Genomic DNA, 139,312 nt, shown 5'->3' with positions numbered 1-139,312 from the left:
TCCGGGCCGGCACTGCAGCGTTATGATCACAGATCATCACACCACGTCTCCTCCCTTTGTGCAAACTAAAACTGTGAACTACATTATAATGAATACCCTATAACAACATAAATTAATATATTAAAACTATATTTAACACCTGTCACATCTCCCCTCATAGACATGAATGGAGGGGGCGTGGTGGCTGTGATCACCAGTCATCTGGCACGGAGTAGAGTTGGCTCCGTGCACGCAAGACTGGGGGGCTGTGGAAGAGATCGTGGGGAGACAGCAGCCTTACCCTCGCGATCAGACATGTTATCCCCTATCCTTTAGATAGGGAATAACATGTCTAGCGGCAGAGTACCCCTTTAAAATATATATTTTCTATAGCTGAGGATGGCTGAATTTTAATATGGGATATTGTGTGACATATTATTACATTTTTAACATTCTTAGATTTTTTTTACATAATTTTACATTGCTATTTGTTTCGTACATGTTGTTTGTGAAGATTTTTAAGAAGCTGTACTAGTCATTGCCTTTAGTATCAGATGTTATTTAACCACAGGGGCTCTGTGGAATCCATAATCTGTCCATATTATCTCCACTACCTCTTGTTTCATATGGTTTATTCCTCTTAATAAATCTATCTAAACTTTATATATATGTTTGCTTTGAGGATCTGACTCCACTGTTACATTTGGCATTTTCCTATTTTTCTCCTTTTGGGTATATATTTGTACAATTTGCTAGGCACAATAGTAACTGTATTTACTTATGGCCTATGAGCCCCACATTTTACAAGCTGCAAGTCGATTATGCTGAAAGTATGTATGTTTTGTTGTCTTTTTTTATAAATCAGTAGTGCATGCACAGACAGTAATTCCTGTAATATATCTTGCAGAATAGAAAAGTCTCTTTCCAGACTTACCAGAAATCTCATTTAACTTTTACCTAACTATTGCATTGCCTGTAACTGTTCAGAAGCACTCACTGAAAAACCCACAATTATGAGGTGTAAAAGTATCTTCTCATTAAGCGATCATATTACAAAGATCAAAGCTATTCTTCTTTAGAGCACAGTAAGGAGGATGCAAGGTTCTTCTGCATCGAGAGGGTTCTGGCTGTTATTTCTAGGTTAGGGACATCCTATTATGAACTGGTAAACCACCAAGCAGGCTATGGGAAACATTCTTTTATTGCTTTTTTTTCTTTATACCCTGTAGGTGTGTATTACAAGTAATCATGCACATGCCATAGCAAAACTTGGGAATCTACCTGTTGGGCATCTATCTAATGGGGAAACTTTCAACTGGGGCCTATAAACAGGGAAAATGACCTGGGGCTCCTATACACTGGGGAAACTACCTACTTAGGGCTATCTACATGGGGAAAATATTTACTTGGGGGTATTTACTGAGGAACCCCCTTACTGGGTGCTTATATACTGGGTAAACGACCTTCTAGAGGCCGCTATACTGGGAAAACAACCTATTTACTGGGGAAGGTACCTACTGGGGAAACTACCTACTGGGAGTCTATCACCAGGGAAAAACTACCAATTGGGGACCCACTAGAGCAACCTTCCTACATATTGAGGAGACCTAGCTACCCCTTCTCCCCTACCCACTTTACTGAATTGGTCACCAAGGAGGCATTATTAGTGTTTGGGGCACTATACATGGGGGTAAAGGTTACTGGAAAGGTGCGGAGCCTAAGTTTGTCTGGCAGGTTCCACAGAGATGAGTTGTAAGAAATTGTCCTGGTGGATGGACACGCAAAAGGGAAATTGACCTACGCCAATCAGAAAAGACATCACATGTGAGTGACTGGATGTGTCTGCACTGTAATCACTTATACAGTCTTCAGAAACTGTGTATAGCTGGTATCCATCACTGTATGGGCCCTGTAGGGAGATGTTGGTGATCATGGTGTCACAGATTTATTTATTTTAAACTCCCCAATTGTGAGTGTCCTTAAGAAAAGCTCAGTGAGCTGCAGAGGGACCTCCTTTAGTATATTATTCACTCTTAGTTGCTAAGAATGTCATATGTATTTCAGAGCCTGTCATGCAACATGGTGGCCATGTTTGGTCAATATTTAGTCAACATTAGAAACAAAGCACAAGTGGTTTTACAGAATTAGAAAGAACGTTTGCTATTTGTCTAGAAACATCACCCCTCTTATCCATTGGCAGAGTCTGTTATTGCAGCCTATCCCTATTTATTTGAAAAAGATCTTAGCCACAAAACCAGACCTCAGTAGCACATATACAAAAGTGGGGTTGCTTCTGTCTTAAAAACTTTTATTCCTAATGTGAAATCAGATAATTTGATATAATGTTGTGATCTTTTAAGTACTGTTCATGCCTCCTTTGACATTGTAAGCATATAGGAATGTTTCCCAACCAGTGTAACTCCAGCAAGGCTACAACTCCCACCAAGCCCAGACAGTCAAAAGGTTGGAGGCACACTTGTTAGAAAACACTGAAATACAGGGTCACAATAGAGCCCACAAAATTGCTATTGTTCTATGGCCCTGTACAATTCGAAAGCTGTATGAAGCCGCAGTGGGTATGAGTGCATGTATATGTTTTATTTGTTTAAATTAGATCTATTACTTATTTTTGTCTTTAACCTAACACTGTGCATCACTTCAGATGATATTTGTATATGTAACCTATACTACTACTGTAATTTCTACTGTAATATTGCATAAAAAAAACTCTATACAAGGGGAGAAACTAATGCACACTTATGCAGCACATACATTTGTTCGATTAGCTGTGTAAATGTGCAAAATCTACTAATAATAGCGGTAAGGACCGTGCTTTGTTATAAGAGGCTAAATAATTTTCATTCTTCTGTTGGTTGATTCCCCTTAAGCAATATAAGAGTAACTATGAATATTTGCTGTCCCTTGAGAAAGAAGAAGTGATGTGCAGGAAGTTGCTGCTATGCTGGTCTTCTTCTTTCTTATCCTTCAGCAACTGATTTCCTCTGAAGAAACGTGCAGAGCTTGGAGAAGTGCACCAAAAAGAGGAAGTGAATGAGCAGGAAGACTCCCCCCAACCCTTTACTTTCTTGCCATGTATCAATGGGTTCTGTTCCCTTTTAAGCTTCCTCATATTTGTGGTGAATCTTTCTCCCTAATTTCTATATTTAATGTTGATCCTCCATTACAACCACTATAAAATGTGCTCACATAGATACAGTTGGGTTCAGATGTATTTGGCAGTGACTGAAGTGTTATGTTTGAATTCGGGGTTAAAAAGAACAAAAACCTTTCATATAATCCCGCCTTGTTCACAGGCTCAAATGTAACTGGACAATTGACTTTTTAGTGGAGGTGATGGTGATGGGGACATATGTCTTGTGGCTTGTTCCTGTGATCTTTCAGGACCCTACCATTGCGCCTGGTTGCTGGTGCTGCATCAATGGGTCACTTAAGAGATGATGGAGCAGAAAGTTATGGGCCATGAAGCAAAGAAGCACAGATAGGGGAGGGGGGACATGCCAACCTTTTGTACTGGGAGCCATGGGCCTTTAGCTATGCACCTGCCCCTATTCTGCCAACACTCATATTAAAAAGCACTGGTGGAACCAAAGATTATGGGAAATCCAAACTTATCTTTACAGGCAGCTTAATAGGGTTGTGCCAGCTCATTAATTCCAGCTTTTTCATCCACTCCCACCTGTTTGCAACGGCTGAAGGTATTCGGGAAGGCCAAAAGCTATTTGCATAACTCCAATCGGTTTTAATGGGAGTTGCACAAACGGGACATTGGGAGTTATGTAAACAGTGTGGCTACACCATTTTCATAACTCCCATTAAAGTCATTGGAACCCTTTAAAGGTAATGTGTCATCTAGCTATATGCTGAAAGGTGTTCTTTTTTTTTCTAATCTGTTTCTATTTTGACAGATTTCTTTTGTGTGTTCTGTACATTATATGGGGGCAGCCATATTGTCTTATCTTTTGCTCTTCTGTTAACAGAATTTAGAGAGATGCTATACAGCAGCTACATGGACCATAGGCTTTTACTGGACAGTGTTCTATGCATTTTCTGTGACCTGTGTAGAGATCATTGTGTAGGGGTGGGGGAGGAGGGGACCTGTGACCATCACCTATTGTGAGTGAACTGATGTCATCTTAGCTACACACTTTTTATTGAAGCCCTACCTTTGACAATACTGAGGAGACAAGCGTCGGCTTATTATTAGGCTTAGCAGCCAGATTAAAAGAATTGGATATTGGTTGATGTTTGAAAATATATGTAGTAATATGAAAAGCTAGAAAAAAAACAGCACCAAAAATTCTGAAAAATGTAGTTTAACATGAAAAACATGATTTAGAAGTAGTATTGTAAGGAGCCGTGCCGCAGCCCGACATGCGGCATGTCGGGCTGCGGGACCTCTCCTGTGGCCGGCAGGTCCTTACCTTGCCGTGCTTGCTCCTGCTGTTTCCTCTTTCTCTCTTTGCCGGCATGCGCGCACCAGCTCCCTAGCGCGCACACGCTTGCCGGCTCTCTGATATTTAAAGGGCCAGCGCACTGTCAATTGGCTATTGATGGGCACTGACTCTATAAAAGGGACATACTTCTCCTTGACCCATGCCCGATCTTTGTGCCCCACAGCCTTAGAGAAAGCTTTCCATACTTGTGTTCTGCCTTACTGTGTACCAGACCTCCTTGCTACGTTTCCTGACCTCGTTTCAGTGACGTCTGCCTTTGACCTTACTGCCTGTCTTGACTACGAGTTTGTCTCTTCCTATCTGTGCCACGCATCATCTCGGCTGCCTTTGTGGACGAGTCGTGCCAGGGGTAGCGACCTGAGAGCCACCTGCCGCAGCAAGTCCATCCTGCTTTGCGGTGGGCTCTGGTGAAAACCAGTGGCTCCTTAGACTCTGCTCCCTGGTGCGGCTCATGCCATTGTCTACACAGGTACGGTGGATCCACACCACCAGCCGTTACATTAAGATCCGGCACTGGATCCCGTCAAGGTGCCTTTGCCAAGCAATGCTGATCTCACTACCATCGTGGCTCAACAGTCTCAGCAATAGTGCAACAGTTGAATCAGCTATTCAGCTATCCACTATGATGCAGCAGCTTCTCTCCGCCCAGCAGCAGCAGCCGTAACCTGCTCAAATGGCTCCTCCGGTGTCTGCAGCTTCCGTCGGTCACACGCTACATTTATCCCTGCCAACGAAGTACGAAAGGGACCCCAAATTGTGCAGGGGATTCGTTACTCAGTGCTCCATGCAAGTGGAACTGATGGCCGATCAGTTCTCATCTGAGCGTGCCAAGGTGGCGTTCGTGGTCAGTCTTCTTTCAGGTAAGGCTCTGGCCTGGGCCACTCTGGGACAGACGTGATCTGGTGAAAACTAGCCTGCAAGCCTTCCTTACTTTATTCCACAGTGTCTTTGAAGAGCCAGCATGGGCCTCCTCAGCTGAAACCACTCTTCTAAACCTCCGTCAAGGGGATTCTTTAGTTGGCGAGTACGCGGTCCAATTTTGCACTATGGCCTCTGAGCTGGACTGGAATGATGCAGCCCTATGTGCCACCTTCAAAAAGGGTCTTTCCAGCAGGGTCAAGGATGCTCTGGCCGCACAGTTTCCACCTTCCTCCCTGAGTGAGATTATTCTACTGGCTACCCGCATTGATGTGCGTTTTCCGAGAGACAGGAGGAACTCTGTCAAGAACGCAAACCAGCCCATTCACGTTGTCTTGCCCGTTTGGCTCCGGTGTTCCAGCGGCCACCTCAGCCTCCAACCTTGCCTTCTGCCGAAGAACCTATGCAGGTGGACCGTGCTCACCTGACCCCGCAGGAGAGGTCACGCCGACATGAAGAGAATTTGTACCAGTCCGGAGCATTTCCATAGTAATTTCCCTCTGCGGCCACAACGTCCAGGAAACGCATGCACCTAGGGCACAGGGGAGAGGCGTCTCTAGGTGTGAATACACCCTCTGCATGGCTGTCCATGCCAGTTCTACTCGCCTCCTCTTCTGGGGTCTTGTTCCTTGCTTCTGCCTTTGTGGACTCGGGTTCTGCAGGGAACTTTATTAATGCTTCTCTGGTCCACAAGTACCATCTCCCGGTCACACGGCTCATCAAGCCTTTAAACATCTCTACATCAACGGGGAGTGCCTGAACTACGCAGTGCAATTCCTCACTGAACCACTGATGTTGCAAGTGGGGGCCTTGATCAAGTTCTATGTGCTTCCCCACTGTTCTTCTACGGTTCTTCTCGGACTACCTTGGCTGCAACTTCACACTCCAATTCTCGATTGGTATTCCGGGTCTGCCTCTTCCTTACCAAGACTTTGCAGATGTGTTTTGTGAAAGCAAACTGACAGTCTTCCTCATCGGCCCTATGACTGTCCAATCGACCTTCTGCCTGGTTCTATGCGCCCACGGGAAAGAATCTACTCCTTGCTGGCACCTGAAATGCAAGCTATGATGGAGTATATCAAGGAGAATCTCCTGAAGGGTTTCATCTGAAAATCCTCCTCCTCTGCTGGAGCCAGATTCTTCTTTGTGGAGAAGAAAGATGGGTCACATCACCTATGCATTGATTACCGGGGGCTTAATAAAATCACGGTCAAGAAGCGGTACCCTCTGCCGCTGATCTCTTAACTTTATGATCGCCTGCGGGAGCCAAGGTATTCTCCAAGTTGCATCTTCGAGGTGCTTATAACCTGATCAGATTTCGGGAAGGAGACGAATGGAAGATGGCTTCTAATACTCGTGATGGGCATTTTGAGTACTTAGTGATGCCATTTGATCTCTGCAATGCTCCGGCCGTCTTCCAGGAATTTGTCAATGATATCTTCCAGGAACTCCTTTATACATATGTAGTGGTATATTTGGACGACATCCAGATTTTTTGGCCAAACTTGGAGGCCCATCGAGCTCATGTATGCCTGGTCCTGCGTCGCATATGGAGCAATCCGACTGTACGTCATGCTCGAGAAATGCCTCTTTGAAAAGACTAGCCTGCCGTTTCTTGGTTATATAGTATCGTACTGTCAGGAACCGGCAGGACTGGTAGTGGATCCTCTAGGCCAGTGAGGCGTTGACGCGGGTTGTACCAAGGGACCGGTTCTAAGTGGTTACTGGTTTTCACCAGAGCCTGCCGCAAGGCGGGATGGACTTGATGCGACGGTAACCACCAGGTCGTATCCCCCAGTAGCAACTCGACCTCACTGGTGGCTGTTATGGCGTGGTACACAGGGAGCAGGCAGGAGCGTAGTCGGACGTAGCAGAGGTCAGGGCAGGCGGCAAGGATTCAAAGGCGAGTAGACGGTAGCAAGGGTACGGCAACAGGCAAGGCAGATTACACAGTGTGGAACGCTTTCTCAAAGGCACTAGGGCACAAAGATCCGGCAAGGGTAGGAAGGGGCAGGTGCATTTTATAGGGAAGGACCAGTGGAAGGTGTGGAACCAGCGCACCAATTATCGGTGCGCTGGCCCTTTAAATTTACTGAAGCTGGCGCGCGCGTGCCCTAGAGAGCGGGGCCGCGCGCGTCGGGACATGGGAGGACAGAGCATCACGCGAGGAGCAGGTAAGGAGGACAGGGACGCGGCGCGTGAGCGGGGACCAGCCGCCACGCTAGCCGCGTCTCTGCTACTGTGGGACCCGCACTCCTGGTCAGTGCATCTGACTGGGAGACGCCGGGACCCAGTAACAGCGGGAAGAAGCAGCGGGCGCTCCAGTCCGGAGGTAATGACCGGAGCGCTCGCTGTGACAGTACCCCCCCCCCCCCCCCCCTTAGGTCTCTCTCTTTTTGGCACCAAGAAAGTTGAGGATAAGACTGCGGTCCAAGATGTTATTCTCATGCTCACAAGACTTCTCCTCAGGACCGCAGCCCTCCCAGTCAACCAAAAAGAATCTTTTCCCCCGAACGAGCTTGGTGGCTAGGATTTCTTTAACTGTAAAAATGTCTGAGGTACCAGTGACAGGGGTGGGAGAAAGAAGTTTGGGAGAGAAACGATTAAAGATAGCAGGTTTGAGAAGGGAGACATGGAAAGAGTTATGAATTTTGAGGGAGGGAGGAAGATGGAGCTGGTAGGATACCGGATTAATGCAGTTCTTGACTTTGAAGGGACCCAAGTAGCGAGGACCCAACTTGTAACTAGGTACCTTAAATCTGATGTACTTTGAGGAGAGCCACACTTTGTCACCGGGACTGAATTCCGGAGGGGTCCTGCGACTTTTGTCGGCCTGGAGCTTCATACGGGCCGAGGCCTTGAGGAGGGCTGCGTGGGTCTCTCGCCAAATAGAAGTACAGAGGAAGGAGCAGAGGTCCTAGGGAGAGGAGGCAGAGGATGACGGCCGTAAACCACAAAAAATGGTGACTTATTGGTGGCGGAAGATTGCTTAAAATTATAAGAGAACTCTGCCCAAGGAAGCAAGTCCGACCAATCATCTTGGCGGGTGGACACAAAATGATGTAGATAATCTCCCAGAGTCTGATTTACCCGTTCTACTTGGCCGTTGGACTGTGGGTGATACGAGGAAGAAAAGTCCAGCTTGACTCCGAGTTGACCACAGAGAGTCCTCCAAAACTTGGAAATGAACTGCACCCCACGGTCCGAGACAATGTGTCTGGGAAGACCATGGAGGCGGAAGATGTGTAGAAAAAATAGTTTGGCCAACTGAGGCGCTGACGGGAGACCAGGCAGGGACACAAAGTGAGCCATCTTCGAGAATCGGTCAACCACGACCCAAATGACTGTCATACCATGGGAGGAAGGAAGATCAGTGATAAAGTCCATGGCGATGTGTGACCAAGGGGTATCCGGAACAGGAAGAGGAAGAAGAAGACCCGCAGGTTTCTGATGAGGAATCTTGTCACGTGCACAGATCGCACAGGACTGGATGAATTCTGTGACGTCTCTCTCCAGCAAAGGCCACCAATATCTCTGAGAAATTAATTGAAGGGAATTCTTAATCCCAGGATGACCGGCAAGAAGGGAAGTGGGACCCCACTTGAGCACTTGCAACCGCTGACGAGGAGGAACATAAGTCTTACCCGGAGGAAGAGGCCGCAAGTCCATAGGGGCCACTGAGATGAGACATTCTGGTGGGATAATGTGTTGAGAAGTGGTAACGTCACCCACCACATCTGAAGAGGGAGAAAGGGCGTCCGCCCTGATGTTCTTGGCAGCGGGACGGAAGTGGATCTGGAAATTGAAGCGGGCGAAAAAGATGGACCAATGGGCTTGACGGGGATTTAGTCTCTGAGCAGACTGAAGGTAGACTAAGTTCTTAGGGTCCAAGAAAAGCTCTCGTGCAGCTATAACGTCCTTAACTTCACTGTTAAGCCCCTTCCTAAATGTGGCACAGAGGGCTTAACAGATTCATTAAGGCAGTCTCTGCGGAGGTAACCCGGGCAGGTTCCTCGAAAACATTCCGGAATTCTTGGCAAAAATTCTGGATGGTGGAGATGACAGGATCAGAGCGGTCCCACAACGGTGTAGCTCAGGCCAGGGCCTTCCCGGAGAGCAGGCTGAGAATAAAGGCTACCTTGGCTCACTCAGAAGGAAATTGGTCAGATAGTAGCTCGAGGTGGAGAGAGCACTGTGACAGGAACCCACGACACTGCTTAGGATCTCCGTCATACTTGTCAGGCAGGGACAGTCGGATTCTGGAACCTGAGGCAACTGCAGGCGGAGGAGATGCAGCGGGTGCAGGCGGAGGAGCTGGCTGTTGCTGAGATGGCAGGAGCTGCTGCAACAGGGCGGGCAACTGGGCCAGCTGTTGACCTTGTTGGGCCACAATGGTGGTGAGGTCCGCTAGGCTAGGCAAAGGAACATCAGCGGGATCCATGGCCGGATCTTACTGTCAGGAACCGTCAGGACTGGTAGTGGATCCTCTAGGCCAGTGAGGTGATGACGCGGGTTGTACCAAGGGACCGGTTCTAAGTGGTTACTGGTTTTCACCAGAGCCCGCCGCAAGGCGGGATGGACTTGCTGCGACGGTAACCACCAGGTCGTATCCCCCAGTAGCAACCAACTCGACCTCACTGGTGGCTGATATGGCTTGGTACACAGGGAGCAGGCAGGAGCGTAGTCGGACATAGCAGAGGTCAGGGCAGGTGGCAAGGATTCAAAGGCGAGTAGACGGTAGCAAGGGTACGGCAACAGGCAAGGCAGATTACACAGTGTGGAATGCTTTCTCAAAGGCACTAGGGCACAAAGATCCGGCAAGGGCAGGAAGGAGCAGGTGCATTTTATAGGGAAGGACCAGTGGAAGGTGTGGAACCAGCGCACCGATAATTGGTGCGCTGGCCCTTTAAATTCACTGAAGCCGGTGCGCGCGCGCCCTAGATAGCGGGGCCCCGCGCGCCGGGACACGGGAGGACAGAGCACCACGCGAGGAGCGGGTAAGGAGGACAGGGACGCGGCGCGTGAGCGGGGACCAGCCGTCACGCTAGCCGCGTCTCTGCTACTGTGGGACCCGCGCTCCCGGTCAGTGCATCTGACCGGGAGATGCCGGGACCCAGTAACAGCGGGCAGAAGCAGCGGCCGCTCCAGTCCGGAGGTAATGACTGGAGCATTCGCTGTGACACCAACCAAGGACTCCAGATGGATCAAGCCAAGTTGTCCTCTGTTCTTAACTGGCCACGGCCTTCAGGCCTGCGGGCTATACAATGCTTCATTATTTTCATTGTCATTATCGACAGTTCATTCCGCATTTCTCCATGTTGATTGCTCCAAATGTGGCTCTCACCAAGATAAACGGTAATCCCAGATCCTGGCCTGCTTCGGCTGAAGAAGCGTTCCTCCCGTTGAAGTCCGCATTTGCCTCTGCACCTGTTCTGAAAAAATGTTTTTTTCTAGAGGTGGATGCCTCCTCTGTAGGTGCCGGCGCAGTTCTTACCCAGAAGACTTCCAAGGGCAAAACGGTGACTTGCGGGTTCTTTTATAAGACCTTTTCTCCAGCTGAGAGGAACTACACCATTGGAGATCGGGAACTCTTGGCCATGAAGCTTGCTCATGAAGAATAGCGTCACCTACTGGAAGGATCCTCTCATCCAGTCAATATTTACTCGGACCATAAAAAATCTCTCTCTTGTAGTTGCAGTCCACTCAGCATTTGAACCCCCGACAAGCCAGATGGTCTCTTTTCTTTTCCAGATTAAATTACCTCATTCATTTTTGACCAGCGCATAAGAACGTTAGAGCTAATGCTCTCTCAAGGTCCTCCGATGTGGTAGGACTGGACTCCTCCCCTCGGATGATTGGACCAATCTGCTACCTTTTGCGGAGTTCTCATATAACCACCGGGACTCTGAGGCTACAAGTACATCTCATCTTCATTGTCTATGGTTGTCACCCTCCTCCTCCTCTGCCTGCCTCTTCTGGAGTACCTGCTGTTGATAATCAGGTTTGGGACTTCTTGACACTTTGGCAGGAGACCCAGCGTTCTTTAGCTCTCGCCTCCACCCGCATGAAGTCACAGGCCGACAAGAAAAGAAGGGCAACTCCAGTCTTCTCTCCAGGAGACAAGGTCTGGCTTTCTGCCAAGTATGTTCGTCTAAAGATCCCCAGTTACAAACTGGGTCCTCGGTTCCTGGGTCCTTTCAAGAGCCTACGCCGTATTAACCCGGTTTCGTACAAGATCCATCTGCCTCCATCACTTCGTATCCCAAACTCCTTCCACGTCTCCCTCCTCAAGCCACTAGTCCTCAACCAGTTTTCCCAGAAGAATGTCTCTCCAATTCCTGTATCCAGTGCTGCAGACATATTTGAAGTAAAGGAGATTCAGGCCACCAAGACTGTCAGGGGAAAACGGTTCTTCTTGCTGTACTGGGAAGGATTTGGTCCTGAGGAGATGTCCTGGGAACCAGAAGAGAACATCCTGGACCGGTATCTGGTGCTTAAGCTTCTGCAGCCTAAAAAGACGGGTAGACCTAAGGGGGTACTATAAGGAGCGGTGCCGCGGCCAGACATGCCGGCCGCGAGCGCACGCTTCTCCCATCTCCCTGTTCCATGTCAGGGCTGAGCAGTGCCGTGGCTTGCATGTTTGGCTGCGGATGCTCTCCTGTGGCCGGGAGGTCCTTACCTCTCCGCGCTCCTGCTGTCTCCTCTTCCTCTTTGCCGACGTGCGCCCACTCCCTACGTGCGCGCCGTCAATTGGCTATTGCTGGGCGCTGACTCAATAAAAGGGACATACTTCCCCTTGACCCCTGTGGGATCTTTGTGCACCACAGCCTCAGAGAAAGCATTCCATACTTGTGTTCTGCCTTACTGTGTACCAGACCTCCTTGCTACATTTCCTGACCTCGCTTCAGTGCCGCCTGCCCTTGACCTTACTGCCTGTCTTGACTTAGAGTTCGACTCTTCCTATCTTTGCCACGCATCACCTCTGCTGCCTTTGTGGACGAGTCATGCCAGGGGTAGCAACCTGGGAGCCGCCTGCCGCAGTAAGTCCATCCTGCTTTGCGGCAGGCTCTGGTGAAAACCAGCGGCTCCTCAGACTCCGCTCCTTGGTGCAGCTCACGCCATCGTCCATGCAGGTACAGCGGATCCACACCACCAGTCGTTACAAGTATTAAAGGGTATTCTGGAGAACTCTGGATCGGGAATTTATTAAAATATATGCAGAGGAAAAGTGGAACAAAGTTGTCCATAGCAACTAATCCGATTGCTTTTTTAAAGTGGTTGTCCGGCGACAGAAACAACCTGGGAATTGTGTCAAAATGTAACTTACTATTATAGTGTTATTATCCAAAGTTAACAGATCAACTATTTGTGCTTTCTTCCTGTAAGCTGTGATGTCATGTCACAGCTGGAGGAGAGCTCGTCCCTCCTCTTCCCTCCCTTTCCCTTAAGTCAGCATGAAAACAAGACCACAGTGAAATGAAGGAGAGGGATGGTATACTATTCATTAGTTTTATAGCTGATTAGATAAGGCAGCTGGGGGGCCCATTCTTTACAGCAGTGTTGGCTATTACTGTCAATAGATAAGTGGGGCATGGATTAGGATAGAATCAGCTTATAAACCTGATGACAGCTGAGAACAGGGCTCCCGGCTTCTTTATCTACACAACACTGCAGTCATGTGCTGACACAAAGGGAAGAAAGGGGGGGGGGGGGAGAGACAAAGCTCTGCTTAGTTTACAGGAAGAAACCAGCTGAAATGGGTGATTTGTTCACTTTGGATAATAAAACTATATTAGTAAGTTGCTTTATTATACATTTTTACACCATACACAGGTTGTTTCTGCCACCAGAAAGGACATACATCTAAGCCATTTAATGGCTATACCAGTGTTCGACCAATAATTGGGGACTGGCACCAGTGGGGGATCAGTGGTAGATAAGTACATGTTTCTTTATAGTTCCCTCCACCCTGAGCAGTTTTAAGTAAAAAAAATAGTTCTTTAGAATACTGCTTTATAAAATAGGTAATTTTCTCATATCAAATTCCCTTTAAAGTGCAACTGTAACCTCTGTATGAGGTACCGTGGTGCAGGCACCATCAGGGTATTAGGAGATGAAACATACGTTTTACTTTGCCTGCAGCTAACAAACTTCTATTGTGGCTGTCTTGTAACATAGTAACATAGTTCATGAGGTTGAAAAAAGACCAGAGTCCATCAAGTTCAACCTAAAATCCTAATGAGTTCCTACTGAGTTGATCCAGAAGAAGGCAAAAAACCCTCACACTCGAGGTAAAAATTCCTTCCCGACTCGAAATATGGCAATCAGAATAAACCCCTGTATCAACGTTCTGTCCCTATAGATCTAGAATCCATAACCTGTAATGTTATTTTTCTCCAAAAATGCATCCAGGCCCCTTTTGAACTCTTTTACAGAGTTAACCATGACCACCTCCTCTGGCAGAGAGTTCCATAGTATCATTGCTCTTACAGTAAAGAATCCCTGTCTCTGAGAGGCCATCGTATGTTGAAATTATCGTATGTCGGGGCCATCGCAGGTCGGGGGATCACTGTACAAAGGTGACATTTGCACTTTAAGTAGTTTTAAGGAGTTTTGTTGTTCAACTCAATGAAATAAGCAGCTTGTATTTATGGAAAATCTAATGACAGTACTTCAGATATAGACAGAAGGAACATAATGTCATTGATTTTAATCACTAAAAAAAACAGAAAATTCCACAGTGAGGTTTTGTCATGGCATGTTATTTATAATGAAAACACATTACAACACTTAAACTTCCCCCTTAAAAACTCTTTTTCTTAATGTTGCAATGCATGACTGTGGAAAAGCGCAGGGGTCAACAGATTTTTTTGTAATTATTGTTTTCAGAGGAAAAATCCCCTGTAATTTAAATATATTAAGTTTTTACTTTTTTTTTTCTTAGAATTTCTTATTCTTATTTTCAAGGTTCTAATCTAAGAATCTTGTGAACTATAATGACTCACAGACGTAAAGGGGTACTCCGCCTCTAGACGTCTTATCTCCTATCCAAAGGATAGGGGATAAGATGTCTGATCGCGGGGGTCCCGCCGCTGGGGACCCCTGCAATCTCCCTGCTGCACCCAGTATTTGTTTAGAGCATCGGGTTCAGCTCCAGAGGCTTGTTACGTCATGGCCACACCCATCAATGCAAGTCTATGGAAAGGGGCGTGGCAACCATCACGCCCCTTCCCATAGACTAGCATTGATGGGCGTGGCCATGACATTACAAGCCTCCGCCCCACATCGCCAGTCATCTGGCACGGAGCTCTGCAGCCGAGATCGCAGGGGTTCCCAGCAGTGGGACCACTGCGATCAGACATCTTATCCCCTATCCTTTGGATAGGAGATAAGATGTCTAGGGGTAGAGTACCCTTTTAAAAGGTTGTTTTTATATATCAGGAAAATAGGGGATCCCCTTGAGTTCATGTACATAGCCAAAAAAACTCCTACAAATCTAAAAATGTTATTGGGATTTAATATGCACCCATCGCAGTCTTGGAGACTCTGCTGTACAATGATCCCCCGACCTACTATGGCCCCGACATATGATAATTTCAACATACGATGCTTTTGTATGTCGGACTCGGGGCCATTGCATAAACGGCTATCTGGCAGCGCAGATTGCTTCAGCTACTGCCGGATAGCTGTTTAAAGTGCCCTGTGTGGTCCGGTGAGTGTCACTAACCTGTCCCCGACGTTCCGGACCACCCTCTTCATGCTCCGCTGCATGGCCGTCGCTCTCCTTTGTTGTCATCACATCGCCGCGCATGCCGTCCCGTCATCCAATAGGAGTGGCTTGCGCAACAATGTGATGACGGCGATGGAGAGCGATGATCCAGGGCAGCGGTGATGGTCCGGAACGGCGGGGAGACAACGGGGACGTGATGGCAGCGATGGAGAGCGACGATCCAGGGTAGTGGTGACGGTCCGGAACAGCGGGGATCCGCATTCTGGTAATCACAAGTCCGCTTCTAAAAAACGCCATCTGACTTGTGCTGACTGTGGTACTCCGCTGCCTGATTCGTATGAGTACAACAGATGCCCTGGATGTCGTCTACCTGCTAATCCAGCTGAACCTACGGTCCAGGACATGTTTATGTGGATGAAATAATTCATGGGAAATTCTATCAATGAAATAAAAAATTCCCTCGCTCCTAAGAGACATAGGACCGAATCTGGTCCTCCTTCGGTTGTTGAAGATTCTGTTATGTCCGTAGGGGATCAATCGGAACAGTCAGTAGAGGAAGTAATCTCTCCGCCTCTTTTTCCTGCAGAAAAGACGCAAAGATTGCTCAGATCCATCCGATAAAGGGATCAGGATGTTGATCAAGGGGAAGCCTCAATATCCACCTCTAGAGGACCATGGGTTTTCAAAGTGAATGACACACTTGAAAAAACTGATGAAAGCCGAGTGGAAGCACCCAGACAAGCCTGCTGTTGTCCCCCGGAGGTTCAAGCTGATGTATCCGCTATCAGAAGCTGAGTCGGATTCCTGGGTTCCTCCGCCAAAGGTAGATATGGCGGTTAACAAGCTCTCTAAGAGAGTTTTAGTTCCTGCGGCAGTAACCTCCAGGACCCCCTTGACAGGAAAGTGGACTCCCTGCTAAGACGCAACTATTCTGCGGCCTCAGCGTCTGCCTCGTTGGCTGTTGCCTCATGTGAGGTTGCAAACTTTGTCAAGGAACGCGTGCTACGCATTCAGTCCGAAATTGAAAATAACATTGCTAGGGAGAGTATCATGGACAGCTTCAAAACGCTACTCCTCGGGATGGATTTCTTATGTGAATCAGCCCAACAGCACCTTAAACTTGCTGCCAAGTCCATAGCACTCTAATCCGCAAGCAGGCGCCCCCTGTGGTTGCGTCCCTGGGTAGCGGACAACACTTCTAAATTCAATCATTGTGGGATGCCCTTTGAGCCTAATTGGCTCTTTGGGTCTGAGTTAGATCGAATTATGGAGGGTTTTGCGGACAAAAAGGGTAAATATTTGCCTGTACAGTCCTTTCATGGCAAAGGTAGAGCTAGAGGGGGGAAGTTCCAGGGCCCTTCCAAATCCCAGAAGCGCCAGTCTAACCAATTGCGTAGTGGAGGACACGGCCTAGGTAAAGACCGTAAGGCCAAGCTATGACTCTCCTCTAAGGTCCACCAACATTTCCCCTCTCCCTTCCCCTCCAGAAGTTCAGATAGAGAAGCTGTCTACCAATCCCCCTCCGGTCGGAGGACGTTTAAGTTCGTTCCTGTCAACCTGGATGCAAGAAATCCAGGATCCTTGGGTTCTAGATGTTATTCAGTCAGGGTACAAAATAGATTTAATTTCCCATCCTCCAAGGAAATTTGTTTTAACAGAGTTACTCCCTCAGCCAAGACAGGCTATTCTAGAAAACTCTGTCCTCCAGTACTTAGGGAAACATGCACTAGAAGAAGTTCCCCCTGATCAAAGAGGATTAGGAGTGTATTCCCCAATATTTCTGGTGCCGAAACTATCGGATGACTGGAGCATGATCATAGATCTTTGCTTTCTAAACCGGTTTATAAGAAAAAGACGGTTCAGGATGGAAACCATTCGCTCAGTAGTCAGTATCCTGGACCCTCAAGATCTCATGGTTACCATCGACTTGAAGGATGCTTACCTTCATATCCCTATTTTTCCTGCTCACAGGAAATTCTTGAGGGTTGCTGTCACCATAAAGGGTATGGTAAAGCATTTCCAGTTTGCTGTTCTGCCTTTCGGCATCACTTCCGCTCCCAACAACTTTACAAAGGTGGTGGCTCCGGTGGTCTCTGCTCTCAGACTAAAAGGTCTAGAGATCATTCCTTATCTAGACAACTGGCTTCTAAAAGCCGCTACTCTAGACGTTCTACAGTCTCATCTTCATCTGGCCCTAGACTTTCTCCCTTATTCTAGGGAAAGCAATTAGAGTTCGGTCAGACAACACCACTGTGGTGGCTTACATCAACAGACAGGGTGGCACAAAGTCGCAAGTGCTCCTCAAGGAGACCGGACTAATTCTCTCTTGGGCAGAGCTCAATCTAACCCACCTTTCTGCAGTCCACATGAAGGTTCGATCTCAACATAGTGGCAGATCGTCTAAGTCGCGGGTTTCCAGTCCAAGGAGAATGGTCCCTGAACAATGACTTCTTCAAGAAGATAACCCTAAGGTGGGGTATGCCAGAGATAGGTCTCATGGCAACTCGTCTGAACGCCAAGGTGAACAAGTTTTGCTCTCTTTACAAAGAGGACAATCCAGTGGCGATAGACACTCTGGACCTGGTTCACCCAACTCATGATGATGAGTCAGGGGTGTTATTGGAGGCTTCCCCACGTGCAGAATCTTGTGTCTCACAACACAGGCTCCTGCCTAGATCTGAGAAAACTCAATCTGACAGCCTGGAGATTGACAGGACCCCACTAAGTAGTGGGCTTCCTGCGGAGGTCTTGAGAACCATTGCACACTCTAGAGCAGAATCTACAAACAAGGTCTATTCCAGGATAAAGAAGATTTTCCTTCGATGGTGTGCTGCAAAAGAGGTAGCAACCTCAGATCCTCCTCTTTCTGCAATTTTACATTTTCTTCAGGATGGCCTTGACAAGGGTCTTAGCCCATCCACTTTAAGGGTTCAAGTTTCAGCACTCTCTGCCTTTTTAGGCCGATCTTTATCACAAGAATCCCTAATCAGAAGATTCCTTGAGGGAGCTGAAAGACTTAAACCTACAGTTCACAGGCCCATTCCCAAATTTGTCTATTGTTCTTAAGGGGTTATGCTTGCCCCCCTTTGAACCTCTGGAAGAAGTCGACTTTAGGTATTTGTCCCTTAAAGTCACCTTCTTATTGGCCATAACCTCAGCCAAAAGGATTGGCGAGCTTCACGCCCTTTCGGCTTTCGAGCCTTATACTCTTTTTCTCCAGAGTCCTGTTGAGATATTTTCCCACCTTTGTTCCGAAGGTCCCAACGTTCTCCAACATCAATCAAGTTATATCCCTACCAGTTCTGTGTCCTAATCCATCCTCTCCCGAGGAAGCTGCTGATCATACTCTGGACATTTCAAAAATTCTCAGAATCTACATGTCAAGTAGAAGATTGGAGCACCTTCTTGTTTCCTTTTCAGGAAAGAACTAAGGTCTTAAAGCCTCTAAACCCTCTAGTAGTAGATGGATTAAAGAGGCAATCCTGGAGGCTTTTGTAGCCCAGGAGTTAACTCCTCCTGCCTTTGTCACTGCCCATTCCACTAGGGCAGTCTTTACTTCTTTTGCAGAAAGAAAAGCTGTTCCTCTAGAACAAATCTTTGCTGCTGCCTCCTGGGGCACGCATAATATGTTTATTAGTCATTTCAGGGTTAATGCCAAACGTTCGGAAGAGTTGGCCTTTGGGCAATCAATCCTAAGTGTCACTCTGCCGTAGTCCCTCCCTATTTTTGCTGTTACTTGCTAAATCCCCACTTGTGCTGCTGGTTAGGACGTAAGGGAATCGTTAATTTTTTACGTAAATTTGTTTTCCCTTAGTCCTAACAGCAGCACACAAATTTCCCGCCCATAATTTTTTGTTTGTTTTACTTGTTAGTAAGCAATGTGGCCTAAGGGAGGAGGCCTTATATGGGTGGCGGGGGGGGGGGGGGGGGTAATTAAACCTTCAATTACTTCCTGCCAGCTTCACAGGGGCAGAACACCCCACTTGTGCTGCTGTTAGGACTAAGGGAAAACAAATTTACGTTAAAAATTAACGAATACTGTGCAACATGGAGGCAGCATACAGATTATTGTATACATCATATGGATTATGGTATGGTAAAAGCACATGACCCCACCATGTGCAGGAGCCCTTCATAGAATGCTTGATCTGTCATGAGGTTGTTCTCTCCTAAATGAAACCCTCTAGGAGGATTTGTGTTGCGGTGAACCATCCTTCCAGCCCCAACGAGAGATTACTTCTACAACTATTTTACCATTCATCTGTATAAGAGTATTTACCCACGCATCATGTGAGGGAAACCACCCAGCACATTTGCACCACTTAAAGAAACTGTAACCACTAAGCTTTTTGTGCTTTTCTGCTTGAGAACGTACAATAAATTATTTTTGTTTGCATCACAAATATTCTCTTCCAAAAAAACAACCAAACCGACAAAATAGTGGCCAAGATTTACTAAAACCCGAGTGTTTAATGTGGAGTGTTTTTCTTTTCACTCTGTTTTCTTTTCCCCCTTATTTACTAATTTGTCGCCCATCTTAGTTTTTTTTGTGTTGCACGGGATTAAATCTGTCGCACAAAATGTATTCTTCCCTGACAGGTAGTATTGCCAAGATGATTACAGAAACATCCAATTAAAGATAGGAAAGTGAGAAGCAAACACACAGAACAGATATATGGGTCAAAAAGAATTTTAAAAAGATGTACAATGTAACATGTTGAAAGGCTGCATTCACACAGCCATCTGTCTCTGTAAATTCAGACTACATTAGTGCTTGTACTACTACCCCCATCATGGAAAAGGGTCTGTTCCATGTTGGGGCAGTAGTACAGGGGCTGAGGGATTGATAGCACCAGGTCTCACTTCTGAGCACTGCTGATAGAATACTTTTCATTCATAGCGCTGCGGAGGCATATAATAATAGAAGCGCTCTGGGGGCCAGACATATGGATCTATGTCTGATCTCTGCAGCGCATCGATAAAAAATTGCCACCGCAGCACTATGAATGACAAGTATTCTTTCAGCAGCAAATCAGGCCGGCCGGCTTCCCGGCCAGATGCGCTGCTGTTAGAATGCTTTTCACTCATAGCGATGCGGAGGCATATGATTATAAAAGTGTTGTGGGGGCCACATATATAGCGTTATCTGTTACCCAACAGTGCTTCTATGTACATATGCCACCGTAGCGCTATGAAAGGCAGATGCGCTTCTAATAGAATACTTTTCATTCATAGCGCTGCCGGGGGCTTATGGTAGCGCTGCGAGGGGAAAATATATATACACATGCGCTGCAGGGGACAATACAGTGGTCCCTCAACATACGGTGGTAATTCGTTCCAAACGACCCATCGTTTGTCGAATCCATCATATGTTGAGGGATACGTGCAATGTAAAGTATAGGAAGCTGTACTCACCTGTCCCCGCCGCTCCGGACCAGGTCCTCACCGCTCCCGATGCTGTCCCAGGGGCTCCTGATGCTGTCCCGCTGCTCCGGTGTCTTCTTCGCGATCCTCCGGCTTCTTCCGCATCTTCTGCAGGGTCCGGGCCTTTCTGGTGAAGTTATTACGCTGCTGCGCTGACACGGCGTGCATAGTGACGTAATAACGACGCCGGAAAGCGAGGCCCGGACCCTGGAGAAGATGCGGAAGACACCGGAGGATTGCGAAGAGGACCCAGAGCAGCGGGAATAGGTAAGCAAACCTGCCCGGGATGCTTAAACTGCTATCCCACAGCAGCTTAAGCATTTTGCGCTGTCGGATAGCAGTTAATTCGATGGCCCCGACATATAAAAGCATCGTACCTCTGAGAGGCCATCGTATGTCGATTTTATCATATGTCGGGGCCATCGCATGTTGGGGGGTTACTGTACCTATATAAATGCGCTGCGGGGAGCAAGACTTATATAGTGCAGCAGGGGGCAAGATATATGGAAGCGCTCCAGTAGAGTACCCCTTTATGCAGTGGTGAGGTTATGCTGGGAGTTGTAGTTTCACTCATCATAACTGTAGAACTGACAAGTGACTCCAGCTCTGATAGGACACAGAGAGGAGAATACACAATGATATCAGTGACTACAGGTGACGTCTTCTCTATAGTGAGGAGAATACACAATGATATCAGTGACTACAGGTGACGTCTTCTCTATAGTGAGGAGAATACACAATGATATCAGTGACTACAGGTGACGTCTTCCCTATAGTGAGGATAATGTACAATGATATCAGTGACTACAGGTGACGTCTTCTCTATAGTGAGGAGAATACACAATGATATCAGTGACTACAGGTGACGTCTTCTCTATAGTGAGGAGAATGTACAATGATATCAGTGACTACAGGTGACGTCTTCTCTATAGTCTTCCCTTACCTAATTCAGATGCTACATACCGCCTGGTCCAGCTAAAACTTCTGTCTGCAGAATGTGACGCCCAGACGTCTCCTCACTATGTCATTCTCATCCTCTATATGAAAACAATAATTATTATAAACCTGCCAGACACTGTATCCTCTAAATATAATACTACTATACACTATACTCTTTGATTATAAACCTTCCATACACCGTACCCACTGAATATAATACTACCACACACTGTACATTCTAAATATAATACCAACACATACTGTACCCTCTGAATATAAATCTGCCACATACTGTACCCTGAATATAATACCGCCACACACTGTACCCACTGAATATAATACTACCACATACTGTACATTCTGAATATAATACCATCACATACTGTACACTCTGAATATAAATCTGCCACATACTGTACCCCTGAATATAATACCGCCACACACTGTACCCTCTGAATATAATACTACCACACACTGTACATTATGAATATAATACCATCACATACTGTACCCTCTGAATATAAATCTACCACATACTGTACCCCTGAATATAATACCGCCACACAGTGTACCCTCTGAATATAATACTACCACACACTGTACATTATGAATATAATACCATCACATACTGTACCCTCTGAATATAAATCTACCACATACTGTACCCCTGAATATAATACCGCCACACAGTGTACCCTCTGAATATAATACTACCACACACTGTACTTTCTGAATACCAACACATACTGTACACTCTTAATATAAATCTGCCACATACTGTACCCTCTGAATATACCGCCACACACTGTACCCTCTTAATATAAATCTGCCACATACTGTACCCTCTGAATATAAATCTGCCACATACTGTACCCTCTGAATATACCGCCACACACTGTGCCCTCTGAATATAAATCTGCCACATACTGTACCCTCTGAATATAAATCTGGTGGTGTTGCTAGTTGATGATGGGGGTGCTAGTACTGGGGAGGTGTTTCTGGAGGATGATGAGGGTGTTACTGGCCATCACCCCCTGGCAGTATCACCCCCATCGTCCATCGGCAGGATCATCCTCCTGGCAGGAGCACCCCCATCATCCACCATCAGGATCTGCTGATGGAGGTGCTGCTGCTGGGGGGGGGGGGTTGCTGGTGGATGATGAGGGTGCTACTGCCAGAAGGGGGGGAGCATTAGGTAGGCAGCAGTTCCCCCACTTAAGGTAGGTAGCAGTTCCCCCACATTTGGTAGGTAGCAGTTCTCCACATTAGGTAGGTAGCAGTTCCCCCACATTAGGTAGGTAGCAGTTTCCCCACATTAGGAAGCATAGATTCCCCACATTTGGTACCAGTTACCCCACATTAGGTAGTAATTTCCCCACATTAAGTAGCACAGATTCCACACATTAGGTAGCACAAATTCCACACATTAGGTAGCACAGATTCCACACATTAGGTAGAAGTTTTCCCACATTAGGTAGCAGTTTTCCCACATTATGTAGCAGCCTTCGCACATTAGGTAGCAATTTTCCAACATTAGGTAGCAGTTTCCCCACATTAGGTAGCATAGATTCCCTACATTTGGTAGTAGTTTCCCCCCATTAGGCCGCAGGTTCCCTTGCATGTTCCCCACAATAGGTCAAAGTCTCCCCACATTAGATCGCTGGTTCAAACAAACCCCCCCTCCCCCCACACAAAAAAAAAAACACACACACACAACACAGAGACACACACACACACAGCTCTTACAGAGGCAGCGCAAGTGGGGGCCGTGGGGGGATGCTAGTATGGAGACAGGCAGCGCAACTGAGGACCGGCGGCGTACCTGGTGTCACCCCATCAGGATGGTGTCACCCGGTGCGGGCCCGCACCCCGGTCGCAACGCCACTGGTGCCGCACAAAGTGTCACATGGGCTATGCGACACAAATTTGATCGCACAACCCGAGAAAAAGAGTCGGGTTGACATTACTAAATCAGGGCCAATGTGTGTAGTGTCTATTAACATATAAATAACCCCAATTAGAAACACCACAACAAATATACACAAATGATAAATCTTTATTGAAAATTCATATTAAAATACAAATAAACAAACAAATGGCACCAAAATGACTGATCTCAGGAGCACATACAGAGGAAAGGCTGAACAAATTATAAAACAAAATGGATAGAAAAGTACTATTCAAAAAGACCCATACTGTCAATAAAAAGCATAGTGCAGTCAGATAAGTGGGCAAAGAATATCAAAGAAATACAATAATCATAACATGTGTCAAGGATGTCAGCCTTACCCAGGTAGGGCATGCCTTCTGATGAAGCTCAGTTGAGCGAAACGTACGTTGGGGTCTCTGCACCTATAAATTTAATACAATAAAGATTTATATTTTGTATATATTTTGTTGTCGTATTTCTAATTGGGGTTATTTATCACAAATATGCTGCATCATTCCAGAAGGTGCAATCTTCTTTACACATACATAACATAGAGCTAGACCATGGAAAGAGAGGACTCTTGGTTTGTCTCGTAATCCTTGCTACCAGGTGATGAAAACTTAACCCCTTAAGGACCAGGCACGTATGAGTACGGCCTTGCGCCCTGGGTCTTAAGGACCAGGCATGTACTCATACGTCCGTGGGAATTTCGCATCCCGCCGGGCAATGGGCGGGTTGCGAAACTGGACGCCTGCTGAAATTGTTCAGCAGACCCCCAGTCCTGAGACCCCCCCCCCCCCCATGTCGGCGATCGCAGAAAATCGCATATCAATTCAGACATGCGATTTTCTGCTATTCCGGGCTGATTTCGGGCTAATCAGGTCTCTGGTGACCCGATCAGCCCGTAAAATAGTGATGATCTGACCTGTCAGTGAAAGCCCAGATCATCTTGCAGGGTAGGAGTGAGGTTGCAGTGCTGCGATCTCCTCCTATCCCCTGCCATTGGTCAGAACTGATTCTGACCAATGGAAGAGCAGGACAGTGGGTTTCCATGACAATTCCCCATTCTGCCCACCCCTGGATGTCGCGGGGAACATGGGGAGAAGATGGAGTTCGGTACCTGCAGGAGAAGATGCCTGGGAACAGCTGATCGTTGCTGCAGACTGCTGGATCCTGGCTCAGGTAGGGAAGCAACGTGTGTGGTGGGGGGGGGGGGGGGCAAGGAAAGTGAAAGTAATGTGATCTTTACTGTGCAATCACTAGGAAGGCCAAACTGCAACTCCCAGCATGCCCAAAAGGCTGTCTGGGCATGCTGGGAGTTGTAATTTTGCAACATCTGGAGGGGCACAGTTTGGGGACCACTGTTACAGTGGTGCCCAAACTGTAGCCCTCCAGATGTTGCCAAACTACAACTCTCAGCATGCCTAGACTGCCCAGGCATGCTGGGAGTTGTAGTTCTGTAACATCTGTCCCTTCAGATTTTGCTATTTTCATGAAATTTTAGAAAATTGCTGCTCTACTTTGAAGCCCTCTAATTTTTTCAAAAAGTGAAAATATGTCCATTTTATGGTGCCAACATAAAATAGACATATTTTATTTGTGAATAAAAATAAAATTTATTTGGAATATCCATTTTCCTTACAAGTAGAGAGCTTCAAAGTTAGAAAAATGCAAAATTTTCCAAATTTTCATGAAATTTTGGGATTTTTCACCAAAAAAGGATGCAAGTAACGACAAAAATTTACCACCAAAATAAAGTAGAATATGTCACGATAAAACAATCTCAGAATCAGAATATTCGGTAAAAGCATTTTAGAGATATTAATTCTTGAAGTGACAGAGGTCAGATGTGCAAAAAACGCTCTGGTCCTACAGTGAAAATTGGCCTAGTCCTTAAGGGGTTAAGGAATACTGCACTGTCAAGGCAAGCGTGTTTAGTGAGAATGTGTCACAGTTAATTTTTTTTTTATCTGTCAGGGTCTCAGTGCTGAGACCCCCACTGATCAAGGAAGAGAATAATCTTGGAGTAGCGCACTTTAATACCCAGCTCTCAGTAATCTTTGTCTCACTGCCCCATAGACTTATAATGAAGCAACGAGACAAAGATCGCTGTGAGTCTGGAAGTAAAGTGTGATACCAAACGCTTATCCCCACTCAATCTCCTTATCAGTGAGGATTTGAGGAACTGAGACCCTGACCTTTTTTTTTTTTGGCATGTCTCTGTGATATATCAAAAGTTTTTTTTTTTTAAATGACAAGGACACTTTAACAAAACCTGGGACCCTACTGGGAGCACATCTTAATTTCTGGGATGGAATCCACTCTCTTCTATGTAAGCTACTGACTAAGTCTATGCTCTTGGCAGCTAAACTGTTAAAAGCAACCCAGTCATAAATTTACAGGCCTGTGCATGAAAGGGTTAATGTTATACCGAAAGCTATGTATATGAGATGGTACAGAGGTAAGAAAGATTCAGAGATAGTTAGATGTGGTGTGGTTTCCTGCTAAGCCACTCAGATGAACACCCGCAGATCACTCAAAGAACTGAAACTTCATGATAAGGATACTTCAGATGCCGAGAAACCTTAGTTGAATCTACACTTGACATTTCATCTTTGACCTAAAACTAGAATGTGTGCAGAATCTTATGTTTAACACCTCAAGGTTTAGCTCCTATGGGTAACAAGCTTCAGGGAACGCTGTGTTTGTAAACTCTTCTGAATGCTTTTATCTTACATCCCAAGAACGTCTCCATTCAAATGCAACTTTTGTATCTTCTTGTACAATCAAATAAACTATTCTACATTCCTGTAACTGAGGTTCTTTATTTACATTTAGTTAGATAAATACCTGATGAATGCAGCAGAATTAAAACTAGGGCATGATTTTATCTAAACCTCTGTGCCCCTTCCGTGCCCTCAGCTCAGCACCAACTTTGCCCTGAGCTGCAGACAAAGCAGAGGTCAGGAATAGAGATGAGCGAACTTTTCAAAAAATCGATTGGCCGATTTGCCGAATTTTCCGAAAAAGTTTGTTTCCATCCAAATTTTTCTGCGGTGAATCTATATTAAAAAGGCTATTTCTGGCCTACATACAGCCTCTACAGGGGTATAGAACACTTTGCTGTGTTCTAAAACGCATATGGAGTATGCTGGGGTAGTGAAATAATACTGCTATTCAGAATGACATGCAGATTACCGGCATAACTTTTAGAATCACTGCCGCACAGCAGCACAATGACAGAGCCTGGAGGTAGCATCAGTGTCAGGAGACCATATAGTGACTGAATGACACAGCGTGGAGGTGTTGGCAGCATGAGGACACCATATAGTGGATGAATGGCACAGCGCGGAGGTGTTGGCAGCATGAGGACACCATATAGTGACTGAATGACACAGCGTGGAGGGGTTGGCAGCATGAGGAGACCATATAGTGGCTGAATGACACAGCGTGGAGGTGTTGTCAGCATGAGGACACCATATAGTGGCTGAATGGCACAGCATGGAGGTGTTGTCAGCATGAGGACACCATATAGTGGCTGAATGACACAGCATGGAAGTGTTGGCAGCATGAGGAGACCATATAGTGGCTGAAGGGCACAACATGGAGGTGTTGGCAGCATGAGGAGACCATATAGTGGATGAACGGCACAGCCCGGAGTTGCCAGCAGCATGAGTAGGCACTAGGCCTTCACAATCCCTAAGATTAAAAGATGAATTAAGAAATTTAAACCAAAGATTTTGGATAGCAGGTGCTACCTATGAGAAAATTTGAATTTCCCAGACCCAGGCCCAGCAGCGGCATCAGTAAACTATATATTGCCTGAATGACACAGCCTGGAGTTGGCTGATGCACGAGTACACAGCAGGGCTTCACAATCCCCCCCCAAAACATCACAATTTTAGAAATGTTTTTAAAAGATTTTGGATAGCTGGTGCTACCCATGAGAAAATTTGAAATTCCCAGACCCAGGCCCAGCAGCGCCATCATTTTTTGATTTGAAATTTAAAACAAACTTTCAGTGTCCCAGACCCCAGCGTGTGGGTACGAAGGACCAAAGCCAACAAGCCCCCACAGGGCTCATGTGGCCGTGAGATGTAGGCGCAACGTCTCCATTGCCCTGACCGGCCATTGTTTCCTAGACTTTTCGCCAAGGCAAACCATGTGAAGAACAGCGTGACACCGCCGTACCCTGCACACATGGAATGCTGAAGGGCTACTGAGACTTGTCCGGGCAGTGGAGGCTTAAGACACAGTGGAGGATGTGGAGGCAGAGTAGCACACTGTCACAGGACCAACGGGCTGACAGAGTGTAGCAGGAAGCAGCATTGAGTACACACCAGGGCTTCAGAATCCCAAAGAAAAAACAACCAGTTTTAAAATTTTTGAAGAAGATTTAGGACAGCGGGTGCTACCTATATATTGCCTGAATGACACAGCCTGGAGTTGGCTGATGCATGAGTACACAGCAGGGCACAACAATTGTAGAAATTTATGTAGAAGACTTTTGGATAGCGGGTGCTACCTATGAGAAAATTTGAAATTCCCAGACCCAGGCCCAGCAGCGCCATCAGTAAAACATATATTGCCTGGAAGAGATCACTTGAAAATATCCATAGTGAAAAACATAAAATCATACCTTGACAAAGGCTAACGAAACGTGTCGGTTTTTATCGTATTTTCCTGCCTTCTATGCATGCTTTTTACCTCCACGGAGATTGAATAAATTCTATACTTTTTTATCCACTTTGGAAGTGCGGGAGTTTTTCACTATTCATTTTTTCAAGTGATCTCTTCCTGTATTGTTGCCTCGTGGAGCAGCCACGTTTCCCGTGCACCCAGACTGGATAAGCAGCAGAGACCGAACACTACGAGGGTGAGCTGTTTATATTTTCCAGTTTCTCCATATATTGCCTGAATGACACAGCCTGGAGTTGGCTAATGCATGAGTATGCACCAAAGCTTCACAATCCCTAATAAAGAAGACAAACATTTTTGACGAAAATTTTTTACTAAAATTTAGGACAGCGGGTGCTCTCTATATATTACCTGAATGACGCAGCATGGAGTTGGCTGCAGCATGAGGAGACCATTGAAATGTCTGATTTTTTTATTTGAAATTTAAATCAAAATTTGTGTCCCGGACTCTGCCGTGTGGGTACAAAGGACCTAATCTCACAAGCACCCACAGAGCTCATGTGGCCGTAAGATGTAGGCGCAACGTCTCCATAGCTCTGACCGGCCATTTTTGGTTTTTGTACCTTTGTTTAAGAACAAGCGCATATCCAAGAGTCCAGAAGACACTATAATGCAGGACGGTGGACCACCAAAAGACATTCTTCTCTAAAATAATTTTTATGAAATAAAGAAGCAGAGCTCATCCCTCTCCGTATTTTTTTTGAAAATTTTAATTAAAAATCACACACAACAAGCGTTCAATGGTGTCATGGTTATTATCCTGGAAAATTCAAGTTTATTACTGTGAAAATTATCAGAAAATTTGAAAAAAAAAAAACACTACCCAAGAGTGTTTAATAACCCCATACATTGCAACATAAATGTTAAAATTTTAATTAAGCATGTATGTATGTATTTCAAAAATCCTAAAATTAAATGCCCAAGCCCAGAAGAATCATGAAGTCAAGAAGTTCCTGAAAGACACAGGAGCAGTCAGGAGTAGGCATCAGCAGTACCCAAGAGGCTTTCATAACCCCTTACATTGCACGATCAATCGTGAGATCGAGCAATAACAGGTGTGTTATGCCCTCAGATGTCCAGGGCTGCACGCGCGCTACACTGAACGGACCAGCGTGTGTCTATCCTTCACCGACAGGTGCGGGTAACCCGCTGAACCCCGTTTGTGATAGGGATCAGGGATTGCAATTATTTGCCAGGAAAGAAGAATCCCAACTAAGTGCAGGTCATAAGCTCGGGTTCATTAAGTCCCTGCCCTTTGTACACACTGCATGTCTCTGCTACCGATTGGATGGTTTAGTGAGGTCCTCGGATCGGGTCCGGCAGGGAAGGCGACGGCCCTGGCAGAGCATCGAGAATTTAAAGATCATTGTTGAAATTTGCATTAAGCATGTATTAGCTACTGCTAAACTTCCAAAAATTAAAGGCCCAAGGCCAGAAGCATCAGTGAGGCAAGAAGTTCCTGAAAGACACAGGATGAGTCAGGAGCAGGCATTCGCTGTACCCAGAGGGTTTCATAACCCCTTACATTTAAAGATCAATGTTGACATTTGCATTAAGCATATATTTAGCAACTGCTAAACATCCAAAAATTAAAGGCCCAAGGCCCGAGGCATCAGGGAGGTGAGTAGTTCCTGAAAGACACAGAATGAGTCAGGAGCAGTAATTCGCAGTACCCAATAGTGTTTCATAACCCCTTACATTTAAAGATCAATGTTAAAATTTGCATTAAGTATGTATTTAGCTACTGCTAAACATCCAAAAATTAAAGGCCCAAGGCCCGAGGCATCAGGGAGGCAAGTAGTTCCTGAAAGACACAGGATGAGTCAGGAGCAGTCATTCGCAGTACCCAAGAGGGTTTCATAACCCCTTACATTTAAAGATCAATGTTGACATTTGCATTAAGCATATATTTAGCAACTGCTAAACATCCAAAAATTAAAGGCCCAAGGCCCGAGGCATCAGGGAGGCAAGTAGTTGTTGAAAGACACAGAATGAGTCAGGAGCAGTCATTCGCAGTACCCAAGAGGGTTTTATAACCCCTTACATTTAAAGATCAATGTTGACATTTGCATTAAGCATATATTTAGCAACTGCTAAACATCCAAAAATTAAAGGCCCGAGGCATCAGGGAGGCAAGTAGTTCCTAAAAGACACAGGATGAGTCAGTAGCAGTCATTCGCAGTACCCAGGAGGGTTTCATAACCCCTTCCATTTAACGATCAATGTTGTAATTTGCATTAAGCATGTATTTAGCTACTGCTAAACTTCCAAAAATTAAAGGCCCAAGGCCAGAAACATCAGTGAGGCAAGTAGTTCCTGAAAGACACAGGATGAGCCAGGAGCAGGCAATCGCAATACCAAAGAATTGATAACCCAAGAGAGTTGCATGACCAACCATAATTGGGAAGTGTTGGTGTAGCAGCATGGTCAATCTACTCTGATGCATTTGGCATTGGTGGCTGGAAATCCTGGCTGATCCATCCCTGATTCATCTTGACAAACGTCAGTCTCTCCACATTTTTAGTGGACAGATGACTATGGCCCCGGCCGCACTAAACACCTGCTCTGATGGCACACTACTGGCCGGGCAGGACAGCTTTTCCAGGGCAAACTTTGCTAGTTGCGGCCATAAATCAAGTTTGGCTGCCCAGGCGTCCAGTGGATCTTCAATGGTTGTTGGCATGGTCATGTCAAGGTATGCCACAACCTGCTGGTTCAGGTCCTGCTCCATGTCTACCTGCTGCTGATGAGTTGCTTCACTATGCGGGTGAAGAAAGCTACTCATCAGCGACTGTAGACTCAGGCTGCTGCTGATTGAGCTGGTACTGCTCCTGCCACCCCTCCCCTCCCTAGCAGCCATGGCAGTGGAAGGTGAGCGCAGAGGCCCCCCCCCCCCCCAAGTCAGACCTGCGAGTGGATGGACCATGTGGCCGATTGACTACGTAGAATCTCTCTGTAGTAGGTCAGTTTGTCCTCCCTCTCAGTGGGTGTAAAAAAGGCCCCCATTCTGGGACGGTAGCGAGGGTCTAATAAGGTGGATATCCAGAAGTCATCCCGCTGACGAATTTTGACAATTCGGGGGTCACTACGCAAGCAACTGAGCATGCATCGTGCCATTTGCGCCAGTGACTCGGAGGGACTACCTGCCTCCATCTCTACTGCATACTGCCACGGTGTGTCTGGGTCCTCTATCTCGCCTTCCTCATAACCCTCCAGCTCCTGTGGCGGCTCCTGCTCCTCCTCTCCTGTCCGATGACTAGAAACACCGGCCATCTCATCCAACCTAAACTGTGCTCCGCTCTGCCCCTCATCATCCTCCTCCTCCAGTTCAGCCTCCACAGGGCTCATGTAGCCTTGAGATGTAGGCGCAACGTCTCCATTGCCGTGACCAGCCATGGTTTCAATCATTTGTTGTAGGAAATGTAGGAGTGGAATTACGTAGTTCATGGCGTAATCCAGGCGACTTACAAATAATGTGGCTTCCTCAAAGGGCCTCAGCAAACGGCAGGTGTCACGTATGAGCTGCCACTGGTTCACATTGAAGTTACACAGGGGAGTACTCCTATCTGCTTGGATCATCAAGAAATCAGTGATGGCTTTTCTTTGTTCGTATAGTCTGTCCAACATATGGAGGGTGGAATTCCAACGTGTGGCAACGTCACAAATGAGACTATGTTGTGGGATACCGTTCTGATGCTGCAGCTCAAGGAAGGTGTGCTTGGCAGTGTACGAGTGGCTGAAGTGCATGCACAGTATCCCTGCCATTTTCAGGATGTTTTGCAAATGGGGTGAAGACTTGAGGAAGTGCTTGACAACCAGATTCAACACGTGTGCCATGCAGGGCGCATGTTTCACACTTCCTTGTCGCAGCGCAGACACAATGTTCTTCCCGTTGTCGGTCACCATGGTTCCCATTTCTAGATTTCGTGGAGTAAACCATACTCGGATTTCTTTATGAATGAACTTTAGCAGTTCCTCCCCTGTGGGACTCCGTTCGCCAAGGCAAACCATGTGAAGAACAGCTTGACACTGCCGTGCCCTACACATATGGTACGATGAAGGGCCACCGAGATTTGGACGTGCAGTGGAGGCCGAGGACGCGGTGGAGGATGAGGAGACGGCATAGTACACTGTAACAGGACCAACTGCCTGAGAGCGAGAGCGTGGAGGAGGAAGCGGTGTGACCTGTCCAAGTTGCTGTTGTGGCTGTGCAGGAACCACATTTACCCAGTGGGCTGTAAAAGACAAGTATTGTCCCTGCCCGTAGTTACAGCTCCACACATCGGCGCTGCCATGCACTTTTGAACACACCGACAGGTTCAAGGACTGTCCCACCTTCTCTTGTACAAACTTATGCAGGGCTGGAACTCCCTTCTTCGCAAAGAAATGACGGCTTGGGACTCTCCACCTCGGCTCGGCACAAGCCATCAATTCTCTGAAAGGTGCAGAGTCCACCACTTGAAAAGGGAGGGACTGCAACACCAGACACCTGGACAGGAGCACATTCAACTTCTGTGCCGTTGGATGAGTGGGCGCATACTGTTGTCTCTCGGACATGGCTTCGCCGATGGATTGTTGGAGGAATGGCTGACTAAAAGCGGGAGAAGCAGGAGCGACAGAAGGAGGGATTGACACACAGCTCCCTTCAGCTGAGGTGGTGGAGCCTTGGCTGGATGAAGGAGGGAGCGGATGGCCACTGGGTGATGCAGTAGGCTGGACCACTACATTGGAACCACGGTTCTCCCAGGCCGCTTTATGGTGGTGAAGCATGTGTTGACGCAGGGCCGTGGTGCCGACATTGGGACCCTGACCACGCTTCACCTTCTGCCGACAGATCTTGCATGTGGCTACGTGAACCTCCTCCGGATGCCTTATGAAAAACTTCCACACTGCCGAGTAGCTGATTTTCCCACCTGCAGTCCGCACTAATTGACTGCACTAATTGACTGTTCCACTACCTCCCGGAAAAGTAGGCTGCCACAAAGCAGGTCATCTCCCCCAGGCACGTTTGGCTCCTGAATTTCCACTCCTGCCACCACGCTGACTGCCAACTGTGCTACCGCCTTGCTGCCTCAAGGGCAACCTGCAACTCTCTTCTCCTGATGATGATGAAGCCCCTTCTGCACCCGGCTCCCAATTGCGATTGGCTTCATCATCATCAACAGGTGTGTTCACATCACTGATGTCCTCCTCAGGTTCCCCAACAGTGTCTACTTCAGGACCCTGAACCCTTGCAACACCGCCTCCCACATCACTCTCCGCATCACTACTTGCCCGCCTAGCGGAGAAAGCGGCGCATGTCTCCTCCCCTTCTTGGCTGGGCAGTAGCTGCTGACTGTCCTCTATGAGCTGAATCCGCAGCATAAGATACTTCTTTAGGAGAGGGAACAGCATAGGACAAAGGCAATGGAAGGACAGGGACTGCTCCCGGGCCATGCCAACTGAGAGTTGTGTCTGAGGAACCCACCGACTGTTGACTGGGGGTGTCAGATGTCACTTGTGATGATGTGGATGAGCGTGTTAACCAATCGACGATGGCAGATGGGTTGCTGGTCGAGACATGACCGCTGGCTGATAACGGGAGCTCAGGCCTCTCGCTGCGACTCCTGCTGCCACTCGCCCCTAGTCTGCTGTCAACTCAGCCTGGAGTATTTAGGCCTCTGCCACTCCTCTGTGCATGTCCTGGCACTTCTCTGCCTGACATACTTAGTGCGTTTATGAGGGTATTACAATACGCTACACTATTCTTTAAACAGTATTTGTCTAGAACAGCAGCAGGTGATTACTTATGGCTGTCCTTTCACAGTTTGTAGGCCCTTTACAGATTAAAAGGTACAAGATGGTACACTACTTGGATGTACCTATGCGGTATGCACTGATGAGGGCAGTAATATGCGCAACTATACACAGAAAAAACTCTGTATTTTTTAAAAACACCAACCAGTGAATACTATTGTTTGGACTTTGACAGTATGGAGCCCCTTGACAGATTGACAGGTATAAGATGGTACACTACTTGGATGTACCTATGCGGTATGCACTGATGAGGGCAGTAATATGCGCAACTATACGCAGAAAAAACTCTGTATTTTTGTAAAACACCAGCCGGTGGAGACACGACCGCAGGCTGATAACGGGAGCTCAGGCCTCTCGCTGCGACTCCTGCTGCCACTCGCCCCAAGTCTGCTGCAAACTCTCCCTGAAGTATTTAGGCCTCTGCCACTCCTCTGTGCACGTCCTGGCACTTCTCTGCCTGACATACTTAGTGTGTATATGAGGGTATTACAATACGCTACACTACTCTTTAAACAGTATTTGTCTAGAACAGCAGCAGGTGATTACTTACGGCTGTCCTTTGACAGTATGTAGGCCCTTGACAGATTAACAGGTAAAAAATGGTACAATACTTGGATGTACGTATGCGGTATGCACTGATGAGGGCAATAATGTGCGCAACAATACGCAGAAAAAATAAGTATTTTTTAAAAACACCAGCAGCTGATTACTTTTGCCAGGAGTCAGGAATATCCCTGTATCTAGACTTGTTACAGATACAGAATAGTAGACTGCTTTGATGTAGGCATGTGTTATGCACGTATGAGGGCAGACAAATGCACTACAGTCCGCTGAAAAATAACGTATTTGTGAACAGCAGCAGGACCCAACAGTGCAGCACCACAAAAAAAAAATACAGGGATTAAACCCTAAATTGCACTCTGTCACACAATTCTGAGCAGCAGATGATTTGAGGAGCAAAAAAAAATACTGAAGCGCACTGAAAAATGAGGTGGTAAGATGGTTGATAAAGTTCAGGCAGCTTGGAGATCTGTATGAGGCAGCTGACAGCTATCTGCCTCTCTCTGCTGCAATGCTCAATAACGTGAATAGGAGGTTTAGATATAATTGATCCTTCTCAGTGTTACAGCAAAGCACTCTGCACTCCTGTCTTTCCCCAATGCTGATGTGACTAGCAGTTGCAGTGTAACGCTGTGGTATGAGCTATTCACACACACGCAGTCCTGTTCTCTCTATCTCTGAGTGCATAGACGAAATGAAGAGAGGCAAGATGGCTGCTGATTATATAGGGCTTTGACATCACAGGGGTCAGTGAACACTGATAGGCAGCATCTCACATGTGATTCAGGGTCATCCCGCCTACCTTCATTCCCGCCGCTGTTTCCCGCCCTCCCATAATCCCCTGCCCCATGTACTCACACGTGGATCCGCCATTTTAGGTCTCCAATAGCCTGGAACGCTGTAAAATGAAGTTTAATGAAGCGATTCGCTCGATCGAATCGTGGCTATATTCGCATTAGTTGCGAATCGAATTTTTCATGAAATTCGTAACAAATTCAGGTTCGTCAACTTAGATTAGCTCATCCTTAGTCAGGAAAACAGGAATCTTTTCTTCCAACCTTTTTTTTTTTAATCCTAAACATGATATACAGTATATATATATATATATATATATATATATATATATATATATACACCTCCAAAAAAGGAAAGCGGCGCTCCAATGGCAAAAAAATGGTGTATTTATTCACCCATCAAGTCAATGCGACGTTTCAGCCTCACAATGAAGCCTTTCTCAAGCTTCATTGTGAGGCTGAAATGTCGCATTGACTTGATGGGTGAATAAATACACCATTTTTTTGCCATTGGAGTGCCGCTTTTCTTTTTTGGAGGTGTTTGAAGAAGGGTTTGGAGTTTGAACCTGTGAAAGCTGTGCACCCTATTTGGACTTTAAGTCCTATTTTACAGTGCTGGTTCCCCTATTCTTTGCTATGTATATATATATATATATATATATATATATATATATATATATAAATAAATATATATATGTCTCTGTAGGAAGATACAGGATGGCACCACTAGATATGCACTCTATAACAATTGACAGGTGGGAATAGCATGTGACAGCACGGCAGGTACACAATAAAGACAATGAGTTTCCGGAAGTGCTAGGATGTAATATAAGGATAGACCTTAGCATAAACTGTATACTGTAGAAAAATAGAATATCCTGCATTCACCGCTCAATATGGGACTCGAAGCTCCTTTACGGATAAGGCGGGAGACTAGGACTGCAGACGTGCGTGGGCGCTCAGAGGCGACTGCTAGCGGTTTCAGCGTCAGTTGCAACGCCTCAGGCTCGTGACATCATGGCCACACCTCCTCAATGCAAGTCTATGGGAGGGGGTGTGACGGCGGTCACGCCCCCTCCCATAGACCTGCATTGAGGGGGCATTGCCTTGATGTCACAAGCGGGGCATGACCGTGACGTCACGAGCCTCCGCCCCGCATCGTCAGTCATCCGCCACGGAGTGAAGTTCGCTTTGTGCACCGGATGTCTGCAGTGCCGCAACTGAGATGTCTGGGGAGTCCCAACGGTGGGACCCAAAGCGATCAGACATCTTATCCCCTATCGTTTAGATAAGGGATAAGATGTCTAGGGGCAGAGTTCTCCTTTTATAATATATTTACTGTTCATCTCTGCAGTGATGGCCCAGTTTTAGCACCTCTCTCTTTATCCCCCGGGTATCAGAACAACATGGAAGTTGAGCTGTTAGGACAAGGGGAGGTGTGCTGAAACTGGGACATCACTATAGTGTTGGACAATAAAATATATTGGTAGGTTTACTTATTTTACATGCCATGAATAACAAAACATTTTTCATGACACTAGACCACCCCTTTGACAACGGGGGAGATAGTGCATCTCTTTTGCCCACTGCTATTCTATTTTGGAGCCAGCTTATTACATTCATGAACAGTTCCTCTTTTTGAATTTGTTTTTTCCCTGACATTGTGCATGTCGACGTATTAGTCTGCTTATCACTTGATCATATGAGCTTGGTAAGGTTCACCTGACCATTAAGAGCAACCTTAAAGTCCACACACAAGTATACATTTCTGTTATGTGACCATGTGAGAGAAAAGGTTTGGAAAAATGGAAAGCTGGGTAATTAATAGTTTGACACATAGGAAATCTGGGAACACTGATGCTGGCACAAGAATAAGGTGGAATGGATGGAGGTCATCTGGAGATTGGTTTTGTGCTCTACAATCACCAGCATGTATGAGCAGCTTATATGAGCAAAGCATCTATTTCAGTACTAACAATCATTGTGTAGAGATAAGAGATATGATCACAGGCAGAATCCAGTTTAAGGGGTAATCCACTGGCCAGCGTTCGGGACATACTGAGGACAATACTGATGGACAGTATTGGAAAATTAGGTCAGATATGTATGGTGGAAAGAGATTGTGGATGGCCTTATACACCATGGTTTCTTTTCTTAAAGGGGTACTCCACTGGCCAGCATTTAGGACATTTAGTTCCGAACGTTGTGTGCACGCTGCAGGCGTCGGCCATGCCCCCTTGTTACGTCAGGCCATGCCCCCTCAATGCAAGTCTATGGGAGGGGGCGTGGCAGCGGCCATGCCCCCTCCCGTAGACTTGCATTGAGGGGGCATGGTCGGACGTTACGAGGGGGCGTGGCTGACCCCCTCAGCGCGCACACAACGTTCGGAACTAAATGTTCTGAATGCTGGCCAGTGGAGTACCCCTTTAAGAAAAGAAACCATGGTGTATAAGGCCATCCACAATCTGTTTCCCTCATACATCTCTGACCTGATTTTACAATACTGTCCCTCATACGATCTCCGTTCTCAAGACCTCCACCTGCGCTCTACCGTTATCTGCACCTCACACAACTATCTCCAAGACCACCATCAAGACCTTCAAAAAGAACTTGAAAACCCTTCTCTTCAACTGCTGATGACCAGCTGTCTCCCCCACCCACTGTTCCATCCCCATAGATTATGTCACTGGTTCATACATGCTAGGAAGTGTTTTGCTTTTCTTGGCTTCTGATGACATTACTCTGCTTATTTTGGAGACCAAACTGCCCACCCACTAAAAAGGGTAGAAGGGGCATTACAATTTTCTAGCCAAGTCAGATAGCCAAGGGAAACAATACAATAGTCTAGTCCCATTTTATTCTACATGTCCTGAGAAGTGGAGTACAAATAGTGTACAGATCTTCCTGTCCTTGGAAGAATAGTGTTGTGTTATGAATTAGCAGTAGGATTGGGGCCTAATTTAGTTTTTTGTATTGGGCTCCTTCTCTATGCATATTTTTATGCTTACACTCTCTATTGCCTGGATCAGGGGGTTCATACTTCCCTTATTCAGACAGTTTTGTTAACTCTAGCCAATTATTATAGAATGTATTCAGATTTAATCGATTAGTTTTTCAGATGGGCAGTATTTATTGTCATGTGTATCTTCTTTGGTCAATGAGCTTTCCCATTTTGTGGTTCTGTCGAGTCAGATTTAGGACAGGGAGGGTGTTAAGGAGGCGGAGAAGATCTTGTGACTGGGAGAGAAGTTTACTGGAGATTTATCAAAACCTGTGTAGAGGAAGAGCAGAGCAGTTCCCCATAGCAACCAATTAGATTCTTTTATTTTTCAGAAGCCATTTTAAAAATCTCTCATTGGTTGCATTGGGCACTTTTCCTTTGCACAGGTTTCGATGAATCTCCTTCATTGTAACTTTAGTGAAAGAACACAGTTACTAATGCTGTATCGGTCCCAAAAGATAATTTCACATCAGAATAATGAAAAGTGTAGAATAAAGAATGAGGTTGGACAAGGAAAACGACATAACAAAAAATGCACTAAATGAAAAGAAACTAAACTTCACCAGAGTTTTTCTAAGGTGGGAATAACGAAAAGTTCAGAATACTGAATGAGGTAAAAAAAAAAAAACGAAAACTATGAAAAAAAAAAAAAAAAAAGGACAACAGAACCAATTTTTTCTTACGTGCATGTGTCTAATGTGAACCCAAGATATACAACTGTAGAAAAAGATAACCAATGTGCCATTTTATTTTTTTATGTGGCAGATCTTATACAAGATTCTCTGCAAACAAATATTTAATTTATTCATATCCAGATGTGACTGCAGTTCTGGGCCGTGAGGCCACGCCCCCTCCATTCATGTCTATGGGAGGGGGCATGACGGCCGTCATGCCCCCTCCCATAGACATGAATGGAGGGGGTGTGGCGTGACGTCACATCCCCAATCCTGGAAACCCGGAGGTTTCCGAAACTAGAGACGCAGTCCTCGCATAGAATGCTGGTGCTGCAGGGAGATCGCGGGGATCTCAGCAGCGGGCCCCCACGATCAGCCACTTTATCCCCTATCCTTTGGATAGGGAATAAAATGTTTTTGCCCGGAATACCCCTTTAAGTTAATTGTTGTGTTTATAGATTTATAATCTGTATACTCTATGTAGTACAAATATTTAATATCTATATATATATATATATATATATATATATATATATGAACAATATTGTAAAAAAAAGTTCTCTATGCTACAGAAATGTACTATGTATGCACACATGCTCTGAAATAGTTATGGCTATGACTTTGGTCACAATGCTACATCTGCTATTCAATGTTAGTAGCTTGGGGATGTCCTAAAATGTTTTTTGAACTTTTTAAGCAAGGGTTCCTTAAAAAGAAGGAACAACAGTATAAAAGCCACTAACAAAGTCACACAAGTGGGAAGAGAAAAGACTAGTATTATAAAAGTTCCTCCATTTCTCCAATGGCAGCTATGACCAACAGGCTCGGGAAGCTCCTGCACAGATATATAGTTGCTGGAGAAATTACAAGTAGTCTGTTCAAGATCAGGGATTTTGATACCATTGGATTTGGTAAGAATGTCATACCAATTCAATTTACAGCAGTCAAAGGAGTTTCGACTTAAGTATATGGTATTAAGGCTCCTGAAGAGAGGTTGGTGAGAACTGTATATAGGTATTAAAGTTAGTTTATTTTCATGGATATCCAAATACTGAAGAGTAAGATCCAATAACGAATTTGGAAATGTAGTGAGGTTATTTTCTGATATATCAAGGGAGGTCAAGCTTTTAAAGTGTGAGAAATCAATGTTGTCCACAAAGTGTAGGCAATTTCGGAGAGAAAGAGATTTTAGCATTTTGACTGTATCTTGCAAAAATTCAAGGCTTTTAACTTGGTTGTATGAAACATCCACGTGTCTTAATGTAGTTCCATGGAAAATAGCTTGCTTGTCCAATTTTAACCCACAGTCTGACAAGCGAAGGTGCTGAAGTGATGGAATATTCCTAAGGTCCACACAGTCCTGGTAGTCATCAGTATTGGTAGGAGAACAAAGGGAGATCAGATTATGGCTCAGATCTAGGGTGCTTAGACTGGTCATGGTGGTAAAAATCTGTCTGGGTATCTCTTGAAGTCTATTCTGGCTAAGGTTGAGGTAGCCTAGCTGATGAAGGTTGGATCTGCTCTCTTCTAAGCTTAACCCTGACAGTTTATTATTACTGAGATCCAGAAATGTAAGATTACTCGTAATCTGTTTATTTGCTAAATCAAAGGTCTCCAGGCAGTTCCAGTTCAGTTTCAGAGAAGACATAGATGACATTGCAGAAAGAAAGTCATCTGGCAAATAATCAAATTGGTTTTTACTAATATCCAAAATATTTAAGGTAGAGAGATCACTTGGGATGAAATCTGACCACAGGTAAACAGTCGTGATATTGGATCTATTGTTTTCAAATATAAGGAAATCTGCAAAGGAAGAATTTTTATCAAAGTGTTTGCTATAAAACTTCATCTTGTTGTCAGACAGCAGCAACGTGCGTAAGTGATGTTTTTTTGGCAAAAATGGAAAAAATAACAATTGGTTGTGAGAAATGTCTAATTTCTGTAGCTGAAAATCAAGGTCAACTTCCCGTGAAAAGAACCATTCAATGTGGTTGTGGCTGAGATTGAGAACTTGAAGCTGTGTTGCACCAAAGTCAACAATACATGGTAGAAGATTAAAAGCCATGTTTAGAGTCCTCAGGTTCACAAGGCTGTCAAATGTCCCTGCTCCAATCTCATAAATGTAATTCCTCTGAAGGCTCAGCTCTTTTAGGTTCCTCAGACCTTCAAAGGAAAACCTATCCAAACGCATGATGATATTATAGTCCAAATTTAGATATTCCAAGGTTGTTAAATTTGTAAGGAGTGTTTGTACCATGTCTTCATTAAGAGAATTTCTAGAAAGATCCAGCCACCTCAGGGATACGGCAGATCTCAAGCCCAAGGATACCAAAGTATATTTCATGAAAATAGTGTTTTCCTCTGGTAATGGTGACTCCTGTTTTGAAGTGCCCTCAAAAATATTCCAATCTAGATAACCCAAATTGTTGGATTTTAAACTCAAGTTGTTAAGATCTGGATATCGCTGCAAAGCATCTTCCTGTAGACTTTTCACATTGTTGTGATCTATGATTAGTTCTTTGATATCAGATGGGAGGTCTTGAGGAATTGAAGTGAGCTGTAAATATCTGCAATGTGCCACTTTGGAAACCTATAGAAGAGAACATAGTATATGATGTACGCCACTATGTGGTAAAGTAAGGCTGGACATACAGATAAGACAACTATCACTGATGACCTCCTATAAGCATGCATGCTTGCCTAAGAAAGAATGTTTATTTCAGAAATGTTAATTGCTGCAAAACATTATTGGCAGAGACCTATCTTCTGTGTAAACACTATCATGCTTAATCACCATTGCCCTCAGCATCTGCCCCCATATACATCATACCACTAGTCCAAAATCAGGAAATGCAGTCTGGAGTGCTGAGAGGGTGTGTGCAGCCTTAGCCAATCAAAGCTCATCTCACACTGAACTGCTCTGGGCTGTGTGTAGCAGAGTGAGGGAGGAAGTTCTCCCCTGTATGACTTCAGATGATGTCAGGCCTGCTGGGGAACACCCCCTTCCAAGTCTGTGAATCTAAATGATAGGTAGAAGAAATCCCAGCACTCACTGGGTATGCTGAATCATAGTAGTTTATTATATGCAAGGTAATGCAAAATAGCGACTCGCAGGACGCGTTTCGGCCAGGTGGCCTTTGTCAACTGATCTCAAAGGCCACCTGGCCGAAACGCGTCCTGCGAGTCGCTATTTTGCATTACCTTGCATATGGATTAATAAACTACTATGATTCAGCATACCCAGTGAGTGCCGGGATTTCTTCTACCTATACCTATTATTTGTACCCCTGGTCCACGTGCACCACCACTTTTACGAGTGCCGACTCTCTACTACTTTTATGTGAATCTAAATGAGACTGAGCAGAAAATTCAGAGCAATATCAAGGTAGAAAACGAAAAAATAATAGCTAAAACAGAGAAGGGAGAAGCTGGCACATACGAGACTAAGCGCAGGGAGAAGCACAGGGAAGCACATAGAACTGACTCGTGAGCCTGCAGTGATGGTGCTCAGCCACAATAAGGTAGAGAATCCAGTAGTATAAAGAATAATACAGTAGACAGCAGTCACCGAGCAGGGAAGTGTTTTTTTCACAGCAGAGAAACATCTCGCAGGTAGCAGGCGGGGGAGCGGTGGAGGAGGGGGCTAGCCAGAACAAGCTGTTTCATGCATCTGACGCATTTCCTTGAGCCAGAATGGCTCCAATGGAGACATTCCGGCTTGAGGAAATGCGTCAGACGCACGAAACAGCTTGTTCCAGCTAGCTCTGTCCTCCATCACCTCTCTCCCACCTGCTGCATGCGTGATGTTTGTCCGCTGTGAATAAACACGTCCCTGCTCGGTGAGTGCCGTCTACTGTATTATTCTTTATACTACTAAAAAATAATAGGATCTTGCATGTAACTGGCCAACTAATAGAATGTATAGATTGTTGCTGCAATCTTAATTCTGTAGCTTAACAGAAGTATTAGTATTATACCCTATAGGTAATACTTTATAAAAGACTATAAATAATACTTTTTACAATGGAAATTATAATTTTTTTTTATTCCAACCCCCGTGCTACCACAGTATGGTATAAAAATGAGAAAGAAAAATTGTGTCCAAACTATAACAGATTTCAGGGTAGGAAGCCATTTATCACAAAAACATCACATAGCTAATTTAGTTTGCAAGTCACCCTGTTGTTGCGCTTCTTGTTCCCCTATTTTTTGTAGTTAAAGGGGTACTCCACTGACCCAGCGTTCGGACTGTGGGAGTTGGGATGTCATGACTACGCCCCTCATGATGTCACACCATGCCCCTCAATGCAAGTCTATGGGAGGGGTTGTGGCAGCCACCACGCCCCCTTCCCATAGACTTGCATTGAGGGGACATGGTGTGACATCATGAGGGGTGGGACTGTGACGCCTGGACCCCCTGCAGACCGTACACTGCGTTTCAAACAAAATGTTCCGAACGCTGGGGCAGTGGAATACCCTTTTAAAATAAGCAATTTAGTATATAATGTTCTGTTCTGTGTATACAGCTATTATGCAGGCCTATGTATCTATTTGGAAATGGACTACAGACAGATAGCAGGTCAGTAAGAAGAGGAGCCACATGAAGATGGTAACATTGGAATACAGGATTAGACCATTTGTGCATGGCAGTATTTTGGTCAGTATTTGGAGCTGAAACTAGGAGTGAAGCCAAAACACGAAAGAGATGCAATTCTTTCAATTATATTTTTCTTTGTGTTAGTTATACTTCTGACTTTGGCTTATTGATATGAAATACTGACCATTATACTGCCATGTGAAAGTAACCTTTGAGTGAAAACACACGGGCACTTGGCCCCATGAGGCCAGAATGAGGAAGCCAAACAGTGTAAGATTTTCCTGCAAACTTGTGCGCTAGTCAGCTGCTTCAATGCGGCTGAGAGCCTGTGTGCTTTCATTCTTTACACCACAGTAAGTACAGGTATCGCGGAATTATATTGCAAAGCCACAAACATCTGTAGAAAATCTGTAGTAGGATGATATTTTAAGACACTTTGCAAACTTTTATATTTCAAATACAATGGAACAAGTGTGTTTCAGAAAGGTTTGTAGCCTTTAAAGGGGTACTGCACTGGAAAACATTTTTTTTTTAAATCAACTGGTGCCTGAAAGTTAAACAGATTTGTAAATTACTTCTATTAAAAAATCTTAATCCTTCCAGTACTTTTCAGCTGCTGTTATGATCCACAGGAAGTTCTTCTCTTTTTGAATTTCCTTTCTGACCACAGTGTTCTCTGTTGACACCTCTGTCCATTTTAGGAACTGTGCAGAGTAGGAGAGGTTTTCTATGGGGATTTGCTCCTACTCTGGACAGTTCCTAAAATGGACAGAGGTGTCAGCAGAGAGTACTGTGGTAAGACAGAAAGGAAATTAAAAAAGAAAAGAACTTCCTGTGGATCATGACAGCAGCTGATAAATACTGGAAGGATTAAGATTTTTTAATAGAAGTAATTTACAAATCTATTTAAAGGGGTTCTCCTCTTTTAAAATGGGCGGTTCCCGAGACACGTGTCATCAGAGAACACTTAGACAGGAAAGAACAACATTAACTTCAGAAGCTCATAAGTACTGAAAGGATTAAGATTTTTTAATAGAAGTAATTTACAAATCTGTTTAACTTTCTGGAGCCAGTTGATATATATAAAAAAATGATTTTCCTGGATAACCCCTTTAAAGGGGTACTCCTGTGGAAAACAATTCTTTTAAAATCAACTGGTGTCAGAAAGTTAAACAGATTTGTAAATTACTTCTATTAAAAAATCTTAATCCTTCTAGTAATTAACAGCTGCTGTATACTACAGAGGAAGTTCTGACCAAGGTGCTCTTTGCTGACACATCTGTCCATGTCAGTAACTGTCCAGAGCAGGAGCAAATCCGAATAGAAAACACATCTTGCTCTGGACAGTTCCTGACATGGACAGAGGTGTCAGAAGAGAGCTCAGACAGAGAAAATTTAAAAAAGAAAAGAACTTTCTCTGTAGTATACAGCAGCTGATAAGTACTGAAAGGATTACAATTTTTTTTTAACTAAAAGTAATTTACAAATCTAAACAGCAAGGCGGTTGTCAGCTCACTTGGCGGTGGGGTGCACGGTCCAACTCTCGGCAAGCAGAAGAAGGAAATGGAACGGACTGTTACGCCGAGCGCTCCGGGTCCCCGCTCCTCCCCGGAGCGCTCGCTTCACTCCCTCCGCTGCAGCGCTCCGGTCACGTCCTCTGACCCAGGGCGCTGCGATCCTGCTGCCAGCCGGGATGCGATTCGCGATGCGGGTAGCGCCCGCTCGCGATGCGCACCCCGGCTCCCCTACCTGACTCGCTCCCCGTCTGTTCTGTCCCGGCGCGCGCGGCCCCGCTCCCTAGGGCGCGCGCGCGCCGGGTCTCTGCGATTTAAAGGGCCACTGCGCCGCTGATTGGCGCAGTGGTTCCAATTAGGGTTTTCACCTGTGCACTTCCCTATATTACCTCACTTCCCTTGCACTCCCTTGCCGGATCTTGTTGCCTTAGTGCCAGTGAAAGCGTTCCTTGTGTGTTCCTTGCCTGTGTTTCCAGACCTTCTGCCGTTGCCCCTGACTACGATCCTTGCTGCCTGCCCCGACCTTCTGCTACGTCCGACCTTGCTTCTGCCTACTCCCTTGTACCGCGCCTATCTTCAGCAGCCAGAGAGGTGAGCCGTTGCTAGTGGATACGACCTGGTCACTACCGCCGCAGCAAGACCATCCCGCTTTGCGGCGGGCTCTGGTGAAAACCAGTAGTGGCTTAGAACCGGTCCACTAGCACGGTCCACGCCAATCCCTCTCTGGCACAGAGGGTCCACTACCTGCCAGCCGGCATCGTGACAGTAGATCCGGCCATGGATCCCGCTGAAGTTCCTCTGCCAGTTGTCGCTGACCTCACCACGGTGGTCGCCCAGCAGTCACAACAGATAGCGCAACAAGGCCAACAGCTGTCTCAACTGACCGTTATGCTACAACAGTTGCTACCACAGCTTCAGCAGTCATCTCCTCCGCCAGCTCCTGCACCTCCTCCGCAGCGAGTGGCCGCTCCTGGGATACGCTTATCCTTGCCGGATAAATTTGATGGGGACTCTAAGTTTTGCCGTGGCTTTCTTTCCCAATGTTCCCTGCATCTGGAGATGATGTCGGACCTGTTTCCCACTGAAAGGTCTAAGGTGGCTTTCGTAGTCAGTCTCCTGTCCGGAAAAGCCCTGTCATGGGCCACACCGCTCTGGGACCGCAATGACCCCGTCACTGCCTCTGTACACTCCTTCTTCTCGGAAATCCGAAGTGTCTTTGAGGAACCTGCCCGAGCCTCTTCTGCTGAGACTGCCCTGTTGAACCTGGTCCAGGGTAATTCTTCCGTTGGCGAGTATGCCGTACAATTCCGTACACTTGCTTCAGAATTGTCCTGGAATAATGAGGCCCTCTGCGCGACCTTCAAAAAAGGCCTATCCAGCAACATTAAAGATGTTCTGGCCGCACGAGAAATTCCTGCTAATCTACATGAACTTATTCACCTAGCCACTCGCATTGACATGCGTTTTTCTGAAAGGCGTCTGGAACTCCGCCAAGATATGGACTCTGTTCGCACGAGGCGTTTCGTCTCCTCGGCTCCTCTCTCCTCTGGTCCCCTGCAATCTGTTCCTGTGCCTCCCGCCGTGGAGGCTATGCAGGTCGACCGGTCTCGCCTGACACCTCAAGAGAGGACACGACGCCGTATGGAGAACCTCTGCCTGTACTGTGCTAGTACCGAACACTTCCTGAGGGATTGTCCTATCCGTCCTCCCCGCCTGGAAAAACGTACGCTGACTCCGCACAAAGGTGAGACAGTCCTTGATGTCTACTCTGCTTCTCCACGTCTTACTGTGCCTGTGCGGATGTCTGCCTCTGCCTTCTCCTTCTCTACAGTGGCCTTCTTGGACTCTGGATCTGCAGGAAATTTTATTTTGGCCTCTCTCGTCAACAGGTTCAACATCCCAGTGACCAGTCTCGCCAGACCCCTCTACATCAATTGTGTAAATAATGAAAGATTGGACTGTACCATACGTTTCCGCACGGAGCCCCTTCTTATGAGCATCGGATCTCATCATGAGAGGATTGAACTTTTGGTCCTCCCCAATTGCACCTCGGAGATTCTCCTTGGACTTCCCTGGCTTCAACTTCATTCCCCAACCCTGGATTGGTCCACTGGGGAGATCAAGAGTTGGGGGTCCTCTTGTTCCAAGAACTGTCTAAAACCGGTTCCCAGTAACCCTTGCCGTAACTCTGTGGTTCCTCCAGTAACCGGTCTCCCTAAGGCCTATATGGACTTCGCGGATGTTTTCTGCAAAAAACAAGCTGAGACTCTACCTCCTCACAGGCCTTATGATTGCCCTATCGACCTCCTCCCGGGTACTACTCCACCCCGGGGCAGAATTTATCCTCTCTCTGCCCCAGAGACTCTTGCCATGTCCGAATACGTCCAGGAGAATCTAAAAAAGGGCTTTATCCGTAAATCCTCCTCTCCTGCCGGAGCCGGATTTTTCTTTGTGTCCAAAAAAGATGGCTCCCTACGTCCTTGCATTGACTACCGCGGTCTTAATAAAATCACGGTTAAGAACCGCTACCCCTTACCCCTCATCTCTGAACTCTTTGATCGCCTCCAAGGTGCCCACATCTTCACTAAATTGGACTTAAGAGGCGCCTATAACCTCATCCGCATCAGAGAGGGGGACGAGTGGAAAACGGCATTTAACACCAGAGATGGACACTTTGAGTATCTGGTCATGCCCTTTGGACTGTGCAATGCCCCTGCCGTCTTCCAAGACTTTGTCAATGAAATTTTTCGTGATCTGTTATACTCCTGTGTTGTGGTATATCTGGACGATATCCTAATTTTTTCTGCCAATCTAGAAGAACACCGCCAGCATGTCCGTATGGTTCTTCAGAGACTTCGTGACAACCAACTCTATGCCAAAATTGAGAAATGTCTGTTTGAATGCCAATCTCTTCCTTTTCTAGGATATTTGGTCTCTGGCCAGGGACTACAGATGGATCCAGACAAACTCTCTGCCGTCTTAAATTGGCCACGCCCCTCCGGACTCCGTGCTATCCAACGCTTTTTGGGGTTCGCCAATTATTACAGGCAATTTATTCCACATTTTTCTACCATTGTGGCTCCTATCGTGGCTTTAACCAAGAAAAATGCTGATCCCAAGTCCTGGCCTCCTCAAGCAGAAGACTCCTTTAAACGACTCAAGTCTGCCTTTTCTTCGGCTCCCGTGCTCTCCAGACCTGACCCTTCCAAACCCTTCCTATTGGAGGTTGATGCCTCCTCAGTAGGAGCTGGAGCTGTTCTTCTACAAAAAAATCCTTCCGGGCATGCTGTCACTTGTGGTTTTTTCTCTAGGACCTTCTCTCCAGCGGAGAGGAACTACTCCATCGGGGATCGAGAGCTTCTAGCCATTAAATTAGCACTTGAGGAATGGAGGCATCTGCTGGAGGGATCAAGATTTCCTGTTATTATCTACACCGACCACAAGAACCTCTCCTACCTCCAGTCGGCCCAACGGCTAAATCCTCGCCAGGCCCGGTGGTCTCTGTTCTTTGCCCGATTTAATTTTGAGATTCACTTTCGTCCTGCCGATAAGAACATTAGGGCCGATGCTCTCTCTCGTTCCTCGGATGCCTCAGAAGTTGATCTCCCTCCGCAACACATCATTCCACCTGACTGCCTGATCTCCACTTCTCCTGCCTCCATCAGGCAGACTCCTCCAGGAAAGACCTTTGTTTCTCCACGCCAACGCCTCGGAATCCTCAAATGGGGTCACTCCTCCCATCTCGCAGGTCATGCGGGCATCAAGAAATCTGTGCAACTCATCTCCCGCTTCTATTGGTGGCCGACTCTGGAGACGGATGTTGGGGACTTTGTGCGAGCCTGCACTATCTGTGCCCGGGATAAGACTCCTCGCCAGAAGCCCGCTGGTTTTCTTCATCCTCTGCCTGTCCCCGAACAGCCTTGGTCTCTGATTGGTATGGATTTTATTACTGATTTACCCCCTTCCCGTGGCAACACCGTTATTTGGGTGGTCGTTGATCGATTCTCCAAAATGGCACATTTCATCCCTCTTCCTGGTCTTCCTTCTGCGCCTCAGTTGGCTAAACAATTTTTTGTACACATTTTTCGTCTTCACGGGTTGCCTACGCAGATTGTCTCGGATAGAGGGGTCCAATTCGTGTCTAAATTCTGGAGGGCTCTCTGTAAACAACTCAAGATTAAATTAAATTTTTCCTCTGCATATCATCCCCAGTCCAATGGACAAGTAGAAAGAATTAACCAGATCCTGGGTGATTATTTGCGACATTTTGTTTCCTCCCGCCAGGATGACTGGGCAGATCTCCTTCCATGGGCCGAATTTTCGTATAACTTCAGGGTCTCTGAATCTTCCTCCAAATCCCCATTTTTCGTGGTGTACGGCCGTCACCCTCTTCCCCCCCTCCCTACCCCCTTGCCCTCTGGTCTGCCCGCTGTGGATGAAATTTCTCGTGACCTTTCCATTATATGGAGAGAGACCCAAAATTCTCTCTTACAGGCTTCTTCACGCATGAAGAGGTTCGCGGATAAGAAAAGAAGAGCTCCCCCCGTTTTTTCCCCTGGAGACAAGGTATGGCTCTCCGCTAAATATGTCCGCTTCCGTGTCCCTAGCTACAAGTTGGGACCACGCTATCTTGGTCCTTTCAAAATTTTGTGTCAAATTAATCCTGTCTCTTATAAACTTCTTCTTCCTCCTTCTCTTCGTATCCCTAATGCCTTTCACGTCTCTCTTCTCAAACCACTCATCCTCAACCGTTTTTCTCCCAAATCTGTTCCTCCCACTCCTGTTTCCGGCTCCTCGGACGTCTTCTCGGTCAAGGAAATTTTGGCTGCCAAAAAGGTCAGAGGGAAAAATTTTTTTTTAGTAGACTGGGAGGGTTGTGGTCCTGAAGAGAGATCCTGGGAACCTGAGGACAACATCCTTGACAAAAGTCTGCTCCTCAGGTTCTCAGGCTCCAAGAAGAGGGGGAGACCCAAGGGGGGGGGTACTGTTACGCCGAGCGCTCCGGGTCCCCGCTCCTCCCCGGAGCGCTCGCTTCACTCCCTCCGCTGCAGCGCTCCGGTCACGTCCTCTGACCCGGGGCGCTGCGATCCTGCTGCCAGCCGGGATGCGATTCGCGATGCGGGTAGCGCCCGCTCGCGATGCGCACCCCGGCTCCCCTACCTGACTCGCTCCCCGTCTGTTCTGTCCCGGCGCGCGCGGCCCCGCTCCCTAGGGCGCGCGCGCGCCGGGTCTCTGCGATTTAAAGGGCCACTGCGCCGCTGATTGGCGCAGTGGTTCCAATTAGGGTTTTCACCTGTGCACTTCCCTATATTACCTCACTTCCCTTGCACTCCCTTGCCGGATCTTGTTGCCTTAGTGCCAGTGAAAGCGTTCCTTGTGTGTTCCTTGCCTGTGTTTCCAGACCTTCTGCCGTTGCCCCTGACTACGATCCTTGCTGCCTGCCCCGACCTTCTGCTACGTCCGACCTTGCTTCTGCCTACTCCCTTGTACCGCGCCTATCTTCAGCAGCCAGAGAGGTGAGCCGTTGCTAGTGGATACGACCTGGTCACTACCGCCGCAGCAAGACCATCCCGCTTTGCGGCGGGCTCTGGTGAAAACCAGTAGTGGCTTAGAACCGGTCCACTAGCACGGTCCACGCCAATCCCTCTCTGGCACAGAGGGTCCACTACCTGCCAGCCGGCATCGTGACACGGACAGCATACTTAAAACTCTGGTTTATTGCAGCTTTAACCACTTCAGGATGCAGGGCGTATGCATACGCCCTGCAACCTGAGTCCTTAACCCCTTAAGGACCGAGGGTTTTTCCATTTTCGTTTTTTCCTCCTTGCCTTTAAAAAATCATAACTCTTTCAATTTTGCACCTAAAAATCCATATGAGGGCTTATTTTTTGCGCCACCAATTCTACTTTCTAATGACTTTGTAATTCTACTTTATAATTCTACTTTGTATCACACTTCCATGGAGTTCTAAATTTTTAATCCTTTCACCTGATTTTCACTCCCCAGAATTCGACTCCAATGTACCAGTCCAGAGTACATTGGGGGAGATTTATGAAAACCCATTCAGAGGAAAAGCTGCTGAGTTGCCCATAGCAACCAATCAGATCCCTTCTTTAATTTTGTAGAGACCTTTTAAAAAAATGAAAGAAGAAATCTGATTGGTTGCTATGGGCAACACAGCAACTTTTCCTCAGGGCAGGTTTTGATAAATCTCCCACATTGTCTTCCAAATTTAAAACAAAAAACAAACAAAACAAAACCTCTTTGCAAATACCCCCAATATTCCCCCCCCTCCCCCCAAAAAAGGGTCATGGGACACAGAGTCAACAGCATTTGGGGTTTGCAGTTGCCTCAAATGCGCAGCGCTCTCTCCCCACCTGAGTGGGGTGCACATTTGAGGTAACAGGTTAGGGACGGCCACACACATCACATTCCCAGAATGATGAGTCAGAGTATAGGGTTTGGGGCGGGCATAATTTTTTTACTTTCGGCTATACTCTGGGTCATCATTCTGGGAATTGGCATATTAGTATTAAAATTGCAATTTTCATCTCTCCCCCCCCCCCCCCCACACGTTACCCCATATGTGGATGTGTTTCCATAGTCAGGAGAAAAAGCCCGCCAAAATATGTAACCCAATTTCTCCCATTACCCCTGGGTAAACCCAGCATTTTAGTGTAAAAAAAATAAGATTTTTCAATTTATGGCCCACTTTTCAAAAAACCTGTGAGGTGTGAGTACTCACTGTACCCCTTGTTACCTTCCTTGAGGGGTGTAGTTTCAAAATTGTGGTCACTTGCCGTTTTTTTTTATTTTTTATTTTACATCAGAACCTTAACCATTGCAGTGCAAAGCACTACTTTAGGCCTCAAATCTCATCGGTGCTGTCTCACTCCTAAGCCCTGTTTTGCACCCGCATAGTGCTTTTCTGCCTTATATGGGATATTTCCTTTTCCTGGAGAAATTGGGCTACAAATTTTGTGGAGCTTTTCTTTCTTACCACTTGTGAAACAAAAAAATGGTTTGGTTAATACCAGCATTTCATTGTAAAAAATTTATTCTTTCACTTTTATGGCCCACTGTTCAAAAAACATGTGAGGTGTAAGTACTCACTATAACCCTTGTTAAGTTTCTTGAGGGGTGTAGTTTCTAATATGGTGTCACATGTGTGGGGTTATTTCTGTTCTTGCACAATGGGGGCTTTGTACATGCACATGGCCCCCCGACTTCAATTCCAACAAACTTTTCACTCCAAAAGCCCAATGGCGCGTCTTCTATTCTGAGCATTACAGTGTGCCCGCAGAGCACTTTACATCCACATATGGGGTATTTTCTCTTTAAGGCGAAATTGCACTACAAATTTTGGAGGCCTTTTGCCCTATTACCCCATGTGAAAATAAAACATTTGGGGTAACATTATCAATATAGTCTGAAAAATCCCATTTTTTATTTTCACGGCCCACTGTTCAAAAAACCTGTGAGGTGTAAGTACTCACTGTAACCCTTGTTACGTTCCTGGAGGGGCCTAGTTTCCAAAATGGTGTCACATGTGGGGAATTTCTGCTGTTCTGGCTCTATGGGAGGTTTGTTAATTTCCCCTCTCCCCGACTTCAATTCCAGCAAAATTCTATTTCCAAAAGTCCTTCTGTTCTGAGACGAGTATTGAGCCAGCAGAGCACTTAATGTCCACATATGGGGCTTTTTTAAATCAGGAGAAATTGGGTTTCAAATTTTAGGGTCCATTTTCTCCTATTACACCATGTGAAAATGAAAAATTTGGATTAACACCATCATTGTAGTGTTAAAAATCTAATTTTTCACTTTTACGGCCCACTGTTCAATAAAACTTGTGAGGTGTAAGTACTCACTGTAACCTTGTTACGTTCCTGGAGGGGTCTAGTTTCCAAAATGGTGTCAAATGTGGGGGGTATCTGCTGTTCTGGCATCATGGGAGGTTTAAAAATACTACATGGCCCCCAAAAACCATGACAGCAACATTTTTTTTCAAAAATCACACAGTTGCTCTTTCCCTCTTGAGCCATGTTGTGAGCCCGCAGAGCACTTTATGTCAACATATGAGGTATTTCCATACTCAAGAGAAATTGGGCTACACATTTTGGGGGGACTTTTTCTCCTTATACCACTTTTAAAAATGAAAAAAATGGGGCTACAAGAACATGTTAGTGTAAAAAATGCAGATTTAGATTTTCTCCTCCACTTTGCTGCTATTCTTGTCAAGCACCTAAAGGGTAAACAAACTTTCTGAATGTCATTTTTAATAATTTGAGGGGTGTAGTTTCTATAATGGGGACATTTATGGGGTATTTCTCACATAAAAGCCCGTTAAACCTACTTCAAACTTAACTGGTCCCTGAAAAATTCAGATTTTGAAATTTTCATGAAAATTTAGAAAATTGCTGCTATACTTTGAAGCCCTCTAATGTCTTCAAAAAGTAAAAACATGTCAACTTCATTATGTCAACATTTTAGTACGTACATGGCAGACAGTAATGGACATGCATAGGAAGGATCTGCACTTGTCTTGGGGCTAAATGGCTATGTTGTGAGATTACCATAACACTGTGGCTAGCTGTTTGTGAACCAGAATTTCCTGTTTGACTTTTCTTTTTTTTACTACAAATCCCATAATTCCATCTTCCTCCCTCCCAGACATCAGCTACCCCTCCCATTGAAACATAAATGAGCTGCATCCATTCAAATCAATGTGGTTTTCAATCAGGGTGTTGCAGATTTAAGCAGACAGGCTCCCTGTCATCAGCTGACTAGTGAGTCAGGTCTCGGCCGCATTGCAAGCTGGGAAAAATCTGAGATAACAATCATTTTGTATGCTGGTAAAAATAAATGTTGGAGTGAAAATCACAGAAGAATTGTGAGAAAACCATCACACACAGGTACAGACACTATATTATGAACTACACTAACTTTACAGCCCCTGTTGCATGGTCAAATAAAAAAAATTCCTGGAATACCCCTTTAAAATGGACAGAGATGTCAGCAGAGAGCACTGTGCTTGTAACATAGTAACATAATTCATAAGGTTGAAAAAAGACCAGAGTCCATCAAGTTCAACCTATAACCCTAATGAATCCCTACTGAGTTAATCCAGAGGAAGGCAAAAAACCCTCATACTAGAGGTAAAAATTCCTTCCCGACTCCAAATATTGCAGTCAGAATAAATCCCTGGATCAACGTTCTGTCCCTATAATTCTAATATACATAACTTGTAATGTTATTATTTTCCAAAAATGCATCCAGACCTCTTTTAAATTCTTTTACAGAGTTCCCCATGACCACCTCCTCCGGGAGATAATTCCACAATCTCACTGCTCTTACAGTAAAGAACCCTCGTCTGTGCTGGTGTAGAAACCTTCTTTCCTCTAGACGTAGAGGATGCCCCCTTGTTACAGATACAGTCCTGGGTATAAATAGATCATGGGAGAGATCTCTGTACTGTTCCCAGATATATTTATACACAGTTATTAGGTCTCCCCTAAGCCTTCTTTTTTCTAAACTAAATAACCCCAATTCTGATAATCTTTCTGGGTACTGTAGTCCTCCCATTCCACGTATTACCCTGGTTGCCAGTCTTTGAACCCTCTCCAGCTCCACTGTATCCTTCTTGTACACTGGTGCCCAGTACTGTACACAGTATTCTATGTGTGGTCTAACTAGTTATTTGTACAGCGGTAGAATTATTTCCTTGTCGTGGGCATCTATGCCCCTATTGATGCACCCCATGATTTTATTTGCCTTGGCAGCAGCTGCCCAACACTGGTCACTACAGCTAAATTTATTATTAATTAAAACTCCCAAGTCCTTTTCCATGTCAGTCGTCCCTAGTGTGCTCCCATTTAATACATAATCCCAGCCCGGATTTTTCCTCCCCATGTGCATTACCTTACATTTATCAGTGTTGAACCTCATCTGCCACTTCTCAGCCCAAACCTCCAACCTATCCAGATCCATTTGTAACAGTGCCCTGTCCTCTATTGTGTTTACCGCTTTATAGAGTTTAGTATCATCTGCAAAGATTGCTACTTTACTACTCAACCCCTCTACAAGGTCATTAATGAATATATTAAATAGGCCAGGACCCAATACTGACCCCTGTGGTACTCCACTAGTAACAGTCACCCAGTCAGAATAAGTCCCATTAATAACCACCCTCTGTTTCCTATCACTGAGCCAGTTACTTACCCACTTACACACATTGTACCCCAGCCCAAACCTTCTCATTTTATGCACCAGCCGGTTATGTGGAACCGTATCAAATGCCTTGGAAAAATCCAGATATACGACATCCAGCGATTGCCCCTGGTCCAGTCTGGAGCTCACCTCTTCGTAGAAGCTGATCAGGTTTGTTTGACAGGACCGATCCCTATAAAGCCATGCTGATATGGAGTCATACATTTATTTGTATCAAGATATTCCAAAATACCATCTCTTAGAAAACCCTCAAACAATTTACATACAACAGAGGTTAAACTAACAGGCCTATAATTTCCGGGGTCACCTTTTGTCCCCTATGTGATGTCAGCACTGTGTTCCAAAAAGAAAATAATTTCCTCTGTAGTATTCAGCAGCTAATAAGTAATGGAAGGATTACATTTTTTTAATAGAAGCAATTTACAAATCTGTTTAACTTTCTGGCACCAGATGATTTAAAAAAAAAGTTTTCCACCGGAGTACCCCTTTAAAAAAATTATTACTGGAAAAGCTATATATGTAAAAAGAACACAAGAGAGACAAAGAAAAATAAAGGAGGAAAGCAGCAGTATTCTAATAATGGAAAAATAAGTCAGCACGGTTGTTCAAACCTTTTGGCTGAAAGCAATCAAACCGGCATATCCACAATGTCTCCTGATCCCTGAGTGCCTTCAGCCAATTTCCTTCACTGACTTGTTTATGAGCCTTCTCAATAGCGAAAAAATGCATGCAAGAAACATTACCATCGTGAACATCACAAAAATGGTAAGACACATTAGATGCATTCACATTAAGTGAATTGTCTGCACCTCTGATGTGTTCTTTGATGCGTTTTTTAAGATTCCTTTTGGTAGACCCAATGTAGGTAAGATTACAAGTTAAACAGACTATATTGTATATTACAAAACAGGAATCACAATTTAGGAAATCTTTGATCTTATATACCTTATTAGAATGTGTATCAAGGAACGACAAAGTCTTAGTAGCATATTGGCATACCACACATCTTGCCTGACCACATTTATGGAAGCCCTGCGTTTTAATCCAATTGCCTGAGCTTTCAGAGGTGGATGTGGATAGTAAACTGGGGGAGAGGATGCTGGCTAACGTTGGAGCTTTCCGAGAGGAAAAATTAGGTCCTTCCTTCAAAATGATATCCGGATCCTGTCTGAGTATAGGAAGATATTTATTCACATTAGCCCTGATAGCATCAAACTCCATACTATATGTAGTAACAAAGGAAACTTTGCTCTGGTGGTCGGGCTGATTATTTACTCCTGACAAACTCTGGTTCTCGAGTAACTCTGCTCTTTGTTTATTCTGTATTCTATGTTTAGCTCTCTCTAGCATCCAAGGTTTGTACCCTCTGGCTTTAAGTCGATTACATACTGTGTCTTGTTCTATTGCTGTGTACTCACTGGTTGAGCAATCAAGAAACCGAACCTGGTTCTTGTGCCACAGATAAGTGAAGCGGAGATTGTGGGCATTGTTGTTCATATATTGGACGAAGTCTGATGCTTCAGAGTCAGTACCAGTCCATATGACAACAATGTCGTCCACATATCTACTGAACCACTTTATCTGGTCCAAGAAGGGGTTGGTTTCATTGAAAATATACTGGTTTTCATACCAAAAGATGAACAAATTTGGTACAGTTGGAGAAGATTTAGCTCCCATACTGCCTCCAGTCTTTTGTAAATAGAACACATTTTCATACATAAAGAAATTATGTGATAAAACATACCACAAGACATCCAGAATGAACCCTTGTAACACCGGATCGTACAATGAAAATTGTTGCATAATGTCTGAGACAGCCTGTACTGACATTGTATGAGGCAGGGATGTATATAACGCAGGACCAGCCAGGACATCGAGTCATCCCAAGTCATGTTTTCCAGTAAAGACAATAGAGGTTTAGTATCTTTTATATGGATAGGGCATAGCTCAACCAGAGGATACAATGTAGAATCAAGCCAAGAGCAGAGACGTTCATTAAGAGATCCCATTCCCGCAACGATAGGGTGCATTGCCAGCAGGAATCGGTCTTTATGAACTTCGGGCAAAGAATGGTATATAGGGATAATGGGGTCAGAAATAAATACTTCTGTGTGAGTATCCCTAAATTTAAACCTTCTTGTAGCAATCTACTAAGATCTGATTTGAAGGGGCAGTGAGATTGTATTGCAGACGCTGGTATGTACTTGAGCAGTGATGGCGAACCTATGGCACGCGTGCCACAAGTGGCACACCGAGCCCCCTCTGTGGGCACGAGGCCACAGGCCCCCATCACATTCCGGACATCCCTGCGTCCCGAAAGGTCATTTCGTGACACAAGGATGTCCCCGTTACCTGTCTGCGGTCCCGCGTTAGCTTTAGAAACGCAGGGACCTCCGGGAGGTAGAGAATGCAGGGACGTCACGTCACTGACGTCCCGTGCGTGCGCCCGTAAAGCAGAGCAGAGCGGAGCATCGGGGAGGACCGAGGATGACGCGCGCATGGTAAGTGACCAGCGGGATGTCATCTTCAGTGTTCCGACACAGACATACAGCCTCCAGCCATACACTGTATATGGCTGGAGGCTGTATGTCTGTGGGGGAACACTGCCTGTCTAATGTGGGGTAACACTGCCTGCCTAATGTGGAGGAACTCTGTCTGCCTAATGTGGGGGAACACTGCCTGCCTAATGTGGGGGAACCCTGCCTGCCTTATGTGGGGGAACACTGCCTGCCTAAGGTAGGGAACACTGCCTGCCTAATGTGGGGGGAACTTTACTGCCAACCTTGTGGAGGGAATTATACTGCCAACCTTGTGGGGGGAATTATACTGCCAACCTTGTGGGGGGAATTATACTGCCAACCTTGTGGGGGGAATTATACTGCCAACCTTATGGGGGGAATTATACTGCCAACCTTATGGGGGGAATTATACTGCCAGCCTTGTGGGGGGAATTATACTGCCAACCTTGTGGGGGGAATTATACTGCCAACCTTGTGGGGAGAACTATACTGCCAACCTTGTGGGGGAATTATACTGCCAACCTTGTGGGGGGAATTATACTGCCAACCTTGTGGGGGGGGAATTATACTGCCAACCTTGTGGGGGGGGGAATTATACTGCCAACCTTGTGGGGAGAACTATACTGCCAACCTTGTGGGGGGAACTATACTGCCAACCTTGTGTGGAGAAATATACTGCCAACCTTGTGGGGAGGAATATACTGCCAACCTTGTGAAGAGAATTATACTGCCCACCTTGTGGGGGGAATTATACTGCCAACCTTGTGGGGGGAATTATACTGCCAACCTTGCTGGGGGAATTATACTGCCAACCTTGTGGGGGGAATTATACTGCCAACCTTGTGGGAGGAAGTATACTGCCAACCTTGTGGGGGTAACTATACTGCCAACCCTAATGTGGGGGAACTATACTGCCAACCTAATGTGGGGGAACTATACTGCACCCAATGTGGGGGAACTATACTGCACCCAATGTGGTGGAACTATACTGCCAACCCTAATGTGCAGGGAACTATACTGCACCTAATGTGGGGGAACTATACTGCACCTAATATGGGGGAACTGTACTGCCAACCAACCTAATGTGGGGGAACTATACTGCCAATCTAATGTCGGGAACTCTACTACACCCAATGTGGGGGAACTATACTGCCAACCCTAATGTGCCAACCCTAATGTGTATTCTGTTTTAATTGCTGTGCTGGCACTCTGAGGGGAAAAAAGTTGGCGTGCATTACGGTTCGGGCACTTGGGCTCAAAAAGGTTCGCCATCACTGTACTAGAGTCATCGAGGGCCACTTCATTTAAGACTCTGTACAGACCAGTGTTCATGCACACCACTGACCCCCCCCCCCCCCCCTTATCACCTGATTTCTTCTCTTTTGGTAATGTTTTCTCTCCCCCTCACTTATATATATATATATATATATATATATTACTTTCTAACATGAGTAGGTCTTCTATGATTAAATCCTTGAACCTATCCATGGGCAGGCACCTGGAATAAACCGGGTAAAAAACGAATTTTTTATAGGGCTAAGATTATCTGGCATATTTGCTGCATCATCATTAATACCAAGAAAATGTCTCCTTAAAGTTAATGCACATTTATTTATGTCAATAATGGTATCAAAAACATTCAAATGTTTTGTGGGGCAGAATCCCAGACCCTTAGATAGCAAGCTAAATAGGGATTCTGTGAGGATGAAGGAAGATAAATTAATAACATTTTGAGTTACTGCCTTCTCCTCCGCTCTCGATTTCTTGCTTTCTTGCTTTGGGGTCTGGGATTGTGAGCCACATAATTTACATTATCAGAACTGAGATCAGATGTATCTGACTGATCTGAAACAGAATCTGTGAAATCAGAATCACCAGACTAAAAGGTAACTTTTTCTCATTTTTCACTGATGTTTTCTTTTGTTTTCTCAAAATAGATTTGGGAGTGGTAAAAGCTTTCTCCCATTTGTCCCAAGCATATACAGAGTTTGTTTGAAAATCACGTAAGTCCGCTGAAACTTGACTTTCTTGATATCAGTGATGTTTTGTTCTAGTCTCCGGATGTTTTCTCGTAACTTTGTATCAAAGTCCTGTACCTGGATGAGTTGTGAGTGACGAGACAATTCCTCTTGTGCCTTTTTGATTTTGATTTTAATGTCCGCTAGAAAGCTCAGGTAATTGGATTAAAACGCAGGGCTTCCATTAATGTGGTCAGGCAAGATGTGCGGTATACCAATATGCTACTAAGACTTTGTCGTTCCTTGATACACATTCTAATAAGGTATATAAGATCAAAGATTTCCTAAATTATGATTCTTGTTTTGTAATATACAATATAGTCTGTTTAACTTGTAATCTTATGTACATTCGGTCTAACAAAAGGAATCTTAAAAAACACCCAAAGCATCCAAGAACACATCAGAGGTGCAGACAATTCACTTAATGTGAATGCATCTAATGTGTCTCGCCATTTTCGTGATGTTCACGATGGTAATGTTTCTTGCATGCGTTTTTTCGCTGTTGAGAAGGCTCATAAACAAGTCAGAGAAGGAAATTGTCTGAAGGCACTCAGGGATCGGGAGACGTTGTGGATATACTGATTTGATTGCTTTCAGCCAAAAGGATTGAACAACCATGCTGATTTATTTTTCCATTATTAGAATACTACTGCTTTCCTCCTTTCTTTCTTTTTCTTTGTCTCTCTTGTGTTCTTTTTACATATATAGTTTTTTCCAGCAATAATGTTTTTAAGCTTGTTTCATGTTTCAGTGCTAGTTCAGATGATGCTGTTTTCTTACTGGATAATTTTATCTCTATGTAAGAGGTGTGTGAGTGCTCTATCCACTCCCCCTCCCACCCTCGGATTATAAATTTGTTACAAGTACGTGCATGCTACAGGTTTCGTTAAAGAGTCATAGACTCGAAAAGCGTCAACCGTGCATGTTGACTGTCTGTCTACCTTGTTGCTGTTGATTTTAACCCCTTAAGTAAGCAGCTCATTTTCACCTTAAAGGGGTATTCAAGGAATTTTTTTTTATTTGACTTTGCAGGGGCTAGTTAGTGTAGTAAGTTAGTGTAGTTTGTAATATAGTGTCTGTACCTGTGCATGACGGTTTTGTCCCAATTCTACTGTGATTTTCACCCCAATATTTTTTTTTAACAGCATAAAAAATGACTGTTGTTTCAGATTTTTCCCAGGTTGCAATGCGGCCGAGATCTGACCTCATTAGTCAGCTGATGACAGGGAGCCTGTCTGCTTCAATGGGTGTTGGCCATCACTATCTACTCCCCCTTCCGCCCTTGGACTATAAATATGTTACAAGTACGTGCATGCTACAGGTTTCGTTAAAGAGTGTCAACCGTGTATGTTGACTGTCTGTCTACCTTGTTCCTGTTGATTTTAAAGCTGCAATAAACCTGGAGTTTTAAGTGTGCCAGCCGTTCCATTTCCTTTTTTTTTAATTTATAAATCTTTTTAACTTTCTGGCACCAGTTAATTTAAAAAAAATAGTTTTTCACCGGAGTACCACTTGTACCACTGTATTAAAACTTTTGTCTTCCTACCTAAACCTTGCGGAAGAGGAAAAGCCACATTGACGCTCTCCTCCTCATATTCACACCTCATATCCGGTCTTTATATCTGTTCCTCATATCTCAACCTTATGTCCTGTCCCAAACACTAACTATTCTCTGCAACCACCTATCAGACAGTTGGCAGGATGTTTAAAAGTCCCGGGCAATCTCTGCAGCCAAGACTAATGTGATGTGATCAGGAGATGTACTGAATGTCTCATAGACTTGCATTAGACTTCAGACAAAAAACTCCCCTTTGCAAATTGGGGTGTGTTGTGCTTGATTTAACTGTAATGTTTATTTATTTTTTGTTTAATTAGACATTCCTTATAAGTAACATGTGTACCAAGTGTTATAAAAATATTTCGAGCCCTTTGGAGTTTATGTTGGAACATACATACATATACACACGATGAGCTTAATCTATATGTATATACATATATATCTATATATCTATATATATCTATATATCTATATATATATATATATATGATAGAGGCATACTTACAATCCGGCAGCCACTAGGCGAGAAGTGCTGTGCTCCATCAGCAATATTCCTCCAGTGTAATACAATGTACATGCACATCAATAAGCACCAAAAGGACAATATGGCCATAGCATCAGTAGATGTCCTGCTAAAGCAAAAAAAAAAAAAAAAGGCCCTTGTGATATATGTGGTATCAGTGGTCAATATAGTATTGAAAACACATTTTTAGGATGATTTTTGCCACCTCCTTAATGCTTGTAAATGACAATATGACAAAATTGTGTATGATTTCTGTCATGAACAGATAGCAACAAATCACAGCTTTGAACTAATTTCTCAAAATGAGCAGTGATTGGTTGTTATCTGTCTGAGACAAAAATTAGACACATTAGACAGACTGATTAATTTGGGACATTGACTATATTTAATACAAACGTGACTCAGCTCTTTCCACTAAGCAAATTTTTAGGTATAGGATAAATACAAAGCTATCTGATGAAGCTGGCCATGGACCATAGTTGTCTAAGATATAACCAATGAGAAGCTCTTTTAATTGGAGTCATAACATTTATGGTACCAGAAAGATCTTCATCATATCATTGTTACATTCATTTACCAGTCTGAACAGTCTGTTTTGGTTAGCCCCTTAGCTTTTCTAACAACTCCACCATTCTGGAATTGCATACTTATGACCTATTGTATTACATCAATAATAGATCACTCACACCCAATGGACTTCAGTCTTTTACTGTACAGATTGTTTTTGAGCTCTCAGTAATTGGAAATGTTCATTGGCAGCATTATAACAGAATGCATGGATAGCATGTGTAGTCATAGTGCCATGTTTAGAAACTGCGTAAGGTGATCACCATAGATGAGGATAATATAATATTACAGAGGGATCTGGGGAAGCTGGAGGCTTGGGCACAGATATGGGATATGAAATTTAATGTAGATAAATGTAATATTATGCACTTGGGCTGTAAAAACAACATGTACAATTATGTGCTGAATAATAAGACATTAGGTAAATCCTCTACTGAAAAGGACTTTGGGATACAAAGTTATGGGATGTATCAGGAGAGGCATAGAGGCTCGGGACAGGAACATAGTTTTGCCTCTGTATAAAACATTAGACCACATATGGAGTATTGTGTCCAATTCTGGGCACCTGTATATAAGAAGGACATGACTGAACTGAAGAGGGTGCAGAGGAGGTGACAAAGATAAATAAAGGAAAACTGTCACATGTTCACTCCTGCATTAACCACAGGTACTGACAGATTCATATGATCCCTACCTTCACCTGCAATCTTAGTTTTTCTATATATGCAAATATGGCTGTAACTGGCACTGGCAGGGTTTTTTGGAGCCTAGTGGCACTGTGATGTCAGCACCGCCCGTCCGCAGAACCGTTCGCTTATGAATATTCATCCCCCTCCCTCCGGCTCTCCCTCTCCCCGCCACTGCTACATGGTCTTTACTGCGCATGTCATGAAGCGGCACATGTGCAGTGAAGACCAGTTAGGAGCAGCGGGGAGAGGGAGAGCCGGAGGGAGGGGGGATGAATACTCATAAGTGGCAGTCATATGAATCGGCGTCCCCCGCACTATCCATCAGTGCCTGTGGTTAGTGCGGGAGTGACCATGTGACAGTTTTCCTTTAATGGTATGGGGAGATTACAGGACCAAGACAGGTTATCAAGCTTGTGGGTTATTTAGTTTAGAGAAAAGAAGTCTTGGGGGCGATCTGATTACAATGTACAAATAAATGAATGGACAGTACAGAGATCTTTCTATATTTAGGCCAGTACCAAGACAAGGGGGCATCTTCTACGTCTAGAGGAAAGAAGGTTTCACCATCATCACAGACAGAGATTCTTTACTGTAAGAGCAGTGTGATTATGGAACTGGGGGGACTGGATGCTTTTCTGGAAAAATATAATATTACAGATTATGGATACTAGATTAACATTGAAGGAACCTCTATCCAGGGATTTATTCTGATCGCCATATTGGAGTCGGGAAGGAATTTTTCCTCTCTTATGGGGAAATTGGCATCAGCCTCATGGGCAGTTTTTGCCTTCCTCTAGATCAACTGGGTTTTAGGTTGAACTCGATGGACTCTTGTCTTTTTTTTTCAACCTTACATATTATGTATGTTACTAATAATAAGTGGTTTATCTAGCGCCCCTTGATTAGTTATTATTGCTTCCATATACTCTTATTTGATGCTGCTTTATTTAATGAATTGTAATGATTGGAACCAGCGTTCTTATTTGTGTTATTAGAGACATGCAATGCTAAACTTATGATTGGTCCAAGTAGTAATTGGTTTCCTTGACTACTGATGATGCTTCTGATGGGCACGCACAGTGGAATGGGGACCACTCGAGAGGGACTGCATGTTATTTCTGGTAATAGCAGGGCTTGATGCCTATTGGTATCTGTTATTTGATAATATGTAATTTTTGAACATACTATTTACAATTGTAACTCAAAAATAGAGAAACAGAACATGGCCGCACATCCACAACTTGTACTATGATCTAATTGTTTCTCAGCATAATTTCTAAAACTAACAGGTTGTAATTGTACCTTTTGATCAAAACGTGTAAGCCCACTGGCACAGCGCTACACTGGTTTCAGTTTAGGGACTCACTCTGACTAGGCGGCCTTGACATGGGGGGAGATTTATCAAAACCTGTGCAGAGGAATAGTGGTGCAGTTGCCCATAGCAACCAATCAGATTGCTTCTTTCATTTTCCACAGGCCTCTAAAGAGGCCTGTGGAAAATGAAAGAAGCAATCTGATTGGTTGCTATGGGCAACTACACCACTCTTCCTCTGCACAGGTTTTGATAAATCTCCCCAATGGTGAGTGGACTTGCACGTTTTAATCGGAAGCAAGTAGATCATAGTACAAGTTGTGGATTTGCGGCCATATTCTGTTCCTCTATTTTTTAAATACTATTTACAATGTTTGATGTATTGTTAACTTAGTCTTTTGTATGAAGCGTCTATTGATTACTTGGTTGTTTTGTATGTTTGTATGTGTATATACTGTATGTTCACTTTTCACATATTTTTTGGCTTGAAAAAGACTATGTTCGTTTGGTAAATAAAGCTTTTTGAGCTTTAACCCCTTAAGGACACAGTCCACTTTGGCTTTGAGAACACAGTAAATTTTCATTTTTGCATTTTGGTTTCTTCCCCCACACCTTCTAAGAGCTATAAACTGTTTTTTTGCGCAATTGTACTTTGGAATGACACCTTTTTTTTTTTACTATAAAATTTATAGCAGGATGAAAAAAAAATATATTTAGCCCCTACACGACACAGCCCATTAGGGCCTATAGGAGTACTCCACTGGAAAACTTTTTTTTTTTAAATCAACTGGTGCCAAAAAGTTAAGCATATTTGTAAATTACTTCTATTTATCTTAATCCTTCCAGTATCAGATGCTGTATTCTACAGAGGAAGTTATTTTCGTTTTGAATTTCCTTTCTGTCTTACCACAGAGCTCTCTGCTGACGCCTCTGTCCATTTTTAGGAACTGTCCAGAGCAGGAGAGGTTTGCTGTGGGGATTTGCTTTTACTCTGGACAGTTCCTAATATGGACAGAGGTGTCAGCAGAGAGCACTGTGGTCAGACAGGAAAGGAAATTCAAAAAGAAAAGAACTTCCTCAGTAGTATTTTTTTGTGACTTTTGGAGGGTTTTGTTTTCACGTAGTGCACTTTATGGTAAAAAATTACGTGTTTTTTTTTTTCATTCTGTGGGTCAATACAATAAAAATTATACCCATGTGTACATGCTTTTCTAATACTGTACTACTTTAAAAAAAAAATATAAAATTAGTATGCTTTAAATCGCCCTATTCTGACCCCTCTATCTCTCTCATTTTTATGTACATGGGGTTGTATGAGGGCTCAGTTTATTGGTACCACTTTTGCGCATATGTGACTTTTTGATCACTTATTATATTCATTTTTCTGGGATGTGATGTGTCAAAAAAGCAGCAATTTCTGACTTTTTTTTCCCTTTACGCCGTTCAGCGTACGGGATCAATAACATAAAATGTTGATAGATCAGACATTTCTGCACGCGTTGATACCAAATATGTAAAAAAAAATTTAAATTACGCTTTTTTTTTTACATGGGAAAAAGGGGCGATTTAATTTTTATTGGGGGAGGGACTTTAAAAAAAATGTACTTTATCTTTCACGTTTATTTTACATTGTTTATGTTTATCGGCGATCTTCTTCTCTTCTCTCCGATCATCCATTAGAACGCCCGCACTGCCGCAGATGCTGTAATCTATATTGATCTTGACATCTGTGGGGTTAATAGCGGACATTGGCTTGATCGCTTATGTCCGCCATTACTGGCGGGTCCCTGACTGCTGACAGCAGCTGGGGACTGCCATGCATGATGCGAGCACAGTGACTCCTGAGGAAGCTGCCAGTCAGTGCAGCGGAACGCGTGGAGTCTTCTGTCCTCCATGCAGTGGTGATCATTTCCCAGCCATGCTTATTATTTACATTGGTATACTTACACTTTTAGGATTGTTTGGTATAGGTATTTGGTGGGAATTGTTTGGCACTCAGTTTCTATTGTTTGTTTCTTTATATAAGAATTATCACATTATTTGGTGTGATCTTGTAATATTTTTTTCATTATTATATAATTTGGTTTGCACTTTTTACTTTATTTTGGTGTATGTAGTAACCGCATTGCATTATGTTAGCTGGGAATATTCTCTAAGGATGACCGGCATATCCGGCATGGGGATGGGGGTTGTAGGATTACAGTCCTCCCCTGGGTTGTTTGTGGATTTTAAGCAATTTTAATTGTGTACTACTGTGTGTCCTATAAAGTTTTTCTAATTTTGTAATTTTTGGTGTGCATCTTCATTCTAGTAGCCAGCTTTCCTGTCTTTTTAATACTTGATGTGAGTACCGCACCTTCATGTATAGGATGTAAATGTACATCCTGAATGTACATCGTAAATGTACATCAGGACGTACATTTACATCCATTGTCCTTAAAGGAGAACTATAGTGAAATTTTACTTATCCCCATCCACAGGACCCCCCGCAATCTCTGGGATGGGACTCAGTGCTCAATTAGGAGAGCATGCTGCAGCTTGCACACGCTCCATTCAATTTTTTGGGAGCGCCGATAAGACCCAAGTACAGCACTCAGGCATCGCAGCTCCCATACAAATGAATGGGGGGCATGCAGTCTACCGGTAGACATCACACGCTCCTCAGTGAGAGAGCCAGGGTCCCGTCCCTGAGACTGCGGGTGTCCTAGTGGTCTGACCCTCTGAGCTCAGCTACTTATCCCATATCCTGTTACATTTTGCTGGAGTACCCCTTTAAGGGGTTAAATGGGAAATTGATAAGAAAACTGCAATTTTGCCACTTTTGGGGGGGGGGGGGGACGACGACTTGTTTTTACGTAGTGCATTTTCCGGTAAAACTGACATGTTATCTTTATATCTTCTTTATTCTGTGGGTCAATGTACCCTTTTAGTCACCAAAGGGGGACTATTTATTGCAATCTTTGGATTGCAAATTCTGATCAGTGCTATGCATAAGCATAGCTCTGATCATTGTTATCTGGCATCTACTTCTCTGGTCTGCTGGAAGACTGTAGGTGATGGCTGAGAGCTGGTAAGTGGAGCTCCTGAGGTCATCTTTACTGATCAGACCACCATCTAAATGCAGAGCTCCCTATCCTGTCTTCTCAGGGAGAGACCAGTTATGTGAAGGGGTTAGCTCATAATACTGCTCATTAGAGGCAAAAGGAAGTTTTTCTCAGATAAGACAACAGAGAGTCTGTTCTGAGGGAAACCACTGTAACTGAGAAAAGCTTCCTTCTGCCTTAAAATCTAATGAGCAGTAATATTAGCTCCCTTCTCATATCAATGGTCTCTTTCTGAGCATACTGAAGACACCTATCAACCCCCTTAAATACCACACACATTCATTGTTTTACTTGTCAAATAAGCAATTAAGGGGGGGGGGGGGGGGGAGGCTGCCGAGACCTCCAAGATCGCAAATGAAAAATTGAGTCTCCTCTTGAAGAGGAACCCTAAGTCATGCATGTGCACTGACACTTTATGCAATCTCAGGGATCTCCTGAAGATAATTACAGCTCTTGGCATCAGGCATGCACACTCCACTCATTCTATATGGGGACTGCGTTCTCAACATGGCAGAAGATTCCATCAATACCCCTGCCCCTTTCCCAAACACTTATCCCCTATCCTTTACCTTCCCCTTTTTCATCAGTTGTACCTTTTTTTTAGGTGTTACTTAATACATAACTACCATTTCAGTTTGTATATGGTGAGAAGCCCCACTTCAACAGTAGATTAAAAGGAACTGTCTCCCTACAAGCGTTCCCTTTCATACAGAAGCTGGTGCACCGTGGGAAGAGTAGTACATGGCAGGCATAACCATTTAGACAAATGCTTGTCCATATAATGCACATCTGCCTGGATCTACCTGACTAGGAGTTTATCTTACAGAGGTTTTAGAATAGGTGGGTGCATTAAACAACAAAAGAAAAAATGCACATACAAAAAATGCTTAACATTTTCACTAAAATAATAAAACAATGTTTTTGTAGGTATTTGTAAAGTAAAAAAATGTTGGAATAGGGTATGTATTACTACAAAACAGCTTTAACGCTTAGGACAGTAGGAAAGCTGAGTCATTTTTACCCAGCTTTTCATTATAACTAATAAACATGATGTTAACAGCTTGACAAAAGAGTATTACACGGGGAGAATGTGTATGTTACTATACCAAACATGTGGAAGCTAAAACTAAGATGAGTGTAATCTATAATTTGCATTTGTTATATGTGTCATCTTTATTTTATGAACCTGTTCTTTCTAAATTCTTCTGTATTAAAGAACTAGGTTTAACATTCAAGTGCAACATTCAAGAAGCTCGAAATTACACTTTACATGACAATATCTTCAAAGATATAATGTTTTCTTTATACTTATAATTTAATAGTGTAACTTATTGGATTCACTCATTCATTTGCTTGTGGTCTAGAAAACCCCAAAGGACACAATGAAGAGAGTCACTTACCGCACATAACCAAGAGCACACCATCTTGGGTTCCACTTGAGCTGCTTGGGGCCACAGGATTGAATAAAGAAGTGGTGTCATTGCCATGAGTGACCCGCAGAGAACCATGCAGAGAAGGTAGTAAAAAATCCCACTTCTTTGGCCATACAAAGGTCAGCAAAGCAGTAATGGTGAGAGATGATATTGAGAGCAGTAGAGGTGAGCAGGTGCCAATCTGGGGGTCTAGAGGGTGTTACATGGGCCACTTAGCTGAAGAGCGAGGTGCGCGTGTGGTTAGCATGGCACATTCTAAAGCAGAACTGCATGTTTCTTCCTTCTAGAGGTTATTTTAGATGTTGCGGAAGGAAATAACGGAAACCAAAGTCACATGAACTGCTGTGAAATGAAAAAAAAAATAATTAAGTATGAGAGCAGTCACCAGGCTATGCGTCAAGGATAGATAGTTCTGCTTTTTCCTACTGTCTTACATTTCTTTTTCTTTAGTATCTTAAGAGGCTTTCTGGTGAACTCAGAGGCAGGGTTTGGAAGGTGTCCTAAAGTGACACTAAACCTCATACCATAAGTTTTAGTGTCACTTTAGGATACCCTCTTCTAAACTCTTCTTCCACAAGCAAACAACATTCTGGGTGTTAGAAAAATAGTAAAAATTGTAGATTTTTTAAATGTTTTTAGGCAGAGGCATAATCCTGGAGGCTATCCCTGTGACTCCTTCATAGAGAGGGAGAACAAAATGGGGCACATTGCCCCAACAGAGTTGATAACCGGTGAAAAACAAGAGGGACAACACACTGTAAAAAGCATACTCACCTAAGGTTGTTGTGCATAACCAGGATAGGGGATAACATGTCTGGGGAGCAGTACCCCTTTCACTACATGCCTCTCTGTAAGGTAGTTCACTACGATTCACCTGTCCATTTTTATATATTCAGATTTGGGGACAAACCATGACCAGCCTTTTGTAGGGGAAATATAGTATTATATGGTAGCCAATACATGAATAACTCAAGCCTGCCAGAACAGCACTCTGTTCTAGCTCACCAAACACTATTGTGTTATTTGGCGGTATCTGGTGGAAAAATTTATCTCAGAAATTGTGATGCAGCAGAGTCCCGTTGTTGGACTCTGCTGCACTGTGCACATGGCAGATTTCCACACTAGATATTTATGACGAGGAAATTTTGCTGTGTGCATGGTGCTGCAGAATTCCATTTAAATTTCATTCAAATTCCGCCCATGTCAATTCTTTCTACGGAATCCACTTGGAATTGCATTGCTGCTGTCTATAGAGACAGGGCATTTCTGAGCGGCCCGCGCCTGCTGTCTGCATATTTTGCATTAATTCTGCAGTGTGAGCACAGCCTTACAGAGGGAGGAGGCTTCTTATATTAACCCATTGGTGCAGTGCACCAACACTGGGTTGTCATAGCAACAGGAGCCTAACAAAAGGCCCTTGTGTCTGCCTGGGGTATTGCAGCACCTTATAGACTGCTTGTCAGCAAAACACAATTGGGAAGATTTATCATATTTTGTGCAGAGGAACAGTGGAGCAGTTGTCTATAGCAACCAGATTCCAGATTTCTTTTTTCTGAACTCTGATTGGTTGCTATGGGCAACTGCTCCAATGCCCCCATTGATAGCCAACTAGTCCTATAGTAGAACTAAAAACAATTAGCTGTATTTTTCTATTCCTGGATAACCCCTTTAATGGTGCGCTCTGCACGTGCCTAGCACTCATTATAGGACCGCCGAATACTGCCAAAGTTTAGCAAGTGCCAATGTTCATCAGTCCCGTAGAAAATAATAATGTTATTCTCCTCACCTGTCAACTCCTGGGACCATTTACAAGGCTTTCGGGACCTGACAGGTTCTCTTTAAAGGAGATATGCGGCAAAAAACATTTACCTCTCCCTGTGCCAGGGCTGCAAAAACAGCAACAAACTTTAACTCACCTTCCTACGTTCCCCCGTTATGGAGATATCGCTGCGGCTCGGCTTCCTTCTTCTTAGACTTGTAACGTCACACTGCTGTCAGCGTATCGCCGGCCGCAGCAATGTCATGCCTCAACCGGTGATAGGCTGAGCACACTGTCATGTAAGGAGCTCTGGCTGGCTCCTTACATGACAGTGCGCTCAGCCTATCACCGGCCGAGGCGGGACATCACTAGGGCCTGCGATACGCTGACTGCAATGTGACGTTCCGAGTAAAATCTGTAAATGGTGTTCCACAATTTACAAGGAGATTCGTTTTGTATTTTTTGATTGCCTTGAAAAGCAATCCATCCCTGTAAAAAAAACTGTGTCAGATTGAGCTCCCAGCACCCCCAGCAGAGGGGCCGGTGTGCGTGTCTGAGCCAATCACTGACTGTCCAGTGACTCAGCACTTTTCACTACTGTAGATCACATTTGGCCACAGGCCACAGATCACAGTTTTTTTCACTACACCGGCAGTAGCCCTGCGTTTCCAGGGAAGATTGCAGGCGGGGCCGCACGTCATAGTCACGCCATTGTGCGGCTCCACCTCCAACTAGTTCAGTCTTGGGCAACTTTCACAGTGTCTCTCTGCTTGCCCTTAAACAACCATTAGGCTCTCTTTTTTTCCAGCCTTTATTGGACATTTTTGGGATGGGGCACAATGGGCAATAACGGGTCCTGATTGATCCAATTTACTATAATGGGGTCCATTGGGCGTCGTTATTTTGTAGCGGGAATAGAGGGAGAAAAAGACTCACACGCAGTAATATTTCTCCCGCTGTTCTCCCCGGCTCCCCTGATGGTCATTACACTGCTGTGTCCTAACGGCATTGTGAAAGTAGCCTTAGAAAGTTTAAAACACAGTTTTTGAATTTCGTTATTTTGTTTAGAAATTGCATGTCTGGACGAGTTGATCTTTACTGGAAAAATCTTGAAAGCTACAAAGGGGCATGACTTTATAGAGTAGGGGTGCTCAACTGGCGGACTGCAGTCCAAATCTTGACCACAGCCGCCAATTGTCTGGAACTGTAAGCAACACCTATAACCCCACAGCCACCTGTCTCCCTCCAGACAGTTCAGGAACCAGCGAGAGGAAGGATCTGATCTTCCTGAATTCAGTTTTATAAATGTCTTTAGAAAACCAATACAATACTACAGGAGGCCAGAGCAGCGATGCAATGCGGGTGCTCGGACACTCTTCCTCTACACAGATTTTCATACATCCCCCCCACAGATTTTAGTTATGTAGATTTGTAAATTACTTCTATTTAAATATCTTAATCCTTCCAGTACTTATCAGCTGCTGGATGATCCAGAGAAAGTTGCGCAGTTCTTTCCAGTCTGACTACAGTGCTACAGTGCTCTCTGCTGACACCTCTGCCCATGTCAGGAACCGTCCGGAGCAGGAGCAAATCTCCACAGCAAACCTCTCCTGCTGCGGACAGTTCATGACATGGACAGAGGTGTCAGCAGAAAGCTCTGTGGTCAGACTGGAAAAAACTACACCACTTCCTCTGTAGCATACAGCAGCTGATAAGTACTGAAAGGATTAAGATGTTTAAATAGAAGTAATTTAAAAATCGGTTTAACTTTCTGGCACCAGTAGATTCGAAAACATTTATATTCCTCCGGAGTACCCCTTTAATCTCTTTAACCCCTTAACGACAATGGACGTAAATGTACGCCACAGTGACGTGGTACTTAACGCACTATGACGTACATTTACGCGCCGCCATGATCACGAGCACCGCTGATAGCGGCAGGTCCCAGCTGCTATCAGCAGCCAGGGACCTGCCGGTAATGGCAGACATCTGCAATCGCGCAGATGTCCACCATTAACCCCTCAGATGCCGTGATCAATACATATCACGGCATCTGCAGCAGTGAACAGTATTAGCAATCAAATGATTGCTATGAATAGTCCCCTATGGGGACATAAAAAGTGTAAAAAAAAATGTAAAATATAAAAGTAAAAAAATTAGAAAAATCCCCTCCCCCAATAAATATTTAAAACGTCCGTTTTTCCCATTTTACCCCCCAAAAATGTGAAAAAAATAATTAATACACATATTTGGTATCGCCGCGTGCGTAAAAGTCTGAACTATCAAAATATATTGTTAATCATCCCATACGGTGTGCAGCCTAAACCTAATAAAATAAAAAAAAGTCCAAAATGGCTGCTTTTTTGTCACATTTTATTCCCAAAAAAATTAATAAAAAATTTATAAAAAGTAAAACCTAAGCAACAGTGGTACTGATAAAAACTACAGATCATGGCGCAAAAAATTAGCCCTCATATCACCCAAATACGGAAAAATTTGAAAGTTATAGGTGGTCAAAATAGGGCAATTTCAAACATACTAATTTTGTTAAAATGGTTTGAGATTTTTTTTTAAGCGGTACAATTATAGAAAAGCATATAACATGGGTATCATTTTAATTGTATTGACCCACAGAATAAAGAAAACATGTAATTTTTACCGGAAAGTGCACAGCGTGAAAACAAAACCTTCCAAAATTTGATGATTTTTACAAGGCGAGGAGGAAAAAACGAAAATGCAAAAATAAAATTGGTCTGGTCCTTAAAGGGGTACTCCGGCGCTAAGACATCTTATCCCCTATCCAAAGGATAGGGGATAAGATGCCTGATCGCGGGGGTCCCGCCGCTGGGTACCCCCGTGATCTTCCACGCTGCACCCCGTTAAAATCAGCCCCCGGAGCGTGCTCGCTCCGGGTCTGATTACTGGCGATCACGGGGACGGAGCATAGTGACGTCACGGCTCCGCCCATGTCTGACATCACGCTCCACCCCCTCAATGCAAGCCTATGGGAGGGGGCGTGACCCCGCGATCAGGCATCTTATCCCCTATCCTTTGGACAGGGGATAAGATGTCTTAGTGCCGGAGTACCCCTTTAAGGCCAAAATGGGCCTGGTCCTTAAGGGGTTAAACGGACCTTGGTAAAGGTAGAACATTCTTGAGATAGTTTCTGAAAATACAAAAGGAAAGAGGTTAGGCTCATGTTTCAAGCTGTTTAAATTCTACCTTTTAATATACCCCCGATAAGAGATTAGGTAGACTCCATGGCAGGTATTATTGCTCTCCCTTTTCCTCACGCTGCAAAATCTTGCATCAGCCTATTTTTCTATTTATACATTTTTATACTTTTTTTTTTTTTTTTTTTTATGGATAAAGCCTAAAAGGTTAAAATTATAAAAACCCATTTTTGTTTAGGCCAGCTCTTTTAATACAGCAGTGTTTTTCTACTAGTGTACCTCCAGCTGTTGCAAAACTACAACTCCCAGCATGACCGGACAGCCATTGGCTGTCCGGGCATGCTGGGAGTTGTAGTTTTGCAACAGCCGGAGGCACACTGTTTGGAAAACACTGCACTACAGCTATTTTTGCTACTTTTCAGAGTAGAAAGCACTTTTTAAGTAAGATATATTTTCTTAAAACTTCCCCCAAACCACTTTTTGGTTCAGGTGGAGTTAATTTCAGTTCAGTTTTTCACTTGTGTTGGTTTGCTACATGTTGTGAGGTTTATTAGACTTTGCACATTGTGGAATCTTAATTGGCATTTAGGACTGCCCTCTGCTGTCCATTAGAAGAATCACATGTTAAAGGGAATCTGTCAAATGAATTTTCTGCTAAGGGCTGCAGACACCACTGGATATCTGTTAGGAACCAGCATGGGGATTCCGCTGCAGTAGAGTCCCATTGAATTCAACAGGATTCTGCTGCTCTGTGCAGATGGAAATTCCGATTTCTGTGTCTGCACAAAGAATGAACACGTTCATTCTTTGTGTAAAAACTGCACGGAATGCATAGCAGTCTATGAGATGGCGCATTCCTGTGCGGTCCTAGTGCCAGCCAGATTATACCAGCACCCGCCCTCTCCGGAATGTCCGCACCTTTCCTGGAGCTGATTGTGGTTGTCAAAATTATAAAATTATAATTCTCAACCAAGTGTCAAGGAGGAGGAGCTATTCTAGTGCCACAGCCTGACACGCCTCCTCACTCGCCCTCACATCCCTCATTGATTAACCTACAGGGCTCTGAACATCAATCAAGAAGGGGCTGGGAGGCCAGGGCTAACAAGGAGGGGAACCTTGCTGTGGCACTCGAACAGCTTCTCCTCCTTGACACTTGGCTGAGAAAGAAAATAAAACATTTTTTAAATAAAATGGACATAAATGTACGCCATAGTGACGTGGTACTTAACGCACTATGACGTACATTTACACGCCGCCATGATCGCGAGCACCGGAGTGTTGCTTGCGTCATGCGCAGCAGGTCCCGGCTGCTATTAGCAGCCAGGGACCCGCCGGTAATGGCGGACATCTGTGATCGCACGGATGTCCACCATTAACCCCTCAGATGCCGTGATCAATACAGATCACGGCATCTGCGGCAGTGCGGTACTTTGATGGATCATCCAGCATGGGGGCCGGAGGTCCCCTCACCTGGCTCTGGCTCTGGCCGTCTCCCGTGGTCTTCTGCTCTGGTCTGAGATCGAGCAGACCAGAGCAGAAGATCACCGATAATACTGTTCAGTGCTATGTCCTATACATAGCACTGAACAGTATTAGCAATCAAATGATTGCTATGAATAGTCCCCTATGGGGACAAAAAAAGTGTAAAAAAATTTTAAATAAAAAAGTAAAAAAATTTGAAAAATCCCCTCCCCCAATAAATAAGTAAAACGTCCGTTGTTCCCATTTTACCCCAAAAAAGCATGAAAAAAATAATTAATACACATATTTGGTATTGCCGCATGCGTAAAAGTCTGAACTATTAAAATATATTGTTAATTATCCCATACGGTGTACAGCATAAACGTAAAAAAGGTCCAAAATTGCTGCTGCTAATAAAAAATTGATAAAAAGTAAAACCTAAGCAACAGTGGTGCTGATAAAAACTACAGATCATGGCGCAAAAAATGAGCCCTCATATCGCCCCATATACGGAAAAATGAGAAAGTTATAGGTGGTCAAAATAGGGCAATTTCAAACATACTAATTTTGTTAAAATGGTTTGAGAATTTTATTAAGCGGTACAATTATAGAAAAGAATCGTATTGACCCACAGAATAAAGAGAACATGTCATTTTTACCGGAAAGTGTACAGCGTGAAAACAAAACCTTACAAAATTTGCTAAATTGTGGTCTTATTTTCAATTTTCCCACATAAATAATATTTGTTTGGTTGCGCCGTACCTTTTATGGTAAAATAAGTGATGTCATTACAAAGTACAATTGGTGACGCAAAAAACAAGCCCTCATATGGGTCTGTGGATGGAAATATAAGAGAGTTATGATTTTTACAAGGCGAGGAGGAAAAAAGGAAAATGCAAAAATAAAATTGGTCTGGTCCTTAAAGGGGTACTCCGGCGCTAAGACATCTTATCCCCTATCCAAAGGATAGGGGATAAGATGCCTGATCGCGGGGGTCCTGCCGATGGGTACCCCCGTGATCTTCCACGCCGCATCCCGTTAAAATCAGCCCCCGGAGCGTGCTCGCTCGGGGTCTGATTACTGGCGATCACGGGGACGGAGCATAGTGACGTCACGGCTCCGCCCATGTCTGACATCACGCTCCGCACCCTCAATGCAAGCCTAAGGGAGGGGGCGTGACCCCGCGATCAGGCATCTTATCCCCTATCCTTTAGATAGGGGATAAGATGTCTTAGCGCCGGAGTACCCCTTTAAGGCCAAAATGGGCCTGTTCCTTAAGGGGTTAAACGGACCTTAGTAAAGGTAGAACATTCTTGAGATACTTTCTGAAAATACAAAAGGAAAGAGGTTAGGCTCATATTTCAAGCTGTTTAAATTCTACATTTGAATACCCCCGATAAGAGATTAGGTAGACTCCATGGCAGGTATTATTGCTCTCCCTTTTCCTCACGCTGCAAAATCTTGCATCAGCCTATTTTTCTATTTAGACATAGTTACATAGTTACATAGTTAGTATGGTTGAAAAAAGACATACGTCCATCAAGTCCAACCAGGGGATTGAAGGGAAGGATGTAAGGGGATAAGGGAAAGGGATGTAGTTTTATATTTCTTCATAAGCATTAATGTTATTTTGTTCCAGGAATGTATCTAACCCTGTTTTAAAGCTGTTAATTGTTCCTGCTGTGACCAGTTCCTGAGGTAGACCGTTCCATAAATTCACAGTCCTCACGGTAAAGAAGGCGTGCCGCCCCTTTAGACTAAACCTTTTCTTCTCCAGACGGAGGGAGTGCCCCCTCGTCCTTTGGGGGGGGGGTTTAACCTGGAACAGTTTTTCTCCATATTTTTTGTATGGACCATTTATATACTTATATACGTTTATCATATCCCCCCTTAAACGTCTCTTCTCAAGACTAAACAATTGTAACTCCTTTAATCGCTCCTCATAGCTAAGATGTTCCATGCCCCATATTAGTTTAGTCGTGCGTCTCTGCACCCTTTCCAACTCCGCAGTGTCCCTTTTATGGACAGGTGACCAAAACTGAACAGCATATTCCAGGTGAGGCCGTACCAATGCTTTATAAAGGGGGAGTATTATGTCCCTGTCCCTTGAGTCCATGCCTCTTTTGATACATGACAATATCCTGCTGGCTTTGGAAGCAGCAGCCTGACATTGCATGCTATTCTGTAGTCTGTGATCTACAAGTACACCCAGATCCTTCTCTACCAGTGACTCTGCCAGTTTAATCCCCCCTAAGACATACGATGCATGCAGGTTATTAGTACCCAGATGCATAACTTTACATTTATCCACATTAAACCTCATTTGCCAAGTGGATGCCCAGACACTTAGGGGGACATTTACTAATCTAGTCTATTCTGGGTATGCTTATAGACCAGCGTATGTGGTTGTCTCCTGTCTATTGTGCTCCTAATTTATCAATGGTCTCACAGCTCTTGATAAATTCTGTGCTCAGACTTCAGGGTCTACAGCTTAAACTGCATTTAGACCTGCTCCAACATGGTCTGACATTTCAGCGTATTTTGGGCAGATGCGACTTGTCGCACAAAAGTCGCACTTGATAAATTCAGCACCAATGCATTTTTCAATGCATTTCGGTCTAAAATAGACTAGAATGCATCATGTTCTAAAAATCCTCTAGAGCAAAAATCGCAGAAAAGTCGCACATATTTAGACTGCGACTTTCTGTGCGACAAATTTAGACAGGAAAAACCAGTCTAAATCGCTTGATAAATTTCCCCCTTAGTCTATCCAAGTCATCTTGTAACCTATACACATCCTCTATAGACTGTACCGTGCTACAAAGCTTGGTGTCATTTTTATACTTTTTTTTTTATGGATTAAGCCTAAAAGGTTAAAACTATAAAAACCCATTTTTGTTTAGGCCAGCTCTTTTAATACAACAGTCTTTTTCTACTAGTGTACCTCCAGCTGTTGCAAAACTACAACTCCCAGCATGCCCGGACAGCCGTTGGCTGTCCGGGCATGCTGGGAGTTGTAGTTTTGCAACAGCTGGAGGCACACTGTTTGGAAAACACTGCACTACAGCTATTTTTGCTACTTTTCAGAGTAGAAAGCACTTTTTAAGTAAGATATATTTTCTTAAAACTTCCCCCAAACCACTTTTTGGTTCAGGTGGAGTTAATTTCAGTTCAGTTTTTCACTTGTGTTGGTTTGCTACATGTTGTGAGGTTTATTAGACTTTGCACATTGTGGAATCTTAATTGGCATTTAGGACTGCCCTCTGCTGTTCATTAGATGAATCACATGTTAAAGGGAATCTGTCAACTGAATTTTCTGCTAAGGGCTGCAGACACCACTGGATATCTGTCAGGAACCAGCATGGGGATTCCGCTGCAGTAGAGTCCCATTGAATTCAACAGGATTCTGCTGCTCTGTGCACACGGAAATTCCGATTTCCGTGTCCGCACAAAGAATGAACACGTTCATTCTTTGTGCAAAAACTGCACGGAATGCATAGCAGTCTATGAGATGGCGCATTCCTGTGCGGTCCTAGTGCCAGCCAGATTATACCAGCACCCGCCCTCTCCGGAATGTCCGCACCTTTCCTGGAGCTGATTGTGGTTGTCAAAATTATAAAATTATAATTCATAACCAAGTGTCAAGGAGGAGGAGCTGTTCTAGTGCCACAGCCTGACACGCCTCCTCACTCGCCCTCACATCCCTCATTGATTAACCTACAGGGCTCTGAACATCAATCAAGAAGGGGCTGGGAGGCCAGGGCTAACAAGGAGGTGTACCTTGCTATGGCACTCGAACAGCTTCTCCTCCTTGACACTTGGCTGAGAAATAAAATAAAAAAAAATTAGATTAAAAGCACAATTTTTTGCAACAATTTTGGCAGAATCTGGAATGGAACTTCAAAAGTGTGCAATATATTCAGGGGGAGATTTTTCAAAACCTGTGCAAAGGAAAAGTTGCCTAGTTGCCCATAGCAACCAATCAGATCGCTTCTTTCAATTTGCAGAGGCCTTGTCAAAAATATAAAAAGGGATCTGATTGGTTGCTTTGGGTCACTAGGCAATTTTTCCGTTGCACAGGTTTTGATAAATCTCCCCCTCAGAGACTGCTGCAAGTGGAATTCCATAGTGTGCATGGGCCCTTAGGGTATGTTCACATGGCGGAATTTCCATGCGGAATTCGGCAGGAATATTCCATTTGGCAATTTCATGGAATGCACTGCAATATATGGAGGCGGCACGGTCTTATCGCTGGCATATTCTGCCGCCGCCCGCTGTGAACATAGCCTCATACTTCATTAGTCTCTTGCCATTTCTCCTCTTTAATTGTGAACCATGCTCTAATGCTAGGTTACTCAGCTACTTTGCTTGTGACACTTGTCGCGTGGCCAAAGAGCGCAATGTAGTTGTGTTGCAACACACAAGTTGCTGTGACCCGAATTTGACCAGAAGTCACTTTTATGTCATTCACATTCATTAGGAAGGGGGAGGGGGGGCAAACCTGCGATCTTTGGCCTTTTGGTAGCCAAAGAAGCAGAGTTCTTCTAATCAAAAAAAGCAAACAAAAATGTTTTCTGCTGATATTTAGGTCACAGATTTATCTTTTGTGCAAAACAAACAAACAAAAAAATTTACAAGTTTTTTAACATAGAAACATAGAATGTGTCGGCAGATAAGAACCATTTGGCTCATCTAGTCTGCCCAATATCCTATCCTATCAATACCTAAAATATCTAGAAAAAAATACAAATACATAGAAGGTATTTAATGAGCACATACCTGATACCAAACTAAACTTTTAATATATTGTTCCTTATGTAATTATACGACAATTTGCTATTTGCTTGCTGTTAAAATTCTCAACCTTCATATGTTTTTAATGTGATTTAAAAAAATGGCCACTAGGTGGCTCTGTTCTGTTCCCTGCCGCAAGTCATACAGTTAGTTTGGTCTCCTCCCAGCCTCTCAGAGACCAAACTAAGGAAGTGCGTGCGGGGCATGGTGAGGCATAGCACTTGCAGACTTTAGTGATGTTGCGCCTGCTGGGGAACGCCCACTTTCTCCTGCCGTGAGTTCACATAATGTGAGCAAGGGGAAAGGTATAATTCATAGCTTTTAAAAAAAAATTTATTAAAGTTTTTCAATACAAAGGCAGAACAACACAAGATACATACTAGAGCAAAGTGCAAATCAAAATGAAATACCAGGGGGAAAAAACATACTGATACTCGACTATCAGTCATGGCGTATACTTGAAAAATCTCCTGGGTAAATCCAAAAAGGACCTTTATCGGGTACCTACAAAACAGAGAAGTACAAATCTCCACCAGACATAACAAACACGGACAACAACATGAAGACAGAGAGAGAACATGGGGGGTAGATAAGGAGTGTAGCGGGAGAAGGGGTAAGGCTTAAGAAAGATGGGAAGAAAAAGTAGCTTCAGAGTAAGTGGGAGAGCTAAGGAGGTTGCCTATCCAGAAACCTATCCCAGGGCTCCCATAGAGATAGGAAGAGAGGTAAAGAGTTGTCAGGATTCGGCAGGCTGGAGGTGGATCCTCTGTGTCAGTGAGGGATTGGCGTGGACTGTACCGGAGGACCGGTTCTAAGTTGCTACTGGTTTTCACCAGAGCCCGCCGCAAAGCGGGATGGTCTTGCTGCGGCGGTAGCAACCAGGTCGTGTCCACCGGTAGCGGCTCAACCTTACTGACTGCTGAGACTGGCGTGGTACAGGAGGACTAGACAGAGGCGAGGTCAGACGTAGCAGAAGGTCAGGGCAGGCGGCAAAGGTTTGTAGTCAAGGGCAACGGCAGAAGGTCTGGAAACACTGGTAATGGACACACACAAGAACGCTTTCACTAGGCACAAGGCAACAAGATCCGGCAAGGACAGGAAGGGGAAGTGGGTTTTTATAAGGAAGGCACAGGTGGAAGCTAATAGACACTGATTGGGCCAGGCACCAATTAATGATGCACTGGCCCTTTAAATCTCGGAGAGCCGGCGCGCGCGCGACCCAGAGAGCAGGGCCGTGCGCGCCGGGACGTGACAGCCGGGGAACGGGACAGGTGAGTAGATTGGGATGTGACCCACGGGCGGGCGTGTCCCGCTACGCGGATCGCATGCCCGCCGGCAGTGACAGTGCAGTGCTCCCGGTCAGCGGGTCTGACCGGGGCGCTGCAGAGAGGAGAACGCCGCGAGCGAGGAGGACCCGGAGCGCTCGGCATAACAGAACCACCCCCCCCTTAGGTCTCCCCCTCTTTTTATCTGCAAGTCTCTTCATACGAGACGAGGCCAGTAGGAGCGACTCTTGAGTCTCCTTCCAGATAATGGAGAAGTCCCGGGTTACTTCATCTACGGCGGTAGCGCACAGTGCAGTCCAATTTTTCTCCGTTAACAGAAGAGATAAAGAGCGGTTTGACGAGACGGGTTACTGGGATACTGAACCTAATAACGAAAGAGGCCAAAATAAAGTTTCCTGCAGAACCTGAGTCCAAGAAGGCCACTGCTGAGAAGGAGGAGTTGGCGGAAGGAGAAATCCGCACAGGTACAGTCAGACGTGGAGAGGCAGAATTTACAACAAGTGACGCCACTCCCACGTGAACAGGGTGCGTGCGTACGTTTCCCAGACGCGGAGGATGAATAGGGCAGTCCATTAGGAAATGTTCGGTACTAGCACAGTACAGGCATAAATTTTCATTTCTGCGACGCGACCTCTCTTCTTGGGTCAGGCGAGACCGATCCACTTGCATAGCCTCCTCGGCGCGAGGCACAGGAGTAGATTGCAGAGGATTCTGGAAGAGAGGTACCCAGTGATCAAGGTCCTTTTCTTGGCGGAGCTCCTGGCGTCTTTCAAAAAAAGCATATCAATGCGGGTGGCCAACTGGATAAGCTCAGACAGGGTGGCAGGAATTTCTCGTGCGGCCAGCACATCTTTGATGTGTCCTGGATAAGCCTTTCTTGAAGGTCGCACAGAGGGCCTCATTATTAGTGTTGCTCGCGAATATTCGCAATTCAAATATTATTCGCGAATATCGCATATTCGCGAATTCGCGAATTTCGCGAATATAGCGCTATATATTTGTAATTACGAATATTCGTTTTTTTTTTCTTTTTTTCTTCACAGTACACATCACAGTGATCATCCCTCTCTGCTTCCAGCTTGTGTGATGTAAAGAAGGCTGTAATACTACTGTGTGAGACTGGCGTGCGAAAATTCGCATATGCGGATTTTCGCATATGCTAATTTTGTATATGCTAATATTCACATATGTTAATTTTCGCATATGCTAATTTTGTATATGCTAATATTCACATATGCTAATTTTCGCATATGCGAAAATTCGCATGTGCGAAAATAGAACGAGAATATAATGAATATGCGAATATTCGCGAATATATGACGAATATTCGTCCATATATTCGCGAATATTCGCGAATTCGAATATGGCCTATGCCGCTCAACACTACTCATTATTCCAGGATAGCTCAGAGGCGAGGCTGCGGAACTGGATGGCGTACTCGCCCACAGAAGAGTTCCCTTGGACGAGATTCGGAAGAGCCGTCTCGGCTGAGGAAGCCCGGGCCGGCTCCTCAAAGACACTACGTACTTCGGAGAAGGTCTGGACGGAAGCAGTGGCAGGATCACTGCGCTCCCAAAGCGGTGTGACCCAGGACAAGGCCTTTCCAGAAAAAAGACTGACCACGAAAGCCACCTCAGACCGTTCTGTGGGGAACTGATCCGACATCATCTCGAGGTGCAGGGAACATTGGGACAGGAATCCACGGCACATCTTAGAGTCCCCATCAAACTTATCAGGTAGAGAGAGGCGGAGTCTGGGGGTGGCAACTTGCTGCGGAGGAGAAGCTGAAGCTGGCGGAGGAGATGGTTGCTGCTGTAGAGGCAGAAGCTGCTGTAGCATGGCGGTCAACTGCGACAGCTGTTGTCCTTGTTGCGCGATCTGTTGGGATTGCTGGGCGACCACCGTGGTTAGGTCAGAGAGACTTGGCAGCGGCACCTCAGCGGGATCCATGGCCGGATCTACTGTCAGGATTCGGCAGTCTGGAGGTGGATCCTCTGTGTCAGTGAGGGATTGGCGTGGACCGTACCGGAGGACCGGTTCTAAGTTGCTACTCGTTTTCACCAGAGCCCGCCGCAAAGCGGGATGGTCTGGCTGCGGCGCTAGCAACCAGGTCGTGTCCACCGGTAGCGGCTCAACCTCACTGACTGCTGAGACAGGCGTGGTACAGGAGGACTAGACAGAGGCGAGGTCAGACGTAGCAGAAGGTCAGGGCAGGCGGCAAAGGTTTGTAGTCAAGGGCAACGGCAGAAGGTCTGGAAACACTGGTAATGGACACACACAAGAACACTTTCACTAGGCACAAGGCAACAAGATCCGGCAAGGACAGGAAGGGGAAGTGGGTTTTTATAAGGAAGGCACCGGTGAAAGCTAAAAGACACTGATTGGGCCAGGCACCAATTAATGGTACACTGGCCCTTTAAATCCCGGAGAGCCGGAGCGCGCGCGCGCCCTAGAGAGCGGGCCGTGCGCGCGGGGACGTGACAGCCGGGGAACGGGACAGGTGAGTAGATTGGGATGCGACCTGCGGGTGGGCGCGTCCCGTTACGCGGATCGCATCCCCGTTGGCAGTGACAGTGCAGCGCTCCCGGTCAGCGGGTCTGACCGGGGCGCTGCAGAGAGGAGAACGCCGCGAGCGCTCCGGGGAGGAGCAGGGACCTGGAGCGCTTGGCGTAACAAGAGCTATTGAGAGAGGCAGCAAGATATTCAAGAGAACGAATTTCCTTGATTCTCACCACCAGATCAGTCTCTGATGGGGAAGGGTTAGTTTCCAGCATTTTGCAATTAGGGTTTTAGCTGCTAAGACCAGGTGCATGAACAATTTAAATGGCCGTTTGGGTAAGATTGGAGTGGAGAGGTATAATAAATAGACCCGGGGGATCCAAGGGGACCCGAGCACCCAGGACTTCCAGTATCAGTTGCTTCACCATGTCCCAATACAGAACAATGATAGGACAGGGTTAGAATATGTGAAAGACCATTCCCAGCCCCACCCCACCCCACAACACCAGCATTGGGGTGGGAATATTCGGATTCAGTTTGTTAAGCAGCGCAGGGGTGTGATGCCAGCCCATTAACATCTTACATTGGGATTCCTTATATTCTGTACAAATGGAAGCCTTAGAAGCCCATTGCCAAATTATCCACCATTGGGGTAGGGTGATATTGGCGTTCAAGTCCTCCTCCCAACGACTCATGTAATGATGTGATGGAGCAGGCCCATCAGGGGGGGCAGTAATAATAGAGTAGATGTCAGAGAGGAGCCCTTTCATCTGCGGCCCTGATCGGCATAACTGCTCAAAGGCAGTAGGAAGGGAGACCACATGAGTGCCAAGCACAGATGACATGAAGTGCCTGAGTTGGAGATAACGAAGCTGTTTGGAGGAGGGAAGACCATGTCAGGAAACTAAGTCCTCAAAGGACAACAGTGCTCGGGATAGGGGTTCAACTAAGTCGGCCCAAAAGAAGAGGCCCCCTACCTCCCCACTCCTTGATCATGCTAGAAGTGAGGATCGGGGGGAAAGCTGGATGATAAAGGAAAGACTGCAAGGGGGAGACATGGGAGAAAAGCTGGAATTTCCTGGAGCAATACCCCCAAACATACTTAGAAAAGGAGGGGGCCAGGGGGGACTATAGGAGGGGCAGCACTTCAGAGGAACATATTCGGATAGACCGGGGCCAACCACAGTTTCTCGAGCTCCATCCAATGGCTATAGGCATGGTAAGAGGATCAAGAAGCTAGGTGGGGCAAATGGGCAGCCCAGTAGTACTTAGCAACATCCGGTACCGACAACCCCCCCATATGCCTACTCGCCAACATAACCAACAGCGGGAGGCGATGCCTCTTACCTTCCCAGATAAAACAAAAAATGGCTGATTGGAACGCTCCCAAAGCATACAACAGCAAGCGTAGCGCACTGGCAGCGTTTCAAAAAAGTTTAGCAGTTTAGGAAGTATGGTCATTTTAACTGCCGCTATGCGTCCAAAAAAGGAGATATATTAGGACCACCACTTGTCCATGAGAAAGCAAAGATGTTGGAAGAGAGGACAGTAATTAGCAGAGTAAAGAGTGGAGTAGCTGGAAGTGAGGCAAACACCAAGGCAGGTAATAGCAGCAGGTGACCATCGAAAAGAATAGGCAGCTAGCAATTGGACAGAAAGAGAAGACAGGAGATTCAAAGGCAATACCTCAGTTTTAGAAAGATTAACTTTATAGCCAGAAACTATACCATAAGAACGGAGAACCCTATAAAGGTTTGGGAGGGAAGTCAGAGGTCTCGAAAGGGTGAGAAGGACATCGTCCGCAAAGAGGCAAATTTTGAAGTCTCTATCATGGAGGGCTATACCAGAGATGTCCGCATTCCCACGAATCATGGCGGCTAAGGGTTCAATACATAAGGCAAAAATCAGTGGAGATAATGGACACCCCTGCCTAGTTCCATTAAAGAGAGGAAAGGGAGAAGTAGAGGCGTGAGGGAGTTTGTCGAGAGTAGACAACCCGCAGTGCAGTGAAAAAATTGCCTGTAATTCCAAACTTCTGAAGGGTGGCAAAAAGGAAGGGTCAGCCCAGCCCATCAAAGGCCTTTTTGGCATCCAAACTAAGGACCACAGCCTGCTCAGACCACTGGTTAATCAGATTAATCAGATTAACGACCCTCCTCGTGTTATCTCCCCCCTGGCAGCAAGGAATAAAGCCTACCTCATCTTTATGAATGAGGGAAGGGAGGAGACAACCGAGACGGGCCGCCAGAATTTTGGAAAACAGCTTCAAGGTGGTATTGAGCAAGGCTATGGGTTGTAACTGGTGCAATCATGGGGATCCTTTCCTGGCTTGGGGATAAGGGTAAGTAAGGAGTGCAAAAAAGACTGCGGGATCCCCTCACCCCCCATGAAAGAATTGAATAGAGAGACAAGATGGGGGAGAAGAAGAGCGGAGAAGGTCTTGTAGTATAAATAGGAAAAGCCGTCTGGGCCTGGGGAGTGACTGGAAGGTAGGGACTTAAGTAAGTTCCTCAAATGTGATCGGAGCATTTAGGGCAGCTTGATCAGCCACCAATAGCGAGGGCACGCAGCACTCCAAGAGAAAGGGGTCCAATAGAGCATCACGTTCCCCAGGGTCAGAGGGCAGTTGGGAAAGAAGAGAGTATAGCTTAGAGTAATAGTCCCGAAAAATGCGAGAGATAGCATCAGGATGATAGTGAAGAGTGCCAGAGGGGTCCTTCAGAGCTGAGGGCATCTGGGACGCTGCACAGTCTCTCAAACGTCTAGCCAGCATTGAGTGGGCCTTATTACCCTTCTCGTAAAACCTTTGTTTAGCATAGAGAAGCTGCAGCTCCACCTTGCGAAGCACAAGCTCACCCAATTGGGCACGGGCCGCAACCAGACACCTCAGCACCGAGAGAGAGGGAGCAGAAAGCAAAGCCACCTCAAGAGTACGGATTTGTAGTTGCAACTCCCGGGTTCGGGCCAAGGCATCACGCTTCAAAAAAGTGCTCAGGGCAATACAATGCCCTCTAACTACCAATTTATGTGCATCGCAGAGGATGGCCTGAGAAGAGACCAATCCCTGATTAAGAGCAAAATATTCTACTATAGAGGCCTGGATCTAATGCCAGGAGTGCAAAGATTTGAGTAAGGAGTTGTTAAGACGCCAGTGGTAGCGACGAGGGGAGGAGGTAAAAGGAGAGAAAGACAGGAGGACCGGTCCATGATCGGACCAGGAAATAGAAGCAGAAGAGAGCATGTGAACCATAGGGAGATTGCCAAAAAAGCAGTTTATGAGGGTATACAGTTTATGTGGGTGGGAGTAAAAAGTGAACGATTTGTCGGTAGGGTGATTAATCCGCCAGAGATCATAGAGGGAGGAGGATCGAATCAAGCGATGGAACAAAGAAGCGAGACGCAGTTGAGTGGGAGGGGCAGGACTGCCAAGGGCCGAGTGGCGATCCATAGAAGGGGAAAAAATAAGATTAAAATCACCACCAAAAATCCAGGCTGACGGGGGGGTACTTATGTAACCGAGTAAGGACCCGGCGCCAAAAGGGTATCTGAGACGCGTTAGGCGCATAGACGTTGCATAAGAGCAAGGGTTTACCCCCGAGGGAACCTTTCACTATCACGCAGCGGCCATGGGGGTCAGTATAGGTGGAGGAAACATGAATGGGACAGGACCGGGATACCAAGATTGCCACTCCGGCTGACTTCCTACCAGAAGAAGCCGAAAAGGCAAGCGGGTACAAATGATGCAAACATTGGGAAGTACCAGAGTGGTCAAAGTGTGTCTCCTGAAGAAAGACTATGTCAGCCCTCTGCGAGACCAACTCCCACTTAGGTGCCACTTAGGGGGGGAGTTGAGGCCCTTTACATTCAAAGAATGTAGCCATGGGCAGAGAGGAGAGGGGGGGGGGGGGAAGAAGAAGCTAAAAAAGAAAATGCACTCACCCAAGGATAAGGAGAGAAGTCCCACCGACGCTGGCACCCTCCAGGAAAGCCGGAATCAGGGGGAAACAATAGACACTTCCAGAAGCCTAGAAAAGAAGAGGGAAGGGAGAAAAGGGGGGGGGGGACAGGACACACCACTTAAGACACAGTGACGGAGACAGAAACACAAATACAAAGGCAGGTACACAATAAATCAATGAAGAAACCATTGACCACTGGGTCAAAGATAAGGCACAAAATAGTAGTAAAACCGAGGTGCAAAAACACCTCCTAACAAACAATACATTTGTGAAGGCCTCGGTGGGGAGATGAGAGGACATCATCGAGAAGAGGGGAAACCCGACCCGAGAGGCTCACCCCACGAGGCCATGCCAAAGGCAGCAGGTGTAAGTGACCACCAGCTAGAACAAAGTACAGGTGAAGAAAGAAAACAACAGTATAATAAGTGAAAAACAGTAACTAAAGGCACAGTACCCAAGAACGAAGCATGAAATAGCAAAGTCCCACAGACACCAGAGGCGCCCAAGTCGGCCATGAGGCCCCATCTCAAGCGGGACAGTAGGAGATCCCCGCTGGTTAGGGGGGACTACTTTCTTCCCTCCTCCAGTCCGCCGATTGCGGAGAGGCAGCCACACAGGAGTGAGAGGTGGGGGCGGAGGGGAGAGGCCCCAATCGGGCACTTGAGGGACAGGAAGGTCCAGAAAGGAACAGAAATTCGGGATGTCAGAGGAGGAGCGTAAAACAGCTGTGCGTCCTTCCTTGCAGGCTTGTAAGGCAAAGGGGAAGTTCCAGCGGAGTGGGACATGATGATCTCGAAGAACTGCCAGAAGTGGTTGGAGCAATCGCCTCTTCCGGAGAGTGATCCAGGAAAGGTCCTGATGCAGCTGAATAGGAGCACCATCAAACTCAAAGTTCCGCCTAGACCGAGCCTTAGCCATGATAGCCTCCTTGAGTTGAAAGTCATTCAAACAGCAGATAACATCCCTAGGAGGGCCTTTAGATGGCCGAGGGCGCAAGGCTCTGTCCGGCTTAATCTTGTGGGACAGGGGTTCACCCAGAAGAAGATTAAAGATAGCTTCCAGGGTAACATGCAGGTCTTCCTCCCGGGTTGCTTCAGGGAGCCCCCGCACACGAATATTATTCCGGCACCATCTATTATCCAGATCTTCCAAGTGGTTATGCATGTCAGAGAGAAACTCCGATTGTGATGCAACCGTGGATTGGCGCTGAGCAATGTACGCTCTGGTGGAATCATGGGCCTCCTCTAAATTCTCAACTCTGTCAGAAACATGCTGTAAGTCTTGGCGAAGAGAGGAAATTTCGGCACGGCAGGCGTCTTTGACTTCAGAAATTAAAGACCGAAAGTTGGAATTTGAGATAATAGCTGGCAGAGGTCAAAAGGCGTTGGTGTGGGGGCAGGGAGTCCCGAGCACTCCAGCTCAATATCAGGGAGGCCGTCCCAAGAGGTCGATCCCCCAGAGGAGGACACAGGCCCCACAGGGGCCCCTAGGGGTGCCAGGCCCGGCAAACCCCCAGGCTTAGGGGCAGAGGACATAATCCCATTGGAGGTAGACACAGGAGCCCAGGAGGGGTGAACCTGTAGGGTGTCCAGAGTGCACTCCGGGGCAGGAGAGGGAAGGAAGGAGGGAGAGGAGGCCCAGTCCTGTGTACGCAGATAGTGGTCCAGGGGCAGGGTATAGGACCTTCGGGCAGTAGGAGCAGAAGGCAGTCCTTGAGCAGTTGGCAGCGAAGTGGGAGACAAGGGTGCACCCCCAACCAAAGCAGCCCTGGGTGGTGGTGAGGTGAACAGGAGCCCTTTATGTGGAGGGTCTAGGGGGAACTGAGGCAGGTCAGATGAGGAGGGAGCCATTTCAGGGAGAGCAGCCGAGGCAGGGAGGAGAGGCTGGACTGCAGGAGGGACCCATACCTGGAGGAAGATGAGTTCAGCCGTCTTCAGGGCCCGCACCATGTCCGACTAAGGGGGTGGCCTCACTTCCAGCCCGCACGCCCAACCGGAAGTAACCGCCGGGGCTCTGTGATCGAGGAGGCAGCTGTCCACAGAGGGCAGCGGAGGGTCCGCCAGCGGCCCCCTTACAGCGTAGAGCTCCCAGAAAGGTGCAGGTGTCCCCGACCAGGAGCGGAATCCAGAGGCGGGACCAAAGATGTCTGGGAGGCCGGAGGGCCCAGGAGGAGGCCGCAGGTACTGTCTTATGCTGCACGTCGCCGGAGCCAGAGGTGCAGGGGGTCTTTGAGAGGATTTCCACATAGGGGAGGCAGCGGTCAGGGCTGTAGCAGGGTGGCAGAGGGCCTTGTGGTGCGGAGCTCAATCAAGCAGCAGCCACCTTCCACAGCACCTCGCCACGCTCTGTAATACAGAGCTTTAAAGCTCGTTAAAAAAAAATTAAGTTGAGGAGGGGTGTTAGGAGTAGTTAGGGAATATAATCTGAGTGCTAGTTTAGAAAATATGGTTAGATGACAGGTACTCTTTCACTATCTCCTTGTTCCCATAAACCCAAAAGGGGTTTACCACTAGGGAAACCATTTTTGTTTTCACGTAGAGTAAAGGTGCTTACAAATAATAAAAACCTCTATGTTTGAGTGTGGAGTGAATGTGGGAAAAGCCAAAAAAACTACTTTACTGTTGAGTTCAGCAAGTTCTGTGCATGAGTCCTATTAATCAAACAAGGGCTTGTGCATGGAATTTGCTGGGCTTCCTATGGTTGTTGTGGCAACTGTACTGTCTAGTGTGATTTGCGTATCTTTGCAGAACAGGAAAAGATGGATTCTTTAAAGCATATCTGTCATACAAAGTTATAGTAACAGTTTGTAAGGGTGGAAAAAAAGACAAGAGAAGACAAATACTTTCTTTCTGTTGCTCACTTGTTTTGTAATGCTGTGCTTTGGAGAAAGCGTGTCCTCACTCTGCATAACTCATCTACCTCCCAGAGTCTGCTGTGTTGGGTCTCTTCATCCAATCACTGCAGGTTGCTCTTTAACCCCCTCCTCTGTTTTCATGCTGCAGTCTGATAGAACAGGAGTGAGCACAGGACTGCTAATCTCACCTTCAGTTACTGGACTTTATCCCTGCCTGTGCTTCCGCTGGGACAAAGATGAGGCTGCAGTCGGATAGGATTATGTTCTGGATGGTATGAGGACCCCTAGAGTTGTTTTTATTTTTTTTTTTAAAGCCATGATTTCTATAAAAAGTAAATACAATTTTCTTATGAAGTAGAATAGCATAAAAAAACTCAATCGGACTGTGCCCGTTTAAAAGAGGTCACTACTAAAACACTGGAAATGTGTTTAACCGTTTACATCACTGTGTCACTTTATTAGACTCAGACAAGAATTTAAGATCAGTTTATTAAAGACAATTTAACAGTGATTATGTCTTACCAAAACAAATACAAAGTTCATTGGGCATCTGAGTAAAAGGCGTCCCATCATCACTGGAAACAAGATACCAGAAGAGGCAAGAAAATGGCTGGACAGGATAAAGCCCATCAGTAGTTTATAGCTGGAGTCACATTTGTGGTTATTGGTGCATTTTATCTTCTTTATTCAACAAGGAGAAAGTATAAAGGGCAGAAGAACATGTCTACTCTTTTGTATTCTCTTCTGTCTTGCTTTAAAAACTACAAAATCTGCATCAAAAACCGCATGTGTGATTCCACTCACAAAGTGCGCCTTAGTGATGAAACATACAAATTCGCAGATATTGAGAATGAACATTTGAAGACAGACCAGACCCAATTCCCTTTGAGACACAACCCTTTATTTTCAATATGAAAGCTTATTTTGAGTTTGATTGGTTGATCAATTCACTGACACATAGCAGGTCTGTTCAGACAGGGGCAACCACAGAGGACAATACCCTTATGAGTACATATTGCCAGATATCTACTTCATAGGCAGTGTTTTTACATGTCCAAACAAAGCTGCCGTACACCTGGAGAGAGTTATGTTATTTATAATATAGTACATTTGGGTACAGCAAGATGAACACGTGAAATTTAGGACATGAAATACATTGATTACAATAGGATGAGTAAAAGGAGGGCATTTGTAATCCCATAGACAAGAGTAAAATTTAAGAGTACAACATACGATTGAGTGCATGTTGTAGTACTGTATTCAAAATACTAAAAATAGTATTAAAAAATGCAAAATATGAAAAAAGTCAAATTCATTTGACAAAATGAGCACTGTGACGTTAAAAAACAACAACTTTTAATTGGTTGGGGTATGGGAGTGCCTGGACCCCGACCGATAGCTAAAGCAAACCGGAAAAAGAGCACTAAGTGAGACAAACTTACAATGCAAAGTGTATGAGATTGTCTTTTTTTTTTTAGTGATTGGTCGGGGGCTGAACACTCAGACCCCAACTAGTCAAAACTTTTATTTATCATTTACTGAGCCTATATGTGAGAGGAAGAGAAAAAGACAAAAAGAGAGGTGCGCTCCTAGTGCGGATGGTTCAGACAGGTGAGCCCCTTAGGGTAATTAGGTAGGCTTACCAGAAGTGGTCATGCTCAGGGCACAACACCTATATCTGCATGTAGTATAGCTCGGTGAAGATGAGGTCAGCAGCTCCTGAAGTCCTCTCTGAGTGATCTAGTCACTCAGCATTTCTGATACAGTCTGGGATAATGTGAACCAAAGGCCTGGGACACATAAAAGGAGGACTGGGTTCCGGGCGCTTCCCCTCCTAGTAGAGTACTGAGTATTAGGCAGGCAGATCCATAGAATAAAAAGGGAGTTTATTCGCAACAATAGTTTCGAGTCTTGTGCCAGACTCTTCTTCAGGCATATGCCTGAAGAAGAGTCTGGCACAAGACTCGAAACTATTGTTGCGAATAAACTCCCTTTTTATTCTATGGATCTGCCTGCCTAATACTCAGTACTCTACTAGGAGGGGAAGCGCCCGGAACCCAGTCCTCCTTTTATGTGTCCCAGGCCTTTGGTTCACATTATCCCAGACTGTATATGTGAGAGGAAGGCCCCCATGAATGCATGCTGCTATCATTTTCTTGGCAGCACATCCCCTATTACACAGGGAGACGTGTGGCCGACAAGAGGGTTTATAAGCAGGACAAAATGTAGTGATCAACCAAAACAAATGATTGATTGCTCATTTATCATCTGATCCCTGGGTCTATAACCCCAGACCTCACGCATATTGCCAACCACCGCCCATAGAAGTGTATAGGGTCTTACTGTACCCTCTGTGCCTCATCTCATAATGGCACACATAGGTACCATGGTATTTCTGCAGAATATGAGGCAATGTATAGGCTTAGGTTCTTTTCACACTGTGATAGTAGTGTCTCTCAACATAGAAAGTAAGAAAGCTTCTGCTGATTATTGTAAATGTATCTACATTTTTGGCCTATATTCAGGCAGTATATAAAATTTTAAGTTTGCCATCTGTTGTATTATGCCGTTAAATGTATAGATCATGGTAATCCCTCTAGAGTATTCCTTTAGATGTACATATGTAGCTCATCTGCTGCGGATTCAGACACATAGAGCTACCCCGCTGCAGCCCTGTGTGTGCAGTAAAGTTTAGAGGTGGGTCAATCACAGTCACATCGGCTGCACACACAAGACTGCGACAAATTAGCTCTGTGGCTCTGTTCATAGCAGAATCCAAAACAGATTTCTTGCTGGGCGAAATATGCTGCGGATGCGCTACGAGTCACCCTACCCTAAAGCTGCATTTCACCAACATTTGGTGACAGTATGCCAGATGAACTTCTGAATCTGCCAACATAGCAAAAAATTAATAAAAATAAATAAACTGGTGCCAGAAAGTTAAACAGATTTGAAAATTGGAAAGAAAACTAGTGTGTGCAGCTCACAACCAACATCCGAGGTATATGTGGTTAAAATGATCAGTCCCCACTGATCGACAATAGTGAAAAATCTCAATAGTAATATATTAACCACACCTCAAGGATGATACACAATGAACAAAAATTATAGACAGTTAGATTGATAGAAATGCAAAACAATTTATTATACAATGTTTGTCACAATATAAAATCAATTAAAAAATTAATTTGATAAAACATAAATAAAAATAAGACTGATAAAGCAATAGTGTATATAATGTTTTACCATTGGGCCCTAATGGTATATGAAATTGAATATAGCACTGCTGTTTGGGTGGTTGTTAGGTTATCGGCCGATTGTCCAGCATGAACTGTTAGTCCGGCAAATATGTGGCTATAGTGTGAAACAGTCTTTGGTTGACAGACTAGGTTGTTCAGATTAATAAGAATTGGTTGTCTCTCACCCTGTCCGCTGGTCTCCGTACTGCGACGGGCCAATGATGGTAAAATTGCTGTGTTGTAGGCGATGGTTAGAATCTGTCTAGCGGCGGGGGCTCTGGCAAGAGACTCCCACGTCGGAGGTCCGTAGCGGTGGCGTGTGGCTGTGTTGGTATCGGACCTCTACTTAGCAAGCCAGATCGGGATAGTTGTACATACAACAACGTTTGAAGCAAGTCTGTGCGGCAGGTAGGTGAGGCTCCCAGCTTGTGGGATAAAAAGATGAACGGTTTGTTTCAATCAATGTGCCGGCTTCTGGAGGAGCAGTGCGTATTTCTAATGCTCTATTCAGGATGTATCCAGACCTAGACGCGTTTCAGGGCACTTAAATAGACCCCTTCTTCAGTAGACAAAGAATATCTATTCTTTGCCTACTGAAGAAGGGGTTTATTTAAGTGCCCTGAAACGCGTCTAGGTCTGGATACAGTCTGAATAGAGCATTAGAAATACGCACTGCTCCTCCAGAAGCCGGCACATTGATTGTAACAAACCGTTCATCTTTTTATCCCACGAGCTGGGAGCCTTACCTACCTGCCGCACAGACTTGCTTCAAACGCTGTTGTATGTACAACTATCCCGATCAGGCTTGCTAAGTAGAGGTCCGATACCAACACAGCCGCACGCCGCCGCTACGGACCTCCGACGTGGGAGTATCTTGCCAGAGCCCCCGCCGCTAGACGGATTCTAACCATCGCCTACAACACAGCAATTTTACCATCATTGGCCCGTCGCAGTACAGAGACCAGCGGACAGGGTGAGAGACAACCAATTCCTATTAATCTGAACAACCTAGTCTGTCAACCAAAGACTGTTTCACACTATAGCCACATATTTGCCGGACTAACAGTTCATGCCGGACAATCGGCCGATAACCTAACAACCACTCAAACAGCAGTGCTATATTCAATTTCCTATACCATTAGGGCCCAATGGTAAAACATTATATACACTATTGCTTTATCAGTCTTATATTTATTTATGTTTTATCAAATTAATTTTTTCATTGATTTTGTATTGTGACATACATTGTATAATAAATAGTTTTGCATTTCTATCAATCTAACTGTCTATAATTTTTCTTCATTGTGTATCATCCTTGAGGTGTGGTTAATATATTACTATTGAGATTTGAAAATTACTTCTATTTAAAAATCTTAATCCTTCCAGTACTTATCAGCTGCTGTATGCTACACAGGAAGTTCTTTTCTTTTTGAATTTCTTTTCTGTCTGACCACAGTGCTCTCTGCTGACACCTCTGTCCCTGTGAGGAACTGTCCAGAACAGGATAGGTTTGCTATGGGGATTTTCCTCTGCTTTGGACAGTTCCTGACATGGACAGAGGTGTCAGCAAAGAGCATTGTGGTCAGACAGAAAAGAACTTCCTGTGGAGCATGTAGCAACTGATAAGTACTGGAAGGATTAAGATTTTCAAATAGAAGTCATTTACAAATCTGTTTAACTTTTTGGCACCAGTCGATTTAGGGAAAAAAAAAATGTTTTCCACCGGAGTACCCCTTTAAAAATATATACTTAATACATTAACAGGCATTGGGGGGGGGGGGGGGGGGGGGGGGGGGAGAACACTGGTATAAGGCTAGCGTCACATGCACAATTTTTTATTTTTTTTTTCAGACAAAACCAGAACTGCATCCAGCAGGAGGAAGCAGTATCAATCCTTCTGTTATATTTTCCATTTCTTTTAAATCCATTTTTGGCTTTGAACAAAAAAAAATAAAAAAAATAAAATGGATGTCATAACCTGTGGCGGTATGTTCCCAAAAAACAAAAAGTGGGAAACCATCCTTAGGTACCATATCAAATAATTTTCTCGTATAAAGGCTGAAAGGCACCTCAATTCATTACTCTCCAGCCTAAATGCTACCATCTGGACATCCAGAATTTCCCTTTAAAAACACAAGGCATAAATTATATATATATTTACATCTCTCTAAGAAAAGAGTTGATCGCTGATCATATGTCGACGTTGTGAACTCCGGTCCCAAGGTAAAGAACGTCACCAGGCAAATTATTTTACATATCTATTAAGTGCAGAAAGTACCAAAGTCAGTTAATTGATTACCAACTACTTTTGTATTAAATAAACCATAATTTAGATCAGTGTTTTCCAAACAGGGTGCCTCCAGCTGTTGCAAAACTACAACTCCCAGCATGCCCGGACAGCCTTCGGAGTTGTAGTTTTGCAACACTACGTGAACACCTGCTGCAATACAGAGAGAAACAAACCTCATCACGCATACCACTGGAACACCACGTGAACACCTGCTGCAATACAGAGAGAAACAAACCTCCCCACAAATACCACTGGTAACCACATACAATCCCCCCCTTGAGGAAATATCAAGGACCTGCAGCCAATACTAGCAGAAGATGAGGTGTTAATGCAAATCTTTCCTGAACCACCCATCTTGGCCTTCAGACAACCCCCCAACTTAAAACGAAAGCTGGTCAATAGGAAACTACCCACAGACACATCAGATACAGACAATGGGACCAACCCCTGCACCAAACCGCGCTGTAAACTCTGTCAACACATCTGCACAAATTCTGAGGCCTCCCACAACAACAAGACATACAACATCAAGGGACAATACTCCTGCACCACAGAGAATGTAGTCTACATGATACAATGCACCAAGTGTGACCTGGGATGTTACATTGGTGAGACCAGTCAGCCACTCAATAAAAGGATGAACCTCCACAGATCGTCCATCAACAACCATAGAGAAAAGGACTATTGCACCCCAGTTGAACACCATTTCACCCAATCAGGTCACTCCCTACAGGACCTCAAAATCAAGATCCTGAAAGGAAACTTCAAGAACACCCAGGAAAGAAAGACATTTGAAGCCAAAATGATAGTTCTTTATGACTCCAAGAACAGAGGACTTAATGTGGATTTAAGCTTCTTATCCCATTATCAAAATTTTCTATAACCTTTGCCAAACTGTCTTCCCTCTCCCTGCTCTAACACTATTACACCCCTGCTCCCCCTCCCCTGTCTAAGTCTTATCTTCAGTCTATGGTTCTGTAGTAAAATTGTCCTTTTTCCTCTGTCCAGCGTAACCACCATTTTCACCTCTGCTCTCCAGCCCCCCCCCCTCCCCCCCCCCATCCTTATCTGTAGTCTATGGTCCTATAGCTGTACAATTTATGGCCCAACCTAATGTCCATTCTCCACATATGTTGTTTTAACCCCTGCATATTTTGTGAGATAGAACGTATGTTTTCTACTTGTGAGCTCAGAAATGCTTATGACTTGATAAAGGGAGGAATCCCGAAAGCTTGTCTCTACAAAATCTTGTTAGTCCAATAAAAAAGGTTATTACAAGATACTGCAACTACCAATGATTTAGCTTTTTGCATCACTGGACTAATACGGCTACTCTTAACCAATATATATATATATATATATATATATATATATATATATATATATAGGGGAATATGCAAATCAGGTCATTACATCACCTTTTCAGGCGATGTTCCCTGGTATCAGCTTAGCTCCAGTTACGGAATATGGGTCCCTCTTTCCTTCTGGAGAGAGAGTTCTGGTTTGGCATTAATCCTGATTAGCTTTTTATATTCCGTAACTGGAGCTAAGCTGATACCAGGGAACATCGCCTGAAAAGGTGATGTAATGAGCTGATTTGCATATCCCCCTACCCAGAATGCCTGCGGAGTGCTTAGTGGCCCTTGAAAGCTCCGTCACACCAGGAGTGGTGAACTCGCCCTGAGTTAAATACTCATCCCGTTTATATATCTATATAGATATATATATACATATACACACATATACATACACACACATATACATACACACACATATACACTGTTATTATATATAGATATCTAACACCCACCAGTTGAAGGGCCCATGTGTGTGTGTATATATTTTATATATATATATATATATATATATATATATATATATATATATATATATATATATATAAATATAAATAGAAGGCCTGACTCACTGACTCAAGCCCAGCCTAAACCCTTGGACCTAGAAAGCTGAATTTTTTCACAGGTGTTGTTTTTAAGACGTAGACGAGGAATAAGAAAGGATTTTTCGAAATTCAACTCTTAAGGGGGAGAAAAAGGGGTTGAAAGTTTGTATGGAAGTCCGTCATTTTTTGAAGCTAGAATGTTTGTATATATGTATGTATGTGTGTGTGTTTTTATGTGTGTATGTATGTATGTGTATGTATGTGTGTGTATGTATGTATGTGTGTGTGTGTTTATGTCTGTATGTGTGTATGTATGTATGTGTGTATGTATGTATGTGTATGTGTGTGTGTGTATGTATGTGTGTGTGTGTGTTTTTATGTGTGTATGTATGTATGTGTGTGTATGTATGTATGTGTATGTATGTATGTGTGTGTGTGTTTATGTCTGTATGTGTGTATGTATGTATGTGTGTATGTATGTATGTGTATGTGTGTGTGTGTATGTGTGTGTGTGTGTGTGTGTGTTTTTATGTGTGTATGTATGTATGTGTGTGTATGTATGTATGTGTATGTATGTATGTGTGTGTGTGTTTATGTCTGTATGTGTGTATGTATGTATGTGTGTATGTATGTATGTGTATGTGTGTGTGTGTATGTGTGTGTGTGTGTGTGTGTGTATGTTCCAGCATCACGTCCAAACGGCTAAAGATATTAACATGAAACTTGGCACACATGTTACTTATATGTCAACAACAAACATAGGATAGGTGATTTAACCCTTACTCACCCCCATGTGCCAGGGTCAGAGTTTTTGTTTAAAGTCCCATGCAAATCAATGGGAAATGTATGTTCCCACATAATTCCGTACGGCTGGAGATATTTCAATACCTGGTACATATATTACGGGTCGGGATAGGAGGTCTAGATAGGAGGACGGGATAGGAGGTCGGGGTATGAGGTTGAGATATGAGGACGGGATACGGGGTCGGGATATGGGGTTGGGATATGGCAATAATATATGAGGACGGGATATCAAGTCAAAAGCTTCCTCCTTTGTTGATTTTCCTCCCCAACAAGACAAGGATTAGCAAGGAAAAACCGGGCAACACCGGGTACTCAGCTAGTCTATATATATAAAATAGATAATAGAACTGTGCTTCATATTAATGATGAGAAAAAGGTTTTTTAAATGTATGCAATAAAAACAATTTATTGTAAAAATGATAATTGTTTTTATTGCTTAAATTTAAAAAACATATTTTTTTCATCATTAATTTGAAGCACAGTTCTATTATCTATTTAATTTAGTCATCATCATCATGTACCAGTATTTCTGGTATTAGTCTGGAGGCTTATGGTACCCCCCTTTTTCATGAATCCCAATCAGTTTTAAACTTCGTAACCGATGCTAAAGCTGATCTTAGGGCATGTAACCTGAGAAGGCGGTGTGATGAGCTGCTTTGCATATTCCTTACCCAGAAAGCCTGCGGAGTGCTTATGGCCTTTTTAAATCTCCATTCAACACCGGAAGCAGTGCTCCTCCCTAAGGAGAATACTTGCCCCATATATATGTATATTATATATGCACACGTACAGATATAGATCAGATATAGATATATTTTTTTTATTCAGCTGATCTCTTTTGAAGTGGAAGAAGTGTGTCAGACAGCGCCAAGATTTGACAGTGGATCCCTTGCCACCATCGATAAACACTTATGAAGTATTTCCACTAAACATGCATCTAAGCATATACTTGTTGAGGGAGATTTATCAAAACCTGTGCAGAGGAAGAGTGGTGCAGTTGCCCATAGCAACCAATCAGATCGCTTCTTTCATTTTCCACAGGCCTCTTTAGAGGCCTGTGGAAAATGAAAGAAGCGATCTGATTGGTTGCTATGGGCAACTGCACCACGCTTCCTCTGCACAGGTTTTGATAAATCTCCCCCGTTATGTTTATAAATTGTGCTATTCCTCCTGGAAATATAGGGCTTTATTAAAAATGGGTTGTACTATTAGCCTTGAAAAAAGGTATGTCCCTATGCCAATCTAGCATAGTCAGCACAGATTGAAGAATGCAGGGACACGACCCAACAAATAACACCAAGTTGTCTATTTAGTCATACATTTCCAAGGGGAACAACAGAGTAATGGGACAATATACATTCTTTGAAAAGATGATCCAGAATATTTTGGGGAAAATAAATTATTTACTAAAACAGTCATATCAGGAAGAGTGATTGCTACCTTTTAATAGAATAGACGTTTATAGTTTAGGCATACTTAAATGGTTACTTTCAACAAACTTGACAAAAGTAATAGAACAAACTTTGTAATATATCAGAGAAAAAAAAATGCCTCTTCCCCCCTCCTAACCTCATCATACAATCAAAAACAGCTTAAAAGGAAAACGGTCATCCTGTTTACCCACACTAAACCCAATACACTGGGTGAGACCAATGAGGGGTCTCTGACTAGGATACGTACCTGCAGCCCGAAGCGGTGTCCCTCTTAAGGTCTGCTGCTTTCTTCAGTGAACTGGGCACTGGAGGCGGGCCAGCCAGGTGAATTTGAATATTCATGGACGCTGGTCACGCGAGCGCTTGTGCCTTCACCTGGTGGTCCCGCCTCCTGTGCACAATTCACTGAATAAAGAAGCGGACCTTCAGAGGGACACCGCTCTGGGCTGCAGGTACGCATCTTAGTCAGAGACGCCGCATCGGTCTGCTGTTCACCCACACTATATAACCCAGTGTATTGGGTTTAGTGTGGGTGAACAGGATGACTGTTTTCTTTTAAGTCAGAAAATTATTAAATCACCTCCTATCCATTGAAATGAATGGACCCATGTTGTAATACCACACACAACCTGAGGACAGGAGTGGTGCTGTTTTTGGAAGAAATTAGATCTGTTTATTCTGATTAAACCTTATTGATTGGGTGTCCCATTACTTCTCATGGCAAGCATGAACCGCATGAGAAGCTTGATCCGATAAGTGCTTGTGTCAAACGGAAGCCACAGCGCAGATGTTAGCAAAGCCCACCATCACAAGCTTGTTCTGTAATATTCTGCATTCATGCCAGTTCAATATATAGCAAACAAGGAGGATATACCGAATAAGAAATAGCTTGACTATTACTTTACTAATTTAGTTAATATAATTCATTTTCAGTAATATAATAGAATAAGAAATCTATATTATCTTTCACATGAAAAGTCAATTAAACTATTATTAAAAACAAGATGTTGCAGCAATGAATAGGTTACCATGCATAATACAGAGGACATACTGGACTTTAATATGGGCCTTTTCCATTACAACCTTCATATTAAGGAGACCTCCCATAAAAGAATAATCTTAAAGGAGATGTCCTGAGCTCACTTTTCTTATTTTATCCGTTCCGGGCTGAAAAATAAAAGAAAACAATTTTTCTCTTACCTGCCTAGGCTCCCCCGGTGCTTCGGTACAGGTGTTCGGTCCCCGGGCTGTATTCTTCTTACTTCCTGTTAGCCCGGCACGTCACACGGAGCTTCAACCTATCACCAGCCGCAGCGATGTTCCGCCTCGGCCAGTGATAGGCTGAAGCTCCGTGTGACGTGCCGGGCTAACAGGAAGTAAGAAGAATACAGCCCGGGGACCGAACACCTGTACCGCAGCACCGGGGGAGCCTAGTCAGGCAAGAGAAAGCTTATTTTCTTTTTTTTTGCAGCCCGGAACAGATACAATAAGAAAAGTGAGCACCGGACATGTCCTTTAAGTTGGATGGAAGTTTAAGGAGAAATTCTGCCCAAAACTTAACTTTCCCTTGTGCCCGGGCTACAAAAACTTTAAAAAAACAAACAAACAACAAAAACCAAAACACCTTAACTCACCTTCCTATGTTCCCCTGTAACGGCTCCTTACATGACAGTGCGCAGCGATCACCGGCTGAGGCCGGAGATCACTGCAGCCAGCAATATGCTGACCGCAATGTGACGTTCCAAGCTTAAGAAGAAGGAAGCCGAGCAGCGCCAGAGGAACGGGACGTTGATACCGGCACAATGGGGGAACCTAAGGTTTTTTTTGTTTAGTTTTTGCACCCTGGGCACAGGGAAAGTTAGAAGTTTTGGGCCACATTTCACCTTTAAGGGGCAACTCAAGTACTCAAAGGAGTGCTGTATGCAGCCTTAGACAACGTATCCCCTATCCGCAGAATAGGGGATGTGTCTGATCACAGGTGGTCTGAACGCTGAGATGGGCAGGGGGGGGGGGGGGGGTCCGAACACTCTCCCCATGTAGGAGGCATTTTGACCACAGCATGATGCCGCGGCTGACATGCCCCCTCCATGTATCTCTATGGGAGAGGCGGAGACGCATCCCTGTCTCTCCCATAGAGCTGAATGGAGGGGGCATGTCTGTTGACCTCTTAGTGAGGTCGACAACACAAGCATTGGCCGCAATGAACCGCAGCAGTTCCGGGTCCCCGTAGGGGAGATCGCAAGGGGTCCCAGCGGTCAAACATTTATCCCCTATCCTATAGGGGATAAGTGTCTGATAGAGGGAGGTGGCGACCGCTGGGACCCCATGCACTCATGTCCAGCGGCACCTGACTCTCCCTCAATGCACGGAGCGACATACCTCCTCCAAGTATCTCTATAGGAGTGCCAGGGATAGACGAGCACAGTGCTCTTGTATTTCTGGCTCTCCCATAAACAATGGATGAAGGGGGCATATCGACCATCGCATCTCCGTATATAAGGAGAGCCAGTGTTCTAAACAAAACTCTCCAGAACACCAGGGCAAAAGGCAGGAGATTGTGGAGGGGGGGGTCCCAGCGGTCGGACGCTACCGCAATCAGACAGTTTAAAGGAACACGGTCAGCCTGTTGATCCAAACTTAACCCAATAAATGTGGGTGAACAGGAGTACAACGAGGGTTCACTTACTTAAATATGTCCAGTAGGTCCTGTAATATGTCCCCCCAGAGGATCTGTGGGGATCATGTGCAGGAGGCGGGGCTTCACTGAATCAATTTGCATATTCATTGTCTGTGACTACATCTTAGTGGAGTCATAATCAATATATAAATTGAGCTGGCGAAGCCCCGCCTCCTGTGTGCTATTCACTGAATTCAACAGAGGATCTTCTAGGGGACATCTCAGGACCTACTGGACATATTTAAGTAACTGACCCAACATAACCCAGTGTGTTTGGGTTTAGTACGGGTGAATAGGCTGACAGTTTTCCTTTTAAAAGCACAGAAGTTCCCCTTTAAAGGGATACTACGGCCCTAATACATCTTATCCCCTATCCAAAGGATGGGGATAAGCTGTATGATTGCGGGGGTCCTGCCGCACAGCTGTCACACTCCGTCACATAGACTTGCACTGAGGGGCCTGGGCGTGACATCACAATACTCCGGCCCAGTGGTCGTCACGCTGCACACTCTGAGCCTCCAGCGCTGCAGAGAGCTCGCAAAGGTGGGTGCTGAATGACAGATTGCAGGGGGGGGGGGGCAGCCCCCAATGATCAGACATCTTAACCCTATCCTTTGGATAAGGGATAAGCTGTCTTAGGGCCGGAATACCCCTTTAAGGGCTCATGTGCTCATCAGCTATATAAAAACCATACTGCTTCTTGGGAAGTACATAGTGCTTTATGGAAGTACAATATAAAGTGCCTATTGCTCTGTAATATGGCACCTATGGGATGTTCTATACTACAAAAAGGTTCTGTGCTTATGCTTTGTGTGGCTTTTTTTGGATATAGTGTACACAGTCAATGTTTTTCCCATGCTGGGAGTTGTAGTAGTCTTGCAACAACTGGAGGCACACTAGGTGAAAAACACTGCCGAAGAAATTGGTCTGAACTCTAAACAATACTGAGGAAAGGAATAGGCATGTTTGATTTAATCAGACTTTTCTAACATCAGCGCTGCCAGAAGAGGTTTAGTAGCAACTTCTCTCCCTTAACACCTACAATAGCTGTCCTGACGCTATACGCTGTGGACCTCTATCTTATGTGTGATGGCTCTTAGGCTGGGTTCACACCACGTTTTTTAAATAGTTACCGTATACGGTTTTCCGCTAAAAAACGTATGGCAAAAACCGTCTGCAACCGTATCACTCAAAATACATTTTTCCCCCCATATACGGTTCCAAAACGTATGTACGGTTCTATCCGTTTGCATCCATTTTGCCAACAGTTTTGCTATTTTGTTGGAATTAGTTTTCAAGCAATTTAATAGTTACTATTGTTCTATTGAAATTCCTTCTGCGCAGTGTCAACTCCAAAAACGGATTAGAAAAACCGCATGCAACCATATTCTGAAATTCTGTGTACGGTTCTCATAGACAACTATGTTAAAAGAACCGCATACGGTTTTCCAACCGTAGGCAAAAACGTGGTCGACAGCGTTTTTGCCTACGGTTGAAAAATCAGCAAAACCGTATCCGAGGCAAAACAGATGCAACCGTACACAATATTTGGAATACGATTTACAATGCATTCTCTATACATACGGTTTCAGATACGGTCATATACGTTTTTGTGGAAAACCGTATACGGTTACGGTATTTGAAAATCGTAGTGTGAACCCAGCCTTATAGAAGAAATGACAATGCACCATTTGGTCATTATCACAAGTGGTTGAGTGGAATGTGTCTTGTTGAGCATGCAGTCCAGTCTGTAGGTAGCACTTCATGGAGGAGAAGCTGAGTTCCATCGACTTCAGTGGGCTTCTGCAGCTGAATTCCATGACATTTTTGCAAAACCCAAAAGGCAGAATTTTAGCTGCAGAATGTCAGCAACGAAAATTCAGCAATGTGAATGGAACTGCAGAATCCCATTGAAGTTAATAGGCTAAAAACACATGCAGAATTTCAATGCGGAAATTCTGCTGTGTGAACATAGCCTAATGCAGTGTTTTCCAAACAGTGTGCCTCCAGCTGTAGAAAAACTACAAAATACGAGTGAAAATTCTGCATGAGTTGTAGTTTTGCAACAGCTGGAGACACACTGTTTGGAAAACATTGCTTAAGGGTATGTTCAGACAAGCGGATCTACAGCGTATTTTACAGTGCAGATCCACCACCGAAGGACCACTACATGGTGCCTTTAGATGTGCCTGCTCAGAGCAGCAATATGCTGCTATGAGCAGACACACTGGCATATGAGAGTTGCCATGCGCAGTATACTCGCACATCGTGGCAGCTCTCGGCCTAGCTCAAAGAGCAGGGGGAGTGGCCGGGAGGTGTGCGAGTACACATCGCTTCAGTGTGTCTGCTTGTAGCAGTGTATTGCCGCTCAGAGCAGGCACATCTAAAGGCACCCTGTAGCGATCATTCAGCAGCAGATCCAAAGTGTAAAACACACTGGGGATTCGCTTGTCTGAACATACCCTTAGGGTGCGTTCACACATGCGTATTTTCTGCGGCAGATTTGCTTAAGCAGATTTTGCTGCCGATTGAAGCAAATGGGCAGAAAAATCTGCAGCAGCAAAAATACGCACGTGTGAACGTAGCCTTAGAAATCCGCAAGAGGAAAATTTGCAGATTTTCCTTCTAACCTATTGCAGGCAATGGTAGCAAAATCCACTGCGGATTTCCCGCAGCAAATATGCTACAGCAGTTCTGCCTGTGTGAACGCACCCTAAGGCTAAGTTTCCACTTGTTTTTTTTTCTGGCAGTTTTTGGATATCTGCCACTGCAGTTTTTGAGCCAAAGTCAGAAGTGGATCCATAAGGGAGGAGAAATGTAAGTCCTTCCTTCATATGTCCTTTTCCTTTTGAATACATTTCTGGCATTGGCTCAAAAACTGCAGTCGCAGTTCTACAAAAACTGACGGAAAAAAAGCCAAGTGGAAACTTAGCCTTAATGTGTATGGCCAGTCTATCAGGCCCTAATGACCTCCACAACCAGAACACAATGGTTTCTAGTATCTTATTTCTATGGCAGATGTGTTTTCTGTTAGCTTCCTAGAATTTCCTAGTTGCAAAAGGGAAAACAAACAAATAGTACAATGTGAATTTACCGACTTGTCAGCTGTATATTTTAAAATACAAAAATATATACATATTTTTTAATTTTTATTTTATTTTTTTGCGGGTGTAGCGGGAGTCAGGACTGCACATTTCAGGGTCTGGACACAGAACTTCTCATTTACATTGTTCTGTTCGATTTTTACAATATGAAGTTCTGGAAAAGTGTGAAACCTGATTATTCTCATACATTAAATTATTATTTTTATTATTTTTTGGGAACATAAAAATCCATTCATGACCTTTATGCAGTCAAACCAGGATACAATGTCAACAAAGCTAAATTACATGCAGCTCCCGTATATCAATATTTAAGACTTTGATAAATGCATCTTAGCTATTATCCATATATACAGAACATTACTTTAATATAATATGTAACATAACATGGGCACATCGTCTTCTCTGCCTCTAATATAATTGTGCAAATCAGGTTAGGGGTTTGGGGAGAAATATATAAGAGTTTGGCTTATTTTTTTTTTACTTTCAAGTGTTGGCAGCACAATCTATTAAAGGGGTACTCCTCTACTAGACATGTTATCCCCAGCTAACACGCCTCCTCCAGTAGACAAGAATGAAGGGGGCATGGCCATGACTTCATGATCAGACAGAACACTGGGGCACAGGAGTACCCTTTTAAACCAATGTTTCCCAAACAGTGTGCCTCCAGCTGTTGCAAAACTACAACTCCCAGCATGCCCAGACAGCCAAAGGGCCCCTTAGTTAAAATGGTCCCCCAATGATGAACCGTTTACAGTGTCTCTGTATATTCATTCAGCTGTAGTCTCTTGGGAACAAGGTAGTAAATGTTTCAATTCCCCTGCAGCACCACTGCTTGGGCAATTAAAAGGGGTATTCCGGGCAAAAACCATTTTGTCAGATTTTATCATATTAAGATTTCTGATCGTGGGAGGACCCCCTGCGATCTCCCTGCAGCACTCTCATTCTATGCGGGAGCCGAGTCTCCAGTTTTGGAAAACTCTGTGTTTCCGGGACGTGACGTCACAGAAACCCGGAGGTTTCCGAAACGGGAGACGCAGCTCCCGCATAGAATGAGAGTGCTGCAGGGAGTTCGCAGGGGGTCCTCCCACAATCAGACATCTTATCCCCTATCCTTTGGATAGGGGATAAAATGTTTTTGCCCGGAATACCCCTTTAAATATTACACAAACATGCTGGTTCGACTGTAGTCTCTCTACACTGAAATTTAAAGGGAATGTGTCAATAAGGTTTTTATGATGAAACATATTTAAAGCGATACAGTCATTAAAAGCAACTTTCAACAGCTCGATCGGACATGTCAATAGTTGTTGATCACTCCTGAGACCCGCTGCGATTGTAAGTTATTAGACGGAGAAGCAGGCGGCATTGCGCTCCACTCTCTGGCGGACTGAGAGATCAGTCTCTGTTCACACTGCCTTTGTGCTACGTCCTGTTCTGGGGCTTTTTTTTTGCCCCAAAACAGGTGAGAGCACAACTGACTGTACCGGGTTCCCACAGACTTAAATAGGGTCAGTCTGGGATTTGGTAGTTTACCAGAAAAAAAAATAAATAAAATCATGCATGCACTTTTTTCACTAGACTCCCATCGCTTTGACAACATTGCCGATGAAGCAGCCCGATAGCAATGCGAAAGCTGTTATTTCCTGTTCTGTAGCAAAATAAAATAAAAAACCCTTTCAGCAGTCACCTTGCTGTCATCACAAGCAAGATTACAGTGAAAAGTGACACCAGTATCAAGATAAGATGGTATCAGGTCATTTACAATAGGTGATGCTCATCTTTTCTTTCCTCCCCCTCCCTATACATTGACCTCTAGACAGGTCACAAAGCAAACTTACAAAAAGGTTTCCATAAAAATTCCCCCCTTCTGTTTCCTATGTCCATGTAACTGCTGTAAAGAATCTCACTAAATGCTGTAAACAGAGCAGAGCCTCGGGCAATATGGCTTATCTCATAATAATGTAAAATTACATTTCAGTAGCTGACCATAGTGCGAAAAAGAAAATCTAGGAGACACATTCCCTTTAATAACGGGGATTCCCTCATTCAGATACCTCTTAAATAATTGCTAATGTTCATTTTTGTACAGGAGACAACTTCTATAAGCTATGGGGACACCATATACAATTCCTCTTACTATGTAGGACAAGAATGTACTCCTCAAAATGACCAAGTAGGCTTTATCAGAATAGTGAAAGGTATATATATATATTTTTTTAAAGAGGGCACTTAAAAAGGGGTATTCCTGTGGAAAAACTTTTTTTTTTTTAAATCAACTGGTGCCAGAAAGTTAAACAGCTGACCTCTGCTGTTCATTTTAGGAACTGTCCAGAGGAGCATATGTTTGCTATGGGGATTTTCTCCTGCTCTGGACAGTTCATAAAATGGACAGCAGAGAGCACTGTGGTCATGACATCAGAGGAAATGCATTTCTTTTTCGGATTTCACTTTAGTATACAGCCCCTAAAAAGTACTGGAAGGATTAAAAAAAATAATTTAATAGAAGTGATTTACAAATCTGTTTAACTTTCTGGCACAAGTTGATTTAAGATTAAAAAAAATAAAAAATAAAATAATAATAATAATTAAAAAAAGTTTTCCACAGGAGTACCCCCTTTAAGCGTATTCACTGTTCATGTTCTTCACTGGTATACAGCATATAAAGTTCATATAGTTTTAATTCTATAATTACAGAAGGGGAAACAAAAAATACAAAAAAACAAAACCCTAATCCTGTTCTAGATTTTTTGCAATTTTATCCTCAAGTATCCAGTAGCTTTTACAAATAAAGCCTATTGTGACAACCAGGGTGTGTTTTTTTAACCCAAGATATTTCCCTTTTTTTTTACGCAAAAATAAATAAAACATTTTGTTATGAAGGGGTAGCTAAAGCATTAAAACAGCAGAATAGGGTGCAAGTCACAAGCCCACACCTGAACATAATTTTTTGCTGGTTACAGTCTATGGACACATATATAGAAGTGCAGTACAATCCAATTAATAGCAAACCAGTCTTAGGCTGTGTTCACATGCGGAACTGCAGCTAATTATGCTAATTGGTGTAAAATACACAATTTTTACCACAACTTCTGTCTTTCGTAGCAAATATGCATGCAGGATTTAGCTGCGATACTGCTAATTAGCTGCAGCGTGCGAACACAGCCTTAGGCACGAAAAGTGCACACTGGCAAATGGGCACTGTCTGTTTTTTTAACCAATTTGTATTACAAATATACATCTAAACTAAGTGTACATTTTTTGGGTGAAAATGCTCTAATCTTCTTACCGCTAGGGGTTACTCCACCGTGTTGTCCTTGCTGTGTTTGCCCATGTGTCTCTGTACAGAGACGAAATACAAAAAGTGTTGTCAGGACAAGCCGGGCTCTGTGCAGGCTCTTGCTGTGTGAGCCGCCGCATGTCAGAGCCTCAGTGCACAGAGTAGCCTATTGTTCACATGGCTGAAAATGTGCGGAATGTTTACAAGAAAAACATGGACATTTGAATAATCTGGCGGATGCTAGACCGCAATGCATTTCGGAGAGGAATTCACAGAAAGAATAGACAAGTCTTTTTAATGTTGATGCTGGAATCAGGATGTTTCTGCCGTGGAGATTCCACTGTGTGCACAGTGCAGCAGAATTGCATTGAATGCAGATTTCTGCACAGATATTCCACCGTTCAAACATGACCTAAGGAGTGAGGAAGTTCCCACGTAAAATGTGAGCGCAAGTGTCATGCTGCTCAAGTGAACACCCCTTCCTCCTCAGTAAACTGCATGGCTCCCAAGATAATTAAAAAGGATAAAAACTGGATTTAAGCACATGGGCAGGAACAGCACCAGTTAAAGAATAAGTCTGGAGCATTCGTATTTCTTACTCCTGTGACAAGTACACTTTAAAGTAAATAAAAAATCTTTCTAATGTACTTTGCTTTAAAAAAAAATAAAAAAATAAATTAAGTTTTCTATATTTTAGTTGAGTTTAAAAAAACTGCCACTAGGTATCTCCCTACTTGTCCAGAGAACATTCTCTCCCCCCCCCCCCCCCCTCTATGGCAGAGACTTAGGACTCCAGAAGTCCAAAATCAGGAAATGCAGTCTGGAGTGCTGAGGGGTGTGTGCAGCCTTAGCCAATCATAGCTAATCTCCCACACTGAACTGCTCTGGGCTGGGCTGTGTGTAGCAGAGTGAGTGAGGAAGTTCTCTCCTGTATGGCTTCAGATGATGTCACGCCTACACACTCCGTGAATCTGACAGACTGAGCAGAAAATACAGAGCAATATCAAGGTAGACAACTAACAAATCATAAAAATAAAGGCAGGGGGTGGATTATCATGATGGGCGCAGGGAACTGGGAGGATGATAACATTTAACAAGCTCCTTAATGTACCATGTCTGGTAGCTTTCCTTTAGACACCTTTTACAATAAAACAGGTTCTTGGCAAAGCAGTTGGCACCAAAGGTTATTTTTGTACAACTATTTAAACTAGCAGAGCAAGAATGTAGATCTAATCTGCTCTAGGCAAAATGAAACAGAAAACACACAGACAATTGAATAAATTAATAGTTATACTATTCTCGGTATCACGCCTTAGTGAGTGCCATGATGCCAGCATGGTATTTTTTGTTACTGTGACACTGACATTATTAGAATGTCAATATAAGGAACTTTAATGTATCTTAATCACAACTTTTTTCTCTTCTTTCATCTTCACTGATCTAAATCTCTAAACTTTATCAGCAAAATGTATTTTTAGAGATGTAGAAAGGAGCATGTTCAGATCAGCCGTTGGCTCTCAGGGCATGCTGGGAGTTATAGTTTTACAATGTCTGAAGAGCTGCAGTTTGGACACCACTGGTTTGAGATTATAGCTGCGGCTTAAAGAAATCTATGCAGGGTGGTGCAGCTGCAGACAGACTAAGCTTACTCTAGAAAGTGTTATATCTCACCTAAGTGTTGGATTGACACTGTTCAGTACTGCCGTATACTGCCCTCGTTACTGCTCCTGAATGTATGATATAAAGCTATAGCAGAGCAGGATGTCCTCTTCTGTATGAAGAATATGGGAGACATTCTATCAACTATGGAGCGGGGCTTAGGAAAAAAAACTCACAATAAGACATGAAACCTACACAGGGGGAACTGCTGAAAAACTGAGAACACAATAAAGCTATGTTCACATGGCAGAATTTCCATGCAGAACCTGTCAATAGTTTGGAGGTCAATGGGACTCTCTAATTCAGTCTAGAATCTGTGTGTTGAAAAATTCAGCATAAATTCAGCACAAAATCCATGAACATTCCGCAGAATATGCAAAAAATCCGCTACCAGCTTGGCAAAAAGGAATCTGAGCGGAAGCAGAGAAGTTCCACCGAGTGACCATAGTCTAAGGCCATGTTCACATGGCAGAAATGTACGGAATGTCTGCATGGAAAACAGATGGAACATTCAAATGTGCCGTCTCAGACTGCAATACATTTTGAAGCAGAATCCGCAGACATGTGTATTCTTTCTGCGGATGCCAGAATCTGGATTTGCATGGGAGAAAAATCTGTTGCAGAAATACCACCGTATTAACAGTGCAGCAAAATCCCATTGAAAATCAATGTGACTCTGCTGCGGCAGAATTTCTTGGAGGAATATTCCTGCCAAATTCCGCTCAGAAATTCCACCGTGTGAACACAGTCTCAGTCAACTTCGGTATACAAGGCATATTCTGAGAAGTTGCTCGAAAAATATAGATTAGACTTTAAAGAGGACCGCTGACCTCTCCGGACATGTCCGTTTTAATGAATTCAGTGGTCCCTCAAGTTACAATATTAATTGGTTCCAGGAAGACCATTGTATGTTGAGACCATAACTCTATGGAAACCTGGTAATTGGTTTCTGAAGCCCTAAACTGTCATCCAAAAAGAAAAATAAGTAGATAACTACTATAGATAAAGCAAGTTCTTACATATAAAAGTAAGAAAGATCTGCTGGAGCTGTAATCACTGTCTATGTAGAGGACAGGAGCTTCTTCAGGGTCCTGTACAGTACACGCAATGTCCTAAAAAGTAACATGGAGCCCCCCTTACCTGGTGTCCAAAGGAGCAGCTAACTCTGGCCCAGGTAAAGGGTAGTACAGAACATGTAATACCTCCCTGTACTATAGGGAGCACTACCAGACATGAGTCAGTGCATACGCTTCAGTAATACAGGGGTTTTACCAGTGAATGCCCATTCTGATTGGTCGGTTCTTCCAGCCATTGACACGTTTCACAGATCTGGACTGTCTGTAGCATTGTATGTTGAGTCTGGTTTACAATTACAATGGTCCAGAAAAGACCATTGTATGTTGAAACTATTGTATGTTGAGGCCATTGTAAGGTGAAGGATCACTGTACTTGCACTCCCCACAAAGCATAATTCTGCAACATCTTTTCTTACTCTATATTGTTCTGATTATTATTCTTGCTGAAAACCTAACTAAATACTCCGATAAATGTGGAAACAAAGTAACAGTCGAGTACATAGTCCGTGCACTTTAAAGGGCCCATTCACACTACAGAATATCCGAATAGAAACATTCTGCTCAGAAGTTTCAGCACAGCAGCCTCCCATTATTTTCAACGGGATTCTACTGCACCATGCACTCAGCAGAATTTCGGGACTCAAAAATGCATTGCATGGAGACGGTGCACGTCCGAGGAGTTCTAGTGCCGATTGACTGCGCCTGCTGGGTACGGACTGTCCGTCTGGAGTTTCTCTGGGCAGATATTCTGCAGTGAAACTGGGCCCTTACACTATCCTATATAAAACATGTCTAAACAGCACGAACCTGTAGGTGCCTCTACAGTATTACAGTGGAGGGGATACACGAGACTGTCATACCGGACTTTTCCAGGCAACCAGAGCCCTTGGAAAGCTGAACTAATTTACACGGACTAAAAGTAATCAACCGCCGAGCTGCGAGGTTCACTATTAGAGATTAGCAAACTTACAGTAAATTCAATTCGTAACAAACTTCTCGGCTCGGCAGTTGATGTCTTTTCCTGCGTAAATTAGTTCAGCCTTCAGGTGCTCCGTTGGGCTGGAAAAGGTGGATACATTCCTAGGAAAGTCTCCTAGGACTGTATCCACCTTTTCCAGCCACCGGAGCACCGGAAAGCTGAACTAATTTACACAGGAAAAGTCATCAACTGTCGAGCCGAGAAGTTCGTGACGAATCGAATTTACTGTAAGTTCGCTCATCTCTATTAGCTATGAGCCAATTTACTGTAAGTTCGCTCAACTCTATCATACACCAATAGATTGTCCTTACTGTAAAGCAGCAGATGCACTGGTGTACTCCGGTCTGCATGACTGCTGTATACAAATGGATATTTTTAATAAAGTTTCTTAATTGTCAGGCAGTATGGTGACTAAGACAAGACATGGACAACACTATTTGTCACTTCTGCGAGAAAAAACTAAAAAAATAAAAAGAAATCAACTCTGAAGAATTTCCAATATACCTAGCACTCTGCTCATGACCACGTAATGGCCCCATTAGATTAGGCTTCTTCGTGATACATTGACGAACAAAATGGAAGATAAAGATGAAAACGTTCTTTCCAGGTCAGGGTTCTATTTGCAATGAGAAATTAAAAAGATAAATTAATAATGCCCAAACCCAGGTCAGGGTATCAATCACAGATTGTACAAGTGTCTATAGGCCATAGCTGGCATGTGCTGTGGGGAGTTGAGAATATAAAAGAGTTCAGAGTCTGTGCAGCAGATAGACGAGTGGTTGTGGCATTTTATGTGATTTTTAGGTTCGTGATACATACCGTAGGGCAGTGTCTCCAGCCGTTGCAAAACTACAACTTCCAGCATGCCCGGACAGCCGTTGGCTGTCCGGGCATGCTGGAAGTTGTAGTTTTGCAACAGCTGGAGGCACACTTGTTGGGAAACACTGCTGTAGAGGTTACCATTGGCAGTAATTTGTGCTACCAAAGTAGAAATTCTGAACTATTCCTTTTGGATCCAGTTCTAAATGCTCGATTTAGTAAAACAAATAGTCCCTAAATACTGCTACAATGGTCTAAGATATTCATTCCACCTTAAAGGGGTACGCCGGTGAACTGGTGGCAGAAAGCTAAACAGAATCATAAATTACATCTATTTAAAAATCTTAATTCTTCCAGTACTTATCAGCTGCTGTATACTACAGAGGAAGTTGTGTAGTTCTTTTCAGTCTGACCACAGTGCTCTCTGCTGACACCGCTGTCCATTTTAGGAACTGTCAAGAGCAGGAGAGGTTTGCTATAGGGATTTGTTCCTGACATGGACAGAGGTGTAAGCAGAGAGCACTGTGGTCAGACAGAAAAGAACAACTCAACTTCCTCTGTTGTATACAGCAGCTGATAAGTAGTGGAAGGATTGAGATTTTTAAATAGAAGTAAATTACGATTCTGTTTTAACTTTCTGCCTCAGTTGATTTGAAAAAATAAATTAAATTGTTTTCCACCGGAGTACCCCTTTAAAGGGGTCATCCAGGAAAAAAATTTTTTTTATATATATCAACTGGCTTCTATTAAAAAATCTTAATCCTTTCAGTACTTATGAGCTGCTGAATTTGAATTGTTGTTTTCTGTCTAAGTGCTCTCTGATTAAACCTGTCTCGGGAACCGTCCAGTTTAGAAGCAAATCCCCATAGCAAACCTCTACTACTCTGTGCAGTTCCCGAGACAAGCAGAGATGTCAGCAGAGAGCACTGTTGCCAGACAGAAAACAACTACTCAACTTCAGAAGCGGATAATTATTGAAAGGATTAAGATTTTTTTAATAGAAGTAATTTACAAATCTGTTTAACTTTCTGGAGCCAGTTGATATATAAAATTTTTTTTCCTGGAATACCCCTTTAAGTTATACTTAACATAAGCTGGAGTGTCCGGTATGGTAAAGTGCAGAACTGAAGGGGGCAGTATACAACAGAGGGATTTTGTAAATACTTTGATTCCCTGAGCCATACACCTCCTCCCCCAGACCCTGCATGAGACAAAACACAGCATTAGTTTTTCTTGGATTGTCCCTTTAGGGTGTATTCACATGTACAGTCACCTGCGCCTATAGGATGCTGCAGATTTCAATGTAAACTAAATGATTGAACACTGCAACAAATCTGCAGCATCAAATCCTACGCAGGATACTGTACATGCGGATAGACCCTTAAATAGGATATTATTTAAACTAGAACCTTGCTCCATAAAACAAAAGGTCTATTGTCACTGATAAAATGCTAAAATTATAGCTTCCCTTTAAAGAAACCCCACCTGAGTGAGCCATCTATAAACACACGGTGGGGATGGCAGCTCGATTTGTGTTTAAAAAAAAAAAAAAGTACCCAAAAGTACCCTAGAGATACCACTTAAAATAGAGGTTTAAAAACAGTGGCATGGATAAAAATCATATAACCCTATGGCAGATGTTACAGCTAGGGCATTGAACAAAGAGATTAAAAAACAAACACCAAACAGGAGATCCCTCTAGAAAGAAGGAGCGATATACTTTGCTCCCCTCATCCCTGCATCTGTTAGCTAAGAACACTGGTTTCCATTGCACAATCACCAAACCGACACAATAACAGACTGTCAACAACTGGGATAAAAAATACAACCCATAGTCGCCATACACACAGCAACAACCCACAGACTCTCCCAGATCACACTGGGATGAGGTGGAAAGCCTTCCAAGTCTTGAGTAAGGAAGGATGATCCCCCGATCACTTCTGTCCTGTGGGTACCCGCAGAGCGGGGGCGCCTTCTGCTCCATTGCATGCACAGCCCCTCCTGTCTGGCCACGGCCATCTTCTGGAGAAGAGTTATCCATCCAGCGGTTTCCCTAGGTAGACCAAAGTCACTTCTGTGTTTCCGTACACTGCAGAGACTGCTGGATATAGACAGGTCTTTGGAAGTCCCCTAAATGCCACTCCTAAAAACTCATAGCCACGCTCAAAGGCCAAGGTCTTGTCTTCCATATCCAAGATTACTCTGATCCTTTCACCTATCTGCAACGTGAAGAGAAAAATATATAATGAGTATAGGTCAAAAGTAATAAACTGGGGCTACACAGACACTCACTAGAGATGAGCGAACTTACAGTAATTCCATTTGTCACGAACTTCTCGGCGTTTGTTGACTTTATCCTGCATAAATTAGTTCAGCTTTCAGGTCCTCCGGTGGCTGGAAAAGGTGGATACAGTCCTAGGAAAGAGTCTCCAGCCACCGGAGCACCTGAAAGCTGAACTAATTATGCAGGATAAAGTCAGCAACCGCCGAGCCGAGAAGTTTGTGACGAATTGAATTACTGGAAGTTCGCTCATCTCTAACTTTCACACATCATCATCAATGGCAAAAGTCTATAGACCCTGAAAGTCACAAATTACATTCCATAACCAAGAAGTCTTTATTGGATTTACATAGTCTTTAACCCCTTAAGGACCAGGCCAATTTTATTTTTGCATTTTTTTGTTTTTTCATCCTTACCTTCTAAAAATCATAACGTTTAGATTTTCATCCACAGACCCATATAAGGGCTTGTTTTTTGCATCATCAATGTTACTTTGTAATGACACTCATCTTACCATAAAATGTACAAAATTGAAAAAAAAAATATTCATGTGGGGAAATTGAAAAGAAAACCGCCATTTTTCAAATTTTAGAAGTTTTGTTTTCCCACTGTACACTTTCCGGTAAAAATGACATGTTTTCTTTATTCTGTTGGTCAATACGATTAAAATGATACCCATGTTACATGCTTTTTATAATTGTACCGTTTAAAAAAAATCTCAAACAAAATGAACATGTTTAAAATTGCCCTATTTTAACCACCTATAACTTTCTCATTTTTTCTGTTTCTGGGGTGGTATGAGGGCAAATTTTTGGCACCATGATTTGTAGTTTTTATCGGTATCACCTTTGCTTATATTGAACTTAATTTTATTAATTTTTTTTATAAAATGTGACAAGAAAGCAGCAATTTTTGACTTTTTTTTCTCGTTTACGCCGTTCACCTTACAGGATAATTAATATATTTGATAGTTCAGACTTTTACGTACACACCAATACCAAATATGTTTATTTTTATTTTTATTTTTTATTTTTTTACGCTTTTTTTGGGGGGGGGGGGTAAAATGGAGAAAAAGGACAATTTTATTAGGGAAAGGTTTTTTTTTTTTTATGTCCTCATAGGGGACTTTTCTATAGCACTCATTTGATTGCTAATACTGTTCAGAGCTATGTATAGGGCATAGCACTGATCAGTGTTACCAGCAATCTTCTGCTCTGGTCTGCTCGATTTTAGATTAGAGCAGAAGACCCATGGAGAAGGCCAGAGGCAGGTGAGGGGACCTCCGGCCGCCATGCTGGATGATCGAATCCCCGCGGCAGCGCTGTGGGCGATCCAATCCTCCTTTTACCGCGCTGCCGCAGATGCAGTGATCTGTATTGATCACGGTATCTGAGGGGCTTAATTGCAGACATCGGCGAGATCGCTGATGTCGGCCATTATCGGCAGGTCTCCGGCTGCTGATAGCAGCCAGGACCTGTCATGTATGACGCGAGCACCTGTCTGGTGCTTGCGGTCATTACAGAGCGTAAATGTACATCATGGTGCACTAAGTACCACTGCACCATGACGTACATTTACGTCAATTTTCGTTAAGGGGTTAAAGGCCAGGGACATATCTGAAAGACATTTTCTTGCCTTGAACTTATTATGGTGCACATTTATTTTGCTTCTACAGTTTTCTTCTATGGTTATGCACAGCTTATAATGGTTCCGTCAGCATTGGGGCTACTCTGCCAGTGGGTCGTTCCCTATGTTGGCACTGGTGTTGCAGCGGTAGTGGTCACAGACATTTTATGCTGGGGACGTTAGGTACCAGCTACTTACAGGTGGCCATGACGTGGCTAGCGGGCTTGCACTTCATGATCATAAAGTACACTAACAACCTGTTAGTTTAATACATTTTGCTGAGAAGCCTTAGGTCAAAGTGCATGTTGTGGACGTGCGCTATGTGTTTTTTTTCCTCTACTTGAATTCTTATAGTGGCTCTTCCCTGCAGACTGCCTTGTATCTGCTCTCCACCCTCTTTCCAGCCAGTGTGAGTTGTTCTCCAAGCTGCTGTGCAACCCCTCCTCTCCTGCTGTCATTTCTGGTACAGAGAACAAAGTCCATTTGCGTTCCAGAAATAAAACATGAACCTATTATAAATGTGCCACATAAAGGGAACCTGACAGCTACAATTCATGCTCTAAATTGCTGACACTGTTGGATAACTGTTAGGGCAAGGAGACACATGGTAACTTTTTTTTTTTTATATCTGTCTGTGCTTCCATAACATAGAAAAATTATTTTGTTCTCTGGTGCCAAGTGTTCCCAAGTACAGTGTACCCCTCGACCTACGATGGCCCCGACATACGATCATTTCAACATACAATGGCCTCTCAGAGGCAATCGCATGTTAAAGGCAGCATCAACATACAACGCTTTTGTATGTCGGGGCCATCGCATAAATGGCTATCCGGCAGCGCAGACTGCTTCAGCTACCACCGGATAGCAGTTTACGGTGCCCCGTGTGGTCCGGAGACGATCACTCACCTGTCCTCGGGGCTCCGGTGCATCCTCTTCGGGATCCCTGCATAGTCTGCGCTCTCCATCGTCGTCATCACGCCGCTGCGCACACCGTCCTATAATCCAATAGGAGTGGCGTGTGTAACGACGTGATGGCGGCGACGGAGAGCGAGGATGCTGTAGAAGCAGAGGCCTTACCGGAGCGTCAGGGACGCGGCGACAGCGATGGAAGGCGACATCAAGGGCAGCAGTGACAGTCCGGAGCGGCGGGGACAGGCGAGTACAACTTCCTATACAAGTGGTCTTCAACCAGCGGACCTCCAAATGTTGCAAAACTACAACTCCCAGCATGCCCGGACAGCCAACGGCTGTCCGGGCATGCTGGGTGTTGTAGTTTTGCAACATCTGGAGGTCCGCAGGTTGAAGACCACTGTCCTATACTTTACATTGCACAGTATATGTCCTATACTTTACATTGCATGGTATGTTGAGGGACCACTGTACCAGTAGTGCTGCGGGATGGCACTCGGAGAGCCCCTCCCATCACTGTCCCTGCTTGATTAATATGGCAACGCCTCTCTGACTCTTTGCAACAGAGAACAAAAAGCATTTTTCTACATTACAGAAGCACAGACATATATATGAAAAGTACTATGTCTCCTTGTCCTAACAGCTAACAGTGTCAGCAGTTGGAACCTAAATTGCAGCCGACAGATTCCCATTAAGGGTACGTTCTCACTACTAAATGACAGCAAGCAGAGATCTGAAAAACTATAAACAATTCATACACAATATAGACCAATGAAAACGAACTTTTCATTCTGCAAGACCACAATTTATTGATTTTGGTATAGCTAGACAATACTTTCACAAAAAGAAGCCCAAAAGATCAGCTACAGCAGTGACCTTAATCTGCTGCTTTAGCCACATATTTCTACTACATTAACCTCCACCACTATGAAAAGAATTTTCTACAGTGGGCTGCGTTCTCTGGAGGTAACAGATGGGCAGTGCATATAGTTACCCGCCTGCCGAACCTGGTATGAAATGTTCACTTTTATCTTACCTGATATTTGGGTGCGTTATTGCATTGTGGAAAACTCCCATTCACTTCTCCATTGTGCAATAGGTTATTATCAACTAGGTTCCAGCCCCAACTCTGATCATCACTTCCGAGGAGCGCCACATAACCCTGACACTGCATGGGAGCCCGTTTTGTTGCAATGCCGATAACTGCCACTGTGCCAAGCGGCCCTTCCCACCATACTTCCCAGGCATGCCGACCCTCACTGAAGCCAATTTTGGTGCGTGCCCCGTCAGTGCTCTGAGCAATTGGATTCCGGTGCAGAGTAAAACCATTCTTCTTAATGTAAACATTCCTAGAGCAATCGTTGGAGCTGAAGCCATGCTGGAAGGCTCGTACCTGCAGGGACAAAGATGTGGATGGTCAAACTGGTGCAAGATTTCTCAACACGTGATTCTTAGTAGTTCTCAGGAAATTGCACTTATAACTTTTACTCAATATACATAAATAAAGGAAGACTTAAACTGGGTTATCCAGGCACCACAAAAAACAAAAATTGCACTCACCGTAAGTGTTTTTCCTTGAGACCATGACACCCTTGGAGAGACCACCTCCTGCACCATTGGACAGAAAATAGATAAGGATCCATAAAAGAGGAGATCGCCCTCATCCCCAACCTTCAGCGAGGATCAAGGAGCTCAAGCACAATCCTCTATCTATATATACTGCCTGGTGGACCTTCTCTTTACAAGGTGACAACTGGAGCCTTTAATGCCCAAATATAATAAGGGGAGGGGGAAATCCAAGTAGCCACTATAAATTTGTTCTATAGAAGCTGATGCACTTCCTGCGCCTGATGAAAATCCGTGTCTTCTTGGATGGACATTTAAAGTTACAAAGAATGCTGTGATTTTTCCCAACCTTTTGGCTTATGTAGATGCTAGAAGAAATGCAAGCTTCCATGATAGCATTTCATTAGTTAAAGGGGTACTCCACTAGGCAGCATTCAGAAGTAAATGTTCCGAACGCTGTTTTTGCACTGCGGGGGTCGGCCACGCCCCTCGTGCGCTGTTTTTGCACTGCGGGGGTCGGCCACGCCCCTCGTGACATCACAGCCACGCTCCCTCACTACAAGTCTATGGGAGTGGGCGTGACGTGTCCCCAGGTTGAGTTATTGCAGCTCAGCACCATTGAAGTGAATGGAGCAAAATGGTAATACCACACAAAGCATGGGGACAGGGGTGGTTGAGATTTAGAAAGAAATTAGCTCTAATTCTTTTCTCGTATTAGCCCTTACGATAAAGGCCCTCGGCATCACTATTCCTACAGCAACTGCACCGTTGTGTTTAAAGAAGGTCCCGCTGCTGGGTGGCGGGGTCGTGACGTCACTGTCGCGCCCCTAGTGATATCCCGCCATACCCTCCTATCAGAGAAGGGCTTGCGACAGACCGCATCCTTTGTGCGCTTTTTTTAGTGTAACACATTTGCACTTTTTCTTGCACTTTGGGTGATTCGAGAGCATGTTCCTCGGCTCTTAGATAAAAAGTCTATGGGTGGGGACGGTGGCCGTCATGCCCCCTCCCATAGACTTGCAATGAGTGGGCATGGTATGATATCACAAGGATATCAACTGCCCAAAAAAATCAGCTTTTATATTCTCTGTAACCCTGAGGTGAAGGGCTGTCAGAGCATAGATGCCATTCTACTAACCTGTAGGTGAAATGAGCTATTCTCATAAGCTCCTGTGACCTTGTGCCCCTCTGGTGGTTCACCGCTGAGGCCTTACATTCCTTCCCTTGGTTGCCCTGGGGTCCCTTCTAGTCTCCAGCTGTTCCTGAATCCAGAACCCCTGTAAAGGTGGGTTCACACCACAATTTTGCTATACGGTTTCACGGTTTTTGGTCCGGGTGAAAAAACGTTTTTTTTTTTTTTACTTGAGAGTCAATGGGAATCGTACAGAATCGTATGTGCGTACGGTTCCATCCGGTTTTCACCATAAGGTTTTTTACTTTGCAAAGTTTTTTTTTTCTTGGAATTTCAATCAAACAAGTGAAACTTTAGTCATAATGGAGTGAAAAGTTAAGGTACACTTTTTCCCCCCCATTAAAAACGGATGCAACTGGACATCATTTTTCAAACCGTATACAGATAAAAATTTGTACACGTTTTTAGTCCGGTTTTGAGGAATCGTTTTTTTTTTTAAATAAAAAACCCGATACGGGAACTGTATTGCAAAAACGTGGTGTGAACCCAGCCTAATAAGTATCTGCATGCATTCCCACCCCTGGGGGCTGGTATTTGTAGTCAAAATCTTTCCTGGAATACCCCTTTAATTCTATTTTTATATATCAACTGGCTCCAGAAAGTTAAACAGATTTGTAAATTACTTCTATTAAAAAATCTAAATCCTAATAATTATCAGCTGCTGAAGTTGAGTTCTTTTCTGTCTGGCAACAGTGCTCTCTGCTTGTCTTGGGAACTGCACAGAGTGGAAGAGGTTTGCTATGGGGATTTGCTTCTACTCTGGACAGTTCCCGAGACAGGTGTCATCAGAGAGCACAACTCAACTTCAGCAGCTAATAAGTACTGAAAGATTTTTTTGAATAGAAGTCATTTACAAATCTGTTTAACTTTCCGGAGCCAGTTGATCTATTTAAAAAAATAAATAAAAAAATAAAACGTTTTTTTTCCTGGATAACCCCTTTAATTTGTTTCTGCAGACCCAGGGAATCCCCTTTGAGAGGGGAGATCTTATAGTTTCAGCTGAGAGAGAGAGAACATGAGTGTCTAGGCAGATGGCTTGTCCATCCCATAGAGATCCCTGTCCCTGAAGCCCATGAGAATGGTAGGCTTGCACCATTGGGAGACCCACAAGTCCTCTCTCAATCTCCCTAGTGGTGCATTTATAGGATGAAAGAAATATTTATATTTGGGTTGTGGAGCAGCACGAAAATAAAGACATTCTACCCTACCTAGGTAGCCTGTAGCTTTTGTGTGATGCCCCCTACTTCCAAAGATGGACTTCACAGTGAAAGCCCACCCTCCCAATCACGGACTGAGGCATTACATGGCTAGAAGGACAAAGACGGACAAGTGGGGAACTGGACTACATAGCACAAAGCTGCAGGCCATGTAGGTTGGCTAGTAAGTCTTTTATAATGCCCCTAACCAAATAAACTTTTTTTGTGCCCGAAAAAACCCTTTAAAGGACCCATATACATTACAATACCTTAAATCCTGCATATTTCGGTAGGGCAAGTTAATCAACTGTGTATGGGGGCCTTCCGACTTTCCTAAACAGATGTCAGGAGTAAGAAAGATTAGACATATTGGATTGTTACTGCCTGATTCTTTTGTTTTTGGGGAAGTAAACCGCAGCAGTTGCCACACAATTCATATCCCATACATGTGACTTATTTCCACACAGATGTTTGCCACCATATTCTACTTATGTTTATGGAATTTACTTGGAAAAACAGAATAAATCCTACTGAATGACATCCAAGGTGATCCTCATGTGGATCCAAAGCAGAAATCTAAATATCAGACTCCGATTTGTGCAGTGGAAATACACTTCAGATTTTACTCTCATGTGTGAATGTTCCTTATAGGAGAAAGCTCATCCAAAAGCACCTACGTTTTCTTGAAAGACCCCAATGTCTTAAAAGGGATTGACCAACCAAGGATCAAACAGTGTTTGTTATAACTGGCCTGAACCCATTTTTCTTGTAACATGAGCGTCACCAGGGCTGCCACTTATCTCCTCCTCTTAAGGAAATACAATGGAGGATAGGGTGGGCTGTGAGCAGATGTTCATAGGAGAGCAGATTGTCTAATTCAACCATGACCGACCCTGCCAGGCAAGTGAAGTGATCATAAACTGCTATAGCCTATATCCCTTATGAAAGGTTTCTGGGCATTGTAGTGCTACAGAAACAACCCTTTAGTTCTCAGTTAGCCACCTAAAGAGGTTTTCCAGCAACTAGAAACCTGTACATAGGGGATAAGTATCCAAATGGGGTCCTGATTCTCCCTGTTGAACCCCGAGGTGGATTGGCACATGCTAAATCGATTGTCAATGGGCATGCGGGTGATACCCGAGCGCTGTACTCCGGTATCTACCACAGACAACTCATGGAGCATGTGCTGACCCACATAAGGGTGTAAGGGGCTGGTGTCAGACGCTTATCCCTTAACCCTGTGTTTCCCAACCAGCGTGCCTCCAGCCGTTCAAAAACTACGACTCCCAGCAAACTGGAAGTTGTAGTTTTACAACAGCTGGAGGCACACTGGGTGGGAAATCCTGCCCTATCCTGTAGATAGGCAATACAATCAATAATCCTAGCGGGCCCTATTTATCAAACGTAACAAAACAAAAACTGTCTGTTACCCATAGTAACCAAACACCACTCAGCTGTCATTCCTAGATGAGCTATGGTAAAACGAAAGCAGAGCCGTGATTGGTTGCTATGGGCAACGCTTCTGTTTGACAGACTTAATAGATGCCCTGTGCTCTTCCACATCTACATTCAGGATGTATGGGCCGCATATCCACAATGAATGAATGGAGAAGCCGCCTATACACAATGAATGAATGGAGAAGCCAATCAGCGCGCCGCTTACAGTGACCTCTCCGCCTTAGAAGCAGCGATCTGATTGGCCGCTGAAGATGTCATCGTTCTCCATTGATGAGCCACCCGCGCCTCTCACCTTCGCCTTGTAGGTGGGCAGGTTACACAGCACGTCAGTCCGCAGCGCCTCCTCGCTGACCGTCCGCAGGCACAGGCTCCGCCACACATCGTTGTTCTCGTCGCCGTGCAGGCAGCGATGCCAGTGCTTACACACCAGGCCGCAGCTCCGGAGGTCTGACAGGTCCAGGTAGGAGAAGACTAGCTCCAGCACACGGCTGGGTAACCGTCCGGTGCCCGGGGCAGGAGGCGGGGGCGGAGGAGGAGGGACAGCGGGAGCCGCAGAGGGAGCGGCGGCCGCCGCCATTCCCTCCGTATTTCCCGGTTACCGGCGACTCAATCCCCTCCACACTCCCACATCACCCAGCGCCGAGCAACATCCTCTGCATCACGTAATCACCGACCAATCACGGGCCGCCTATACAAAAATAAATACGAGGCGGTCCAATGGGAGGTGAGATAGTAGCGGGGCCCCGGAGGTCTTCCTGTTCTCCCTCCACCCAGCATTCCTCAGCGGCGCAGCTCATCAACCAATCAGCGACAGATCCGGCCTCCTTATGACAGTGTGTGGACCAATCACAGCCAGGCACTCTGCCGCGCGTGCGCATCACATGGGTAACCACGCCTTCCGATCCGTGAGTGACGGCCTTCCAACCAATCAGAGCGCGCCCCTTACGTCTGCGGAAAGAGTGTAGCCAATGGCGTGTAGCAGCACATGTGTGAGCTGGGGAAGACACCATTGATCCTGGAGAGCGAGGTGTGTAACGTGTTTACATGTCCGACAGATCCGACCGCAGGGGAAAGGAGACCGGACACTGCTGTGAGATGTAACTGTGCCCGATCGTGGTGCATGCTGGGACTTATAGTTAATTATTAGCTTCATAGACTACCCATTACCTTGTCTGGTAAATATGTCCTCTGTGTTTATCAGACAGGACTAAAGAAGTGCAGGTGTGTACTGTAAACTATAGAGCTGCGGTTCTTGGGTATGTTCACACTGAGGAAATGGAGAGGAATTTCCACGAGTAATTCTGCTCGCTTTTTCCTCTCCAAATCATTCAGCAGTGAAAACCCCCATAGGAGGACAGTTATCATTAAAAGTGTACGCTACTCTTTTTTTTTACCACTCTTTTTTCCTTCTAACTTTTTTGCTTAGCAGCGTGTAATTTATCGTTTGTGTCTACCTTAGATAATGAATTCCCCGCGGCTGTGCACGCTTGTTTTGCGCAGGGTAGAGAGGTTTTGTACGTGTGCTTTTGGTATGCGTACTTTTGCGCCTAGAAATCGGGGTTAGCACAATATTTAGCGACTTATTACAAATGTCGCATATGATAAATGAGGGTGCAGAGCTGTCTAAATCAGAAAACGGTGTAAAACGCTAGGAAACTTCTATTTAAAAAAGTCGCATATAAGTCGCTAAATTTACATAACTGCGACATTCAAGCGCCAAGGATAGACGGAAAAACATCTATATTGAATGATAAATGTCCCCCATAGAGTTGTACAGAATTTCTGCCCCTCACACTGAGGAATTTCCTCAAGCAGAATTCTGACGAGGAGTCTGTTCCGCTTGAAGAAAGAACATGTACTTTCAGGCGGAATCAGCGTCGTTCTCCCATAGAGATCAATGTTATTTTATTTTTTTCAGTCAGAAGCATTTCCACGCAGAATCCGTGCAGAATTTCCACATGAAAAAAAAAAAAAGAGGATTATTTATGAATAAAAAAAATACATATATTACGCCCACTCTCCACCCACTTTTTATTCAGCAGCCATTTTGAGATTCTCATTTCTGATTCTGTGACTGTATTCAGTCTGTGAATAATCTCTCTATGAGAAAAACACAAAATTTTCACCAAAAATGAGTGGAAACGCCCCTGAAAATCAATCTGTGGAAATGGCCGCTGGAACTCCTCCCACTCTTCCTCCTCCTCCTCCTCCTCTTCTCCTCCCACTCTTCTTCCTCCTCCTCATGAAACCTGCATTTCCGCGCGGAATCGCTGCTAATTCTGAGCAGAAAAAAACGGTATTTTGGGGTGGAAATCTTCAGCGTGATTTCTGCCCAATTCCTCAGTGTGAACATACCCTAGGTGCTGTGGGTATCGGATGCACAGGCTAATGTTACCAACATTATGTCTGTGGATCAGTTATGAGGACAACCCACAATTGGGCTTATCTTACACTTGACCCTTTCAGCCTTTAGGAAATAAGAGATCAGCTGTCTGTCTAATCCTGCTGAGATATATTTGAGCAGAGTAACTGGCATTGCCTGTTCTTCCTACCTAAAACCTTGTGGGAGAGGAAAAGTAACTGACGCTCTCATACTCCTATCCCGTGTTCATATCCTGACCCCCACACTAACTATTCACTGCACCCGGCTGCCAGACAGTCGTCAGGATGATTAAAAGTCCCGATCAATCTCTGCAGCCGAGAGTAATGTGATGAATAGATGTACCGGAAGTCCAATAGACAATCATCCCCACCCTTAGGGCTTATTTAACTCTGCTATATATGTAGTCAACATTGATATATTTCCAGCCTCTGTAAAGCAATGACAGGTTCCCTTTAAGGCTGTCTATTAGTAGATTTATTATGCCAGAACTACAGGCAGCCTCAATCCTCACTGGCTCCGGAATCACTGACAACTAAGTGTTACGCAGAAACTAGTAGTGCATGTCCCTGATAATCGGTCTGTGTAAAAGGTGAACAGATGGCATCTTCTCTCTGGCCATTTAAATGATCGCTATAGGCTGCACATCGATTGCGCTGCTTTTAGGTAGGAGTATTTATGCAAAACCAGACACACACAGAGGGGAACTCCACAGGATAGGGGATAGGTGTCTGATCATGAGGGCCTGACCGCTGGGACCCCACGTCATCCACTGCACGGCGCCCCGATATTCTGAAGATTTTTTAGTAGATCACGTCGGGTTCCGGCAGTCTGACCTACATGTTTAGACACTTACCCCAATCCTGTGGATAGGGGATGAGCAATTAAGTACCGCAGTTCCCCTTAAATAGAAAGAATTTACAAAGCTGTAAAACTTTTTGGCATCAGTTGATTTTTAAACATTTTTTTTCACTTTGGAGTACCCCTTTAATATATGCCCCCAGATTAGGTTAAGGCCCATGATAGGTAGGTATGTAGGAAATCTTCCCCTTTTAAGTAGAAGCCCCCAGTAGTTAGGTAGATAGTCTACCTCCTATAAGCTAGCTACCCCCATAAGTTTACCCTAATAAGTCCCCTCCAAAAGAAAATAATAAAAATCCCATTCACTTTCCCTCTGCTTTTGCGTTCTCTGCATCCTCTGCTCTGTTAGTGGTGCAGGACCTTCTCCTGCAAGCCGGAGTGGTGCAGGACCTGCCACATGATTGAGCATTAGGTCCTGCATGACTCCAGATAATGGAGTGAACAATAGTGTGGCCACAGTGCCGGAGCATAGGGAAGGTGGGAGGGATTTTTAACTTTTTATGGAGGGGACCTGTTGTGGGAAAACTATATCTATCTGCCTACTGATTGTGTGGTGTCTGCGCAATCTGCAGGTATCAAAGCTGTGTATATTTGGACGAGCACAAATACTCAGGAAAATGTCGGCACCAGTATCGGGACATCCCTAATAATACTTTTTTTATCTTGGGATAAACCCTTTTTGGCTTGTAGACATAGACAACATTAAATCTGTGTGATAACTTATTCCGGAGAACTATCTTACTGTGTAAACCTTTCTTTACTTTCCTTTCTTAGCTGCAGGAGGAAAAATGGCTGCAAAGTGGGACACTGGTCATGTCAATCCTGTGTTATGTCTGGCAGTCAGCAAGGAGAGAGTGATTGCTTCTGGTGCTGAAAGTGGTGAGGTTACCATCTGGAGTGAGCAAGGAACTCCAATGGGCAAGATCCATGTGAAGGGCGATGAAGATGTAACAGGCGTGGCATTCTCTCCAGTTTCTTTCTCCAAGCTTTATGCTGCTCACGGGGAGACTATCTCTGTGCTGGACACCAGAGTCTTAGCAGAACCGGTGGAAACATTCAGCGTCAACAAAGACGAGATCAACTGTATTTCTGTCAATGAAACAGACAGTCTCCTAGCGGCTGCTGATGACTCTGGCACTGTGAAAGTCTTAGACTTACAGACTAAGAAAGTTTGTAGGACCCTGCAGAGACACACTAATATATGTTCAGCAGTTTCTTTTAGACCTCATCGCCCACAGAGCCTTGTGTCATGTGGACTCGACATGCAGGTGAGTTATCGGGGCCGCTTCGGGTCACATTTATTTCTTGGGGTCCTGAAGGAAACTGCAAGAATGGGCATTTATTTAAAGGGTATTCTGGTTACTTCAAATGAAACGTATTCATTGTATGATGTGAAAAGATACATTAACCCCTTAGAGTACGCAGAATATGAATGTCGGTCCTGAACACTAGGGTGTACATTTACGCCATTGAGCGTTCACAGTCTATGAAGCAGGAGCTGCGCTCGCTATGTAGGCTAATGGTGAACATCAGATACTGATCACAGCATCTAAAGCAGTTGCAGGGCTTTGGGGACAGTAATTGGACCATGTACTGTGTGATCACAATGGATCTGAAGTGTGAAGATGGTAGCCAGAAGTTTCCTCACCTGCTCTTATATAGTCTGCTGTCAGGCTGTTCAAGTGGATCGCTGATCCATAGTAGGGATCGACCGATTATCGGTATGGTCGATATTATCGGCCGATAATCACGATTTTGAGCATTATTTGTATTGGCAATTACCTTTCCGATAATGCACCGCCCCGCGACCGCCCCGACCTGCCGCACCGCACCCCCGCCGCACCGCGTTGCACCCCAACCGCCCCGGCCTCATTGCCTCCCCCATCCCCGGTTTTATAATTACCTGTTCCCGGAGCCCACGCTACTTCTTGCTCTTTCTGCGTTACGCTGTGCGCAATGACGAGTGACGTGACGTGCGCGACGTGATGTCACCGTCAGTGCGCACAGTGACAGTTCAGGAGGACGCCACCGTAGCCAGTAGGGGTGTGAATCGCCAAGAATTATTCGATTCGAATCGCGATACCAGTGTGGCGATTCGATAAATCGCGATACCGTCTAGGTGACGATACATCGCGATATATCCCGATTCTGTTTAAAAAACAATGTCTTTTACGCTTTTATTAAAACTTTTTATTTTTATTTTATTTATTTTTTTGTACACTTTATTAGTCTTTTAGGAATCATTAGATTCCTCTGACAGATTAATAGATTCTATTGAACTCCATTTATCTGCGATCCATTGATAGAGCCTGGTCCGGCCCGGCTCTATCAATGACAGAGCCACGGAGAGCATACACCTCTCCCTTTAGACGCCGCTGTCAGCTTTGACAGCGGAGATCTAAAGGGTTAATAGCCAGCCGCGGCGATCGCCGCATGCTGGCTATTAGCGGCGGCCCCCGGCTACTAAGAACAGCTGGGGACTGCAGAGTATGGAGCGGGCACGAGTCGGGAGCCCGCTCCACACACTGCAGAGCACCGCATGCTGGATATTAGCGGCGGTGATGCATCAGTGGCCCCCGGATACTGAAATCAGCTGGGGGCCGCAGAGTACGGAGCGGGCACGAGTCGGAGCCCGCTCCGTACACCCAGAGCGCTGCCGCCGCGTCAGATCCGGCTGACAAAATGTGGAACTTGTATCTCCTGATGCCCGGGACATGCTTTCTGTGCATCAGGAGATACAAATTCCACATCACTAAAGCGATTTTTCACTTGCCGATACTGAATCGATTCAAAATATTTTTGAATCGATTCAGTATCGGCAAGTGAAAAATCGCGGGAATCGATTTTTTCTTACATCCCTAGTAGCCAGATGTGGAGTGGACCCCGGGAACAGGTAATTATGGGGGAGGCAATGGGGCCGGGGGAGGCGGTCGCTGTGCGGCGGCGGCGGTCGTGCTGCGGTGCGGGGGTGGCGGTGATAGGTCTCAGGACTCCCGGACAGGCAGGGGGAGAGAAGCGGGTGGCGGCGGCGGTCGTGCTGCGGTGCGGTGGGGGGAGCGGTGGCGGTGATAGGTCTCAGGACTCCCGGACAGGCAGGGGGAGAGAAGCGGGTGGCGGCGGCGGCCTATGGCACCGCAAAAGCCACTGCAGTGCATTGATTTAAAGCGCCCTCTTTAAATCAGTGATCTGCAGCGGTGTCGCGGGGGGATAAATAGCCGATAACTTATACCGGAATATCGGTATACGTTATCAGCTATCGGCCCTAACCTCCACCGATTATCGGTATGGGCCCTAAAAAAAACGATATCGGTCGATCCCTAATACATAGCACTGAATAGTAATAGCAATCAAGGTATTTGCTATCATTTAAAGAAATCTCATGGGAAAAAAAAAAAGAAGAAAATTTCTGTGTAAAAATAAAACAAATAAACAGAACTCGGCTGCATCTGCTTCCTCTGTGTCCCGGTATCGTGCTCTGCTCCTCCACTGCCGTCTTTTTTCTGGTCTGGTTGTGGTCAGCATGTCGCAGAGCCGGTCAGCAAATGCCCAGCCATAATGATCTCACACCTCGGCCGGCAATAGGCTGAGTGTGATGCATTGGTCACCTAGGCTCAATGCATCACACTGCCGTTCAGCCAATGGCCATCCGAGACAGGAGAACGCTGCGGCTGGTGCCTTGCTGACCGGCACTGTGACGTGCTGACCACAGCCGGACCAGAAAGAAGATGGCAGCGGAGGAGCAGAGCAAGATATTCGGACACTGAGGGAGCAGATGCAGGTGAGTCCTGTTTATGGTTTTATTTTCAGGCAGACCGGGCATTATAGTAAAAGATTTTTACCATGAGACATGGCTTCTTACATGACAGTGTGCTCAACCTATCACCGGCCGAGGCGGAACATCGCTGCGGCCGGTGATAGGCTGACGGCTCTCCGACGTTCCATTCCCTGGGAAGATGGTCAGGACCGACGGGGAAGGTGAGTTAAAGTTTATTTTGTTTACCTTTTGCAGCCCGGGCATAGGGATACAGTATAGAGCAGTGGTTTGCAATCTGCGGACCTTTAGATGTTGCAAAACTACAACTCCCAGCATGCCCGGACAGCCGTTGGCTGTCCGGGCATGCTGGGAGTTGTAGTTTTGCAACATCTGGAGGTTGAAGACCACTGGTATAGAGTGACTGCACCGGCGGCCGCAACAAACAGGAGGACAAGGAGGGCATCGCTTGCGGGTGACATATGTGAGTAGTACCCCGCTGGGCTGATAATCAATTGGGGGGGGGAGCAGAACAGCGCTTGCGGGTCACATATGATTGGTTCCCCGATGGGGACAGCGCAGTGCTGGGCTAATAATTCATTAATTCCTGAGGGGGAGGGGCCAAACCGGTATTGCGGTATGGGTTAAAATTCATATTGTGCAGCACAAAAATTTCGGTATTCGGTATGAACCGGTATACCGCCCAGCCCTAATGAGACTCATCCTTTTAAAGAATTTCAAGTGAATAGTAAAAAAAATAAAAAGGTTTACCTCCCTTTTCCAATTTGACGAAAAATATAAAAATAAATAAAACATTTGATATTGCAGCCTGTGAAAATGTCCAAACTTTTAAAATATAATGTTATTGATCCTGTATGGTGAATCTCAAAAAAAAAAAATACCAGTCCAAGTTCAAAATTGTTAATTTTTGATCTCATCACATCCCAGAGACAATGGAATAAAAAGTGATCAAAAAAAATCACATGTATGCAGCAGTGGTACAGATAACAACTACAGATCCCAGCATAAGAAATGATCCATCATACTGCCACATATAATAAAAATAAATGAGAAAGTTATAGGGATAATACAGCAATTTAAGCATGCGTATTTTGTTAAAAAAAAGTGATTCCACATGTTATTTATGGTAAAATCTCGTCATTGTTTCCCTTTAAATTCCTTTTCAGTTGATGAATGGTATTATTTAGAGATGAGCGAACTTACAGTAAATTCGATTCGTCACGAACTTCTCGGCTCGGCAGTTGATGACTTATCCTGCATAAATTAGTTCAGCTTTCAGGTGCTCCCGTGGGCTGGAAAAGATGGATACAGTTCTAGGAAAGAGTCTCCTAGGACTGTATCCACCTTTTCCAGCCCACGGGAGCACCTGAAAGCTGAACTAATTTATGCAGGATAAGTCATCAACTGCCGAGCCGAGAAGTTTGTGACGAATCGAATTTACTGTAAGTTCGCTCATCTCTAGTATTGTTCTTTGTGGAATCTATACAATAGTCATTTTCATGTTCTCTGAACTTTAGGTGATGCTCTGGAATGTGCAGAAAGCAAGACCTCTATGGCTTACAAATCTGCAACATTTGGCTCAAGACGAAGAAGATACGGATCTCCATCAATCCCCAGGTCAGCTCTTTAATCCACCACTGGCTCATTCGCTTTCCATATCCAACTGTGGAAATGTGTTTTGCTGTGGTGCCGAGGATGGCAAAATCCGTTCCTTTCGGATAACAGGAACTCGATTCGAAGAAGACTTGTGTTTTAAGGCTCACACTCAAGGTGTCTCTCAAGTCAGTTTTTTAGAGCAAGATCCTGGACAGACTTTCTTACTCTCTGGAGGCAATGATGGTAGAGTGTGTCTTTGGGTTCTCGGAAAAGACACAGTGCAACCCCAGAAACCGCAAAAACATCTCCACTCAAAGAAGTCAACGTCCAAAGTTAAATTGAAACATATGACAGAAGCGTCTCCAAGAGTGACTTCAAGTCTCTGCATTGAGCATGGAGAAAAAGTGAATTGGATTCTAGGAGCTGAACTGCAGGGGTCAAAAGTGGTTCTGGTTGCTGACCCTAGCAATGCCATATCCATGTATCAGCTTGGCGAGCTATAGATGGCGTAGGTGCACTTAGTAAAGAGTTAATAGCAATGGACATATGCAACCAAGTCACTTTGATGGACTGATGTGTCTGACAAGGATCTATATGCAGTGCCTTACAAAGTGTTAACATAGAGACTGAAGCTTATTGTACTATACCAGAAAGAAGTTCCCCTTGGGTGTCTCTGGGCAACAATATATATATACAACAAGTTTCCTTGGGGAAATAAATCCCCTCAGGGATAACCCTGACTAAAGGCACCCAAATTAATGGTAAGACTTAAAGGGGTTATCCAGGAAAAAACTTTTTTTTTTATATATCAACTGGCTCCAGAAAGTTAAACAGATTTGTAAATTACTTCTATTAAAAAATATTAATCCTTTCAGTACTTATGAACTTCTGAAGTTAAGGTTGTTATTTTCTGTCTAAATCCTCTCTGATGACACCTGTCTCGGGAAACGCCCAGTTTAGAAGCAAATCCCCATAGCAAACCTCTTATAAACTGGGCGTTTCCCGAGACTCGTGTCATCAGAGAGCACTTAGACAGAAAAGAACAACCTTAACTTCAGAAGCTCATAAGTACTGAAAGGATTAATATTTTTTAATAGAAGTAATTTACAAATCTGATTAACTTTCTGGAGCCAGTTGATATATAAAAAAAGTTTTTTTCCTGGAATACCCCTTTAACTTTCATTTTATTTTTGTTCAAACTAATATTAGTGCTCATTGGCCACTAGGTGGCAATAGTGTTTTAAAAGTTCCAGAACTGTACATATGTATTCATTTATTCCCATATGCTAACTAGCATGAGTGGGTTACTGGATCTATTTGTTTTACAGCCTGCTGGCTCGGTTCAGCCAGTTTATATTTCTCAATTTATGCATCCAGCATTACAAATGAACCTGGCTGCATTATTGTTTTTATTTACCAGCTGGCTTAATGTATTCCCTACTACTCTGGGACCATATGACAGTGCTGTTCTAAAATCTTTAAACCCTTTAAAGATTTTAGAAGAGCACTGTCATATGGTCCCAGAGTAGTAGGGAATACATTAAGAAATATAAACTGGCTGAACCGAGCCAGCAGGCTGTAAAACAAATAGATCCAGTAACCCACTCATGCTAGTTAGCATATGGGAATAAATGAATACATATGTACAGTGCTGGAACTTTTAAAACACTATTGCCACCTAGTGGCCAATGAGCACTAATATTAGTTTGAATAAAAATGAAATAAAAGTTAAGTCTTACCATTAATTTGGGTGCCTTTAGTCAGGGTTATCCCTGAGGGGATTTATTTCCCCAAGGAAACTTGTTGTATATATGAAGCTTATTGTGTCATGGGATAGAGCTTCAGGCATCTATAATCTCTTCCTCAAGTGGTAGTAAAACAAGCAAGAGCCTAACTGCATTCAGGGTTTGGTGGCACCATATCTGTTTCCATCAGCTTTGAAGTCTATGGGACTTCAGGCAAATCCGTATCCTGATCGCAGTAGCCTCAGGCTCCAAATTTTCAGCAGATTTAAAAAGACAGTATGCTTGATTGCGTCACACATGCCGCATTTTGCTGCATATTTGCTGCTGCATATTTTCCTACCCATTGAAGTCAATGGGTAGCAAAATAACGCAGCTTATCTTGCTACCCAATGAGTTCATTGGGTAGGAAAATATGCAGCAGCAAATTACGTCACGTTTGACTCTAGCCTTAGGGTAGGGACATACGTTGCAGATTTTCTGCAGCAGAAAGTGTCCCTAAGGCTATGTTCACATGGTGTAATTTCTGATTGTCCAAAACAGACTGCAGATTTTTCGCAATTTGAGCAGAATTTCTGTGCTTCCAAAACAGATTCCGCTCGAATTCAATCAAGCTCTGAACGTAATTACACAAAATTTAAAGGCACAATTTTGTGGAATGCCGGATTCCGCTGTGTGAATGGGACAGTGGAATCCCCATTAAAGTTAATGTGAATAAAATTAGCAGAATGTCCGTGCAGAATTTTTCCAAAGACATTCCGCAGTGTGAACATGAGCTAAGGAAGAAGGGGATCCAACTGGAAGAGGAAATATTAAGGAAGGTGTCTTACTCTCCCTTTGCAGTTGGATCCACTTCTGCCCTCTGCACATTTTCTGCTGCAGAAAATCTGTAGCATATCTGCAACATGTGTTCCTACCCTTAGGCTATGTTCACACGGCGGAATGTCCATGCAGAATTTCGCAGGAACATTCCGCACGGACATTTCGCTGCAGCAGAGTCCCACTGATTTCAATGGGATTCTGCTGCACTATGTGAAACTGCCATAGCAGGTGTTTCGGCCACAGAAATCCAGATTCAGGCATCTATTCTTTCTGCAGATTCGGCTAAGAAATGAATTGCCGTCTATGAGACATCGCATTTCCGAGCTGTCCTAGTGCCCGCCGGATTATTCAAATATGCAGAATGTTCGCCGGAGTTTTCCAGGCAGACATTGCGTCACTTTTCGGTGTGTGAACCCTCAAGGCCTTAAGGTTACAGTTTGCATTTTTTTTTTTAACTGGTAGAGCTTTAATGATTAAGAAAGACAGCTGTGCAGCTATGGGGAGATTTACCAAAATCTGTGTAGAGAAAGTGTGGTGCATTTGCCCATAGCAACCAATTAGATAGCTTCTTTCAATTTTAACCCCTTAACGACATAGGACGTACATGTACATCCTGGTGCCCTGATACTTAATGCACAGGGACATACATTTACGTCCTGTACATGTCCGCGAGCATCGGAGTGGTGCTCTTGTTATGCGCGGTAGGTCCCAGCTGCTATCAGCAGCCAGAGACCCGCCGGTAATGGTGCTGATGTGCGCCATTAACCCCTCAGATGCCATGATCAATACAGATCATGGCATCTGCAGCAGTGCTGTCACTCAAATGGATGATAGGATCACCCACTGCGCTGCCGCAGGGATCCGATCATCTAGCATGGTGACCGTAGGTCACTTCACCTGCCTCCGGCCTTCTCCAGGGGCCTTCTGCTCTGGTCTGAGATCGAGCAGACCAGAGCATAAGATAGCCAATAATACTGATCAGTGCTATGTCCTATACATAGCACTGAACAGTATTAGCAATCAACTGATTGCTATAAATAGTCCCGTATGGGGACTATGAAAGTGTAAAAAAAAAATTGAAAAATCCCCTCCCTCAATAAAAATGTAAATTTTCACTTTTTCCCATTTTACCCCCAGAAAGTGTAAATAATAAATACATTTATAAACATATTTGGTATTGCCGCATGCGTTAATGTCCGAACTATCAAAATCTAATGTTAATGATCCCGTACAGTGAACGGCATAAACGTAGAAAAAAGAAAAAAAAATCCAAAATTGCTGCTTTTAAATCCCATAATATAAAAAATAAAAAAAAATAAAAAATCATTAAAAGTTTCATAAATGCAAATGGGATATAAAAAAAATGTACAGATCACGACGCAAAAAATGAGCCCTCATACTGCCACTTATACAAAAAAAGGTTTGAGATTTTTTTTTTTAAAGCGGTACAATAATAGAAAAGTATTCAATCATGGGTATCATTTTAATCGTATTGAACCACAGAATAAAGAAAGCATATAATTGTTATCGTAAATTGTACGGTTTGAAAATGAAACCTTCCAAAATTTGCTACATTTTGGTTTTCTTGTCAATTTCGCCAAACAAATATTATTTTTTTAAATTTTGCCATACATTTTATGGCAACTGGTCTGGTTGCTATGGGCAACTGGTCAAGTTTTCATAAATCTTCCGCTATGCTCTTTATATAGAGAAGATGCACATAGGAAATGGCAATATAGATATAATACAATAAAGAAATACAGAATATAGATATAATTATGCTGGAAAGGTTAAAATGTATTTTATGTTTGAGAAATCTATTAAACTAAAGTAAATTCTATGGACACCAGTAAGTGTTTCATTTACGTAATGAATGTTCTTCATTTTCAGGGGATAGCTCACTGTCGGTGCTTGGCTGGCCACAGTCTACACCAATCTTTCACATTGCCTCTGTAGTCATTAGGGCTGCACATTATATTGCAATCGCTATGTTTAAATAAAAATTGTCTAGGGAAGAACAGTTTCCTGTTCATCTTTACATTAGGATTTGGCATATATTGCTGGCCCACAGAAACCCACACAGTTTTGTTGGTCTCAAATGGATCTGGAACATATCTCCCTCCTAAATGCATCTCTCTTAATAAAGGATATAATAGAGTGTATGCCTTCAGTGTTTCCCAAACCAGGACAACTAAATTGTGTTTAAGGAAGACCTGGAGCTGGTCAGGAATCCTATCCTGTGGCCCAATATGACTTGTCTATGTCAGCCCGTGGTGGTCTCTATAGGAGGAGGATATATCCCTTTTGGTTTGCCAAAAGGAGTGTATCTGTCACCTACGAAGACCACCCGTGGCTGACATAGACAAGTCTAAAAGTATGGGGTCAAGGTCTGAAATGGCACCTGTGAATAGAACAGGGAATTGGTACAGGCAAGATCTATTCGGGAGAGGCATTCTTGCCAATTGTATATCATGATGAGTAAATGCAAGCATTAGGGTTTTTCTGTCTTTAGACGTCAAGCCAGCAAACCTCCTCCAACAGAGAGGAGAGCGGGGGAGCAAGATGTACCTCTAGGGCTGTGCCTATCCAAGGCAGGATCTAATACCATATTAAAGTCCCTTATACACAGGACTTTGGCCCTGAGGTACCCAGCAGCAAAGTGACAGCTTAGTGAATGAGGATTATAAACAAATAAGACATATGGAACATTGTTAAGGAAGGCATGAATAAATATGTATCTCTCATGAGGGTCTTTGCGCATACATATCGGCTCCCACTTTCTTACGGACTAAAACAGAGACCCGTAGTATTGAAGTATTGAATGAGTGATGAGACCACTGGACCCGGGGCCGTGACAACAGATTGGTCTTATCTGGAGTGAGGTGAGACTCCTGGAGCGCAACAACATGAGGATAAAATCTACAGATATATGCAAACACCAGGGCTCGCTTCTTAGGAGACCCCACTCCCCTGATATTCCAAGACCTTAAATGTACAGCAGCCATGATGAGCAACCTGTCATGCATTGAATGAGAAGTCCTCGCCGGTAGCAGCATCTAGCAAAAGCTAATAGGACCGAATGAGAAAATATATGTTTATCAAAATAGAACATGACAGGCAAGAGAAGCTGGGTAGGAACAACAGTAAAATACGATTCCCCTACAACGGTATGGGGTGAGGTAAGTATTGCATAGTGACATGAAAAACAGTTGTACAACAGTACCAGTGTAAGTGTAGTCGTGGCTCCATCTAGTGGGGAGAGCCTGCAAACATATGTAAACTAGGTTTCCCAGAAGCAAACATATTTGGAAAGACAATAACTCCATTGTATAAGTACAAAAGTGACATAACTGTACAAACAGATGGGAAGGGCATACAGCCCTGTCAGTAAGAGGAGTCACTTCCACAAGATAAACTAGGCACTAAAATGAGAAGCTGCAGTTGATCCACGGATACTGTAGGGGATCAGTACACTCTGGGGTGAACTAACAGAACTGGACATTCAAATACAGGTAGTGCCTCTTCAACATAAGGATCAGGGGGTATCCAGGAGAAGTTTCCCAGTAATGTCTGTGGGGAGAGAAAAAACAGGAGCGAGACGTTAGGGGTCCATGCATCCCCAACTGGATCCCCACCCCCGACGGATGCAATAGGACACATGCTGTAGGCCCCTCATGTTCCAATGGCAGAGTAGGGGCCCATCCAAAATGCAGGGGATAAACGCTGATTTTTGTGGTGAGGACGTAGAAGAGGTTTTCTTCTGATGACTCTTCCATGATGACCATATTTGCACAAGTATCTCTTTATAGTGGAATAGTGTACCACAACTCCAGTGTCTGCCAGATCTTTCTGGAAGTATTGTGCAGTCAAGTCCCCTACCCCTGCTTCC

The 139,312-nt window shown here is 44.5% G+C and overlaps 3 protein-coding genes across 14 annotated transcripts; 1 reads left to right on the top strand and 2 right to left on the bottom strand.

Moving 5' to 3' along the window:
• Positions 1–39,140: 39,140 nt before the first annotated feature.
• On the bottom strand, positions 39,141–101,641 carry NRROS (negative regulator of reactive oxygen species). Of its 5 annotated transcripts, none has more exons than XM_056564410.1 (4): positions 100,679–101,641; positions 68,948–69,322; positions 61,858–61,984; positions 39,141–41,509 (listed from the first exon to the last, which is right to left on the bottom strand). In XM_056564410.1, exons 3-4 carry the CDS (start codon positions 61,963–61,965, stop codon positions 39,572–39,574), a joined length of 2,046 nt encoding a protein of 681 aa, XP_056420385.1. In that variant the 5' UTR covers positions 61,966–61,984; positions 68,948–69,322; positions 100,679–101,641; the 3' UTR covers positions 39,141–39,571. The 5 variants fall into 5 exon arrangements, with proteins under 5 accessions (XP_056420385.1, XP_056420387.1, XP_056420386.1 ...); XM_056564412.1 differs by having other exon boundaries at positions 61,858–61,981; XM_056564411.1 differs by lacking the exon at positions 100,679–101,641 and adding an exon at positions 69,755–69,882.
• Positions 101,642–114,599: 12,958 nt separating this feature from the next.
• On the bottom strand, positions 114,600–125,096 carry FBXO45 (F-box protein 45). Of its 2 annotated transcripts, XM_056564424.1 has the most exons (4): positions 124,543–125,096; positions 120,399–120,446; positions 119,875–120,231; positions 114,600–116,241 (listed from the first exon to the last, which is right to left on the bottom strand). In XM_056564424.1, exons 1-4 carry the CDS (start codon positions 124,825–124,827, stop codon positions 116,056–116,058), a joined length of 876 nt encoding a protein of 291 aa, XP_056420399.1. In that variant the 5' UTR covers positions 124,828–125,096; the 3' UTR covers positions 114,600–116,055. The 2 variants fall into 2 exon arrangements, with proteins under 2 accessions (XP_056420399.1, XP_056420400.1); XM_056564425.1 differs by lacking the exon at positions 120,399–120,446 and having other exon boundaries at positions 114,602–116,241; positions 124,543–125,000.
• On the top strand, positions 124,575–133,592 carry WDR53 (WD repeat domain 53). Of its 7 annotated transcripts, none has more exons than XM_056564418.1 (3): positions 124,575–124,710; positions 128,266–128,759; positions 132,781–133,592. In XM_056564418.1, exons 2-3 carry the CDS (start codon positions 128,280–128,282, stop codon positions 133,360–133,362), a joined length of 1,062 nt encoding a protein of 353 aa, XP_056420393.1. In that variant the 5' UTR covers positions 124,575–124,710; positions 128,266–128,279; the 3' UTR covers positions 133,363–133,592. The 7 variants fall into 7 exon arrangements, with proteins under 7 accessions (XP_056420393.1, XP_056420397.1, XP_056420396.1 ...); XM_056564417.1 differs by lacking the exon at positions 124,575–124,710 and adding an exon at positions 125,147–125,277; XM_056564416.1 differs by lacking the exon at positions 124,575–124,710 and adding an exon at positions 125,287–125,425.
• Positions 133,593–139,312: the final 5,720 nt, after the last annotated feature.

This window comes from Hyla sarda, chromosome 3 (assembly GCF_029499605.1).
Source record: "Hyla sarda isolate aHylSar1 chromosome 3, aHylSar1.hap1, whole genome shotgun sequence".
NCBI lineage: Eukaryota > Metazoa > Chordata > Amphibia > Anura > Hylidae > Hyla > Hyla sarda.
The sequence above is the reverse complement of the archived record's forward strand: the minus strand, read 5'-3'. Positions and strand labels throughout refer to the sequence as shown.

Excerpts from the sequence above, each read along its gene's own strand:
- NRROS (XM_056564410.1), bottom strand. The coding sequence starts at position 61,965 with ATGGCCATATTGTCCTTTTGGTGCTTATTGATGTGCATGTACATTGTA. Across the intron at positions 41,510-61,857 it reads CGCCTAGTGGCTGCCGGATT|GTTTCCAAAGTGGCACATTG; the intron begins GTAAGTATGCCT and ends TCTCTTCTATAG.
- FBXO45 (XM_056564424.1), bottom strand. The coding sequence starts at position 124,827 with ATGGCGGCGGCCGCCGCTCCCTCTGCGGCTCCCGCTGTCCCTCCTCCT. Across the intron at positions 120,447-124,542 it reads TGCCCACCTACAAGGCGAAG|GAGGTGGTCTCTCCAAGGGT; the intron begins GTGAGAGGCGCG and ends CCAATGGTGCAG. Across the intron at positions 116,242-119,874 it reads ATAACGCACCCAAATATCAG|ATAGGTGAAAGGATCAGAGT; the intron begins GTAAGATAAAAG and ends TTCACGTTGCAG.
- WDR53 (XM_056564418.1), top strand. The coding sequence starts at position 128,280 with ATGGCTGCAAAGTGGGACACTGGTCATGTCAATCCTGTGTTATGTCTG. Across the intron at positions 128,760-132,780 it reads CATGTGGACTCGACATGCAG|GTGATGCTCTGGAATGTGCA; the intron begins GTGAGTTATCGG and ends TCTGAACTTTAG.